This window comes from Muntiacus reevesi, chromosome 4 (assembly GCF_963930625.1).
Source record: "Muntiacus reevesi chromosome 4, mMunRee1.1, whole genome shotgun sequence".
NCBI lineage: Eukaryota > Metazoa > Chordata > Mammalia > Artiodactyla > Cervidae > Muntiacus > Muntiacus reevesi.
Window position 1 is genome coordinate 101121480 of NC_089252.1, and position 106150 is coordinate 101227629.

Here is a 106150-nt window from a genome sequence, read left to right on the forward strand (position 1 = left end):
GGGCCCTTACAGTAAACCCAGATTCTCAGGTTGCAGACCAGCAGCTCGCAGCCCTCACAGAAATTTCTGAAATGTTCTGGATAAGAGTGAGGACTGGGGGAGTCCCCAGAGGTCCTACCTGACCCATTCCCCTCGCCCCCAAGTGGAAATGAGACCAATGAGATAAAGCTTCCAGAGGCTTCCCTAGTCAGGTTATGTTGCTGTTGTGCAGTCACTAGGCGTGTCCGACTCTTTGTGACCCCATGGACTGCAGCACGTCAAGCCTCCCTGTCCCTTACCATCTCCCAAAACTTTGCCCAAGTTCACGTCCATTGTATGGGTGAAGCCATCCAGCCATCTCATTCTCTGACGCCCTCTTCTCAGGTGATAGGCCCTCTCTAAATGCAGGTTGTTGCAACTCCCTCCCAGGTTGGGACCCCAACTTCCGCTTTACGAAGCAGTGGGGAAAGACTACCTTTTACAGTCAGGAGTCCTAAAGTCAAATTCTGACTCCCTACTTCAGTCTACATTAACACTAATTACCTGAGAGAGTTCCTATGAGAATTAAGTGAGCCATAAAGCACTTTAACATAATGCCTGGCACACGTGAAAGCTAGCTCCAGTTCACTTTCTAAGGAACCAAAAAAGACAGTGTTTCCAGAATAACTTGTCAGACTGTAAATACCCAGTCACCAGATTATGTATAAAGTGCTACTTCGTATCAAAGCGTTTCTGTGCATGCAGTTTTCACGGCCTCCAGTTACGCTCCTCAGCGTCTGACTTTCGGGCCCCGCGTTCAAAATACCAACACGGAGAGACGCGCCCCGGGCGTGCACCCCGAGCGCCAGCAGCCGCCTTGCGCTCCCTACTTGTTTCCCGGCCGCCGCAGGCTGGGACCACCCACACGTCCCTCGGTCCCGCCCCCTCGGCCCATGACGCACTGCGGGAGGCGGGGCACGCAGGCGTCGTGCCCTGCCATTGGCCCGCGCCGGCGGGGGAGCGGGGTCCGGCTCGTCCGCGGCCCTGCCGTGCTGTCATTCGCAGCGGCTGGAGGACACGGTCAAGATGGCGGTGGTTGCTGTGTTGGTGCGGAGACCCCTTGAGCAGGTAGGCAGTGGCTCCCTCGCTTATGACCCTGCGCGACCCCTGCCCACTCAGTCCTCCTCTGAGCGTCCTCTCTGTCTCCCTGCCAGGTCTCCGGGCTGCTGAGGAGGCGGTTCCATCGGACCGCGCCGGCTGCACTGCAGGTAACCGGCCCGGACGCTAGTCGGGCCGGGAGGGGCCCCTGGTCCCAGGGCAGAGGCTGGGGTCGCATGTCACCCACGCGAGGATTAATGGAATCGAATGGCCGATCTGAGGGAACTAGACGTGACACTTCTTCCCTCACCTCCCCTTAAAATTTTTTATTGTGGTAAAATACACATAACAGAATTTACTGTTTTAAGCTGTGTATTCAGTGGCAGTAAGTACATTTAGCATGTCGTCTATTCACCAACAGAACTTTATCATCGTCCCAAGCAGAAACTTACTTATTGAACAGTAACGCTCCCTGAGCCCCTGGTAACCTCTAACGCCTCGGTACTTTCTGTGGTGATGAATTCATGTATTCTAGGGATGGCCTATTGGAGAAGGAAGTGGCAACCCTTTCCAGTATTCTTGCCTGGAGAATCCCAGGGACAGAGGAGCCTTATGGGGTCGCACAGGGTCGGACACGACTGAAGCGACTTAGCAGCAGTAGGAGCAGGGATGGTCTATAAATGGAATTTAATATTTTTCCTTCTAGGTCTGACTTGTTTCACTTACCCAGTTTTCAAGGTTCATCCATGTCGTAGCATGTGTCAGAATTCCTTTCGTCTTTAAGGCTGAATAGTATTCCGTTGTAGGCGTATACCACTTTTTCTTACCCACACATCACTGATGGACACCTGAGTTGTTTCCACCTGTTGGATTTTGAATAATGGTGCTGTGAACATTGATGTGCAGTTATCTGAGTCCCTGCTTTCAGTTCTTTGGGGTATAAATCTAGAAGTTGGAATTATTGGATTATATGGTAATTGTGTGTTCAAGTTTTTGAGGAATGTCTCTCTCTCCTCATTTTTGTTACTGGAGGATTCTACCAACCTTTATAGTTGAGTAATTCCTAGATCCTGAAGGCAAAGTGTTTGGCAGTGTGTGGCTCTTAGTGCTCAATATGTAGTATTACTTAGGCTTCCTTAACTGTTCTCTGCCCCACATTATACCAAATGTGGAAATAAAATTATCCAGTGTACTCTCTACTTAGGAAAGCACCTGTGAACTGGTCTGGCCAGCAAGCAGATTTCTCAAGATTAGGTAGTCGTTAAGAAAAAGGGGACTTCCCTGCTGGTGCAGTGGTTGAGAATCCACCCTCCAATGCAGGGGACGTGGGTTCTATCCCTGTTCAGGGAACTAAGATCCCACACGGGAGACTGAGCATGTGCGCCACTACTACTGAGCTCTTGTATGGCAGCTGCTGCGTCGGTGAGCCACAATGAAAGATCCCGTATATGCAACTAAAACCCAGTGCGGCCAATAAATATTAAAAAGGGAAGTGTTTAGTATACTTCTCATCTATACATCTAATCATAGACTGGCAATGAGCAATAGAAATGTTACTTTTTAAACTCTTTGAACTGTTAAAGAGAAGCCTGTTCTGCTGATGGTGTTTGTATCATTTGCTATGGGCAGCCTAGGTCGAGAGAGAATCTCAGTAGTATCCTAAGTAATCCTGTAGTTTATTGACTGCTTTCCCATACCTGTGACAGGTGACAGTTCGTGAGGCTATAAATCAAGGCATGGATGAGGAGCTGGAAAGAGATGAGAAGGTATTTCTCCTTGGGGAAGAAGTTGCCCAGTACGATGGGGCATATAAGGTAACTAAGAGAAGAAAAAAAACACTATACAGAATTGAGGTGGCCATTTGCCCCCAGTACAATTAGAAGTAATGGGGTCATTCCTTAATTATAGGTTAGTCGAGGCCTGTGGAAGAAATATGGAGATAAGAGGATCATAGATACTCCCATATCTGAGGTAAGCTTTCCATCAGGAAGCAGACCTTGGAGAGGCATGTTTGTTAAAGGGTACTACTCTAATTTTTGTGAATTTTTACTTACATTTGCATTTTATTTTCTAGATGGGTTTTGCTGGAATTGCTGTAGGTGCAGCTATGGTATGTAGTCTTCTTTGTGAATGTCACCCAGAGATTTCTTTTAACAAGACCTTTTAAAATCATTGCTTGAGTGTTGGGGGGGCAAAGTAGTTATTTGCCACTCTAAACTGATGTTTTCCAGTCTTTTCAACATCTTTTCAACATTTTTGATTTGACAGGCTGGGTTACGGCCCATTTGTGAATTCATGACCTTCAATTTCTCTATGCAAGCCATCGACCAGGTTATAAACTCAGCTGCCAAGACGTACTACATGTCAGGGGGCCTTCAGTCTGTGCCCATAGTCTTCAGGGGGCCCAATGGCGCCTCAGCAGGTGTAGCTGCCCAGCACTCACAGTGTTTTGCTGCCTGGTATGGGCATTGCCCAGGCTTAAAGGTGGTCAGCCCCTGGAGTTCAGAGGATGCAAAAGGGCTTATTAAATCAGCCATTCGGGATAACAACCCAGGTCAGTAGAGGGGTGTGTCGTGCATCTCTTTTGAACATTGAAGTGCTAAAATGAAATATCTGCATGGAAGGAACCATTAAAGATCATTAAAGTTAGGCGTAGACATATGTTAGAGATTTACAGATGTAGTAAACATAGAAACAAAGTAGTGTTTTTCTTATCTGTTACTATATGGGGGCCAGTTAGGTACAAGAGAAATTTACTGCGCATCTGTAACACTTGTTTAACCCCAGAGGTAAAATCAGAATTAACCAGACTATAGATGTCTGTATCTAAACCACCCATAAGGCTACTGGACACTGATGCTTCCTAATCAGCATGGTGAAACGTCTCACAGAATGAATGATAGTGTTGTGTAGATCTTTTTAGTCATGTGGTTACTTTGGTTTAAATATTTATATATTGCAGTGGTGGTGCTGGAGAATGAATTGATGTATGGAGTACCTTTTGAACTTCCTTCAGAAGCTCAGTCAAAAGATTTTCTGATCCCTATTGGAAAAGCCAAAATAGAAAGGCCAGGTAAGAGAAATTAGTATACACTTCAACATTATTAGTACTCTGTTCCTTCTGTTTATGTCGATCTAGAAGTTACTGGCCTTTACTTTGACTAGGAAATTATAGGACGAGTTCAAGCTTAAAATGTGTTATGCCCTGATTGCACCATGTATTTGTTCTTTTCTAAATCTGAGCCTAGTAGATGTGTACTTCATTTCCAGGAAGGCTATCACATTCTGCATCTCACTGGAATGAAGTTAAGATTTTACAAATGAACAAGAACCACAGCTGGCTACAGAGAAGGACAGTGTGTTTGGTTTCAACCTGACCTCTGATCTGTGACAACTTTGTTTCAGGAACACACGTAACTATAGTTGCTCATTCAAGACCTGTGGGCCACTGCTTAGAAGCTGCAACAGTGCTGTCTAAAGAGGGAATTGAATGTGAGGTAAGTGGACATTCACGTGTTCTTAGAGAATCAGAAAGATAGCTTTAAATTTAAGACCCAGAAAGAGGAGTTTGAGTCTGAGTTCTGTAACGGGTTAATTAGATATAGAATCTTGCTTTGTCACTTAGTTCTGTCTCAGCTTAATGGTGGGAACCTACTTGGTTTTCAAACACCTAGCTTTTTACCAGCTAGTGTCTGGATCTTTTTGGTATCTGTTTTATCAAGTTAAGATCCAACCTTAGAGCTGGAAGTTGGGAGAATGGAAAACTTAGAAGTCATTGGGTCTAACCCTTTGATGCCCAGGAGATACCACTTGCTAGTTATGCCTGAGCAAGTTACATGTGTACTCCCATAAATCTCAGTATCATCAGCAATGAAGTGAGGATAATACATTTACTGTCCCATCAGGGTGGCTGTGGACTTGTACTTATTGTTCTGAAAGTGAACAAAGCTGCTTGTAGCTTTTTCATTAGTTTCCCCTTTGACATAGGCAGATTTCCCTAGACTCGAAGATTGACGGGAAATGCAGGTTTCATCCCTGGGTCAGGAAGATCCCCTGGAGTAGGAAATGCAACCCACTCCAGTATTCTTGCCTGGGAAATCCCATGGACAGAGGAGCCTGGCAGGCTGCAGTCCATGTGGTTGTCAAGACTCAGACATGACTGTGTGGCTTAGAACGCACACATACGAGAAGGGAATCGGCATTGTGGGGATAGAACTGTTTGTGAGGCGGTGGCTCTGGAAAGCTGTTTACTGTATTATCTGTCTAGGTGATAAATTTGCGAACCATCAGGCCAATGGACATTGAAACAATAGAAGCCAGTGTCATGAAGACCAATCACCTTGTAACTGTGGAAGGAGGCTGGCCACAATTCGGAGTAGGAGCTGAAATCTGTGCCAGGATCATGGAAGGTATTTCAGAGACACTGATTCCAGAAGAGTTAAGCTGTAATAACACTATTACAGGACAGAACAAGCAAAAGCTAGGAATGATCAAATGACTTGAAATTTTCAACTTGTCAGCTTGGTATTTTTCCTTTGGGTAAATGTTTGAAAAAAGCAAAACCATGAACAGCTGTTTGTAATTAGCCTAGATTTCGGACTTCCCTCCTCTGGGCAGCCATACCTGCTGTGCTGAGGCGGTGGTGCTCAGCTGGTTTTCCTTGCCTCTCTCAATTTGCACCTCCTTCCCTCGTAGGCCCCGCGTTCAATTTCCTGGATGCTCCTGCAGTTCGTGTCACTGGTGCCGATGTGCCTATGCCTTATGCAAAGATTCTAGAAGACAACTCTGTACCTCAGGTTAAAGACATCATATTTGCAATAAAGAAAACACTGAATATCTAGTTTGGACATGAAGTTCAAGTCATTGGAATTTACTTAAAATACTTGCTGACTCTTCATCTGGATTGTCCTAAAGACCTTTTAATTCATAAAGTTATCTCTGAAGCAACAACAGATTTTTTTTTTACTGGGAAGAAGTTTAAATGTGTTTGTGGTAAAACTCTCCTAAGTTCCATGTTTTTTTGGTCTGTTACAGTACCATGTTCTTTGAATAAGATTCATGTGCAATTTTACCCTCTCACTGGAAGAACATGGTGTAAATGTGGCAGAGTCTTGATGAAAGATATATCCAAAAAAGGATAACTTATATGTAAAAATAAAAGCATTTAATCTACATTTACTGTTAAAATTGTTTTGATAAGGAATAAAGGAATTCCTAACTATGACTAATGGTATTTTTATATTCTAGAGATAATAAATGTGGCATAGAAGTCCTAGAATTCTGTTAAGAAATTAGTGCCATCAGGAACTAAACTCTAATCTCCTAGACTGCATCACTCACTTACAACAGGAACTTGCCCACCGACTCTTCAGATGCTTAATTCCAGTAGGTTCTCTTCAAAGTTAAACCAAGATCCATGTCGGGTATTTTTCCCACTGCCAAAAAACATAATATTCTGCCATACACTGCTCTCCTCAGAAGTTGAGATGGAAAAGATAGATGTAAGTTAGTTACAGAAGCACATAAGTGGTACAAAAACTTCCCATTAAAATATCTAGCCAAGCTAAAAACAACACATTTTCTTGACACAGTTTATTTTAATAAAAAATACAGCTGAACATTTATCACAGATTACATGAAACTATACACAATGACATTCTCTCTGCATAGTAACCAACACTGATGTGTATAACTTGATTTTTTTAGATGGATTATTTATAATCCTTTAAAGTGCAATTTATTTAAGGGTTTAAGCAAATCATAGGATAAAGGATCTTTCTAATAAATGAGTAATGTTAAAAAGATGATATATTTGGATAAATCTTTCAAAAATCAGAACTGATTTCTATAGATGCCAAATTTACTTGTAATAATGACTCCCCACAAACCCCAAACTTGACTTAAATGCTAAGGATTAAGAAGATCCTTGACTTGGCAAGAGCTTTTCCTGATGTTAACATTTTTTTGTCTATTCAACACGTACTAACTAAAAGGAACAAAGAGCCTAGAGTAGTTCCTTTAGCAGCCCTGAGTTCTGTAACCACAAAGGAGTTCCTGATTGAACTTGAGAGAATGTTGTGAACTTTCACCTTCTACTTGAGGGGGAAATGAAGAACTCGGTTGCTTCTCTGACTCTCAACGACATCACTATGCTTTGGGCTACAGTGTTAATGTTTAAGATGAAATTAAAGGTAGCAAAAAACAGTTTTATCTAAGAAATAACCAGAAAATGCTTTAGAATAGAGAAATTATGAGAGGAACAGTTCTAGGAGCTGTCTGGCGGGATGGGAGGGATTGTAACACCAAGGCCATTCACCTCAGTGACTGAATATTGTCATCATTTTTGTTTTTTGTCCATTTCCTTCAGTTGGTAGAAATAATTGATTCTGATACGCTGCTGCCCACCAAAAGAGGGTGAACCAGATTCCGATAGTAACCAAGGAGCAAAATATTTCTTAAGGCAGCAATGCCAGCCTGACTTCATTCTACTTGAAGACTGTGTTTCCCTCTTGAAAAGCCCCTTACATGAGCATCTGCAAAGTCGTATGTGGCTGTACTGGCTCAGCAATTATTCATCCAGAAGGAGGGTACTTCAGGGGGTGGAGGTGGAAGGAAAAAAAAAACAAAGAACTTTCCCCTCCGAGTGTAAACACGAAGCTTCAGCCGATCTTAGGAGCGCTATGATCACAGGTTTCGGCTTTCCTCAAAGTTCCTTTTTGGAAATTCTGGATGGAGCTGAGTAAGGCCCCTCGGCTCACGCCATTCACAGCCTGGGGTGGAAGCTGTGAGGGCGCCTCTGTGCTCGCAGGAGGTGAGGGAGCTGCTGCTGGTGGAGGCGGAGGTGGAGGAGGTGGAGGTAACGTGGACATCCCTGTGGAGGAGAGGGGATAGTCAGTATTTCCGCAGGTACCCTGCACACATGCTCTGCTCAGTCCTGTGCAGAGAGGACTTGGGGAACGCTGCAAACATTTTCCCTCAGAGGGTCCAAGATACTTTGTGATTTTTTTAAAGTTGCCATTTAACAGTCATGTGAGAAAAGACTAAACAAATATCACAGATTACATAAAACTACACAGAGTGATATTCCCTGCATAGATGAATTTCCAGATTTTAAAAATGATCCCAAAAGAAAGGTTCCCTTCCCTACTCATTCCAGGTTCCAGGCAGCCCCACCTACTCCTGGGCTAGCAATGAAAGACAGACATCTGTATGCCCAGAGCTGGGCTACCTGAATATCGATTACTAGAAAGGGATGAACACTTGTCTAGCTGCTCCAACGCACACAGTATTTGAAGGATGTGATTTAACATGATATGACAAACCACTTAGGATTCTCAGCAAGGAACCATTGTCTGCTGGGTTATGGGCTCCTCAGGAGGGTCTTTTATTTATTTTTTTTCATCTGTCTTGAGTGCACTAGGTTGCCTGAAAGAAATATAAAAGGCTAATAATTGTCAGCACTGCTCAGTAAGGGGCAGAGGACTTTCTCCTGCAATGGCACTCTCAAGGAGGTGTCTTCCTCAAACACCCTTGTCTCCACTGGGAGCCAACCCTACAAGACAGAAGTGCACTAAACCCTACATCTTTGCCGAAGTGCTGGGGGAGACTGGAGTGGCAGGCTCTACCCTGGTGGGCAAGAAGGAAACTGAACAGGTATCTGGAACTTCTCTGAGCTTCCTTCCAGGTACACAGACGTTGTGCACTTGAATTATATACTTTTGAATCAACAAATGAATTTCACCCCCTTTGAACAAAATAAACACTAGGTTGAGAAAAGGCCTTGCTTCAAAGAAGTTGCCTGTGCTACAGTGAGTTGCCCCGTTTCCTGGGGACCCGGCAGCTCCCTGTGACTCCACCTGTCTGTCCCTAGCCTCACCCTCTGCCCTATCCTAGGGCTGCCCCAGCAAGACATTCTGTTGGATGGCTCCCCCACCACCTCCCTGAGCTGTGGGGACAAGAGAACACACCCACCACAACTTGACTTTATATGGATGGGTGTTCAGGACCATCAATTACATAGCTCAGCAAGAGCAACCTTTTTTTTCTTTTTTTTTTTACCAACTGTGATAGGCCATGGTTAAAGTATTTCATAGAAACCACTTACCTTCCTTTACATCTTTTACCCAAACCTAAAGGCAGCTGAAATTAAAGAATCACACAGATACACACACTCATGCTCTGGAGTTCTTGAAATTCTCAAATAATATGGCAATACAAATAAACAGTGAACACAGACAGATGAACAAAATGTCATTTTCACTGGTTCTATACAATGACAACTAATGAAGTTCTATTATGTTGTATGCCAGGGTGGATTATGGAAAAGATGCTCCTGGCCTGGTATTACAGGGTTACAGAGATAAAAAAGGGCTTGCAACCTGACATGACTGTGGAGATGAGAAGAGCAGGGAAAACCGCTGTGTCATATAAGCGTTCCTTTGAAGGGTGTTCTTGGAAAGTGACCACTGAAATACCAGGAGGGGAGATGGCCTCTGAAGCCTCTTGAAACTCAACTGCAGAGCCCGGAGGACTGAGTGGATGCCAAAACCCTCCCAGGGGCCCTCCCCAGCACTCGCAGCCAATGGCCAGAAAAAGGCAGTAGAATTGGACTTGACCTGGAGGGCCCAATATGTACGGGAATGAGCGCCAGCATTTCTGCCTCCCAGCTCTGGGCTTTGACCCTGGCAGAAGAGTCACGGCGGGTTACAGACCGGAAGACAGGGCTGCAACAGCACTTTGTTCTACTAAAGGCATGGGACTGACTACCCAGAGACCAGCCACCCTTCTAGCCCAGGACTCTGGGAGGCGAGAGATGGGCCTCGGGGATAGACTTGGTACAGGCTGCCATCTTGGGACAGAACTAAACTGCTTGGCCCTCATGCGGAACCAACCCTGGACTGTGGCCTCATTACTACTGGGCGCTCAAAATTAGAAGTGCACATTCACTACCACAGTTTGGGGACTGGGGTTGATGCTCAGGAAACAGACACTCATTGTCCAAGTAAAGGCTAAGACTGTCTAAATGAATTGCTTTGAATATGTAGGTAGGTAAATAATTCCACTGTCCAAAGTGCCACAGGATAACCTGTGCTGCTGGGGGCCATGCAAGGAGAGTCTGCTCATCCAAAGGGCAAAATAAGGTCACCAGAGGTGCCCTCACAGAGGGCCAGACCAATCGTAAAGGGCCCCATGTCCCATGAGGTCCGCCTCTCCTCACTGGGCCTGCAACAAGCAGGGCAGATCTCCATACATAGGATCAGGCCCAGGAGCAGCTCAGAAGCCTCAGGAAAGGGGGGTGGGGTGGGGGTGGGGGCGCAGGGAGGGAGGTTCAGGTCTGAAGGTCAAGGTCAGCACTTGACCTTGGAGGAGGCAAAAACACACCCCAGGGACTCACAGTCTAATTACAGGTCCCACCAATTTTTTTGGTCCCTTTTTAGTTTTCCTTTTTTGCCTCTTCTATGGTTCACAAAATTCCTTTAAAGGTTCACTGGGACTTAAGCTATAACACATGGCTAATAATGTGGGAGATGGGGGGATGTTACCACCATCCAAATTCAGAGTTGACTCGGGCCTGTGACAAATCTGGGACAACTGCCTGATGCCTGGGCTCCCCTACTCCCCAGATGTGAGTGAGGGGCCCTCCAGAGGCTTCCTAAAGCCCCATCACCAGGTCGCAGACACCACCAGATTCCCCAGTAGACTGACTGCCAACTGGATCTAGCTTTCAAAAATGTTGGCCTCCAACACCCCAGGTGGAGGAACGCTCCAAAACAGCTTATCTACAGTGATGACCAGGTCAGTCATGATCTGTCCAATCTCTTAGACAAAAACCCTGACAGTTAACTATTCCACCCTCCCCAGTAACCCCAAATGGGAGCCTGGCAGCCCAGCAGAGGCCATGAAACAGGCCACAGACTGTTGCAGCAAGATCATAGGTTAGATCCAGGCAGAAACATCTTCCCCAGCCGTGTCAAAAGGACCTCTGAGAGTCCCTTTCCCTGGGCCAACTTTGGCAGTGGGCAGTCAACTACTGCCTGCGGGTCTGGGTTCCTTTGTGGTCCCCACACTCAGGAGGGGAGACCACCTGGCCTTCAGACCAACACCAGACCTACCAGCTACCCTTAGGAGGAACTGGAGGCCAGTGACCCCTGAAGCAGGCAGCCCTGTTCAGGGCTGTTTGAAACTGTTTGAAACTGCCTTTGCCTTTTACCTCAGAAAGATGGGGAGGCTGTATTCATGTATTATTAAGGATGCTTAAAAAAGAACTGTTTTCCCTAACATCAGTTATAAAGCCAGTAAGTGGCTTCCCTGTGACCAGGAATGCAATTGCCCAACGTCCCTTCCCTTTCGTCAAAGTAACAAGGAACCAGCACGTTTGCAACAACAGGACTGTGAGATGCTGGCTTCCAAAATTAAAATACCAAAATGCCATGCAGTTGATGTGTAGGTTTTAGGGCTGTATTTTAAAACTAAAATCAGAGTGGAAAATGAAAATTTTGAAGGTCATGATGAAAATGAAATGAATGTAAATGAAGTCACTGGGGCGCCTTTTAAAGATGCTGTATTTCATTTAAATATCCAGACAAGGAAATCGTCTCGAATCAGCTTTCCCGTTTGTTCATCACTTCAGTGATCCAGACACACTGTCCCATTTCACAGACAGAAACAGAGCATCTTTAAAGTTAGAAAAATCAGTATCGCTTACTTTACCGAAAATTCACGTTCAAAATGGTGCATGCTCTACTGAAAACAGCAAAGAGAGAGAGAGGGGGACACAAGTCATTATTCAGTGTCATTATTTAGTGACATTATTTAGTGTCATTTAATCAAATAGAGACAATAAAATATTAGTCTGAATCACATGCTGATTATTCTCATTGCAAACTAGGGTATAATTTAAGTGAATCACAAGAAGCACGGTTTGTAAATACGATGGTGATCCTCTTAAGAACATGGCAAACATATTAATACTAACAGAGTAACCGATGAGTCACATTCCTCTTCATTCTTTTTATTTCTTTCTTCTGAACCAGTTAGGTGCTATTCAGAAGACCCATCATGGTTTTATCTCCCCTGAAAAGTGGAATGGGTCCTGGGAGTGTACCTAGTTCTATTACTAAATAAGGCCAGTTTATGAAGAGGAGAGCACAATGAGAACTGATCACTTTTCCACGCAAGTCTTCTATAGTCTAAAATAGAGATGTGTCTTTTCAAAGCTGGGAAGAGCAAAAGCACGGGGATGTGTAAGCTGGGCAGGAACATGGGGCCCCTTCCCTGAAGGAGCTTAGATCCAGAGGCTAAACAGGGCAGTGAGCAAAAGTAGCTTCCTTAAGACTTGTTTGTGGTTCAGTTACTAAGTCACGTCCGACTCTTTGTGACCCCATGGACTGCAGCACACCAGGCCTTCCTGTCCTTCACCATCCTCTTGAGTTTGCTCAAATTCATGTCCACTGAGTCGGTGACGTTATCTAACCATCTTATCCTCTGCCACCCCCTTCTCTTCTTGCCCTCAATCTTTCCCAGCATCAGGGTCTTTTCCAGTAAGTCAGTTCTTTGCATCAGGTGGCCAAAGTTTTGGAGCTTTGGCTAAGGCATCAGCATCTACTTAAGACTGAAGTGAAGAAGTGAAGTGAAGTCGCTCAGTCGTGTCTGACTCTTTGCGAGCCCATGGACTGTAGCCCACCAGGCTCCTCCATCCATGGAATTTTCCAGGCAAGAGTACTGGAGTGGGTTGCCATTTCCTTCTCCAGGGGAATCTTCCCACCCCAGGGGTTGAACCCAGGTCTCCCGCATTACAGGCAGAAGGTTTAACCTCTGAGCCTAAGACTAGAAAACTATTTTAAAAAGGGCGGGGGGTAGAATTCCCAGGCAGTACAGGGATTAAGACTTGACACTTTCACTGCCAGATTGGGACCAAAGATCATGCAAGCCTCAGAACACAGCCAAAAAAAAAAAAAAACCAAAAAAAACCGAACACATTTTTTTTTCCTGTCTCCTTTTAACTGACGAGATTCCAGGTTAATTGTGAAAGATAAACTTTTCCCTGACAGTGAATCCCAGAGTTCTGAATGAACCAACCTGCTCCCCCGCCTAAAGGAGAATCCCTTCCTCTGAGTGGGGGCTGGTCAGAGGCCCACGTGGGGTGCAACAGGCTGACCACTGACCTGGGGCAGCTCTGGGAGGATGCTGGGGCCACTGCCTGCCCACCCCACGCCAGCAACTGAGGACCCAGCGAAGGAGCTCATACACTGGGCTTGGAGGCAGGGAGGAGGGCCGCAGGCCGGCAGCAGAGTAGAACCAACACATTATGTAGAGAAGCACCACAGGACAGACCCACTCATCCCAAATGGAAACTGCTTTACGTGGTTTTGAGAAAAAGAGGCAATTTTTAGGGCCACAGATGTCTATTTTGAGCCTAGAGTGGGTTTCAGACTTTGATGTGGCTAGATAAATCCCGGGAGCTACAACATTCTAAAAGAATTTCTTCCTTTTCGTGTACCTTATTTATTTGTTTTACTGAAGTATAGTTGGTGTACAGTATTATATAAGTTACAGGTGTACAATATAGTGATTCAGAGTTTTTAAAGGTTATGCTCCCCTTACAGTTATTGTAAAATTTTGGATCTATGCCCTGTGTTGTACACTACATCCTGGTAGCTTATTTTACACATCATAGTTGTGTCTTATTTATCCTAAACCTTCCTTCCTGTTACTCAAGTTCTCAGTCATTCTGTGCCCACAAGGCCCCCTTCGCCGCCTTCTCCAGTCCCGCACACATGAAACTTCCCTCTTTGCAGTCACTCTCACAGACTGGCTTTCTACCAATTGCCAGCTCTCTCTCTTCAAAAGTATTGCTTAAAAATGATAATCTGCAAGCAAGGAGGGCTAGAATTCTCTTGCAGGGTATTCACAGCTTAACTTCATAGTACTTTCTTATCAAGCCCTGTGTACATTATCTACCTCATAAAGACCAGGAATTCTCTTAAAAGACAGCTTCAAAGAATGGAGATGACTTGTGCAAGGTCACCCGGCAAGTGGTGGAGCTACGTCCCAAGCCAGGGGCTACTAGCGCTTCTTTCAGGGCTCTTATCACACCAGCCAAGCACAGCTTTCAGCAGCACAGGCCCTGCAGTGCGCAGGCGCTCAGGAGAAATCAGGGGGATGAACAGGCCAAGGAACTAAGACTGAATCCTGGCTCCAGGATCTCCCACTTGTGTGACCTCAGTCAAGGTCCGCTAGAGCCTCAATGTCTTTGTCTGTGAAATGGAGCTGTAAGTATAATCCCTGCTTCTTGGATAGGAAGGTATTCATGAGGATTAAATAAAACAGTAACTATAAATCTCCTAGAACAGTGTCTAGGACAAAATAAACACTCAAAACATGTGAAATACGATCATTAACAACAATAATAATTTGGGTTTCCTGGTTACTTAAGAGTTCCCCAAATACTCTTTATACTCTTTTGCAAATCTTTATTTTTTTTTGCAAATCTTTTTAAAAACACACACACACAATACCAAGACTGCAGGCCTGTCTCCTCCCAAAGGGAGCGTAGGAGCAAATATCTGCATGTAAATCAGGAACTTCTAAACCACTCAGCTCCATGAATACAGAGTGTAAACACTAGCTGGTGACACTGACCCAGAGATGAGTCAGGATAAAGTATCTCAAAGTTCTTTAAGAATGACCTTCTAGAGGCAGGAAACATACACTTTAGAAAAAAGAAAGAGCTAGCAATGTTCTCACTGGAAAAAAATAAAAAACTTTAGAGAATTCCACCTTACCCAATAGAACTGCCAACAAACTTAAGGAAATCTTTCTACTCTTTCTCCCATCAATCTGGTAAGGATTTCAAGAAAAGGCCCTGGGCAGGGAGGTTCAGAGAGAAACAGGAGAGGCCCCAGTCCTTACACAAATGCTGGAAAGAACTCAGGAGAGTAAGACTCCTTTGCTTAGAAACACTTGTCTCTTCTGCCCTGTCCTGAAAGTAACTGAGCTTAAAACCACCCTTAGTTACCACAAATGCTTTTAAAACTGATGATTTCAGGAAGAAAGTCAATGCTGTCAAACTGATCTTGCCTAAATTGATCTATTGCTGAGCAAACTGCCAGGGGTGAGGCCACAGTGGCTTTATGTATGTAGGTGTGTGTGTGCTCAGCTGGGTCCGATTCTTTATGACCCCGTGGACTGTAGCCCGCCAGGCTCCTTTGTCCATGGAATTCCCCAGGCAAGAATACCGGAGTGGGTTGCCATTTCCTTCTTCAGGGGATCTTCTTGACCCAGGGATTCAACCCATGTCTCCTGTATCTCCTGCATTACAGGCGGATTGTTTACCCGCTAAGCCACTGGTATAAATGATGTTATTTTCCAGCAAACAATGGGTTTAGAGGATGCTTGATTAGAAAGAACTGAGATGGTCTCCTCTAACCCCCTCCCTTTTGCCTTTTTAACCCAAAAGAATCCTCCTGTCAAGAAGGAGACTAGAGTTCGATCCCTGGGTTGGGAAGATCCCCTGGAGAAGGAAGTGGCAACCCGCTCCAGTATTCTTGCCTGAGAAATCCCCCGCACTGAGACGCCTGACGGGCTGCAGTCCATGGGGTCAGAGTCAGACGTGCCTTAGCAAATAAATAACAACAACCCAAACCCAAACCCAGAAGACTTATTCAGGTCTCCCAGGTGCTGTTCTAACCTCCTAGGCCCGGACTCTCTGGCTCCTCATAGTATGTCCACTGACAGGCACTGCTGCTATCCTTGTTTACAAACGGGAAGCTGATGTGAAAGCTCTGCCTCTCTGTACACCAGGGCTAAATCAAACTAAATCAAACCTCTCTGGGTCAAAGCAGAAAAGGACAGCTTTATTAGTTAGCCAGGCACAGGTAACACAGGGGGCTCCTGCTTTGAAAAACTCTACCCCCAGGGGATTTGGTGAGGGGTTTTGTAACAAGAGTCTAAGGGTGGGGTCCTGACAAGATTAAGGTGTGTGCAGGGCTTAATCTTGTCTCAGCAGGTTTCTGGATGCTCCTCCCTTGATTAGCTACTCTACCCTTTGAAATTCAGGGAAAGTCACGAGGCTGGAGTCCCGTCTACAAGAAACTAGGGACAAAAGGGCCTCCATGCCCAGGAGCCCTATGGGGCCTCAGGTGATTCTGAAATCTGAAGCCCAGGGAGGTCAAGTGTTTTCTCCAAGGTTCTATCTAGAACTACAGAGTGGTGACCCTCAAGTTTAGGTTCTGCAGGCCAAGATGTAGATCTCAAGGGCTCCCGCATGGAGCTGTGTTTGAGATGCTACCTTCAGCAGGAACTCCTTTTCAATGCTAGCCCTTGAAAATGAAGACTTTTCCTTCATTTCTTGAGAAAATCGCATATTATCATAAAGCCAGAAGATATTAATACTATGCTTGACTTAGTTCCCAGATAAAGCATAAATGTGGCCTAGAAGTAAAGACATAAATTGGAGTAAATTGTGATTCCAGCAATAAGACAGGGAGCGTGCAGAGAGGCAGCAAGAGAGATGAGCCCAGTGAGAAGCCTGGCCGCCTGTCCTGAAGGGAAAGGACCAGTCTAAGTGAGGGCTGCACAGGCGGCGAGTAGGCTGAAAGCCTTGCCCTCACCCAGTTCAGTTCAGTTCAGTTCAGTCGCTCAGTCATGTCCGACTCTCTATGATCCCATGGACTGCAGCACGCCAGGCTTCCCTGTCCATCACCAATACCCAGAGCTTGCTTAAACTCATGTACATCGGGTCGGTGATGCCATCCAACCATCTCATCCTCTGTTGTCCCCTTCTCCTCACACCTTCAATCTTTCCCAGCATCAGGGTCTTTTCAAATGAGTCAGTTCTTCACATCAGGTGGCCAAAGTATTGGAGCTTCAGCTTCAGCATCAGTCCTTCCAATGAATATTCAGGACTGATTTCCTTCAGGATGGACTGGTTAGATTTCCTTGCAGTCCAAAGGACTCTCAAGAGTCTTCTCCAACGCCACAGTTCAAAAGCATCAATTCTTCGACGATTAGCTTGTTTATGGTCCAACTCTCACATCCATATATGACCACTGGAAAAACCATAGCCTTGACTAGACAGACCTTTGTCAGCAAAGTAACAAAGTGCCTGCTTTTTAATACACTGTCTAGGTTGGTCATAGCTTTTCTTCCAAGGAGCAAGCGTCTTTTAATTTCATGGCTGCAGTCACCATCTGCAGTGATTTTGGAGCCCAAGAAAATAAAGTCTGCTCACTGTTTCCACTGTTTCCCCATCTACTTGCCATGATGGGACAAGATGCTATGATTTTAGTTTTTTAGATGTTGAGTTTTAACCCAGCTTTTTTACTCTCCTCTTTCACTTTCATCAAGAGGCTCTTTAGTTCTTCTTCACTTTCTGCCATAAGGGTGGTATCATCTGTGTATCTGAGGTTATTGGTATTTCTCCCAGCAACCTTGATCCCAGCTTGTGCTTCATCCAGCCCATATTTTGCATGATGTACTCTGCATGTAAGTTAAATAAGCAGGGTGACAATATACAGCCCATCTTTGCATGAAATGTTCCCTTGGTATCTCTAATTTTCTTGAAGAAATCTCTAATTTTCTTGAAGAGATCTCTAATCTTTCCCATTCTATTGTTTTCCTCTATTTCTTTGGATTGGTCACTTAGGAAGGCGTTCTTATCTCTTTCTGCTATTCTTTGGAAGTTTGAACTCAGATGGATAACTCTTTCCTTTTTCTCCTTTGCCTTTAGCTTCTCTTCCTTTCTCAGCTATTTGTAAGGCTTCCTCAGACAACCACTTTGCCTTTTTGCATTTCTTTTTGTTGGGGTTGGTCTTGATCACTGCCGCCTGTATAATATCACCTCTGTCCATAGTTCTTCAGGCACTCTGTCTATCAGATCTAATCCCTTGAATCTATTTCTCACTTCCACTGTAAAATTGTAAAGGATTTGATTTAGGTCATACCTGAAACGTCTAGTGGTTTTCCCTACTTTCTTCAATTTGTCTGAATTTTGCAATAAGGAGTTCATGATCTGAGCCACAGTCAGCTCCCAGTTTTGTTTCTGCGTATAGAGTTTCTCCATCTTCCCTAGGATTTGTGGAGCATTCCCCATAGGAATGGTAGCATGACGGTACCACCTGTGAGGCCTTGCACAGTACAGAAGTTCGAGATGCTGCTTTGTTGGTAGTTTTTTTAGGAGGAGATTCTCTATTTAAGAAGAACTATTGGGGGAGGAAATTACCACGGGTGGGACCTGAGGAAAGCATTTGCTTGATCAGTGTCTATCATTCTGGAGCTCCTGAGAGGTGCCGGCAATGCCAGGCCAATCAGTGGGGCCTTGTCTGCGTGCTCATCTCTGTGACCCTGGATTTATTAGCACAGTGCCAGGCATACTGCAGGCTCTGGATAAATGCATCTAAAGTAGCTGAATGAATAAACTCCCTGTGGGTGGCTTGCTTGGGGCCTTAAATGCTAGGTTGATAGGCAAATGCCAGTTATTATTTTTATGAGTCGCAGTAACAATAAATGCCCAGCAGAGGTCAGAGTACAGTCTCTGGGGCTGATTCAATCATTATATCAATAAAACATTAAAGGACATAGAGGAAAAGAGAGAGCCAACACCTGCTGGCACCTCACATCTCTGCCAGGCATTGTGCTTGGGGCCTCACATGTGTTTCCCTCTGAATACATGTGACTACCCTTCAGGACACGGAACCATATTCCCGACTGTTCCCTCTCACCACAGATGAAGTTTTTTCCAACACTGACTCTAATTACAAAAGATTCCTCTTTTACTTCTCATTCTAAATGTTGCCTCATTTCATGCAAACCAGCTACTGTATCAGAACTGAGAACTCAACTGAGAACTCAGATTAGAGGATTCATCAAACATAATCCAAACAGACTAAATTCTCCAAGGTATTTAAAAATGAGAACTGGCAGGTAACTGCCCGCCTCAAATGCACACAGCAAGGTGGTCTGCACTTCTAAGCAGACACCTCACTTCTTAAAGGAGGCTTCATGGATTCTCACTATTAGTTCTCTCCTATTTCCTTAATATGTCTAAGCGGTATGAAATCAATATCCATCCTCTCATCTAGAAAATGGCTCAACGTGATCATGGGCAGTGGCTCTCCAAAACTTTCTGATCAGCCTATAGAGGTCACCGCCACAAAAGACAGAGAAGAAGTCTACTTTCTGTATGGATCAATATGTGGAGGCCTTCTTGTAAAATCTGCTGACAGAGTCGGACAGGAAATAGGATATTACGTCTCCATGAGACAGGAACTTTATTTAAAATAGACCCTGGCCCCAGAACACTCGACAGCAAACCACCAGCAACCAGCCCCCATGATCAAGACACCTGACAGCCAAATGCAAGCCCTTCAAACCAGTCCCCTTACATTTGATGGTCATCTTTTTATTTTTTTCTTTTTGGAAGGTCTGTTAGAAGCATTTGAGAGGGGTTGGGTAATGCTCTTGGTAGCTGCTGGGTGTCCCTTTAAGTCTTAATGAGTATGGTGCTGTCAACTCATAAATCAACCCCAGCCCACTCTCCCTTCCAGTGGCTGCAGAGACTCCTCCAAACACAGTCAGCAAGCTCTGAATGGTAGAACCAGTTCCTCTGACATCTAGAACATCTGGTTCAGTTAAGGAGGGAAAGGAGATACTGGTACCCCAATGCATTCATTTTTATGGGGCTTGCAAAGTCATTAGGAGAGAGATATTAGTTCCAAAAAGAAAGAAAAAAGATAGCGTTATGAGGCCACTGCACACATTTAGAGGTTATTTTTATAAGTATTCCCTGAAAAAAAAACTCTACATTTTTCAAACGAAACTCCAAGAAACCTGATTTAAGTCAGAAAAGCGAAACAAAGGTTGGCTAGCCACAGAAAAGTGGTCAGATGATGAGATGCAGAGCAGAACACAGCACAAATGGTTATCAGGAAATCAGAAGCTCAGCGGGGACTTCACTCCTAGAGGTGGGCATTTCACCAGCTGTGCTCTGTGACAAAGCCGGCAGTGTGGCTGGGCTCCCTGAGGAGAGAGTCCTGGCAGGACAGGGCCCCTGGGCAGCAGCGCAGTTGTTTTGTTCAGCCTGAGCGTATACCAAGACAGGGTCTGATGTAAGGAGCCTGCATGAGGCTTGACAGCGAAGAGAGAGAGCTGGAGGTAGGGGGTGGGTGAGTGGCCCTAAAACCAACTATTCCGTTCCCCTTGAAATCTGAGTTTGGAAATTGAGACCCCCGTTTCTCTCAAGTGACACTGCTGATCTGCACCCCCACTGGTTTCTCTGGAGGAGGATGGTCCCTTCTAACACCTCAAATATCTGAGCCAAGGTGAGAAGAGCAAGAGCCCCACACTCCTCCCCACCGGTGCAGAAGGGGAGGCAGGCAGGTCACTGCCTTGTCACTGACCTGTTGTGGAGGGCGGAGTCGGCGAGGACGGGGATGTGAGAGGTGAGCTGGCCCCAGATCCTGCTAAGAGAGAAAGCAGAGAAAACCCTCATGGGGACCAAAGAAAGACATCTGGAATGTGGCCTGAGCTGGGACCCACCACTGTCTGAGCCCCTGCACTTGGCTCACGTGTGGACGTGGCGGGGACAGGCAGGCAGGACAGAGTTCGGGGACTGGACCCGTGACTGCAGGCGTCCACCCCAGTGCAGGGCGCATTTCCTCCCCCAGGCCTCGCTGCCTCCCACCGCTCCCCACAGCCTGCTTGGTTTGAAATCAACTTTGTGGCATCCAACAGCTTATGCAATCGGCTACAGTCTCTCGTGTGGACCCAACCCCTCTTCCTGGGTAATGAATGGCAAATGACAGAGCCACAGCAGAACTGGTGACGGAGGGGCGCAGGCCAGCGTGGTGGAGGCCTCTCCAACGGAAGCAAGAGGTCTCCAGCGCATCCACCCGGCAATGCTCCCTGCCAAGTGCCATTTTACCAGCAGGCGCACTGAAGTGGATGGGATCGGCCTCTTCAGTGTGGATTTCCCAGGCTTTTTCTTACCTGAAGTTCAGCAAATACCCTTATTTACATTAAAATAAGGTGCATATCCCCATAGATTGTATGCTTTTCCTGGACCTAGTAACACTGTTATATTTCAAATACTCCCAAATTCCCCAGCATCACTTCCGCTGCTCAGAAATCCCCAGAATACACCCTCCTGACTTAACCTGGAAGTAGCCCAGTGAGCAGAGACTAGCCCACACAAGCCCCTTCCCTCACATGGAGGTCCTAGCGAAGGATTACCAGAGCTCCCTGCGGGGAGAACTGAGGCCACGCCCCTGAGAGACCACCACCTGTTCTGGGGGCACCTCCTACCACCACCTCTCCCGTCATCCACACCACACAGACACGGAGCACAAGGAGAAATGTCCTAATTAAACCACATCTCCCGCCAGCTGAATCCCTTTCCACTATTTGCAATATTCTCTCACCTCCTATAAAATATGGGAGGTGTTTTACTGAAAAAGATAACAAAATCCAGCCCACTGTGATATTACGCTGCTTGGAGTGCTAACATGGGTTTTAAAGGGGAGAAGGTTTGCATCTGTGACTCAGTGGGGTCTGGAGATGATCTATATACCTTTCTATCAACTGTTTCCTGGCTTTCCTAAACTCCTTGAGGTGGTGTCTTGGAGTCCTTAGCCTCCCATCTGGCTGCATCTGGCCTAAGTGAAGTGAAGTGAAAGTCACTCAGTCGTGTCTGATTCTTTGCGACCCCATGGACTATACAGCCCATGGAATTCTCCAGGCCAGAATACTGGACTGGGTAGCCTTTCCCTTCTCTAGGGGATCGTCCCAACCCAGGGATCGAACCCAGGTCTCCTGCAACGCAGGCAGATTCTCTACCAGCTGTGCCACAAGGGAAGCCCAAGAATACTGGAGTGAGTAGCCTAGCCCTTCTCCAGTGGATCTTCCCGACCCAGGAATCGAACAAGGGTCTCCTGCATTGCAGGTGGATTCTTTACCAACTGAGCTAGGACAGCCCTAGCTGGCATAGAGCCCTGCAAGCAGGCAGGTGGAGACGCCGCGCCAGGCTTTCTTCACAGTGCCAGTGTGACAGGCTGACTGAAGACACAAGTCTCAGGCTAATGATGAAAATGACTGGCCCATGTCCATTCCATCAACCATGAGAAAACAGACCTCCAACTCTGAAATTATGTACCAGCCACAATAGCCTCCAGCCCCTTCCTCCTCTCCCAGCCTCATCCCCAGGGAGCCAGCCCTGGTCCTCACATAGACCTCCAGGGCCTCCTTCTCTTCCCCTCTAGATCCCCGAGCCCTTCTCTGATTTGACTCTCCAAGCAGTGGTGCTGGCACAGTTCCCACCCTCCCGGAGTCTAGGATCTTCTCCCACCCCAACTCTTCCAGCTCCAGCTCTACCTACACAGCCTGCATCCTCTGGCAGCAGCCAGCCCAGCCTTTAGGTTTCACACACCCCTCACTTCTTCTCTTGCCCCTGGCAGATGTCTTCCTCACTGACATCCCTGAAAGGCTCTGAGAAGGCATGGTCTGTGAACACCGTCAATCTCCGCTCTCCCCTCCACTTCAGATGCCTCTGCCTCTTCACCTACTCCACTTGCTCCTGACACCAGGAAAGGATGCATGGGTTTTCTCCAAGGCTGAGACTGACAGCTGGGCTCTTGATCCTAACCCCGTGGCCTTCTAGCACCCTCTCACCTTGCCTCCCTCAACAATCACTCTGTCTTTTGCATCTTCAGTTTCTCTGTCTCTACTGGGTCCTTATCCTGACTGGAAGTATGTGCAACTATCCCTCAACCTAAAGAAACAAAAAACCATCCCCTTCCTTTGGCCTCCAGGGCCGAGGCAAAGCTGCCCCTATGAGGTTGAAACCTTCCTTTCTCCATGTGGAACTCCACTTCACAGACTCAAAAGGCAGAAGAACTGCAAGGTCCCAGGGGGTCACTTGATCTGATGTCCTGAGATGGGGACATGAAGGCCCAAAGCCAGCCAGGCAGGGCAGGGACAGTGCTGTCTATGCCTTCCTCGCCCTTCTGGAATGTTGCCTTTTGCGATCCCCGCACACTGGGGAGACCATTCCTTAATGGAGGAAGGCGCGCCCTTGGGCCACGTGGGGACCGAGCAGAGGGCAGGGTTTAGGGCCATTTCAGTTAGTGTAGCCTCTCCTGATAAGCAGGAGGCCTTGCACTGCATTATTGGGTGGGGTTTTATTCCAGGGCTGATGCTCATCTTTGACAGATCGAGTCCTGCCATTGGTGAAGAGACTCGTCGCCCATTAAGCTCTGGGGTCCCTTCTAGTACATGAATCCTGTGAGACTTTGAATGCTATGGCAACTTTTACCTGGGAACAGAACTCTTTTGTTTCCTGCATTTGTCACCACACTGCCTAGTAGAACCCAGAGAGACTTTTTTTTTAACTTTTTATTTAATATTGGGGTATAGCCAAATTAACAATGTTATAAAAGTTTCAGGTGGACAGCAAAGGGACTCAGCCATACATACACGGTTCTCCCCCAATCTCCCCTCCCATCCAGGCTGCCACAAAGCATTGAGCACAGTTCCCTGTGCTATATACAGTAAGAAGAACCCAAGAACCTCGACTCCTGGCCCTAATCTTTGGGACCCATGCCCCACTATAACCTATAATCAGTTACCTGAATTATTGGAGTTGCTGTATTTTGCTGAATGCTCTTCACTATTTTCAACAGCAGATCGTTTTGACTTCTTTTAAAAAAAAAGAAAGAAAGGTGGTAGGACACAAAGAATGAACATACCAGAATAAAAACATTTTCTAGGCACAGAGTTATAAACTAGCTATACACAAGGTCACATTGAACCTCATAATAGGGAAGAAGCCACAAGCCAAAACTAAAGGGAGAAATAAAAACCAAGAATGCTGAGTTTACAATCTCAGGCCAACCCTTCCCCACAATTATAGTAAGGCCATCATCAGCCCAGCAAGCCAGGGAATTCTACGGTCCATTTCTCTGCTGACACTATTATATGGTTTTTGTTGAGAAGCAGCTAACCAGCCATCTATAAAGTTTTAGCTTTCAGAAAGATATAGCACAGAGATCTGTTAAGAACTAAACGCACATCACTGACCTAGAACTTTCTTCACATGGAGTCAAGCATTCACAAGAAAGGATTCACAGAGACAACAGGCTTACCTTTCGAGCTAAAATCTTCCTCTTTTTCCTTTCTTCTTCAGATCCATGGTGAGACTGAGCTCTCGTCAGTCTTCGATGCTGGTGGATCTTTAAGAGAACACAGTTCACCACAAATGTAAGCATATCCTACGCTAATAAAAATTTCTACCATGTTTTGCCAAATCAAATTATCTGGATGAAAATGCTTTCTGTGCTCAGCCTCTGCCTCCACACTGGGTCTGGATGTCGGGAAGAAGAGTATGCCAGCAGGTGAAGACTGTTCCCTATCCACCCCCAGGTCCTTACCTGCCTTTTCCTCTCTTAGAGAAAATGAGTGTGGCCCCCAGAACCATCAGAGTATGAAACATGGATGACCCCCCACCCACCCAATCTGCCCTGATCATAGTGACCATCCTTTGTGAACACATTTCTTTCTGCCACAGGCTGAGCTCCCTGCAGGTAGGACTGTTTAGTATTCAGTTGTCTCATAGCACTGAACATGGAGCCTGGTCCAGAGCAAGTATGCAAGACATGTTTATGGAATGAACGATCAGTTAAAAGTAAATCACTGCGATCACCACAGCAGAGGATGGGGATGCTAAAACACCAAAAGGCAAAGAGGAACTATTAGCAGTTTACCTGTTTCTGTTCTTCAATCAGTCTCTTTTCTATACATTCTTTGGCAATTCTCAATGCCTCTTTTAACTTTGTGGGGATCTGAAAAAAGAGAAAGTACATAATCTATAGAGGAAACTGGCCGGAGGTTCTCTCGAGTCGTGGTTTGAACAAAGAAATGGTTGCTCATCAAAGAGAATTCCTGGAAGGAAATCACTTACAAGCTGTCCACTTCACTCCTATCCTGCCCACTTTTGCTATCCCCAACCCACTCACCTCATTAGCATTTTTTCAACAAGAAGTACATTACCAAGTGAACACATAAACATGATGGATATTTCAAGCATGTCAGTTCTCAAGGGACCCCAAATTACCACAACGATCTTGAAAAAGAAAGTTGGAACCTAAGGCCTCACACTCCCTGATTTCAAAAATCTATTGCAAAGCTATAGAAAAGAGTGTGATACTGGCATAAAGACAAATAGACCTATGGAACAAAGAGACAGCCTAGAAGATGACGCTGTTAAAGTGCTACACTCAATATGCAAGCAAATGTGGAAAACTCAGCATTGGCTACAGGACTGGAAAAGGTCAGTTTTCATTTCAATCCCAAAGGAGGGCAATGCCCAAGAACGTTCAAAGTACTGCACAACTGTGCTCATTTCAAGTGCCAGTAAGGTTATTCTCAAAATCCTTCAAGTTGGGCGTTAGTAGCACATGAACCCAGAACTTCCAGAAAAGGCAAAGGAACCAGAGATCAAATTGCCAACATTTGTTGGATTATAGAAAAAGCAAGGGAATGCCAGAAAAACATCTGCTTCTGCCTCATTGATTACACTAAAGCCTTTGACTGTGTGGATCACAACAAAAGTTGGAAAATTCTTCAAGAGATGAGAACACCAGTTCATCTTACCTGAATCCTGAGAAACCTATATGGGGGTCAAGAAGCAAGAGTTACAACCAGATACAAAACAATGGACTGGTTCAAAATTGGGAAAGGAGTACAACAAAGCTGTATAATGTCACCCTGCTTATTTTAACTTACATGCAGAGTACATCATGTGAAATGCCAGGCTGGACTAATCACAAGCTGGAATCAAGATTGCCAGAAGAAATATCAACAATCTCAGATATGTAGATAATACCACTCTAATGGCAAAAATGAAGAGGAACTAAAGAGCCTCTAGAGGAGAGTGAAAAAGGAGAATGAAAAAGCAGGCTTAAAATTCAACATTCAAAAAACTAAGATCATGGCATCCTGTCCCATCACTTTATGGCAAACAGAAGAGGAAAAAGTTGAAGAAGTGACAGATTTTTTTTCTTGGGCTCCAAAATCACTGTGGATGGTGACTGCAGCCAGGAAATTAAAAGACACCTGCTCCTTGGAAGGAAAGCTATGACAAACCTAGACAGTGTATTAAAAAGCAGAGACATCACTTTGCCAACAAAGGTAAATATAGAGTCAAAGCCATGGTTTTTCCAGTAGTCATGTACAGATATGAGAGTTGGACCATAAAGACGGCTGAGTGCCAGACAACTGACACTTTCAAATTGCAGTGCTGAAGACGCTGAGAGCCGTTTGGCCTGCAAGATCAAACAAGTCAATCCTAAAAGAAATCAAACCTGAATATGCAATGGAAGGACTGATGGTGAAGCTGAAGCTCCCAATACTTTGGCCACCTGATGCAAAGGGGCGACTTACTGGAAAAGACCCTGAAGCTGGGAAAGATTGAGGTCAGGAGGAAACGGGGGCAACAGAGGATAAGATGGTTGGTTGGCACCACCAACTCAATGGACATGAATTTGAGCAAACTCCAGGAGATAGTGAAGGACAGAGGAACTTGGCATGCTGCAGTCCATGGGGTTGCAGAGTCAGACATGACTTAGTTACTGAACAAGAACAACAAATTCTAAAAATTTAACTTTAAAAAAGCTTTGAGTAGGTAATATGCAGTGATATGGTTCAAAACTCAGTAGGCATAAAAAGGGTATATCCACAGAAAAAAGCACCCCACCTAGTTCCCCTCCACGGAGACAACCAACACCACCAGTCTCTTGTGTATATTTCCAGAAAGAAAACAGACACACAAGAGATTAACATGGTTTTTAAGATCACAGTATCTTTATCACAGACACTCTGGCTTGCGGGAAGAACAAGGGCTAATGATAACCCCTGGGCTGGACTACTAGACTTGAGGAGAGTATATTTACAAGGCTGAATGCATTTCCTGAAGAGCTTCAGTAAAAAAGACATGAATTCCAAAGTTTTTCTTTCACTCCAACTTCAGATCCAAAGAAGCTATTCTTTCTGCTGTGTGCTGTTCTTAGTCGCTCAGTAGTGTCTGACTATTTGTGATCCCATAGACTGCAGCCCACCAGGCTCCTCTGTCCCTGGGGATTCTTCAGACAAGAATACTAGTGTGGGTAGCCATGCCCTCGTCCAGGGGATCTTTCCACTTAGGGATCAAATCCAGGTCTCCTGCACTATAGGCAGATTCTTTACCATCTGAGCCACCAGGGAAGCCCCCTCTAACTGGCAAAATAGGACAGAAGAAAGACTCTCCCTTGCCTATAAAATTTTTAGACACCACCCTGTTTGGGGTTTTCTTTCTTTTTTACCAGTAAATTTAATTTCATTCTAAGATTATGGGTTTGTGGGGACTGTAGAAAGGAGAAAGAGAATTATCCTTCATTCTACCACCCAATGAAGGGTAATTCTCTTTCTTGATGAAAGTGAAAAAGGGGAGTGGAAAAGTTGGCTTAAAGCTCAACATTCAGAAAACGAAGATCATGGCATCCGGTCCCATCACTTCATGGCAAATAGATAGGGAAACAGTGATTGACTTTATTTTTCTGGGCTCCAAAATCACTGCAGATGGTGATTGCAGCCATGAAATTAGAAGACACTTACTCCTTGGAAGGAAAGTTATGACCAACCTAGACAGCATAAAGCAGAGACATTACTTTGCCAACAAAGGTCCGTCTAGTCAAGGCTATGGTTTTTCTAGTGGTCATGTATGTGAGAGTTGGACTATAAAGAGAGCTGAGCACAGAAGATACTTTTGAACTGTGGTGCTGGAGAAGCCTCTTGAGAGTCCCTTGAACTGCAAGGAGATCCAACCAGTCAATCCTAAAGGAGATCAGTCCTGGGTGTTCATTGGAAGGACTGATGTTGAAGCTGAAACTCCAATACTTTGGCCACCTGATGCGAAGAGCTGACGCATTTGAAAAGACTCTGATGCTGGGAAAGATTGAGGGCAGGAGGAGAAGGGGACGACAGAGGATGAGATGGTTGGATGACATCACCGACTCAATGGACATGGGTTTGGGTAGACTCTGGGAGTTGGTGATGGACAGGGAGGCCTGGCATGCTGCAGTTCATGGGGTCGCAAAGAGTTGGACACAACTGAGCATCTGAACTGAACTGAACTACCACCCAAAGGTCTTCCTTTGGCTCACACTGGTAAAGAATCTGCCTGCAATGCAGGAGATGCAGGAGACACAGCCTCAATCCCTGGGTCAGGAAGATCCTCTGGAGAAGGAAGTAGCAACCCACTCCAGTATTCTTGCGTTGGAAATCCCATGGACAGAGGGGTCTAGAGAGCTCCAGTCCAAATGGTTGCAAAGAGTCAGACATGACTGAGCACACTCACAACACACTACTATCCACAACAATGCTAAAAGTGAGCGCTGAGGGGGGCCCGGCCTGTTCTAGGTGTCCTGGATCATCTCAGGAGTCCACTGGCAGCAGTCAGGTTTTACTCACCAACGCTACATGAGTAAACACAGACCTGTTAGGGGAAGCACACTGATTGAAACCGCCCACCCTGGCCAGGCACCATAGTAACCATTTGCATGAGTTGTTTTATGACAGGAGATCCTGATAAGGAATACGGAACTAATAAGCCTCCACCAGCCAGAAGAGTTCGGGAAAGGTTGAGAGGAGACACTGCCTGTCCGTCCACTTCCCAGAATCCCTCTCGCTGGCATCCATCTTGGCTGAGCGATGCGTGCGCCACCAGGAAAGACTGAATTAGAATGATTGGCCAGGGACCACCCGGAAACTAGTCCCATCACCATAAAACTCAAGACTGCGAGCCACGTGGCAGAGCAGTTCTCCTGGGTTCCCTCACCCTCCTGCTCTCCACCCGGGTGTCCTTTCCCAATAAAACCCCTTGCTTTGTCAGCACATGTGTCTCCTCGGACAATTCATTTCTGAGTGTTAGACAAGAGCCCCGTTTTGGGCCCTGGAAGGGGTTCCCCTTCCTGCAACAGACCCACAGAACAGGTTTTTGCCCCTACATCAGTGGCTTTCAAATGGGGGTGATCTTGCCCTCCTCCCCTCTCTAGCTAGGGGACAGCTGGCAACGTCTGGAGACAGTTTTGATTGCCACACAATGTGGGGGTGGAAAGGGAGCACCACTCCCCTCTGGTGGGGTCACAGGCCAGGGTGCCGCTCAACATCCCACAATGCACAGCGCAGCCCCAGCAGTAAAGAACGACCTGGTCCAAAGAGTCAAATGTCGTGGAACCTTTGGGAGGTGATTAGAGGCTATCAACAAAGCAAAGTAAGGCATCGACTTGGTTTAGGGGCGCTCTAAAGCTCCTGCTGTGTCCACAACACTGCATAGCATGGCTACTTCCCAGGATACTTGCTTCCAGTCCTTATTCTAGACAGAAGTATTTTTTCACACTATTTTTTTTTTTTTGGCCATACCACACAGCATGTGGGATCTTAATCTCCCAGCCAGGGATCGAACCTGTGCCCCTGCATTGGAAGTGCAGACCCTTAACCAATGGACCACCAGGGAAGCCCCTACATACTGCATTTGATATTCTGCTTTCCTCCCTCAGCCCAAATAATAATCACTTTCCATGCTACTAGAATGTCTTTGTAAATTTCAATTTCATTAGATAAAACACACTCAATCCACATACTATAAATTATTAAACTACTTCAAGATTGTAAAACATTTATATTTTCAATTTTTCTTTATGTAAAACGAAGAATGTTGCTGGCCATTCCTGTTCCTCAAGGATTAAGCTGCAACCACTGCAACTGCTCACCCCTGGGGGTTGGGGGTGTAAGAACTCAGGGTGGAGAAAAACAGGAAAGCAGACCCTAGAGAGTTAAGATGCACACCTAAGGAAAATTTTCAGTGACCCCAGATTCCTGCATCATTCATACAAAAAGTGATTAAAATCATCAACTGGAGATGTCTGTCTTTTGTGATTAGCAGCAATCTTTTTATGCTTGACAAGTGGTTCTTCCAGCAAAAAGTTCATATATATCCTGACTGCTCCCCTGCCTCTTCACAGTCGTTCCTTAGAGCTGTGAGAGAGGCTGTCCAACTACTGTCCTCACTTAGGTCCCCCCAAATCGATAAAAGCATGTGTTTTCCCACTCCACATCTATTATAAATACCGTATCTTCTCTTTATTGAATAAAAAACTAACTTTCCAAGAAAACATTCATGACACAAACCAAGAAATGATATAATTTGTTTTACCTTAAACTGTGGCTTTTCAGAAGTTGTGAGGAGAACATCACTGAATAATCTGTAAAGAAAAGAAACAGAAATATCTTTCTTAATTAAGGTGTACTTTCAGAACAGAACCAGAGCAGAATGAGACATTTTTAGCCCATAAGTCCCCCCCAGCCCCGGTCCAACCTACCACCTCAGGTTTATCAATAAACTCAAAGGAGTTTCCAGGCCACCACAGTGACCTCCTGGAACCCCAACTCCCCATTATTTCCGAGCTCAGCAGGAGGGCTGGGTCAGCTTTGTAGGGGAAGCGACTTCCCCACTGAGGGGCAACAGTCTTCCCACGTAAATTAATTCGCATTTTGAAAAGAAATTTGCAAGTTACTTATTATGGTTATGAAAAGTCAAACTGTTAGTCACTCAGACTTGTCCCTACTCTGTGGCTTCATGGACTATAGTCCACCAGGCTCCTCTGCGCAACATGGGATTTCCCAGGCAAAAATACTGGAATGGGTTGCCATTTCCTTCCAAGCCCGAGGCCCCAGGACTGCAGGCAGATTCTTTATCCCTGAGCCACCACAGAAGCCCATTATTTATATTATACTGCAATTAATATATGCAGCAGATATTTCTAAACAGAATGATTGATTTTCCTTTTTTTTTGTCCCAAAGGAGGATAAAATTTATTCTAAAGCTCAATATAATAAAAATATGCGAGTAAGTAACACGGAATTGCTTTGATTGGAATCCAACAAGAGAAAATAATCTTCTTTAAAGGAAAAGCCGTGCTTCTCATGCTCTCTCAAGAAGAAATAGCAGCTTTTGGAGAATATCAATTCTCTCCTTGAAAGTATGCTATTAAAAAGAATAGTGTGAGGAATTCTGAACTGTTCTGACTAGTTGTTTGGGCACTGCCCAAATGGTTCTGCATAAGTCTTTCCTTGAACTGTCCCCCCTTTTGAAAAAGGGTAACTACATCTCAAGTAGAAGAGACAGGGTTAACTTTTCCCCACAGCGCTCCCTGGGCGGCCTAGAGGTGGACACAAAACTCTCCCCTTCAAGGCCAAGGGGTTGACTTACTTCCCAGACAACACGTTTTTAACTAAGCAGAATTCACACCTCGCCAAATGCTATCCCAGGCTGAAGCCCACAGGGTAGAAAGACTTGAGTGAAGAAAAAAAAAAAAATTGGATTTGCTTTAGAACTGGAAGGCTGGGAGGAAAATGTAAGTACTTCGGAGCAGGGGGTGCAAATACAAACCCAAGTAAACTGACATGGATAGAGGCTGTTTCCTAACTACAAAGGCATGTGTTCTATAAGTGAATGGTGAAAATGACTAAATAATTTTCCCACATTTGCACTGTTGCTGATTGTGCCTGGTTTGCAGAGGGATGCTCCAGCGTCAGTGAAACACTGAAAAGTCACATTCACGGGGCAGGGGCTTGGCTGCTCTGTACAGCGCATCCTCCCCAGGCCTCAGACTGGGACAGACCCCCTGGGACACCGGAATCTGAAGTTACACTGCCTCCCCTGAACTTGGGTTGTATGTACTTCAAACTGTCCTTCCTCATTTCCTCACATAATTGTCTCCTGGATACATCTGCTCACAGAGCACTGGGTACATCTCAGAGCACAAAATTGAAGCTGCGTAAATAGCACTTAGTAAGCACTTCTTAAGTAACTGGGCCTGTACTAGGAATCATCTCAATAAATTCTCCCACCAGCCCTCTGAGGTGGAGACTACTATTATCCCCCATTATAGAGGAGGAAACTCAGCTTCCAGAGGTTAGGAAACCTGCCCAAGGCCACCTGGACAAAGCGCTAAAGCTGTGCCCACACCCAGGTCTGTCTAAACTCAGACACACGCTTCTGAACTATCCTGCTGCCTTTCCATGAAGGAACAGAACATGCACCTTAAGAAAAGACCCCAAAGCACTATCTGACCTGCCTCATTTGACCATTCATCTCTAAGCCCCAGCACAGGGCCTGGTACATGTCAGACATCAGATATACGCTACCCAGTGAGGGGGTGAATAAACGCGTGCAGGGGAGGCCGAAGCCAGGCAGCCCTCCTCCTGGAGGCCAGACCCTGCCTGACCAGTGGCTATGACGCAGCCACCGCTGCGGGCACGTGATGAATGGAAACAGGGTTGCCCCTGCAGTACTTCCCAAGCAGGCGGCTGCCACGTGTCCATGTACACAATGCCAACGTGGACAGGGAGAGACATACACGAAGACACATGTGAAGACAACACGGGTGTGAAGAGACAGCAGTCAGACTACGGTGCACAGGGGTCACGAGCAAAGGTCAGGATGCCACGTGGCAAGTGACCACTGGCAAGCAGCCCACGGAGACTCTATGGGGACCGCAGATGAGTCTCTATGGGACTGGACACTTGGGCCAGTGGTCCGGGCTCGACACGGTTAGGAAGGTTACAGCCAAGGCGTGGGATTGACTTACGGCATCTGCAAGAGCCGGGAGACGGTGGGCATGCCATTTTTACAGGCTTCACAAGACAGCGTGGACTCCAACACGGCCACTTGAAATGAACAGATACACGTTTTAGTTCCACAGAACATGCTGGCAAACCCACTTGGTGATGAAAAGTTTGACACCACTTCTCAACAACTGTCTGCGGGCTCATCAGGACAGTGTCAAAACTCTTCACGCACAGACAGATGGCATATGTGGTGGCAGGGGGTGGAGGGGGAAGGGGGTTTGCTGGAAATGCTGACAACTCCCGATGACTCAAAAAAAAAAAAAAATGGTTCAGGAACCACATGCTGACAGAAAGCTAAGTATATTGCACAGATAATTGGAGGAAGGACTCAAGATATCATTCATAAATGTGTTTGCTCCCTTAAAAGAAAAGTAAACACCACACATGAGTAAAATTCTGAACTTGAAAGACATGTCTCTGATTGCCTGCTTTTAGTCAAAACCAACATACGAAGTGCCAACTGTTGGTATCTCACCATCCAACACCTTGGATGGTGTAAACAAAAGCAGCCAGATTTTTTTTTTCATTCATAATTTGACCACTCAGAAATAACTATTATTAACATTATGCTTTTTACCCACACAAATACACACATTTAATTCTTCACATATCCAAGTGAATTCTTACTTTATGTAAAGAGATACATCCAAGGAAACTGAGGCAAACTGCTAAACTTAATATAGTACTTGGTTATACCAGAAAAAAAAAATTATCACAAATGAAAAAGACATTTCATATGGAGCAAGTTTTCACAATTATTGTTTATTACATACAGTCATCCCTCAGTCTCCTTGGGATACTGGTTCAGGAACCTCTCCTTCCCTAAAGATATCCAAATCTGCAGATGCTCAAGTCTCTTATACAAATTGGTATATAATATTTGCATACAAACTATGTACATCCTCCCACATACTTTATTTACAAAAGCAGCCAGATTTCCCTTTTTTTTTTCTTTTTACTTGCAGGTCACTGTTCAGTTTCAGCTGTTCAAACTCAACCCAAAGTAGTCTCCAGGCCTGTTCTCTGGAACCATCGCACAACACAAAACAGATGCTGGTGGAGGTTGACCCGAACGCGTGGAAGGCGTGATGTTCTAAGAGCTGCCCTGCCCCTCGCCACCCCTGCCCCAGGGGGGGTGTAAGCTGGCTGTCGAGGGGAGGAAAGGGTCCCTGGGTGACTCTGCATCAGCCCTGACATCCCTCCTTCCTACGGGAGCCCCTCAGTGGTGCTGGGAGAACTCCTGGATCCAGGGTTTCCTGCCCACCTTTCCTAGCTCTGGGCCTGGCGGGCTGTCCTCTGCCGGGTGTCCAGCCTGTGGCTGTCCTCACAGGTCCCCCTCCAGCCTTGGGATACCTCCCGACTCTGCCTGAGTCCACAAGACTGCATGCAAGTTGTCTGCTCCTAGCTTCTGCTTCTACCTCTCACTAGGTCTGGCCATACTTCTCTTCACATCCTCTTGCTTCCAAAATTCTGATGCATGTTACAGAAGGGCTCTGAGATTTCAGACAGCCTGACAAACGACGAGCGATCTGAATTTTCAGTGAAATACATTTAAGGAAGTTACTCCCGTAACTTCTACTTCCTGGTAAGACTTCCTGGCTATGGAGAACGGTAACTTCCTCTGGACCTTCCCTGAACTCTGGAAAAGGGGGTGAGAAGCTCCGAGCATGACCATGGCCCAGAAGACCCTTACAAACCCCATACTGACCCACAGCCATGGACGGTGCAGGAGGGAAGGAGTCTACAGGCACTGAGTCGGGCGGTCGTCCGTAAGTCATTTCATATAGTAAGTGGCCAAAGCAGTGGACGTCCACACTCTCCAAAGTCTGCAGAAGAAAAGACGGCAGAGAGCTTTGGCTTTGTGAATCCCTAGCTCTGGGCTTCCACTAAGAAACATGGCCCAGGGGCAACCCCATCCACAACTGGTAGTGACCACTCGAGGCCTTTTGTAACAGCTCACAACGCATCATTTTGACCAAAAGTCTTGGTCCTACCCTTCACGGTGGTGGTCAGAGGTTCTACCCCTCCTTGGCCCTACTCAACCAGCCTCAGACACAGCAGTGCCGTGGGAGAGACAGGGCCAACAGGCTGCCTGCCCCAACCATACCCACCCCTGCTTAGCACATACTTCTTACAGGGACAGATCATGCATCCTGCCACGGGGATAACTTACACCTAAAACTAAGCCTGCTGTTTCATCACTCTCACCAACTTACATTGATCTTCCTGAACTGTGAGAAATACGATCGGTAGAAGGAAGGAAGGCCCAACAAGGAATTCTCCAGGTCCAGCAGCCGGCAGGTATCCCCATCCAGCATCACGTTGGAAGCGTGAAGATGCCCATAAGGGAATCCCTTGTCATGTAGAAACTTTAGGACCTATAGAAAAGAATGTAGTGGTTATACTCCCCTCCAACTCATTTGATATGAGACAGGTTAAACTTTGCTTTTTCAGTCAACTTATTTTGAAACAAGACCAAACCGGTCACTGGAGAGATTCCTAAAGAAGTACATGTCTGTGTATTTCTTTGGAACAGAGACGGACGCTGAGTGCTTTCCAGCTGTGGACACGCCAAGCAAAGCTCCTCATTTCCAAAGAGAAGCAGCCTGCACCTGCTTGGGTTAACAGCTCTGATGCCAAAAGCCTCTTCCGTGAGCACTTTCTCTACCTAAGCACCACAACCCAGCTCTCTTCAGGGCAAAGATCCTCCCGCACAGATGAACAAAGCTATCCTGCCAGGGCTTCTGCCAATTATTCAGGAAGAGGGGTTGAGCTGAAAACATCTCTAGTCCTGTCTCACCTCAGAATATATTTGGCTGTTTATTAATAGAAACACATGATAGTCTCCCACAAAAAGAAGCAAACTTTTCAGTTGCCATTTCATAAACAGTGGTTCAGCCAGTGACACAGACTGGATACAGCCCTGCAAAGACCTGGTGAACCACAGCAGTGCCCCGCTGAAGAAGGTGCCCGGGACGATCTGTTGAGAACCGGAAGAAAAGTATTACAGCTTTTTGGTCTGTCTTTTGTTTTTCATTTATTTATTTTTAAATTTTTTGGCCATGCCGTGTGGCATGTGGGATCTTAATTCCTGGACCAGGGATCGAACCCGCTGCCCCTTGAGTTGGAAGTAGAGTCTTAACCACTGAACCATCACAGAAGTCCCCTGTCTGTTTTGTTTTTAATCTCATTCTTTCTTAACTTAAACTGGACAAAATACATTAGTAATAGAATATATATAATATATATGTATATAAATTAAACATATATAACATGGGAGTGTTTATGCTTAAATTGTTTTCACTGATAGGTTTGCATAATCCAAGAAGTTTGGTGAATGCTGCTCTAGAGAGTGATGTGGGAAAGGCTTTTTCACGTTAGTTTCACTTCTGTAAGGGAGCCATATGGTTATGTATAAGATATAACAAAAGCAAGAATCTTGGCACAAAGATAAATCAACCAGAAATAACACAAAACTTGGTATTCACACAACAAAGTTATTAAAAATCACATACTAGTTTAGGAATTTCCAATAGCTAAGCTTTTGCAACTGTGTTGATCTAGATTACGGCTTTAGTCTCAAATATTTGCTTTTGGGGGTAAAATATGACAATGCCACCAGTTTGTATGTGACCAGATAATTTCAACTATTTTAGATATTGCCTGAAAATGTTCCCAAAAGAATACTGTGATGTTGGGTGAAATTCCAATGCAACTTAAACAAAAGTCAGATACTTCTTACCTCTAACACTTGCCGCCCATATGTTTTTATTTGCTGGAGTTCAAGGCCTTGAACCTTCTTAGGGTTGCAGTACTTCTTCAGGAATGGGTCTTTCGGTTTTGCCTTTGGAAAGAAACAAAGAGCACATAAGAAGGCAGTAGAGGGGTTGAACTCTACACGCACATGGCCTCCTTGAACAGACAGGACACATTAAGAGGCTGGGGGCATCAGATGAGTCCAGCTGGCAGGACATGGGCTGTTAAATACAGAAGCCTGCACAGTTAATAGAAAGAGGCTGACCAGGGTTCCAGCCTTTTTCTAGTCCAGTGAAGATGTTCCTGGTCTTCACTTTAGCAGACCCCAAAGTCTTGTATACTGTTAGAATTCTTCAGTATTGCTTTAAAAAAAAAAAAAAAAGAAACATAGCAGTGTTAATTATGGGTTTCCCAGGTGGAACTAGTGGTAAAGAACCCACCTGCCACTGCAGGAGACATAAGAAACATGGATTCGATCCCTGGGTTGGGAAGATCCCCTGGAGGAAGCCATGGCAACCCACTCCAGTATCCTTGCCTAGAGAATCCCATGGACAAAAGAGCCTGGTGGGCTACAGTCCACAAGGCAGCATAGAAACAGATACAGCTGAAGTGACTTAGCAAGCATGCAGTGTTAATGATATTTATTACGTTGTGTTTTACACCTCTAGTATTTACCCATCTTACCCGTTTAACTGTCTTCATTTAACTTCCCTTAAATACCCTCTCCTACCTCTGTTAACCACAAATCTGATCTCTATTTCTATGAGTTTGTTTGTAAAGCTTCTCAGTATTCCTTTAACAAATAATTTAAACTTTAAAACTGACCTAAGAGCAGCCTACAATCTAATGGATATAATCATGAAATGTTCAACCTTTCCTCATGTGGGTAAAGGAATACTCTTTAGCCAAATTGAGTAGTTTCTATTGCTAAAATAAATATAAATTCCAAATAAAATTAAAATTAAATCCTCGGGGCCTAGCTTCTAGAAGCTTAGGGATCAAGTATCAGTAACAGGTTCTTAAGGGACTTGAGAGCTTTTGATGACCAGGAACTTGCACCTCCAGTACCTTGTAGATCAGGTCCTTCAAGGTTCCTTTTTCATTAAACATTCTAATTAGCAATGCTGAGGATTCGTTAGCTGTGGCAAAGGTAACACGATAGATGTAAGGGTGCTGCCAAAACAAAAAAAAAGAAATTCACATTTAATCTGCATCAGCATCTAGGTTCCTTTTAGATCCAGAATCAAGTGCCAGCTTGATAGTTTAATTGCACATAAATGCAGAACATTCCCTGAACACATGGTATTTTTAAGTCATCAGATGATCAATTACTAACTCATTTTTTAGACGGGCGAAGGAAGGTAAACTACAATGATTAAGCGAAGTGGCTAGAAGTTAAGCTCGCCAAGGGAAGGTATCTGCTTTAATGTGGTCTCATAGTTCAAGCGACAGTGTGGTGCAAAAGAAGGAAGGTCTGAGTTTTGGGAAAGGTGGTTTTAATATTCTGCCTCCGTAAATGGGTAAAAAAAAAAAAAAAAGCCAAATTCTAGAGCAGTCAAGTGGAAACCAGGACAAATGTGTCTCCCCTCACATTGCTGCCTAACACTCCACACTGCTGTCTAGTGAAAAGCCAGGGAGCATGTCAGCCAGAAAACAAGCAATGGCAGCATCTTTCAGCATCTTGGCCCTTTTCCAGGGCAGTGAGCGTGCGTCTTCCTGTCCCTCTGCTGGAGTGTGCAATATGATGAGTGACATTGCCCTCCTGAGGGGCGGACATGGATGTCAACAAAGCAGGGTGGGGAGTAAGACAAATTATTTAATGACTGAAAGAAAAGTCCTCATGTGACCTGGAACTGTGAATACATGGACCAACTGACTTCAAGTTTACAATGGCCATGAGCTCAAAGGAGTACCAGGAAGATTTAAACCCTTGGGAGCTGGATTGTGTGAGGATTTGATGGGCAGGGGGATGGGCAGGGGGATGGAAGAGGGTGCCCAAGGAAATACAGAAAATTGATCATGAAGTTCCTCCTGATCATCACAACAAAGCGACTGCTGTGGATATTTTCTTGGCTTTACTGAAATACAATTCACATCCCAATATAATTCACCTGTTTAAAGTATACAACTCAATGGTTTTCAATATATTCAGAGCTGTGTGACTATCACACAGTCTAATTTTAGAACATTTTCATCACCTCAAAAAGAAACCCAATGAATAAACTAAAAATCCTTGGAATCCATACTGACATAAACAGATAAAGAAGAGAGAACATGAAGCTCTTCCTTAGAGTAGAATGCCAACCAGTAAATAAAAGAGAAATGATGGTGTTACAACATCTCTATGAATGCTACAACTAGTGGATTTGATAAAGACTATACTACTTATATAGTCTCAAAAAAAAACCAAAAAATAAAAAATAAATAAAAAAAAAAAAACCACCTCCCTACAGTTGCTTATTAATTAGTTCTAGTTATCTTATAAAAATAACTAAGGGTGGGTACAAATGTTCAGCTAAAATTGTTCACCATGGCATTTTTTTAAAAAATAAGAGCAAAAAACTAGAAGTGATCCACATGTCTAGTGGATTAGCTGAGTGAACTGAGGTATGGCCAATGATAACTTTAGGCAGTCAGTAGAAGGCAATGGCAACCCACTTCAGTACTCTTGCCTGGAAAATCCCATGGACAGAGGAGCCTGGTAGGCTGCAGTCCATGGGGTCGCGAAGAGTCGGACATGACTGAGCGACTTCACTTTCACTTTTCACTTTCATGCATTGGGGAAGGAAATGGCAACCCACTCCAGTGTTCTTGCCTGGAGAATCCCAGGGACGGGGGAGCCTGATGGGGTGCTGTCTATGGGGTCGCACAGAGTCGGACACAACTGAAGTGACTTAGCAGCAGCAGTAGCAGCAGCAATAATGATGTGTTATACTGTATTTATTAACAACAAAAGATGTTCATGGGTATACCACTAACAACAAAAAGCAAGCTTTAGAACAGTATCTATATGATTTTTTTCAAAAATAATCATGTAAGAGAGTTACTTGGTGGGCCTAGTGGTTAGGATTCTGGGCTTTCATTACTGTGGCCTTGATTCAATTCCCGTTCAGGGAACTAAGAGCCCACAAGACACAAGGTGCAGCCAAAAAAAAAAAAACCCATAAAATTCTAGAGAAGTAATAATTGGACATGACACTTTGGCCCATACTTCAGGTTACTTGGAACTATGGGCAAATTTTATCTTATTTTTGCCTATCGGTGCTTTCTGACTTTCTGCAATTAATATGCAGCACTAGCCTTGCACTATCTTCTTTTTTAAAAAAGCATATCCAAGAAAAAAAATTAGGATTTAGCACTCACAGCCTGTGTGACACAACCTATCAGACTCAAAAACCACAATATTTTTCTCCGCCAGGTATCACACCTCATTAAACGTTTGGTCTTGCTAGCTTGACAAGACATTCTCTTCGAAAAACGAACATCAACACTAACTCAATTTTCTCTGGCCAGGATAGTCTTTTCCTTAAAAATATCTGCATATATTTTGAAAGACATTCATGAGGTTCTTACCACTGAAAGCCTTGGATTAGAATTCCAGTTAATCTAAATCTGCATCAGTTCTGCTTCCTCAGGCTGGAAACAGGTCTCTCCACTCATTGATAATAAACATCCTCACCAAGAACAAGTGGCTCAGAGAAGTGGGTGCTTTCCTACTCTGATATTTGCTTAAAACACAAAAACAATATTTTAGGCTTCCCTGACAATACAGTGGTTAAGACCCTGTGTCTCCACAGCAAGGGGTGCGGGTTAGATCCCTGGTAGGGATCCTGCATACCACGTGGTGTGGCCAAATGAATAAAAAAAACTGAATAAATTACCACATTTCGTGGGTGGTCTGGAAGTCATGAATGTCATTTAAATGGCCAATGGTCTGTGGGAGTAGCCCTGAGTACTTCCAGTCTGAAGAGAAATCCACTCTACCTCTCCATTCTCAAGCCTGGAGAGTGTTTCCAGCTCTCCTGTCCATGGTCACCCAACCACAAGAAAACACTGTGAATCTGTCATCGACATCAAGAATAACAGAAGGACTTGTACTCACCAAACAGGAAGGCAGAAGTTTGATTAGACACTGAAAATCTTTATCTGACAGATACTTGTCAGGACCAAGGTCAGCCTGAAAACATGGGAGGAAATATCAGGGTGCTGTTTTGGTCATCAGAAGAAAACTTCCTTACAAGCCTTTCCTTTTTAAAAAAAATCTGTCCAAATACATGACTATAAACCAAAGACGAAAACCATAGTAATTTGTGTTGCCTCATGGCCTTTCTGGAGTATATAAACATACAAATACTAGCACCTAACTGTAATGTTACCTAATTCTATTAACCAAATGTATCACTAGAGCTCCCAAAGTGATAGATAAAACAAAAATAATGCCCAAGCATTTTTTTTTAAACAAATTGCCAAAGTGTCAGTCCTAAAAAGGTCCAAGAAAACTATTTTAAGCTGTTAATATTTCTTTCCAAATGTTTACTAGCTGTTGAAATGTAGTCGCACTGATATTACCACATGCATAAACAAAGTGACTTAAAATGACTCTTTGATGTATGACTTTACATCTCTCGGCAGCACAGTACAATTTTGTAGTTCTCTTGTCAGTTCTCTTGCTTTCATAAACTGACCTGAAGTCCCTGAAATTAGTCTAAAGCAAAACAAAACAAAATTAGCTTACCCAGCTTAACACTAGCCGTTCCTTTGGCTGATTTTTGATCTTCATCAAGAAATATTTCTTCCTTATCCTCCAACCTGTCATAAAAGGAGATGTGTTTATAGCTACATGATCTAACACCAACAGATTCTGTTTTACTGACCAAATAATTAATAAAAATTAAGTTCAGAAATATTATTCATAGCTATATAGGAAACTGTAAGCAACCACTTGGTAATACTGAAATGGTAAAAGCTGCACTAAAATAAATAAAAAAATAAAATAAATTACTCATGGAAAAAGGAAAACAGCACTTCAGTTTAGATTTAATGGAAAAGATAAGAGAGGAATAAATGATGGTTCTGAAACTTAGTTACCACCATCCAAATCCCCAGATGCATCTGTAACCAAGATTCATTTACTAATAAAAGTTAAGGACTTAATCCTCAAATAGTATGGAAACAGACAAAAAAAGATATCACCTGCATTTCTTATGCATTTCACCTGCATAAAAGCTTTTTTTGGGATACTTATAAGAAAGCATGACAAAGAACCCAGTTCTGTGATCCTTTTTTTTTTTTTAACACAGTGCGCACACCAGTTTCTCACCTATGTCTTTCAATGGTTCTACCACCTCCCACTTTGGCTCTGACCGGAAGAACATGGAAACATGTTGTAAGGCAATCTCTGCAAAGATATTTTGCAAATGTATTAGACAAACATATCAGGAAAGTGCCAGACGCTTAAGATGTTATTCTTGCAAGTGAAACTCCTATGGTCTATGACCTTCTTTATTATTATTTTTAATTAATTCTTTATTATAATTTGGCTACCCTGGGTATTAGTTGCAGCATGCGGGGTTTAGTTCCCTGTCCAGGGTTCGAACCTAGGCCCCCTGCATTGGGAGCACGGAGTCTTAACCACTGGACCACCAGGGAAGTCCCTATGGCCTTCTTTAAAAATTTAATTATAAAAAAATGAACACAGAGTAAATAAAACATGGGACTCTAGATTGGATCCTGGAACAGAATAACAACATTAATGAAACATTTAATGAAATCTGAATACAACTATAATTAATAGTAATGTGTGAATGCTAACTTCTTAGTTTTGATATAAATGTATCATGCTTATATAAGATGTTAACATTAGGGGAAATTGGGTGAGGGCGTATATGGAAATTCTATACTACCACTGCCATTTTTTTTTCTGTAAATCTAAAATTATTCTACAATCAAAAGTTTATTAAAGCAAGTGATTAGTAACAGAATAACTAAACTGGAAGATCTAAAATATGCAAACTAGTTGTCTTAAGCAAGAATTCAACATATGAACCAGACAACAACTGGAGCACAAAACTCAAAATGTGTCCTAAGGTCACCCTGGAATAGCATTAAACATTGTTTTAAGTGGTATTTAGCCCATCTTCATTCCTCATGAAATTATAGCTTTCACCAACAAAGAAGCGATTAGCCTTAAATATATATATTGGAAATACAAGTCAGTGTTTTAGAAAAACATCTATGTACAGCAACAACTTAGTTCTGTTGTGGGAAACCACTGTACATCTGCTTACTGGAAAAAAAAATTATCCATCCTTCTCTTTGTGTTTATCATGAGAACGTTTCCCCCTTCTACGAAGACAATGAAAAGAGGAAATTCTTTAAAGTTCACTGTATGAAAAAATCATCAGAATAACTGTGCTTTTACATTTCCTGCAAAAAGCAACATCTGTAATTTGCTGTTTTCCCCCTCAATGTAGTGAGTGAATGAAAGCCACGTTGGATCCCTGAAAGCAAACAGCAATCCTGCAAATTCACTGTGGAACTGCACTTATGCCAAGCATCAGTCACATCCCAGGCACCAGGGATTCAGCAGAAAGCTTTCCATGTGTTGAAATGATCTAGTCTGGAACCACTATGCCTAGAGCTTGGCAGACAATATTATTTTGATATATTGTAGAGTACATTATCAATTAAGAGATTTGGGGAAGAAAACAATCTTATTGACTCAATATGCAAAGTGTCAGTGCTGTCCGCACCTAAAAGAACATGAGATGACAGATACAGAACAGACTCCGTTGACATTTGCTTTAACTACTCCAACGTGACAACCATTTGGGGAGGTTGGGTGTGGCAGCAGCAGACGAATTTTCATAACCAACACTGGAAGCTCTGAAATTTTTCTGTAAGTAATGCTGATATAAAAGACTTTCAGCACTTGAACGTAAGCTACTTCAAAAGATATTCTTTTACATGAAAATCATGACAACATTGAGAAGGATTATGAAAAATAATTTTCTAAATACGATACACTGTCATTCTCAGAGACTTTAAGGGACAGTTGGTTCAGAACTAACAGTGACTCATAATCCCCTACAATCTCATTATTCCACCATGTTTACTGTATGCTACTGTGCATTGCACATTGTTTTTGGAATGGGGGAAGTAGCTGTGAGCAAATGGAAGATGTTAAGATTCGTTACTGACAAATTAAGAATTAGAAATTAGCTTTTTTTTTCCTTCTTTTTTATCTTTGGGATCAGGAAATTATAAACAGGACATTTTCTTTCCTCTGAACTATCATTTATTCTCAAGTAAGCCATACAACCACCATGCTCCCAATATTAATCCCTTCCCTCCCCAGATTCAGGTAACATATTTCAATCTTAAACATCTTCTGCTTAGAAGCCTTTGTTGGCACCCCATGTCCTTACCAATCAGGACCAAGCTTCTAAACCTCACAGTGTTCAACCTAGCTCTGGCTCTACATCACCCTTCTGTCTTTAGCCCCCCTCCCCCCACCCCCACCGCCCAATAATGTGTGAGTCTCACACTCTTGTCACTGAGAGTGCACATGCCACAGCCCCTGAAGACTGGCCTACCTGAATCCTCAGCATTCTCTATTCCTGCCCATCCAAACCTTTGAGGCTCAAAGCAAACTTGCTGCTCCCCTAGCCAGGGCTTCCTCCCTTCTTCCCTCCTCTGTACACTCCAGTGCTCCACATGGCCCTCTCCTATGGCATTCTGTCCTACTAGTCTTCCACGAGACTGTGATCGTTGGCTTTAGAAAGAAATATCTTAAACATGGCAGAGCCCACAGCCATAGAGAAATATTTACTTCTTTCTCTCCTGGAGTACTGGCCCTTGCCTCTTGGCCTAGCTAACTTCTACTCACCTCAGGTCTCCACGCGGGTGTCACCTCTTCTGGGAAGCCTTTCTCCACCTTCAGAGCTGGGTCATCTCCACCTGGACCCCCACCCTCGAGGTGCTACCACGTCTTTAGCCTGGCCCAGTCTTTACCTGTCAATCTCCCTACAGAAGTGCCCTGGGGTAGGAGTTGGGTTAGGAGACTATTCCCTGCTTGGTGCTGCAGTCATAGCACCTGTCACAGAGCAGGTGCTCAACAAATATCTGATGAAGTAAGAACTAAGGGTTCAATGGGCTTCCTAAATAGCTCAGTAGTAAACAGTCTGCCTGCAAACCAGGAGATGTGGGTTCAATCCTGGGTTGAGAAGACTCCCCTGGAAAAGGAAATGGCAACCCACTCCAGTACTCTTTCCTGGGAAATCCCATAGACAGAGAAGCCTGGCAGGCTACAGTCCATTGGGTCGCAAAGAGTTGACCATGACTGAGCGACTACACCACAGTAGCAAGGGTTGAATGCATGTGCAATGGGTGTAGACACTCGCTCATGAGCACATGAAATCCATGAAAAGGAAGGCATCTGCCCTCCATTTCATCAGCACTGACTGACCCATGGGGGAAACTACATGTTCTCTAGACGCTGACAAACAAGCCCCAGACAGGAAACGCAGAGTGACGCCTTCAAGTCCACCTGATGCTCCCCACAGAGCTCAGACTTCTCAGCTCAGAAAGCACCAGCTGCCCCCACTGTGTGCAGCCTTTGACCCCCTAGATCTCAGCCCCATGAAGTGACTGCAGGGAATACAGACCGCTCCTCTAGTTCCACAACTGGGCTCCAGATTCCCCCCACTACTGTAGCTGGTATGTTACAGCAAGCTGCAGCCTTTCTGAAGCACCCTGTCCTTGTTCTGAATATAATCTCACCTTCCCTCCCACCCTCCCCTCCTGTCCAAACCCTCCCTCCCTCTTCCACTCCATCCTGGAGCCCACTACTATCTGACCTGCTCACAGGACTCTTGGGATTTTAGAGCTAGAAGAGAACATTGGATGCTACCTGGTCCACTCTCCCCACCTCCACCTCTTACGTTTATCAGTCAGGACCCTGAGGACCATAGAGTGGAGAGGCTGCTGCTGATGAGAAAGCTGGGGCCGGGATGCAGGCCTCTTGATTTCCGGTCCAAGTGACTTCTGCATGGACATTAAAAAGCTTATTTACGGAATGGTTTAAGGTGGGAAGATGGTTACAGTGCAGTGATTGCTATGCCTTGCTAACAAGATGAATAAGGTGATGTGTGTGTATGTGTACATGTTTCTCAACATAAACCCTTCATGACTGGCCAGGAGACAACTGATTTCCCTGTACAAGAGCTGGCCCTCAATTATACTTTTTAATTCAAATGAACAACCCCAAACCAACCCTCAACAAAGCACCAAGGACCCATATTTCCTTTCAGTGAATTTGGTAGTACAAAGAGATTGGATTACCAGACCATCTTATCTGCCTCCTCAGAAACCTGTATGCAGGTCAAAAAGCAACAGTCAGAACCGGACATGGAACAACAGACTGGTTCAAAATTGGGAAAGGAGTACATCAAGGCTGTAGATTGTCACCCTGTTTATTGAACTTCTATGCAGAGTACATCATGTAAAATGCCAGGCTGGATGAATCACAAGTTGGAATCAAGATTGCTGGGAGAAATGTCAGCCTCAGATATGCAGATGATTCCACCCTAACAGCAGAAGAGGAGCTGAAAAGCCTCTTGATAAAGGTGAAAGACGAGAATGAAAAAGCTGGCTGAAAACTCAACATTCAAAAAACGAAGATCATGACATCCAGACCCAACACTTCATGACAAATACATGGGGAAAACACAGAAACGGTGACAGATTTTATATTCTTGGGCTCCAAAATCACTGCAGATGGTGACTGCAGCCATGAAGTTAAAAGATGATTGCACCTTGGAAGGAAAGCTATGACAAACCCAATCAGCAAATTAAAAATCACAGATACCACTTTGCCCGCAAAGGTTCATACAGTCAAAGCTATGGTTTTTCCAGTAGACACATACAGATATGAGAGTTGGACCATAAAGAAGGCTGAGAGCCAAAGAACTGATGCTCTCGAAATGTAGTGCTGGAGAAGACTCTTGAGGCTGCCTTGGACAGCAAGGAGATCAATCCAGTCAATCCTAAATGAAATCAACCCTGAATATTCATCAGGACTGATGCTGAAACTTGAGTTCCAATACTGTGGCCACCTGATTAGAAGAGCTGACTCACTGGAAAAGACTCTGATGCTGGGAAAGATTGAGGGCAGGAGGAGAAGGGGACGACAGAGGATGGGATAGTTGGATGACATCATGGATTCAATAGACATGAGTCTGAGCAAACTCCAGGAGATAGTAAAGGACAGGGAAGCCTGGTGTACCGCAGTTCATGGGATCACAAAGAGTTGGACACAACTGAGTGACTGAACAACAACATAAACAAAAGGAAAGGAATAAAAGGATCAGAATCCCAGGCTGGGGTCCCAGAGAGGAGAGCAGGGAGCTGCTCATGTCCTGAGGGCTGCTGGTCACCCATCCCCTGGGAAATGGGTGGCACCAACAGTTCCCCTCTGACAAAACACCTGCAGGCTCAGTCAGAGCAATAGGCAGGAAACGTGGTCTTGGTGGTTTCAGCCACACCTGAACACAGAACTCAGATCCTGCTGAAGGGAAGCTGGACAGTGACCACAGAAACTGAAGGGAGGTACAGAGAGTATCCACACTACAGGGGAAATGCCGGAAGCTGGAGGTGCACGGGTGCCTTCGGGGGCCGTGGCCACACTGTAAGTTTTGGGAAACCTGGGCAAGACCACCCTGTTCTTTGGGGAACCGCTCAGCTAAGCTGATGTGGAGGACAGAGCCTGGGTTTCCCTTTCCTGAGGCACTTGGTGAGTCAGCGCAGAGGAAAGACAAAGTTCTGACGTTTCATGCAAAGGGGGAAATTAATCAGCACTTCTCTGAAAACAGCACCCAACCCTTATTGTTTCACCAGGACTGTGCCCTCTAAATAGCGGCAGCTACTTAAGTATTTGGGCTCTGGTAGGAGTCTCTGACAGTCTTCTCATACCCCTGTGCTCATCTCCTTTGGATTCCTGATTGTCTGGCATCCTGGGAGAGAGCGGAAAGATCAGGACAAGAGCAGCATGTAGAGAGGCATAAGAGGAGGAGATATAGGGATCAGACAATGTTCCAGGGGTGAGCAGCATTTTAATTGGGAAACATTCAGACTCTAGACACTTGTACAATCATACAAATGTGCAACCCTAGATAAGGCCCTTCTTGGGAGATTGCTCATGTATAAAATGAGAGGGTTCTCCTAGAACTCAATGAGTTTGGCACAGTTGCAGAATACAAAATTAATATGCAGAAACTGGTTGCATTTCTGTATACTAACAAGAAACTATCAGAAAGAAATGAAAGTAAGAAAACAATTCCATTTACAATCATATCAAGAAGAATAAATCCAACTAAACAGGTAAAAGATCTGTACTCTAAAATCTCTAAGACACTAACAAAAGAAATTGAAGAGGACACAAACAGATGGAAAGATATACTGTGTTCATGGACTGGAAGAATTAATGTGGCTAAAATGACTGTACAACCCAAGGCAATCTACAGATTCAGTGCAATCCCTATAAAATATCACTAGCTTTTTTCACAGAGGTAGAACAAATAATTCTAAATTTTTATGGAAACAGAAACGATCTGAATAGTCAAAACAATCTTGAAAAAGAAAAGCTGGAAGCATCATGCTTCTGATTTCACAGCACACTACAAAGGTACAATAATCAAAACAGTATGGTACTGGGACGGGCACAAGCACACACACAGAGCATGAAGGAACAGAATAGAGCTCCCAGAAATGAACCCATACTTCTATCAGCAATTAATCTATTAATACGACAAAGGAGGCAAGAATATACAATGGAGAAAAGATAACCTCTTCAATAAATTTGGGAAAACTAGACAGCTACATGCAACAGAAACAAACTAGACTACTCTCTCACATCATATACAAAAATAAACTAAAAATGGATTAAAGACATAAATGGAAGACCTAAAACCATAAAACTCCTAGAAGAAAACACAGGTGACAAACTCTTTGACATTGCTCTTAGCAATGTTTTTTTGGATACATTCCCTTGGGAAACACAAGAAGCAAAAACCAACCAATGGGACCTAATCAAATTTAAAAGCTTTGCACAGCAAAGAAAATCATCAACAAAACAAAAAGACCACCTACTGAATGGGAGAACAGATTTGCAAACAATGTATCTGACAAGTGGTTAATATCCAAAATATACAAAGAACTCATACAACTAAATATCAAAAAAGAAAAAGCACTATTAAAAAATGGGCAGAATACTTGAATAGACATTTTCCCAAGACAGACAGATGGTCAACAGGTACATGAAAAGATGCTCAACATCAGTACTCATCAGGGAAATGCAAATCAAAACCACAACGGAATATCACCTCACACTCATCAGGATGGCTATCATCACAAAGACCACAGATAAATAACAAGCTTTGGTGAATATGTGGAGAAAAAGAACCCGTGTACGTTACTGATGAGAAGGTAACTTGAAACAGCCACTACAGCAAATTATGGAGAGCCCTCAAAAAATTTATAAGTAGAACTACATACAGTTCTTCAATTTCACTCCTTGGTATTTACCAGAAGAAAATGAAAATGCTAACTAGAAAAAAATATATGCACCACCCTGTTCACTGTGGCATTATTTACAGTAGCTGAGATGTGGAAGCAACCTAAGTGTCAGTGGCATGTTCAGTTCAGTCGCTCAGTCGTGTCCGACTCTTTGCGGCCCCGTGAATCGCAGCACGCCAGGCCTCCCTGTCCATCACAAACTCCCAGAGTTTACTCAAACTCATGCCCATCGAGTCGGTGATGCCATCCAGCCATCTCATCCTCTGTCGTCCCCTTCTCCTCCTGCCCCCAATCCCTCCCAGCATCAGGGTCTTTTCCAATGAGTCAACTCTTCACATGAGGTGGCCAAAGTATTGGAGTTTCAGCTTCAGCATCAGTCCTTCCAATGAATACTCAGGACTTATCTCCTTTAGGATGGACTAGTTGGATCTCCTTGCAGTCCAAGGGACTCTCAAGGGTCTTCTCCAACACCATAGTTCAGCATGTTAATCAGTCACAAAAAAGAATGAAATCCTGCCATTTGCAACAACATGGAGGGATACAGTTGATAACTACGTAATATCTTTTTATGGTGACATATATAAGTAGACTTATCATGATGATGATTTTGACAGGTACAGAAACATCAAATCATAATGTTGTGTAACAGGAGCTAACACAGTGCTGCTGCTGGTAAGTGGCTTCAGTTGTGTCCGACTCCGTGCAACCCCATAGACGGCAGCCCACCAGGCTCCCCCATCCCTGGGATTCTCCAGGCAAGAACACTGGAGTGGGTTGCCATTTCCTTCTCCAATGCACGAAAGTGAGAAGTGAAAGTGAAGTCGCTCAGTCGTGTCCGACTCTTAGCGACCCCATGGACTGCAGCCTACCGGGCTCCTCCGTCCATGGGGTATTCCAGGCAAGAGTACTGGAGTGGGTTGCCATTGCCTCTTCCGACTAGTGCAGGTCAATTATTCTTCAAAAACTCACAGAAAAAGAGATCAGATCTGTGGTTATCAGAGGTGGGGGCTGGAGGTAGGAGGATGGGGAATTGAATGAAGGTAGCCGAAAGGTACAAACGTCCAGCTATAAGAGAAATAAGTACTAGGAATGCAATACGCAGCACGATAAATATAACTAACTCTGCTGTACATTATGCATGCATGAAAGTTACTAAGAGAGTAAATTCTAAGAGTTCTTTTTTTTTTTTTTTTTTATTCTAAGAGTTCTTATCACATAGAAGCAATTTTTTTCTCCTACTTTAATCCTGCATCTCTATGAGATGATGGATGGTCACTAAACTTACTGTGATCCTCATGCCACAACGTATGTAAGTCAAATCACTATGCTGTACACCTTAAACATATTCAGTGCTGTATGTCAATTATATCTCAATAAAATTGGAAGGAAAACAAAAAACTTACATTAAAAAATAAATAAAACAAGAGGGTTAGTCTAGATGCATCTGCTGCAAGGTCCCTGCTAGCTCTGATCCCCTGGCAACTCAAGGTATTTCCAGTACAAGCTCCCTGAGAACAAGGAGCACATTTTCCTCACACCTGTACCCCAACACCCAGCCCTGCACCCAGCATGGGGCATGGGCAGAGCAGACAGTTAAGCGTACGGAATGGATAGCATCATCACATGTACACTACACCTTGACGTTTGACCTCAAGAGAACACCAGCAGACACTGTCAGGAAACGCTGTGGACAAACAAACCAATGAACAGGGCTGAGCTGCAAGGGATTCGATAAAAGTCAACCCAGAGTCCATGGTGTGATGATCCTGGAACAAGCAAGGTGAAGTAAAGTGAAATGAAAGCCAAGGGAGACCTGCTCTGAAAGAACACGAGTTGTCCTGGGAGCTCCAGGCCACTCATGCTTTTTCTCCAATGAGCTCCAAGAAACAAGCAGGGTAAAAAATGCAAGCCTTGTAACAATTCAAAGTTCAATTTCATAACTCACAGCAAATATGAGTTTGAAATAAACTTCCCTTCAGTGGGTTGCTTTCTACAAAGGCATTCTTCTTACCCCTGCAGGCACTTTCACTAGAAGATGACAGGCATGTTCACAGGCAAGGCTTCTCAAACTTTAATATGCCTGCAAATAACCTGGGGACCTTGTTAAAAACCACATCCTGATTCTAGGTTTGGGCTGGGGCCTGAAGGCTACATCCCTGACAAGCTCCCGATGATGCCAGTGCTGCTCATCAGGGGACCCATGATGTGAGTAGCAATTTCCAACTGTGGTTTTCAAACTCAACTGCATATTAGAATCTCTGGGGAGGGCGGGCTTACAAATTATGAACCCCATCCGCAGAGATTCTGATTTGATTGGCATGAATGCAGTCTGGGCATTGGAATTTTTTTTTAAAGCTCCCCAGGTGATTCCATTATGCAGAAAAGTTTCAGGCTTCCCTGGTAGACGGCAGTAGACACTGGTTCGATCCCTGATCTGGGAAGATTCCGCATGCCTCGGAGCAACAAAGTCCAGGCGCTGTAACTACTGAGCCTGTGCTCTAGAGCCTGGGAGCTGCAATACTGAGTCCACGTGCTGCAACTACTGAAGCCCTCACGCCCTAGTGCCCGTGCCCCGAAACAAGACACGTTACCACAGTGAGAAGCCCGCACATCACAGCTAGAACAACGAAGACCCAGCATGGCCAAAAATTAATTAGTTAATTAATTGATTAAAAATAAAGAAAAGTTTCATGCCTGATAAGTAGTCCTCTGTTTCCCTCTATCTGACACAAGAATAAAAGCGTCTCCTTCTAATTACTTCAAAAGCAGTGCTCTAAGGACCCAAAATGTAGCCTCTAAATGGTCTATTCTCTTAGCAAGGAAATCAGCTTATTAATGATACCCAGTGTTCCACTTAGACTCTCAGCATGGCTTAGCTTTAACAAATTGGCTGAATGCTAGTCACTGGGTTGGTTTTACAACAGCTTCTATTGGCCTGTTGAAGGCCATGCCAGAGTGTATTAAACATTTAATCACTCATTCTGCTGACAATGGGCTTACAAAACTGCTGCTGGCCGTATGCGTGACTGGCACCCTTTCCCACTCAGGCCCCTGGCTGCTGCTCTGTCCAGGGAAGGTTTGGAAAGGGACCACCTGCTCCCTAGGCTTTGCACACAGCAGGTTTCAGGAAGCAACTGGGAAGACACAGAAAGGCCCCTTCTGAATCACTGCTGTGTTTAAAGTAATTCCCAGAAGAGCCAGGCATGATAATATATGCTGTAAACACAAAAACAGGCAAATATAAATCAAACTGACATTACTGTACAGATCATTGTGGACTATTTACTCTCAGTTTTGTCAGGGAAGATCATAATGACAAGACTCTGTACACAGACAAGTTCTCATCCATATTTTTCTAAACAGGCATTAAAAACATTTTAGAATAATTTTTCTCTTACAGAGACATGGATGGACCTGGAGTGTGTCATACCAAGTGAAGTCAGTCAGAAAGAGAAAAATAAATATCGTGTGTTGACACATATAAGTGTGTCTAGAAAAATGGTACGGGTGACCCTATTTCCAAAGCAGGAACACAGATGCGGACATACAGAATGGATATGTGGACACAGCGGGGGAAGGAGAGGGAGATGTGGGAGATTAGGACTGACATATATGCACTGCCATACGTAAAACAGATAGGCAGTGGGAAACTGCTATAAAATACAGCAGGCTCGGCTCAGTGCTCCATGGGGACTTAGAGGGTAGGCTGGTGGTGGCACTGAGAAGTTGAGGAGGGAGAGGCTATATGCATACATACAGCTGATTCACTTTACGGTACAGCAGAAATTAACACAACATTGTACAGCAATTATCTTCCAGTTTAAAAATATGTTCTTCTTAGGTATCTATGGCAAATTACAATCAGGTAAGTATTAGCAGATGAATAATGCCCTAGAACACATCTCCCCATCTGGAAGGAGAGTTTCTCCCACATATATTATCTCCAGCAAAGAAAAGTGCCTCTTTTGTCCCAGGAATGTAACTGACAGATCCCTCTACTTACCAGTGTAGTTTGCAGAATAGTTGTTTGGATCTAGAAACTTCTTAACCAGCTCACAGTTAGACAAGATATGATTTGTGGTGATAACGTTGAGATAGTTCTGAAGACCTTTCTGCCTCTCAGCTATGAATTCACGATCCATGTTACCAATCAATTTTTTGGGAGGAAGAGGTAGACTTAGGCCTGCAATCTTTAATTAAAAAGAAAAAAGAAAAGTATTATACTCACGTCATCCCCAAATAAGACAGAATAGCAGAATCCTGAGCCAACAGGTTTCGTTAGGCCTAAAACATTTCAGGATACATCCTCATCAGTTGTATTGTAAACATGTGAAAATCTGTACATCTTAGAACTGATAAAATGTTTTACCAAGTGTAGCAACTTTAAGACTAAATTTTTTAAATGAAATTTACACATGAACATATTTTCCGAGAGTCAAATACTTGTTTATTACTGCCGGCAGTCCGGTGATGCTCGCCCCCCACTACCCCGGCCGAAAGGTATCCATTCCCCACTCCCCTAAGGTGGCCACGCTCAACTCTTTCAGCTGATCTTTTGGAAGAAGTGACGGTTTACATTGTTATGCCTCGATTTTTCACTTTTAGGCATCTGTAAGTTTCTCATTAGAGGAGATGAGGGTTAAGTTCTCTTTCACAACCTGATCTCATCCACACACATTCTATTCCTAATTCTTCTAACATCATGATGCTATCTTTTAAATAAGTGCAGCATGTATGCTTACATTAGGTAAATGATACTCACAACTGAGCCAAAGAGCATGCTTCTACTCCTTTCTGTCAACTAACATTTTTTTTCTAGCTTTTGCTTCAACTCCAAACTCTCCATCTAAGCCTTCAACGCACTGAGATACAAAGATGAATCAATGTAATCTTCTTGAAGAGCACTTTCCAGAACCCAGAAACCTGTTCCAAGCAGGACAGGTGATCCCTAGACCTGCGGGAAGACTGGCATCCCAGAATCTGCCTTCACCACCATGCTAGAGAAGCCTCTGCCCTTTCTCCTGCTAGACCCCATTTCTATATCCACACCTGCCTTTTTCTTAGATAATCCCCTCACTTTTGGTGGAGATACCGTCTGTCAGCTTTCCAGAAAGGAAGAATTGTTTGAAACCTTGCACGTTAATAAAAAATGTCTTTATTTGGAATTTCCTGGTGGTCTGTGAGTAGGGCTCTGAGCTTCCACTGCCGGGGTCAAGGGTTCCACCCCTGACTGGTAGTGGTGGTTGGGGGCCGGGGGGTTGACTAAGATTTCACATGCCTCACATGGAATTAGTTTAAAAAAAGAGAGAAAAGAAATTCTTTTTTTTTTTTTTAAAGTCTTTATTCTACTCTCACACCTGATTGATAATGAGTCTTGATATGGAACTCTAAGTCGGAAATATTTGTTCTTCAGAATTTTTAGAAATTACACTATTGTCTTTTAGTCGCCAGTTCAAACAGTAGTTTCGTGATTCTAGTTTTTTTCTGCCTGGAAGCTTTTGGGATCTTCTTTTTGACCTGTTTGTGAATCCCACCTCCCTTTAATGTGGCTCTGTGTTCATTCTCTGTACTGAGTACTCAGCCCTTTCCCTCCAGAAATTAATATCCTTATATTTGTTGGTATTGTCTTGCATTAGGTCATTATTCCTTTCTCTCCATGCCCTACGCTTTCTTTTTCTGGAAGTCCTGTTTTCCAAAGTTGGACCTTCTGGACTGGTCGGTCCTCTGTTCTTATCTTTTCCCTCTCATTTTCCAACTATGTTAAACTATGTTAAACAACTATGCTAAATATTTTTTCCCTGGGATATTTCCTTTATCTTTCAGGCCTTCTAAAGAGTTTTCATTTCTACTACTATTATCTTTATATATATATATATATATATATAATTTCTAAATTCTCCTTGCTTTCCTTAATAGCATCCTGAATGTCATTCAACTTTTTTGTCTCTGAGATTATAAACTATAATTTTTCTGAGAACCTGTGACCTCAGTCTCTTTAGCTCATTCTCTTAGGCTGGGCAGATCCCCAAAGGAATATTCCCGGTTCCTTTGCCTGGAGAGTCTAAGCCTAACTGCCAGTAATCTGGGCACTGGGGGGAAGGAGAGGGCTCAGCTGGGGGTGGGGGAGGGACAGGTCTCCTCTTTAATATATAAATATTTCCAACTGTGCCTGCATTCTCCAGTCCAAAGAATGTTCAACCCTTTCCAGAGGGAAAAACCCCAGTTTCTCCAATGGAGAAGAGTAGGCATAAATTGTTCTGATGGGGAGCCCTGGGAATCCAACTGCTTAAACATACTTTCAACTCCTGATTTTAGCTTGACCTCACCCCACGTTGGAGGTAGCACTTGGTGCTGTCATTATTTTGGAGGTTCTATGGTGTAAACTGGGACCAAATGGGTTTATCCACCCCTACTACCATCTCGCAATTCTGCCTTCCCATATCTGCTTAATTAGTTAGCTCTCATTCACTGGATTTTTAGTTTTTAATGTTTTTGTTGTAATTTTCTCTTCTATTTGTCCTTGAAGGGGTGTGTGTGTGTGTGTGTGTGTGTGTGTGTGTGTGTACATATACAAGATCAAATTTACTGTTGTTTTAGAGTGGCTTGGGGAGAAAGGAAAAATAAATGCAGATGTGCAATGTACTATCATTTTCCAGATGATTTAAACTTTGACTCTATTTTTTAAACTTAAAAAACAAAGTATCAGATTGGAATCATAATTTAATGAGCAAAAAACTGCTTTCAAAGAGCAGTACTAGTCTACCCTTGTGCTTAGAGTGGTCCAAGTGGCATGTATATTGATCGAGGGAAACGTCTAAAACAGAAAAAGCATCTTGAATTCAGACAAGCATGTCATCTAAATCACCCATGTGGGCAAACCTAACTGAGCCTGCTTCATTCCATTTTTTCAAACAATGAAGACCTTGAACTTGGCAATTAGGCAAGTTTGAACCTTGAACTTGAATTAGGCAAGATGACAAGGTTGGCTGATAATTCTGAACTGCCTGTTTCTACAACATACTTATGAAAATATGTCAGAACACACTTAGAGTAAATTTTCAACCATGGCCAAATTCACTGCCAAATAAGACACTCAATTTCAGGCTGTTTTCCTCTCTCATACAATTACGCTTTATGGAATAGCAGTTTCTTTATTAACTAAATAAAAAAGCAAAGTTATAAAGAAAGCAGGTCACTCATCTGGTACACATCCAAGTCAATTGTTTTATTATTATTTCTGTTCAGGAGCACTGAGTAATATAAGGGAATCAATGGTAATGTGTTACTGAAAATATAATTGATTTATTTCTTTTAAAAACTCTTTTATTAAGTTGCAGGATATAATCTCATTTGCATGTCTGTGTGAACCTATGTGTAAGCCCAGGCATACCGTTACATATACACAAAGAATGTCTAAAAGGACTTACTCTACCTGCTTTAGAGTGGCTACCATTGGGAGTGGATTGGTCAATTAATTTTTAATTCTATACTATGAAAGGTTAACATACCTTATTTATTATTTTTCAATTAAAAAAACCACTTTTGCTCATCAGAGTTATCATATATACAACAAGGATTAAAAAAAAAAAATACCGACAGCCAATATCAGCACATCTGCCTGCACTACTCACTCAAGAGCAGACCCAGCTGAAGCCCGGGTCACTCAGAATGGAGAGTCACACCTGACAAGATCAGATTTAAACCCCAATGGGACTATTTTTCACTCACAGTGGGGATGTCAGAATGAATTAGATAAGCTTTCTGTTTCAAACTTTGTGGTCTCCAAGCTTAAAAAAAAAATTATTATTTTTTAAGTCAGGCATCATTTCTCTTTAGGTAAACTAGACAGCATATTACCTGCCAACCATAAACTCTGCCAACAAAGGTCTGTCTAGTCAAAGTTATGGTTTTTCCAGTAGTCATGTATGGACATGAGAGTTAGACTATAGAAAAAGTTGAGCACCAAAGAATTGATGCTTTTGAACTGTGGTGATGGAGAAGATTCTTGAGAGTCCCTTGGACTGCAAGGAGATCCAACCAGTCCATCCTAAAGGAAATCAGTCCTGAATATTCATTGGAAGGACTGATGCTGAAGTTCCAGTACTCTGGCAACTGATGCGAAGAACTGACTCATTGGAAAAGACCCTGATGCTGGGAAAGATTGAAGGCAGGAGGAGAAGAGGACGACAGAGGATGAGATGGTTGGATGGCATTACTGACTTGATGGAGATGAATTTTAGCAAGCTCTGGGAGTGGGTGATGGACAGGGAAGCCTGGCGTGCTGCAGTACATGGGGTCACAAAGAATTGGACACGACTGAGTGAGTGACTGAACTGAACTGAAATGTACTGCTCTGCCCCAGACACCTCATCAGCTCTTCCAAACCATCAGGTGAAACAAAAAAATTCTTCACCAACAACTGAGTAGAGTGTCTCTGCCATGTCAGTCTGCTAGGCACATGGCAGGTGTTTTCTGCCCCGGTTTGGGTTCTCACAAGAAATTTTTCTCCAAGTGTTGAAACTCTCCAATGTGTGTGTGATTTTAAAATCTTGCCTTTGACAGGAGACTAGCATTCAAGAGAAGTTAACTTTCTCTTTCAGTTTCTCCCAGAACCTCTCAAATGCTTACCCATCACAGAATATAAAGTTTAGAACTCCCGTGACTTGTTAGAAAGGAGGGAGAGAGAATACTAGCACACATATGATGAAGCCACTCAGCCACTGACTTCCTAGACACCGCCACAGGGATGGCTTCAAGCCAAGGCACCTCATCATGACTTTTTTTTTTTTAATTGTTCCCTTTTTAAAGTGCCCTTTGGATTCCATTCTTGAGTTCCCTGTGTAAAGGAAAGAGAACAAGAAAGCCAGCAGAGAAGTCCCCAGAGTTCCTCCACTCCTAACACCTGCAGAGTGACAAAGCAAAGTGGGACTGACAGCCAAAGTGGGGTCTCAAGCCCGTAACCTGACCCATGCTAGCCTAGCAAAAACTTCTAAATTCCATGGCAAACTCTATCAGTTTCAAGAAAACTAGCTTTTTGTCTGGAGGAAAAACCTTCTAACTCTGAATCAGCTAATGTCTCACTTCTGTTAATGATCTGCAAATTGCCTTGAACTCCATTCCAGCAAGTATTCCAGGGAGTGCTAAGTGCTCATCAGACCCTAATTTGTCCCCATTTCTCCCCCAGTATGGGCAGTGAAACCAAATCACAAAACATTTGTGCTGCAAGAGACCTGAAAAGTCATCTGGTTCAGCCTCTTGGCTTCATATGGAGACAGTGAGGACAGAGAGGAAGTACCAGAGCCCAGGCAGAGGCTGGGTCCCCATCTCAAGTCTGAGGGTCCCCTACAGTTCTCATCACTGGAGCTCCTGCTGCAGTCTTTTCCTGTGTCTCATTCTATCTCCCTATACGGTCATTGGTTTGATGGTGCCTTTAAAATAAGGTAGTGGTTTCTCTTCACTGTTATCACAAGATATATTCACTATAAAAAATTGGGAAAATACAGCTCTTTTCTTCTTTTTCCACTTATATAACTTGCACGTGCTTATTTGTACTGAACTTGGAAAGTACAGAATGGTATAAAGAACCAGAAAAAAAAAAAAAAAACAGAACCCATAATCCTGCCACCTGGAGGTCCCCATTGTTAACATTTTGGCATATTTCCTCCCAACAGCTTTTCCTAAACATTTCATGTAATTATTATATTGCATGTATACTTTTACACACTGCTTTTTTATTTCACTTAGATATTTTTTCTATTGGGTTCAAACAACCCTGCATATGTGTATTATATTTCTCTTCCTTCAGCAGAAACTCATTTATCTGTCAGAAGGGTAATCAGAAACTGAAATTCATGGTCTCAGTTTTATTCTGTGGTTTTGGAGTCTTTTGGGTCTGTTTTACGGAGGTTGTTTTGAAATTATTTTGCTGCCAAAAAGTTGTATGTACTTTCTTCTGTCTGTTTACTTGGATCCAGGAAAACCTCCCACTTAAGTGCTGTCTGGCCATATCCTGCCCAACACAAGCCAACATCAATACACGTGGATATTTGCATTTGAAATAAGATGCACATTGAAAGTGCCCATTTTAAAAGGGAAAATTACACTGAAGTAAAAATAAAATTCCATTATATTAAATAAGGCCATAATTGAATAGTCATGGAGATTCAACTTTCCATCCCCAAAGCAAGAACAAATAGGAGATAAAACTTTCCTCCCCACCCCATATTCTTGGGGTCTAGGCCCAGGCAGTTTTCATTTCAGAAGTATCTCTCTCATGATTCTTACTCAACCCTGGCTGAATAGCACTGAACAAAATCACGACCCTTTCTTTTAAAACCAGGCAAGGGTTCACTTGTGCATAAAGGTGAAAGCACAGAGTAGGCCCAACATTAGCTCCCAGACGTTCGTGCCACGTTGAGCACATGGAAATATCTGGAGCCTTGTGGGAGAGATCCACTGCTGGAATAAACAGCATGTCAGTCAGTGACTTACCTACAACAGTCATCAGAGGCGCAGTTTTTGTCTGAGTGGAAAGACTATGCTCTTAAAATCCACAAGTGAAACCAACTAAAGCCATCTCTGACAATCTGATCTCTGCCGATATTCTATCTGTATATTTAAACTGGTCACACTACAATTAAAATGGAGACAGACAGCAAGTGTGAAGCAAGACCACATGTCAGTGACATAAAGGTCTGCAGATACTCAGGCCATTTCTACTGGATGGGGAACACGGCATTCAGCAGTTGTAAATAATGTGAAAGTCTGGACCTACAACCGCTCTTTTTCCAAAGGCTGGTCAGTAAAAAGGAGCCTTTTGATGGAAAGGCAGCGTGACACGCCCTCCCAGCCCTCCATCCCCCTGTCCTCTGTGACAAGGTAAGAGATCACTCAGAATCAGTGATGAGCCAGTTCACCTCCCGGGTGAGCTGGTCTTGAGCTAAGCACTCCGCTCCAAGGGTCTATGCCACCACTCAAAGTTGAGATACAATAAAGGCCCAATGGAAGTGACCGTGGAACTGTTAGTCCCTTGGTCATGCCTGGCTCTTTGCGACCCCATGGACTGTAGCCCACCAGGCTCCTCTGTCAATGGAATTCTCCAGGCAAGAATACTGGAGTGGGTTGCCACTTCCTTCTCCAGGGGAACTTCCCGACCCAGGCATCTAACCCAGCTCTCCTGCATTTCAGGCAGATTCTTTACTGAATCCTGGTCTTAGCCACCAGGGGAGCCCCAGTGGTCTTCAATAATCCATGGCGCTTGAAGACCCATCTGCCAGGTGAGGCTGTGGTGATGCTGTCAGCACTTCCCACAGGGCTCACACTTCTCTAGGACCCTTTGACCACTAGCAGCACCAGATCACTCCTCTTTCCATCATGGCCACTGAGCTACAAACATTTAAACCAAAGGGATTTGGGAATACTTATTTGAGAGAAAAAAGCTAATGCTGAAAAAGGCTGTGTCTCTACTTACTGCTGAGTGCTGATCTGTGCTGCTGACTATGTGGCCTAGTTTAAGAGAGTCTGAGAGTCCCTGCTCTCACTGAACAACTCTAGTAATCCATCTAGGCATTTCCAACCTGTGAAAAGGAGATAACACACAGCATCCCATGACTGCGGTTAAGGAAGCAGTCTGGCAAAAGGTAACCGGCTGTACGGTGACTATTATAAATGACATTTATTCCCCAAGTCTATTTTTAGAGTCACACATCATCTGTTTGAAGTATGAGCTTATCACCTTTGCTAGGGAAATCTGATAACTTCTTGTTCCTGATGTTGCCATTTCCAACCCTGGAAGATACCACAAGCAACAAATGTGTGTCATTGGTGTTTTAGAATAATTTCTAAGATACCCCAAGCAACAAATGTGTGTCATTGGTGTTTTAGAATAATTACCTGCAAGCTGTTGTTCAGCAAATCAAAGTCACTGTATCTCCTAACAATCTGGAAGAAAGAAAACAGTGGTGTTTTGATTCAGCACAAGCTATCAATTTTCATTTCCTTATTTAAAACTTATTGGTGTTCTAGAGTCAAGGCACTTGCATTAAGGGTAGCAGGGCTTATACCTGAAGCTTAACTTGTTTCACTTGGCAGCCCCAGAAAACAGACCAAGCAGTGTCCCAGAGTTGGCCGGACGGTGGGAAACTGGTTAATGCCAGCCAAACTCACAAGACGCCAACAGGTAAGAGAGAAGGATGATGTTTTGAGAGTGAATTGCTCTTTAATTTTTTTTTTTCAATTAACTAGGCACCTAGTTAACTAGAAAGATGAGTTAATAATTTACCAAAAAAAAAAAGATGTTTAGCTGAACATGAAATCAAAGTAAATGGATGTAGACAGTTTTGAAGCTATTCCATCTTTGCCTTGAGTAAAACCGCCCCTCTTTGAGATCGCACCAGTTTAGAGGCTGGATGCACCTGCTGGCACCACCTTTCACCAATTCCCCTCCTGGCTAACAGTCCACACCCACTGTCCACACCCATTGTCCACACATTTTCTCTTAGTTATGTTGATGCCAGTGATTGCTAAGTCACTTCAGTCGTGTCCGACTGAGTGCGACCCCACAGACAGCAGCCCACCAGGCTCCCGTCCCTGGGATTTTCTGGGCAAGAACACTGGAGTGGGTTGCCATTTCCTCCTGCCACTGATTAGGCCACAGCAAATTATACTAGCTCTTCAGTCAGAGGGGAAGGAAGCTATTTGGCTTTCAAATAGTTTTTCTAATGTTTATTGATGATTCTCAAATATTAGTGTGTAGGAGAATTACTTGGAGATCATCGAGGACCCTACTCACCCAAAGGGAAACAAATTCAGGAAGTTAAGTATCTACATTTTTATTAAGTATTCCCCAGGCCTCTAAAGCACTGGATTTACAAGACTACATATAAAAGGTTGATTTTTCTGGTAGGACACTGTCCTTGGGCCTGCTTGGCATTCATATATATCAAAAAGTTAAACATGAGGCCATACAAGGGAGCAAAAGGTGGCACAGAGAATACTTGAATTCTACCCCTGTTCCGTCACAGACTTCAGTATGATCTTGGACTAGTTTGTTGCCTTTTTTGTTGTTGTTGTTACTTGCCTTTTGAATGTAAAATGACGCTAATGTGATGGCATAGAACTGGCTTTAATGGGCTAAGTGAATTAATGTGCTTGAACCAGTGCCTTAACAATAAATGCTCAGTTCAGTTCCGTCGCTCAGTCGTGTCTGACTCTTTGCGACCCCATGGACAGCAGCACGCCAGGTTTCCCTGTCCATCACCAACTCCAGGAGCCTGTTTAAACTCATGTCCATCGACTCTGTGATGTTATAATTATTCCAACTAAAAGTAGTTAGAATTCTCAGGCAAATACAAGACCAAGTACAAGCCTTTGAGGTCAAAGACTGCTCAAGGTGAGAGGTAAGGTTCAAGCCGGGCTGTGAAGGACAAGGTAAGGTTTTTGGAAGACAGAACGCGAACGTCAATGTAATCACACAGCAGGAGAGAAATGGCTCCTGTACAGAATTCAGCCTCTTTCTGCAAGTCAACTGGGATGGAAAGGACCTCTAGATCTATAGAGTAAGTTCTCTTTCTCTGGGGCCATCCATTAGGAAAGCTGGCCTTGGAGCTGTAAATAGACATGACCTGCGGTCAGTGAGGGACCTATCAAGAGAAACGGCCCATGACTAGATTTAAGAGTTCATGAAATGCAGCATCCGAGCTGCACAATGTCTCGGGCACTGTCTCATCTTTCAAACTGGTGGACTGACTACTAGCCTGCCCTACCCACACCCTGGCTTCAGGGGAGGAGGCCTGAATCATTCAACATGAGGAACAAAACAAGTCACCTGCCTACTCTGCTTACTCCGTGTCCAACTGGGGCACACATTCCTACTCTCTGTGGTAACATCATACATGAATTAAACCAAACAAATGAGAACAGGAAAGCCTTTTGTAAGAGATGTCTTAGAGCTAAAGTATTATAAAAGAAATACGATGTATATTTATGCGTGTTTTAGTTTTTGCAGATTTTTAGATGACTCCAGGCCAGAATTTTGTTTAAATATTTTTCCGATGACAAAAAACAAAAAAACTTACCTGCCAGCTATTTTCTACAGAAATTCCTCTTTGTACCCGAATGATATATTCCTAAAAAAGAAGAACAAAAAGTCTCTATTATAAAACTCTATTATAAAACCCAAATCAGAGGATCAAAAATATGATGTGAAAGCATCAGATAGAGTAAACTTCAGAAAAGATTACTAGAGACAGAGAGGGGCATAAAGATAAAAGGGTAATCTCATAGCAAGACACAGCAGTCTTGTGGCATGTGGGATCCCAGTTCCCCAGCCAGGGATGAACCCGCACCCCCTGCGTTAAAAGCATGGAGTCTTAACCACTGGACCACCAGGGAAGTCCCCAAGACACAGCAGTCCTGAATGTGTATGCGCATTCAAACACCAGAGCTGCAAAACATGTGAAACAAAAACTGACAACGACTGGAAGAAGAATCCACCATCAGAGTCAGAGATTTCAACACCTCTCACGCAGCAACTGATAGAACAACAGAAACCCAGTAAGAATAGAGAAGAATTCAACAAAACCACTACTGATGAAAAATTAATCAACAGTTGATCTAAGCAAACAATGAAAATTTTTATTGAAGTCGACCTGGGGACTATAACTCAGGAGACATTCTTTCAGAAAGCTCTTGAGGACTGTTGGGCCTATTAGAGGCCAAGGCACAGTTCTACAAGTTTTGTGGACAAACAGTTATTCATCAAATGACGTATCAACCGTTTACACAACCCAGATCTGCAGTTAAGAAACAAATCGTACAAAGCAAGTCGTGGTCATGGTGACTTCTTACTAGAATAAGAAGGAATGTTGTTTCCTAAACAGGTCTAGTTAATGCATAAGCAGAATACATACTATAGGGGAGGGCTCTGGGAGGCCCAAATGGGCTGAAAAAAATTTTACATCTCATTTTTTTTCTTGTCCTGCCATAAAATATGAACTTCATTTCATCATCATCAACTAACAAATGTAATCAGCATTTATAGAACACTCCATTCGACAACAGCAGAATATATATTCCTTTCAAGAGGATATACAGATGGCAAATAAGCACAGAAAAAGATATTCAACATTACCAGTCATCAATCAAATGCAAAGTTAAGACTACAATGAGATATCACTGTATTTCTATCAGAACAGCTCAAACAAAAAAATAATGATAACACCAAATGCTGGCTAGGGAAATAGCCAAATAGGGATCACATAAATTAACGGCGGGAATTTTAAATGGCACTGAAACTCTATAAAATGGTTTGGCAACTTTTTTTAAATTAAAACAAGCAGCTATCATTATGACCCAGCAACTGCACCCCTGGACATTCATTCCAGAGAAACAAAAACTTATGTCTGTACAGTAACTTATACATGAATGTTCACAGCTATTTTATTGGTAATAGCCCCAAAGTAGAAAAGACAGATGTCTTTAAACAGGTGTATGTTTAAACTTTGCTACTTCCATACCAGGGAATACTACTCAGCAACAAAAATGAATAAACTATTGATACGTGCAACAAACGATGAATCTCTGGAGGATCCTGGGTGTGTGTGCTTAGTCGCTCAGTCATGTCAGACTCTTTTCAACCCCATGGGCTGTAGCCCGCCAGACACCTCTCTCCATGGGGATTATACAGGCAAGCATACTGGAGTAGGTTACCATGCCCTCCTCCAGGGGATCTTCCCAACCCAGGGATCAAACTCAGGTCTCCCCCATTGCAGGCAGATTCTTTACCATCTGAACCACTTAGGGAAGCCCCTCTGGAGGATTACACGGAGTGAAAAAGAAAATCCCCAAAGATTATAAACTACATGTCTCCATTTAGACAATATTTATGAAATGACAGAATCACAGATATGGAGAACAGCCTATTGGTTGTCAACAGTCATGGCTGGGGTAGCAGGGTGTGTGTGGAAGGGAATCAGGTGGGACTAGAGAAGGGCAAGGTGATGTGCTATGGTTTGAACGTCTCGGTCCCCACAAGGTTTACATGCTGAAATACTAACTCCCAAAAATGATGGTATTAGAAAGTGGGAGGACCTTTGGGAGTTACTTAGGTCATGAGAGCAAAGCCCTCAAGAATGGGGTCAGCACTCTTCGCAGAGAGGCTCCAGAGCGGTCCCTCACCCTTTCCGCCACATGGGATCGTTTGAGAAGGTGCTAGCTCTGAACCAGGAGGACGACCATCAGAAGGCAGCCATGCTAGCACCTCAGTCTTGGACTTTCAGCCTCCTGAACTGTGAGAAACAAATCTGTTGTGGATCGGCCACTCAGTTCACAGTATTTTGCTAGAGCAGTCTGAATGGACTAAGACATGAGCATGTCTGGGCCGATGGAAAGGTGCTGTATCTTGACTGGGCAACGTTAATATTTTGGTTATGATATCATATCAACTTTAGCAAGACACTACCAATGACAGAAACTGGGTAACAGATATATGGGATCTCTGCAAGGTTTCTTATAACTGTATGTGAATCTGCAATTATCTCAAATCTAAAAAATTAACCTTAGGCATTCAAAATTAGTTTAGTAGAGTCAGAGGACTAAGATCAATGATTTTTCCTGCTCAAAGTTTGCATATAAGTTTTTCGGTTAGAAAAGGCCTTGGTTAAGAAAACAGGTAAAAAGGTAGTATAGGTATGCAGTGATAGCATTTTCCCAAGAAACCAAATCCAGTGACACCTCCCCCTCCTCCCAAGCTGCCTGATCACTGGAAGCTGCCTGATCCTGGGGAGCAAGGAGAAGTGAGCGAGTTAAAAATACCATTCCCAAGACTTGCTAAATCAGAATCTACAAGATAGAAATTAGGAATCAGAAGTTTTCATAGCTTCCCCAGGTAATCAAATAAGCAGGAAATAAAAGACCTCGCTCAGCCTTCTGCTTACACACACAGGGAGTTATGATGAAGCATAGAAAAAAACAGTAACTTTTTTTTCCTCAAATGCTCAGAATTGTTTTAACATTTTGGGATGGTATGATTCAGGTATTACTTATAGTAACTACTCAACAAATGCTTAATCAACACAGGACTCAACAAATCCTTTCTACTGAATTAATTCTGAATTAAATAGGTTATGTAGAAAATAAAGCCAAATAAGCATTGTTAACTTGGCAGCTGAATTTTAAAATAGATCTTATTACACTATCATTCATTTCCATTCTGTTTAGTTTGCAAAGGTTGATAAAGTTCACGTAAGCAGAAATTTCTGCCTACTCTGAACTATGTTAAGAATGGTACATTCAACAATATCCACTCAATTACGAGTGAATCAACTACGTGGCTGGCACCCTGCTTAGCTGGTTTCATGTCAGGTTATAATATAAATATTTCAAAACTGGATTGTGTAGTATGGCAAATCTCTTAAGCAATATACCAATGCAATTATTTCTGAATACATAAAGATAAAATGCTAAAAATACCTGGCTTTCTTGTATTTGGAGATCAGTCTGTTAGCTCTGACATTTTCTTCTTTTCTCAGGGTTCTCTTACTGGCAGATTGTCTGTGCTTTTACATTCTTATAGTAAAGCTAAAATCAGCACATCTAATTGAGTACTTCCAAACAACTACATGCAAACAGGTTTTGATGTTCAAATCGGGGGGAACTGTTACTTCTCAAAAATCACTTCAAGCATCCATTGCTTCACTATTATCTGTCAGAGGAATAATACTTTCAAAATTCCAGCTCAAGGGCTTCCCTGGTGGCTCAGTGGTAAAGAATTCGCCTGCCAGTGCAGGAGACACAAGTTCTATCCCTGATCGGGGAAGATTCCACATGCTACAGAGCAACTAAGCCCGTGCACCACAAGTATTTGCAACTGCTGAGCCCACGTGCCATGACTACTGGTTCCCGCATGCCTAGAGCCCATGCTCTGCCACAAGGGAACCACTGCAATGTGAAGCCCATGCATCGGGACTGCAGAGCAGCCCTCACTCTCCACAACTAGAGAAAAGCCCGTGCAGCAACGAAGGCCCAGCACAGTCAAAAATAAATAAATAAACTGCAGTTCAATGCTGAGCACTTGGTAGATGTGAAACGAACACTGTTGTCCTGCTTCATATACTCTGAGTTTAAAGTTCAGACCGGGTTTTACAAACATGTTGCTGCAGATGATAAACATCACGTGAGCAGTTACCATGTCCCCATCCCTGTGCTTCTGTCCATGCTAGGGGGACAACTCCCACAGTCCAACTTCACTCTTCCCTCTGTGGACATGCAGTTTAGGGGTTTTGTTTTGTAACTTGCCTATAAAATGGCATGTGATGATGTGGAGGGGAAACATCTGGCAAAAGGGAAGCAGTAAGTACAAGATGGGGCTGGGGTCTTGAGGTCAGAGGGGTCTCCCTGGTAGCTCAGCTGGTAAAAAGAATCTACCTGCAATGCAGAAAACCCCAGTTTGATTCCTGGATCAGGAAGATCCCCTGGAGAAGAGATAGGCTACCCACTCCAGTATTCTTGAGCTTCCCTGGAGGCTCAGCTGGTAAAGAATCTGCCTGCAATGCAGGAGACCTGGGTTCGATCCCTGGGTGGGGAAGACCCCCTGGAGAAGGGAATGACTACTCACTCCAGTATTCTGGCCTGGAGAAATCCACAGATTGTATCGTCCATGGGGTTGCAAACAGTCAGACTGGGATGTCCCCAAATGACATCCTAATTAACGTTTCTGCCAAGACACTCTTATGTTGACATCAGTGTTTTTTCCCCAAAGAAGGTGGATCTGCCCCGAGATGTGGCAATGCCTGGAGACATCTCCGGTTGTCACAGCATGAGGAAATGCCGTGGGAACTTGAGAGCCAGAGGCCAGAGATGCTGCTAAATACACACGAAGCACACGAGACAGCCTCACAGTGAGAGACAACGTGGGCCTGCGTGTCGACAGTGCTGACGGAGAACCCCAGGGCCACATTCATCAAGTGAAACAGGCCACTCCAGTCCATGGAGGCTGGGGGTGCAGCGGGTGGAAGGGGGAGTCCTGCCATCGCCTGTCCTCTGCTGCAGCCTGCTCCACACACCGTGGGTGACATGTGCTCACCCACCCAGAGGGCGCCCTTAATCACTGGTGGCCTCAGAAACCTCACTGTGCTTCCCCTGGACAGACACAGTGAGACACCTTCAGGCTCCAGTGTTGCCCTCAGGTCCCATCTGCCGTGTGCTTACAGATAGTGGGAAACAGGTAAGGGTGATTTTGCTCAGAAATATGCTCATTCCACTTGAAAGGAGCAAGTTCATCCCTAAATATATATAAAAAAAATTTTTTTCAGTGTGCCTGAATGTCACCACCCAGCCTTACTAAAAGGAAAATACCTCCACCTCAAATCCCTGATTTGAAAAGCAAACACAGCACAGCTGTTCTACTGCTGCTACCAGGCTGCAGCGCTGATGAAAACCGAGAGAAGAGAGCCCTGGAGACCAGCAGAAACCCAACATTTAAGGCAGGCTTCCACCTCCAGAGCTGCAGTCAGCAGCCCAGAATCTCTCAGTGCATCACCTCTCTGATGCCACCGTCTCTGATGTGGAACAGAACCTGCGGGCTCTGTAAGAGATGGCAGAGCACTGGGCACGGAGGGGAGAGCTAAGAGCCCCGTGGGGCGGCTCTGCGTCACAGATCTCTGCCGGCTGCCCGGCCTGCCATCTGCTGCCACTTCCCCAAAGGGCCTCCTTCCTGCTCCTCTTCAGGACACCACATCCCTTTATCTTGGCCGGGTGGGGTGGCTGCCCTGCAGACAGCCCTAGAATGTGGGCATCTCAGCAAATCAGTGTGGTGGGGGTTGAAGTTTTTCAATCTGGAAAGACACCGGGACCACGTGACTTCTGACTTAAGCTAGGGGACAGAAGATAGAATTGCCGTAAGATAAGCACTGATCTTGTGGCAGGACCTCTGCTAAAACGGGATCGGCAAAATTAAGTGCGCTGTCTAAGGTTGCACAGCTGGGAGGCGGCTGATTGGGAGCTGGAACCCACATCATTGATTCCTCAGACTTTCCAACCTGCCAGGCATGGCTGGCAACCCCTAGGGCCCTGGGGATGCCCTGAGCCTGGCTCTTTCTGCAGTCCTGAATGATGGGGGTCCTCGCCAGTCTGGGGAACTCAGATGGACACATTCTCAGGGGCAGGGGTAGGAGCTGTCATTTCCACAAGAGTTGATCAATGCCCCCAATGTAGGCATTTCCCCAATAAGTATCCTCACTGACATTTTGTATTTCCCGAGTTTCTGAAAAGATACTCAAGATTTTACTGCACTGTAGCTGCTATTCAAAGGTGCATCAGTGTGATGAGATTTCAGGAAAAACTAGGGAGGAAAACTTACTTTGGCCCCAAATTACTTTAGTGAGCTACAAACAGACCACTTTGAAAGAAGTGTGTAAAAGAAGCTAATGTCAAAACTTAAAGCCAAACTTTAAATCCACTGAATCGATGGCATTCTTCTCTTCCCTTTACGCACAACAATCAGATTCACTGAGACTCAGAGCACAGAGAGACCGGGAAGTTGTTTGGAGGTATTTCACTTGTCGGTGTTCCTACTTCTCTACTTCTATGCAGAGGGTCCCAACCCTGTTACATTCTAGAATCACCCAGAGAACTTAAAAAAAAAAGATACCCAAGCTTTGACCCTACCTCCCAGAGATTCTGATTTACCTTGTTTGGGCTGAGGCACAGGCATTAGTAGGTCTTAAAAGTTCCCCAGTGATTCCAGCGTGCCACCAGAGGCGAAAATCACTGTTCTAAAACCTCGTCAATAGGAAGCAGCTTCACACTACAAAAATAAAAACCCTCTCCTGAGAGGAAGGGAACCAGTGAACCAAGCACCCGCCACAAGTCACAGTGTCCTCTGCCCCCTTCCCCCAGCCCTCCCCGCCTCCTTGCAGGGGCTCTCCTTTCTTCTTGGGCATGGGAGGTGCCTAACCTGAGCCCTCTGGCGCTCCCCGCACAGTCCCGCAGTGGTGGCCCCACTCACGGCATCCGCCAATGTCCCTTCAGGAGAGCAAGGAAGAAACAGGAAGCTTCATTTACAGCCAGGGGCAGAGTCTCTGAAACGGTCAACACCTTGACTAGAAAACAGGAGATCTGGGGTAGGAGGCCAGGCCTGGGTCTCCAGTGCCCGGGCACCACAGCACTCCCAGTCCACTGCCAGACCCCAAGGGAAAGCTGAGCACAAGCGGCCCTGCCGGACCCCCAACACTTGCTACTTCCCTGGGCAGGAGCCTGCAGGGGCGTCCGCTGGCCGCGGGATAAAACCCAAACTCCTCAGCCTGGCGTCCACGCTCTTCTATCGCCTGCGCGAACTGTCCTAACCCTTTCTATTTGATCCCTCCTCTACCTAATCAGGCCTCGCAGAGCCTGAGCAACCCTTATTTACTTCTCTCCCTTTGCTGTTCTGCCCAGTCAAAACTTGGGACGTCCAGCTTTTTAACCATATCAGGGTTATCTTTGTCCCAACGTCTGTCTACGTTTGGGGAGTGAGTGTCTCTCCAACTGGACTGAGTTCTTCAAAGGCTAAAATCACACATTTCTCTGTATTCCGAACAGCACTCGGCACAAGGTCAGGCCAAGGCGCAGAAGTCCAGTGAATGCTCGGTGACGGGTGTCTGTTAACTGATCACGAGCCCCTTCGGGGAACAGGTGGCATATTGCTACCCGCATGTGCACCCGCATCCAGGTAAAATCTAGAAGCTTTCTCCAGGAAATCCCCACGGATCTCCCAGGCCCTCAGACTGCATGAAAATCAATACACAGGCCTGCGCTACCACACGGTGATAGCAGGGCAGGGGGTGGCCCGACCCTGCAGGACAGCAAGCTTCCTGAAGAAATTCTCACGGTTGCAGGACTTCTGCTTGGCGTGCAGGCCACCTGCCTGCCTGCTTACAATCCTTAATATTTCACTGAGAATGAATGACTACTCCTTGCCCTACTAAACAGTCATTATCACTGTTTCATCTGCAGATTTTCAGAGCTAGAATGTGCCTCTGCTTTATTTCAACTGCTGTGCGAGCTGATAATGTATAAAACCTGCCCCCAAACAAATGAAAGCATTCAGGTTTTAATAAGGCATCTCTTCTCCATGTCTGCATCCCCACTGCTGCCCTGCAGATCGGTTCATCAGCACCATCTCCCTACACCCCATATACATGCATTGATATGTGATACTTGTTTTTCTGACTTACTTCACTCTGTATAACAGGCTCTAGGCTCATTCACCTCGTTAGGACTGACTGTGGGTTCTTCTTTAGGACTAATATTCCATGGTATTTGTGTACCACAGCTTCTTTGTTCATTCATCTGTCAATGGACATGTAGGATGCTTCCATGCCCTAGCTGTTGTCAATAGCACATATATATGGAATCTAGAAAAACAGTGCTGATGAAGCTATCTGCAGGGCAGCAATTAAGACGCAGACATAGTGAACAGACTTGTGTAGGAAGGAGAGGCTGGGACATATTGAGAGAGCCGCATGGAAACACACAGATTACCATCTGTAAAACAGCCAGCCAGTAGGAATCTGCTGTATAAGGCAGCGAGCTCAACCCAGTGCTCGAGACAACCTAGAGGGGTGAGGTGGGGTGGGAGATGGGAGGGAGGTTCAAAACGGAGGGGACATATGTATACCTGTGGCTGATTCATGTTGATGTACGGCAGAAACCAACCCAATATTGTAAAGCAATTATCCTCCAATTAAATAAACAAATATAGTAAAATCAATAAAGGCAAAAAAAAAAAAGGCATCTGAAGAATCACTGCTATGTTCACCTACGTTTTGGCAACTGAGTGAAGTCAAGTGTATCTCCTTTTCAACCACATGAAATAAATTTCATTTAAAACCTAACTGGAAAAAAAAAAACCTAACTGACTGAATCATAGAACCTTGTGCTCTAACTTTATGCAAAACAAAGTCTCCAGTTTCCACTCTGCTTTCACAGAAGGGACAAGGATCACGTCACAAACATGCTTTGATCCCGGAAATGAGAGTCAGCGTCCTCAAAAGAAGGACTGCGCATGCGCCCTTCTCCTAGGCCCTTTGAAGCCCATGCTCTCCTCTGCCGGCTGGTCTGCTGCTCTGCCGGGAGAGCTGGTCTCCACGCTGACTTCAAAGACAGCCCACGTTCCAGCCAGGAGAGATACTGCAAAGCAGCACTCAAAAATGCTTTTGACCTCAGACAGGACTATAGGATGGATGCGATGTTTTAAACAGCAGCTCCTGTAGCTGCTCTCTAGTACAGAGACCCCTAAATGACACCAAAACCATTACATAATTTGCTAGGATGGAAACTCATGAATTCCATCTTACATCAGAGCAAAGAAAATAAACCCTGGAAAATCTGGAGACTCAATTAAATAGCAATTAAAAATGAAATATGACCTTTGCTTGTTCAACAGTCCTCACACCTCTTAGGCCAATGTCCTAAAAGGGTAGAAATAGACGCAGAGAACATGAACTCAGAGAATCACACACGACATATTTAACTGGCTAGAAAACACAAACACACAAATTCTGATCTGGCTGGCGATTGTGACTTTCATGTGGGTTCTGGTGTCTCAGATGGCCAACTTCTCACCCCTCACACGCTCAGCTGCTACCAACCTAAGTATCGGGGCAGAAGCATTCATCTTCCTCAGGCTGCTTCTCGCTCTATCCTCGTTTGCCACTGCCTGGAAGACAGGCCACCCCGAGTCCCTCTAGCTGGTCACTGTGTGGTGATCAGCCATGACCACAGGGCCTCAGGGGAAGGCACAGTGCCTCTCTGCCACTTACCAGTTTTGTGACCTAACTCCTCTGAGCCTCGGGTTCCTCATCTGCAAGATCATACCTTTCCAACAGGGCTGCGCGAATATTCAGTGACATCCGTACTTAGAGCAGCCAGCACAAAGGCTGGCTTTGTAACTTAGTTTTCTTACCTGCTAAGACAATAGCGAAGGACTTTCCTGGGTGGCTCAGTGGCTGAGGCTCCCGATGTAGGGGGCACCGGTTCAATCCCTAGTGAGGCAACTAGATCCCACATGACACAACTAAGAGTTTGCATCTCACAACAAGACCGGGTGTGCATGCGGGCTCAGTCCCTCAGTGGTTGTCCAACTCTTGGCGACCCCATGGACTGTAACCAGCCAGGATCCTCTGCCCATGGCATTCTCCAGGCAAGAACACTAGAGTGGGTTGCCATTTCCTACTCCAGGGGATCTTTCCGACCCAGAGATTGAACCCGAGTCTCCTGCTTGGTAGGCAGATTGTTTAGCACTGAGCCACCTGGGAAGCTCCCCAAAATAAATATTAAAAGAAAAATAGCAAAGGCAAGGTGTTCAAGGGGGAATCTGTCGTGGCTTTACCCTGCAAGTAAAGGAGTCAGCAGCAGCACCAAGAGCACCGAGGGAAGAAGGAACAGCCATCCCCTAGGAACATGGAAAACGATTTTTATCAGTCTCCGACTGCTAACAAGGAATACCATTCCTCCAACCTCAATCGTCCCAGCTTCTACACCCAGTTTTAAAGCAGGTTAATTAAAAAGCCTCCTCCCTAAGATAACCTGAAAGTGAAAGTCGCTCAGTCATTTCCAACTCTTTGCAACTTCTTGAGGGATCTTCCCAACCCAGGGATTGAACCCAGGTCTCCGGCATTGCAGGAGGATTCTTTACCAGCTGAGCCACAAGGGCAGCCCAAGATAACCTGGATATCAGCAATAAGAGGATGGGCAAGTTATTTATGGCGTACGTACATAGTGGAAGAATATGCAAGCCTTTAAAAGGATGAACTGAAATGATTTTCATTACCTGGGAAAAGGTGTGTGCTATGATGTTAACTATTTAAAAAGGATAAAAAATTCTGGTATGACATAGATAGGAAGAGGGAACTACACCGAATGTTAATATCTGTTGTCTCCGCAGGTGAAATTATCTGTGATTTAAATTCTCATAGCTATTTTTTGTTTTCTATTTTTCACTTTATCCTCAATGAGCACATATTACATTTCAATTAGGAAAACCATTTTTTTTTAAAGTTCCTTGGTTTATCATACATATCATTTAAAACATGGTACTTTAAAGAATCTCAAGTAGTAAGATAAGGACCAAAATTACCCAAGCTTGGATAAGAGCATAGTATGTTATCAGTGATAAATGCAAACTAGCATCTTTTTTCCTTTGGCAAGGGACCTTTTGGTCAATTTACAATTCATCAGCACTTTTATTATGCTGGGAAGACTGGAAAAACAGAAGATGAAAGTCAAATGAACTCTTCTTGTAGGGGACGGTAAAACATTTGGTGGGAGGAAAAAAAAAAACTTGAAAGTAGAAGTCAAGCTAGGGGAGTCCCTACTGCTTTCAATAATTTATAGTAGAACTGGTTACCATCAATAAGGATAACAGAGAGTTGACTACACAGAAATTCATCCCACCTGGCCTAAAAATGTCACTGTGTTCTCCTGAGACACTACTCCAATTCATATCCAACCACAAATGTGACTATGCACACCATCCGGCCATTTCTCTCTTCAGAGCTGAAGGTAATAACTGCTGTTTATGGAGCACTTACTCTACACCTTCTGTTCCTCAGTTTAGTCCATCTCCCAGAAAGACGTGGAGGTAGATGTCACTCTTTTACAACAATCCTGGGGCTCAGAGAGGGTAGATGCCCTAAACAAGGGTGCTCAGCCAGAACGGCCTCTACCCCAGGCCTGACTGACCAGGGGCACAGGAGTCCCCGGTTCTATGGCCTTGGGCAGAACGCTTTCATACCATCTACCCCTCATTCTGAGGCTGGCTGAATGGGCAGAACCAGCCCGTCAAGTTGGGAAGAGGTTGGGACAGAGTGAGGGCCAAGCGAGGAGGGCTACTCCGGCCTGGGGGATCTGAGTTAACGCGGCTGTAGACCTCTCGCAACACCGCCCTGCCGTTAATACCCCGCACTTTGCAACCCACTTCCTGCTACATGTGCACAAACTGTTGTCTATGCGCTTCCAGGATGGGTGTTATCTGGGCACCGCATAGAAAGTGTGTATAAATCAGAAAACGATTTAAACAAGCCCCACCATGAATACTAGGCATGTCCTGAAGCAGAAAGGAGCATTTTTACATGAACGTGTCTGAAGTGGATGCTCTGAATACTCAGCAATCTGAATGGCAGTTGTACCAAAACAGAATAGGGTCTTTGATTAGGCTGCCGTGTTTCCACACGACGCTCCCATTAAACGCTAAGTTTAATGCAGGATAAGTGAACCTCTTTCTTGTGTTTTACTGTTAAAACCCGTGGAGGATCTGGATCTCCAAGGTCACCAAGCCCTGCTGGATGCAGGGCTGGCAGATCCCACTGTCTTTCTCAGTCGGGTCGGCAGACTGAAGGGAGTAGTGACCCCAGGAGGTGAGGTTGATGTGGTGGCCACGAGGCACACATGGTCCCTGTCTGACTTAAGGACGGAAGTTTAACTTTCATTTAACTTTATTAAATTTAAGTAGTCCAGGCCTTCCCTGGTGGCTCAGTGGTAAAGAATCCGCCTGCTCACGCAGGAGGCACGCATTTGAGCCCTGATCCGAGAAGATCCCACGCGCCGAGGAGCAACTAAGCAAGCACACCACAACTCCTGAGCCTGAGCTCCAGAGCCCGGGAGCCACGGCTACTGAAGCTCATGCCCGAGGGCCGATGCCCCACAGCAAGAGAAGCCGCCGCCCTGGGAAGCCCGTGCGTTGCAGCCGGAGAGCAGCTTCCGCTCGCGAGTTAGAGAAAGCCCCGTGCAACAACGAAGACGCGGCACAGCCAAAAATAAATAAAATTTATTTTTTTAAAAATTAAGTAGTCCAGTGGCTACAGTACTAGCCAATACAGTTATAGAGGACATATTTGCAGATATAAACATGTATTTATAAAAATATAAGCATACTAAATATAGTGTTATGACTTGCTTTTTTTCATTTAATGTAACATGAATTTTTTTCCATTTTAGTAACTGTACCTCTGGACATTATTTTTAATACCTATATCTGTGCTGTCCCGTACTGTAGGCACAAAAAATGTGTGGCTGTTGAGCACCTGAAATGAGGCTAGTCCTAACTGAGATATGTTGTAACTGGGAAATACACACCAGATTTCAAAAGCTTCATATAAACAATGGAAAATACATTAACAATCTTTACATTGATTGTATATAATCGATGACAGTATTTCAGAGATAGTGGGTTAGGCAGAAATATACTATCTAATTTCACCTGTTTCTTTATACTTCCACTCCTAGCAGCCCAAATAGAAGAAGTGAGAAAATGGTCACTCAAGTTAGTGTCTGGTTCTGCAGACTGGGGAAGGCCCACTGGTTTGTCCTTGGCCAGGCCTCGGCGTGGGGGAGCCACCAAACAGGTGTGGCCCTAACAACAGAGCAGGCTGGGAATGGCTCCTGACATCGCCCAAAGGCCTCAGACAAACCTTCATTCTGCTGACCCCCAGCCTTATGGCCTGGAGCAAGTTACGTACTTTACTTTCCTCCAACTCTCCTGCACTTAACTTTTTTCCAACTGAAAAAATGGTGATGATAACAGACACAATTCAGAGGGGTTATGAGCATCAGATGAGAATCTAGAAAAGTCTGGCAATTTTTTATAAAGTTAAATATTCACTTAGCATGTGACTAAGCAATTCCGTCCCTAGGTACTTACCCAAGAGAAATGAAAACACATCTACACAAAGACTTGTATGTTCATAGTATCTCTATTCATGATTAGCCCCAACCTGGAAATAACCCAAAAGTCTACTAACTGGTCAACAGATAACAAGTTGTAGAACATTCAAACAGTGGAACATTACTCAGTAATAAAAAACATACAACAACAAAACATGCAACAGAAGAACCACATTCTATCTGTGGAGTATCTCTCCTAATAAACCTGCTCTCACTTAAAAACAACAACAAAGATGCAATAGTATGGAGCAAGCTCAAAGCTCTAAACTAAGTAAGAGAAGCCAGAAACCAAAGACTATATCCTACAAAACTCCATGTATATATGACATTCTAGAAAAGGTGAAACAATAGTAACGGAAAGCAGATCAGTAGTTGCCAGGTACTGACTGCAAAGAGGACCAAGAAAATATTTCAAGTAATGAAAATGTTACACAGTGGTTACATTTACATGGGTTAAAACTTTTCAAATGAGAAAAGTTAGCACACGGCATATAAAAAGTGCTTTAACAATGCTAACTGTTCTCATGACAAGTATTGTCTAAAACCAAACTCAGATTCACCATCTTTCTGGGAAGACCAGCTACCCACTGCTGACCTTATACTATTTTTGCAATCATTTCTAGTGTCCCTGTTTCCCTTCTGCTACCGACTTGAGATATGGCCTTTCTAACTTCACTGCTTCGTGATCACTCTGGACTCTTCTCTTCCTTCCACCTTTCTTACTGAACCTTGCACGCTGCCTACAAATGAAGTTCCTAAAATACTACCTTCTGCCACACGTGTGCTTCGAGCCCCCTCCCTGCTATTCAAATCCTTTAGTGCGGCATACAAAGGACCCCACGATTGGCTCTAGGGTCCTTTTCCATCTTTTAATCTACACCAGAATCCTCTACAATAAATCTTTGTGTGATGAATGAACCAATGAAGGCAGGGACCAAGTCTGCCTTGCTTAGACCTGCATCCCAAGTGCCTAGGATGGTGCCAGGAACACAGCAGCATCTGATGAATGAACTAAAGACCTTCTGCACCCTGAAAACGCATCCTGACCTCAGAGAATAGAGCTGCTCATTCTCTCATTCTTTTTTTCTTTTAACTGAAACACTTTTGGTGGGTTAGTAATAGTTTGGAACAAGATAAACAACTAGGGGTTCTGGAAAGTGTTTCAAAATTTATGTGTTAAAGCTTATGAGGCTTCTATTTCTACTTTAAAACAATCTGTCAATAAATATTTAAGTATTTTTTCCCTTTAACTCAAAACAAAGGGTCTCCAAGTGTATGTGTAAGACATAAGGGAGGCATCACAGAGATGCGATGAGTGTGCTCATAGTTCCAGTTGATTTATCATGGTTTTGACCATTATGTAGCTTTTAAAATTATTTTCTTCTTAGTCATATAGGGTTTCATTTACACCCATAATGGACTGTGACTAAAGGTAGATTTAAGGAAAAGCCAATGGCAAAATATGAGTTAGTAAGAAAGACAAGAAATGGGAATCATTGTAAAAATGGTTATTATGAAAACTGCCTGAAGTAGCAGGTATGTTTACCTTACCACAATTCTTACTGTAAGGTTTCAGAAGCCAGTGTAATTCAGATCCCAAAGATAAAATATTATAATTTTTAAAAACGTGCTAATCTGAATAGCATATTTTTTAAATTTAAAAATCACTTCCAAAAAAAAAAAAATCACTTCCAGAGGTGGTTTATACAGTTCAGTATTATTATGAAAAGAGTCTGCAAGGGGAAAAAAAGGCCTGTGGAATGCTGATTGACAAGCTCCTCTCTGGAAGGCTCTGTTAAGCCTTTCCTTCTTCCCCCAGGAGAACTGGGTGGGGCCACACCCACCTGGCCCTCTCTGCTCCCAGGCAGGCTGGCACTTTCAATACCTACTTCTCCTTTGGTTTATGGGTCTACCACCTCTACCAGGGTTGTAAGCTCACTATTTCATTCATCTTTTTAGCTGAATACACAATATAGTGCTTGGTACATGGAAAACTAAGTGCTTGCTAATGTTCCCAACGTCTTAGAGGCTTTCCGACATGGCAGAAACCGTGTGCTTCACACAGCAGCCTGCATCCAAGCCTCAGATACAAACCCACAGCCTGACCGTGCTCGTCTTAGCGGAGAGGAAGGCAGTCAGGCCACAGAGAATATGCATGCGTTTCTCAGGAGGCAGTGATCAGAACATGTCAGCTGCCTGTTCCCCCTCCACCCCTACGAATGGCGATGAGCATGGTCACTTGTCAGAGGAAGTGGCAGGAAAAAGAACAAAGCAAAGGGCTTTCTATTTTATTTTTTCACCCTGCTACCAGAGGTCAAGTGTGTGTGAACTGATGTTGGGATTCCTTTGATGATGAACAAAAGCTGGGATGTGAGGAGCTGAAGTGGGCATTGGCCAGGGACCTCCTCCCTTCGGGCCTGGCCTTCAGGAACTCCTCTGCTGGTCTGGTGGCTGAGCCCGTGGCCTGCCCACTTGCCTCTTCCACCTCCCCTGCCGCCTCTGAACACCAACAGCCAGCTCTGCTGCCAGGCAGGCCTGTAAGGAGACTCTGCGCTCTCTCTCTGAGCCTGGGTGCCAGAGCATGTCCCTCCAGGGTAAAAGGGGAAAACAAGGAGTCGGGAAGGGGGTGGGGGTCGGGTTCTCTGAAATGTCACCGGTCTTTTTTGCTATTTTCTAGCAGTCACAGTTGACAGTGAGACAAACTTTTAAAGAAATAATTTTCCCTTTTCCATTCAATGCCTAAAAAAGTACAAGTACCTAAAAAGTTACTAGGCTCTAACAAATACAGAGGGTAAACTACAACCAGTGACATCTATGTGCTGAGTTCTGTTCAGAATGACCCATGAGTCTGAGTTCAGTTAATCGTCACACAGAGCCCGAGCATCTTCGTACTAACTCCACTTCAGAGATGAAGAAACTGAGGCTGGGACTTCCCCGGTGATCCAGTGGTTACGAATCCACCCTGTATGCTGGGGACATGGGTTCCATCCCTGGTTGGGGGAACTAAGATCCCACATGCCAAGGGGTAACTAAGTCCTTGTGGCCCAACTACTGAGCCCATGAGCACAACTAGAGAATCCCTGTATCACAAGGCAAGATCTCGCACGCGGCAGCTAAGGCCCAACGCAGCCAAATAATTTCAAAAGAAACTGAGGCTGAAGAGATTGAGCAAGATCACTAAGGCACTGCCCCACTCCTCCAGCTATTTACAGTTTCACCTGTGTTGGAGAGAGAGGGCATAAACAGAGAACAGGGAATAAGACACAATCTGTGTGTAAAATGCTTGCGACTTTTGCACAAATAAAATTGAATGGGAATGACAGAGGAAGGAAACCACATGTAGTTTGGTAGGCAAGACAGTAGGTCTACAGGAAGGGCTTCCTGAGCTGAGCCCTGAATAAATGCATTCATTCAACAAACTCATGGGTTCAGTAATACTTACTGAATGCTTCCTGTCTGTGGCAGAGACTGTGCTAGTTTGAATCAAAATAGCAATACATAGACATGAAAGGCTGGATTTCAAGTTAAAAAAAAAAAAAAGGGAGAAAAGCACCCACAGTGGCTGAACAGTGGCCTGTGTGGCCCTCTCCACTTAAGGAGTGGGAAGGGGAAGAGGTGAGCCGTCTAAGCACAGCCCCACTTCCCGCTCCCCTCCCACCGCCAAAAAAGCCTCAGCTGAAAAATAAGGAGAAATGGCCTGTTTCTGATGAGCCATGTCAAAGAAACGTGGGCAGCCTTGTTTGAGTATCATAAACAGAGGTGCCGCGGTAAGAGGCGGGTCTGAGGCCGGGCTCTTCGGCACAGAGTCCCCTGTCCTTCCCCTGGGTACTCTGGTCACTAAGTCCCCTGGCACTCACACCTACGTGCACCAGGCAGGCTGCGGCCCGGAGCAATTCTTCACACTCACGGGACATAATTCATCTGCCGTTCTCATTACGGCCGTCTCTCCAACAGCATGGGTTTGAACTGTGCGGGTCCACTTACACAAGGATTTTTTTTTTCCCCAATAAATATGTACTGCGGTACACCAATACAAAGGGCAGGTTACAAGGTCATATGCAGATTTCCCAGGGTAAGGAGGGCCAGTGCCTGAACCCCCGTGTTGTTCAAATGTCATCTTTAGAGGATTTTCTTTAAGTGGTAATATATGTGATAGTGCAGTGCATTTTTTAAAATGCACATCTCCCACCAATTTAAATAAGTAACTCTCCAAATTTACAGTTTTCAAAATTCTTCCAGTGGTTCCAGCCTGAAGATTCAGAGCTCATGAGCAGGTTTCAGGTCAGTGAGGTTCTGAGAGGTCATATAAACGTGTAAGAGTGTTTATGGAGGACCAGTCCCTCTGATGAATCAGATACCCTGAAGAAGCTGGATCCAAAGAGATAAAAGACAGAATATATCCTGCGGTTAGCATCCGGCAATGTCATAAAACTTTCCAGGGTGAGGGCTAAGGGGTCGGGGGCTTATTTTCAAGATAATGAAAAGTGTTCTAAAATTGAGTATGGCAATAGATACATGTATTCTGTGAATATACCAAAAAGCCATCGAGCTGTACACCTTAAATGGGTAAATTGTATGGTATGTCAATTACATAAAGCTGCGACACAAGCAAACAGCTTCCGGGGAAGACTCCTGTTACTCTGCAGTGAGTTTCCCAAGCTAACATTATGTTAATAAATACCCTGTTAGCCACTAAAAAAATAACTACTGGATTATTTGAAGACAATAATGACAATGGAATTTCCTTTTGCTTTCAACTGTCCTCTTTTGGGGGAAATGCATGCTATCGTGATCCTGAGCTGGTAACGGCCAGATTTACCTCAAATTTGGTGGTCAGAAAGTCCACCAGAGATTAAGTGGCCAACGGGCAGGCACTCTTCCCTCCACTGAGGTCCAAGTACTTATCCAAGGTCAAGTACTTGTTTCTTAGCCCTTCGTTAAAAGTTTCAAGCTGAAAACACAGGGCCCCCCTCATCACCTCTGAAGAGGAGCCACGTCCTATTTTCCCAAAACCATGGGCACGTTATCCATGAAAGAAGTCACTGACAAGGGTAAATGCCAGCTTAAGGGGGAAAACAATAGGAAAAGCCTACTGCTCTCCCTGCCACAACACCTCCCCTACGCTTAATCACTTCCAAGTTCTGTAACAATGCCTGTATCCACCTTGCCCATTTTCAGGATGGAACAGAAAGGAGCTTCATTTCATATGAAGCTGCCTGGAAACCGCTCACACCACCTGCTTGCCGTGGAGAACAGAGGTTTTGTTTAACTTGCCCCAGATGAACCCACTGAGGTGCTCAATCAACAACCTGTATTTTGAACATTCTCAAGATCACAATACACATGGAAGTGTACATGTGGGTGGCTGTTTTCATTATTACCCCTGGGGAGCAAAGCGAGTAAGTATCTTTTCACCTAAAATAAACCTTAGTCCCAGAATCCTTGTTTCCTCCCAGTAACTCCAGCCAGGTTATTATCTGTATTACTGAAACAAGAAAGCTTTCTAGTGGGATAATCCTCAAAAGAGGTGACGTATGAGAATTAAGAGTCCTCAGCCCCTACCTCAAGGTACAAAACAATTGATTCTTTAGCAGAAAGAGACTGAAGAAGAGACTGAATCTATAAATTAACTAATTACAAGTCTCTAAGCATCCAGCTCCGTTTTCTGACTGCATCCATCAGGGGTTTCAAGGACAAGCACAGAAAAATATACAACCAAGTAGAAGATGAGTGATTAGAGTCCCAGAAAATCACTATTATTATCTTATTATAATGTGTGCAAGTGCTGCAAGATAACGATCATTCTGCTTCCACTTGTCTATGCAAACACCCTGAAAAAAAATTTTTTTTCATATTCAATATAACTTGGTAATCAAAATAAGTTTCCAAATAACATCTCCAAAGGAAGCCCAGATGGATTCTGATATTGAGCACTGGACTATTTAAACTGTCAGGGCCTTCAAGCAACCATGTCTCCTGTTTTGGCATCACATTGGATCAGGTATTCTGGTGATATGGGAATAGAGTTTAAAACACTTTATTTAAAAAACAATAGGTTAGAAGAGGTTGAAGCTCAATAAACCAAGCCACAAAAGGAACTTCAAAACTCTTTGTTATGACAGGTAAAGATTCTAGTTGACTTGCATATACCTTGGAAAACAGAAGACCTCAGAATCTGACAGAACAAAGTTCCATGCGGGCAGGAGCTGTGAAGTTCACCTCCAGCAGGTGCCTGGCACATGCTAGGCGCTCAGCACACCTCTGTTAAGGGAACAGGTATTGTTGAATAAACAAGCTGTGCAGGAATGCACTTTCCAAAATCAAAGTTCAAGGTGAGATCCATTTTCAGTAAAGATTTTAACACGAAATATTGTTTTCCACTGACTTGTAAAATACTGTTTTGCCTCAAATACCACTAAACCGTCTTGTTTCTCAAGAACAAAATGTACCAAATGCAGAGTCAATGGGCCCTGGTGAACCTCAAGGAAGAACAGTTAAAAAGGGAGGAAATGGGAAATTAAGACCTATCAAACTACAGCATAGTGACCAGCAAAAATTAGATACAGACAGTTGACAACAACCTTCTCCAAAACTGGAGGTTTTCCTCTGGTTTCTATTTCAGCTAGCTAAGCAGTTTTCTTCAGTCGACTTCCAAACCTTTCCCTTTCAGGTAGTTGAGAACTTACATATTTCATTCATAACGCTCCCAAAGTTTCCCACAATTTACCTGGGTGACTTCTTTTACTAGAATCTCTTTTGTCTGGAAAGTTCTTCCCTTTCCACTCCCTACTGCCCTTGCTGAAATCATCTCTAAATACCGTCCTTTCTGATTTTATGGAAGTTTCATTTCCTTGCAGCAGAAGCCTGCTCTATTTCCTGAAGCTAAATTCATCGTGCTCCATAAATGTGAAAACAAAATCATTCAAACCACATTCAGGCACAGAACCACCTACCAACCTGCACCTTCTGCCGGTTTTTCATCCCAATATGCCTTTCTGGTGGTGACCTTGTGTTCCCTTCATCCTTCTGGCATCTCTATTTTCCAATCCACAGAATTTTCCCCTCCCAAGTCCATAAATTCTCAATCATATGGAACAAAACATTTTCTGCTATAAATCCTGTTTCCCAAGGCTCAACAACCTTGATAAACAAAAGCAACCATGGCCCGAAATTAGCTTACTTGCAATCAAAACGTGTTAATGTATTTAACCCTCTGCATATATGTGGCCACACAATGAACAGATGGAAGGAGGAAGCAATGTACTTTACAAATACTTCGTAAAGACTTTTTCATCTGATCTTCTTAACAACCTAGGGAAGCAGGCAGGGCAGGCATTTTATTACCCCATTTACAGGTGACAAAGCTAAACATCAAAAAGCTTAAGTGAAAAGGAAAAAAAAAGGCTTAAGTGATTTGCCCAACCAATGTCGTCACATGACATGTCACCCCAAACCCACATTAGGGTCCTGCCTCGTTCAACCCAAAGGATGTCTACCATGTACCCTCTCCATAGCTTTTTGTCCTACATACAGTCAAGCAGTAACTTCACAGAGATTTGGCATTTGAAAGGGAGGATGGTCCTCTGACTTTGGGGGTACCATCTCCCTTCAGCTAACAAGCCAGAAAACCATCTTCCAACTTCCCAACAGAAAACAACGCCTTTTTCTTCTATATACCACTTTTAACAACTACCGCTTTTCAAAACAATTTCCAACAGTTCCTGTTTTAAAGAGACTTACTCTTAAGACTCTACTAGTCCAAAAAGTTTGCATCAGCATAGGATTTTCTCAATAAAGTTCAGGGCTGATGCAATATTTTTCAGACTCATATTTTACAGCTAAACTGACAAGAACATAGAACAGTCAAAAATTACGCAAGACAATGCTGCATTTTTTTTTTTCACTCTGCCACATCTGCCTCTATGTGTCTCCTGTGAGTCACTGTCTTTGGTGTTCAGTCATCATTATAGGAACTCTCATTCTCTACCCTAAATTATTTTATTTCTTAAAGAAAACCTCTGCAATAAAAACAGAATCCTACGACATCTTTCACCAATTTGCTGAAGCACTGACCCCTTAATGAAGAGCCTCAGATGTCATGCTATTCCAATTTTTTATCACTCCAGTTTAACACAAACAGAAAAGAAGATGAAGGACAGTTACAATTCATTCATTTATTCAATCAACAGACACATGAAATCCTATCAGATGCCTGGAACTGGAGCCCAAAAATGAACAATAATTGTCCGTCCTCTCACAGCCTGGTAGAGTGGAAAACTAGAGTAAAGACAGAATAAACTGATCAAGGTTAAGGTGGAGGTGAGCACAGGGTGTGGGGCAGTGGCCATCCATCATGAAATGCTTTCTGGAAGAAGTAGTCTGTGAGCATTTATAATCAACTCTCTCTGGACTTTCAGTACAAAATAAGCCTAAGACCCAACCCCACTCCCTGAAAGGTTATAAGACGTACTGGTCAATAGTCAAGTTAAAATAATAATCTACTTAAAATAGCAGAATTTATTCTTGATTCCCAGTCCTAAATTTCAACTCCTAACCCCTATTCCCTTAGGCACAAATTACAGAGGGGTTAACAAATTCTGTCCCATACAGAGCCTTCTCACAAGTCTGTAGAACAGAATTAAAGACATGCATAGTGAAATAAAATGCACTTTAAAAAATACATAATCATTTTCCTAGACTGGAAGTGAACACTTTGAAGGATCCAAGCCCTACAAAGCATGACTGTCAGAAGAGGAAACTGAGGTTCAAAAAAGTCCCACTTTAATACAACAGAATAAAAGATGTCTTTGAAGTCGCCAGAACAGCTTGAGCAAGAAGAAAAACAGAAGGCTATTGTGGGGCTTTAGGCTCCAGATGATGAACCCCAAACACCCTGCAATGGTAAACAAACAAGCCTCTGAGCCGGAATCTGATTTGGTGACCCAACAAAACATTACAATCTAAGGAATCTCTCTCTCCCCATTCATTATTTCCCAAACAAAGTCCCACTGGCTAGCAGCTCCTGGTTTGGTGGTGGTGGTGGTGGGGGTGGGGTGCTGGTTTATTGCCGGTAAATTATAATGCACAGTGTGCTTTAAAAAAAAAAAAAAAAAAAAAAGGTACAGGCACATGAAAACAACCACGGTTTTAAAGACCCATAAAAGACACTATGTAACAGAAATGAACTCTGTCTGTGTTTACTATGAGGACCTATTACTACTTTATGCTACTCCAGTGGGTTTTAAACTCAATTGAATGCTACCACTGCCTGCTAAAGAGCATGTCAGGGAAGGGAAGGAGCAATTTCAAACACCTGCCTCAGCAGGAGCCCAAACTGCCTCCCTCACCATCTCCCCGGGCCTCAAGCAAGCAGCTGACCTGGAAAGGGGGCTTCAGACACCGGCCACTCTACCATCCCAAGTAGGCTCTATAAAGTCATCCTTCCATTTGGCCCGGCACACCCTCATCCCCACCACTCGGATCCCCAGCTGAAAGGAGGGAAACTCAGCCGCCCCATAGAGGAGAAATGGAGTGGGTCCTGAGTGGTCCCTTTCCCCAGCCGGGCCGAGGTGGGCCCGGGGGTCCCTCACCTCCCCCGGCTCCGAGTCCCTTCCCAGGGCACCGCCGAGCCCCTCCCACTCCTTTGGCCCAAGGGGCTGCGGTTACCACCCTCGTCCCCTCAGGACTTCGGCTGCCGCCTGGGCCCCGAGGACCCTGGCCCATAAGCGACGCCACGCCTGAGCCCTCTCGGCCCGGACCGCCGACCCCTGCCCCGGGCCCCTCCCGGGCGACCCTGCCCGGCCGCCCGCAACCCTCTCAAGGCCCGGGGCGGCCCCGCGCCGCCCGCCCCGACCGGCGGGCCGCGCACCGTGTGAGACTGCAGGCTCTGGCTCGCCTCGATGGCCGCTGTCAGCGGCACCGTGTCGTCCAGCAGCACCTTGCCGGCCAGCGGCTTCTCCATGAAGGCCATCCCGGGACGCCGGTCCGCCACCGCCTCGGGACCAGGGGCAGGAACCGCGGGCGCCGAGTCCTGCCGCCCGCCGGGCTCTGCCGCCGCCGCCGCTGTCAACACGCGCCGCCCCACGCGCCGCCGCCGCCGCCCGCCGGGCCCGCGGGGTCCTAGCGCCGACCGGCCCCCGCCGCCTTGGCCGTGGGCACAGGCAACCCTTTCGCGCTGCCCCCTCCGCGGGGTCCTAGGGCCAAACCGTCGGTCACAGCTGTCCTGGAGCTGCGCCTCCAAGCTCCACGTAGGCGCACCGCAAGCTCGATACCCTCAGCACCGGCCTCAGACCTCGGGACAGTTCACCCTAAGCCATCACCCCCAAGAGGTCCTCAGAGCCGAAGACACGGCGTCTTGGGCTCTAGGCTCCGGGAACGCTCAGGCCCAAACAATCCCAAACATTTCCTTGATAGGTTTCTCATATTAGGCCCTCAAAACTGTACACCGTGACTTACAACTGACCCTTTCCCATCAAGCCTCCCAGGTCAAAGAACCCTAAGACCCAGAAAAAAGGGCCTTCAGGATGGGACTCTCCTGCTGTGCCTTGCAGAACCACAAACTTTCTAGAACAAGCCCCTCAGATTGATTTTGTGGGGAGCTCTTGAACTTGGCTCTTCAGACTAAAAAACCTAAGAGCTGGGCCCTCAGAATTGAAGCCCTAAGACTCCAGCACTCTCAGACCCGAAGCTCTTTGAACTGGAGCCCCTAAAACCTGGGCATTGGTCCAGAACTCCCAGTCTCTACCCTCTGGCCCAGTTCTAAGCTCAGCACACAGGCCTTCAAACTTTCAACCTCAGACTTGGGGTGCTCCATCCCACCATACTGGCTCCAAGAACGTCAAAACCCAGAGCCAGATAACTCTGATCAACTCAGACCCAAATCTGCCCCAATCTGCCTGAACCCAAGGCCATAATCCTGACCCACCCACAGTGCTGTCTGCCAGGGCAGCATCCCAGGACAACAGAGAGAGCTGGAATTACCAGCTGTGTGCCCTTGAATTAGTTACCCAACACCTCTGAGCCCCAGCTCCCCATCTGTAACATAGAGATAACAAAGCAGCAGTCTATTAAAACTACGTATCACTTAGGGAGGGTTCATTTTTTACTTATGTTTCTTAAGGCAAATACGTCATTTCATTACCAGATTCACAGAAACCAAAATTCGGCTTTAATCATTACTCATATTACGTGGGCTGACCGGAGACAAGGCTCTTCTTGCATACTGCTGGGGGAATATAATTTGGGGCATTTATGCACTCAACAATTATTTACTGAGTACTTAACCATGTAAGAGGTCTGGCACTAGCAGCTGGGATTTGACAACACACATCCTCACCCAGTAATCCCACCTTTAGGAGATTATCTTAAGGAAATACTCAGAAATCAGTGCAAATACATAGCACTCAAAGGTATATATCTAACATAGAAGACTGGACAAACTGTGATACAATCATAGATATTTTACAAAGATTAAAAATTAGATTATCAAAGGATATTTAATGATGTTAGGGAATGCCCTAGGTACAACAGTAAGTAGGGAAAAAACCCAATATATGCATTTTATGATCTCAAGATTTTAAAATGTTCATAGGAAAAACATCAGAAGGAAGCCCACCAAAATATTAGCTGAGGGTCTTTAGCAAACAGAATCATGATGCTATTTTTTCTGCACTTTTCAAAATGTCTCTAAAAATATTTTACTTGTATGTTTAAGAAAAAACGTAACAATATTATACAACTGAGTTGCAAAGGTCATCAAAGGAGAGCCTGTCCTCTTCCTTGCTAAGGAAATGAAACTGAAAGTGAGAAATCATGTATTTCATGGACTGAAGCCAGAGACTAACTCTCAATCTAGGCTTTCCTGTGCTCGAGGAATTCTTGCCTGAAGCCTCTGAGAATAAATACTATAGACAGCCTTATAATCTTATCTACCCAAATCAGTGCCCTGAAGAGCCTAGACTTAACTGGATCCCTGGATCCTCTGGAGACTAGGCTATGATAGTCTGTAAAGCCAGTTGGCTTTTGAAGTGGCTCACGGTGAATGTGGAGAAATTCCCTAGTCCAGAGCTGATCTGAATCAAATCTACTTTGCTTCCAGTCTCATACTGGGTAAAGCAAATGGGATATGCAGTACTTCTGTTGCCATATACATAACTACTCAGGGCTGCAAGGGAAAATAAAGCAAGATTTATATTCTTGTATGCTGCCAAATGTTTAGATAGTCCACAGGTTGTTTAATGGCTTGACATTTGGCCAGACTGACTGAAAATAATGAGTTTTAGTGAGGACGCTTCCAGACCTGGCACCTGTTCTACAAATCAACTCACAGAACCTAATGAAACACTCAGTGCTTCCTAAGCAGCATCGCCTCCCCACTCAGAATTATTTTCTTTCTTTAAATATTCATGATCTGCATTAAAAAAAATTCAAGTCACTTGTGATCATTCTTACTTCCCTTACATACTGGAATTTTTCATCACATTGCAGAGGAATTTTGCTCATGGTTTATAAGGTCATGTGAACTGTGGCCTCACTAAGAGCCATTCAAGAAATTGATTGTGGCCTAGAAATCGACTGGTTGTGGAGCCTTCTATTAATTCTGTTCTATTTATGTAGTGTCCACATTTGTCTTGGGTTTTCTTATGATTTTTCTGCAAACCAAAATTTTCTCTGAAGATGTTGAGAATCCTGGTCTCTGTGTGTAATCCATAGGAAGAAAAGCCAAGGACAAAGGGAGTGAAACATCCGGGATCCTGGAGAGACTCAAGTGCAGTCCCAGAGTCATTTCACGGCACTTGCAGAGTCAGTTAATAAATTCTGCCAGCACATGACGCATTCAGAGTGGCACAGCCGCTCAATGACTGTCAACCTTTGGTAGAGTATATTTTAATGTTAAAACGTAATAGATGTAATTTAGTAGCAATTTTCTTTGGGAGTAAATTGGTCTCTTAATCATGCTCTAAGAACATAGAAAGAAAAATGTCTAATTCAGCACAAAATGAAAACCTGTGGTTACCTAAGAGGACTTTAGCAGTTTCTTCTTTTTCTAGCTGAACACGCAAGACGAATGGTGGCTGTGGGGAGGCTTTCTCCCTGCTGCTACTTAAGAGTCACTGCTCAGAAAAAGAAATGAGTGGCATTTCACCAATGTGGAAATGTTTCTAATCAAATACAAAAATCTGTTAAGCAATTTTCCAGTACATTAGGCTGAAATTGCTTACGATGGATATGTTTCTGTGGCGATCAAACATCCTATAAACTGCAGCCTTATAATGCCCCTCCGTGGAAAGCACGAGGACTATCTGCCTTGCTCTTTCAGTCAGTACTTTTGTACTCACTTCTCTTTGTGACCCTGGACAGTCAAAGCCACTTCTCAATTACTTGGAAGAGGATTTCCTATATGAGAGTCACTCGTGCTTTCATTAGAAGAGTCACTCTTTCTGGCAACTTGTAGACAGCTCAAAATGAAAAAGCCAGCCAGCGAGCTTGTGCTATAGTTAGCTTTAACAAAGCATAAGTGGTCTGAGAATCTTGGCTCAGTGTAAAAGTAACAAATCATCATTTACAGAGTTTCCCTAAATCCTTGCCTACTTCTCTGTTCCATCTTCTTTCAGTTTATAAAGATCAAAGAAGACCATGACATCTATGGAGCATCAAAAAAAAAAAAAAAAGGAAACATTCCTGAGAAGCTACTTTAAGTTACAAACTGTTAATCAGCTATCCATCAGATCTCATATACACAAGTCCCCACAACGCCTCACTTGCACAGTTTCATCTTTAGAATAACTCTTTCAGTAATTCTGTTCTGAAGACACTTACTGAATAAATATCAACTTAGAAAAAGTGCAGGCGATAGGTAATTGGTAGAAGCCATCAAGTAACAGTGAGGAAAACATTAAAACTGTAACAGGGAATAAGATCTAGAATATTCTAAATAGAAAAAAAATTATGTACGATGGTAGTTCCAAATACAAATGCAACATAAGATACTACTATAGAAACTGATAGTGTTCCAGTATGGGAACATTTTAAGACCCACAGGATAATGGAGAAAAGAAACGCTCAGGAGCCAGGCAGGCCCATGTGAATTCCAGCTCTACTGCATACTAGCTATACAACCCTGGGCAAGTCACAGAGCCTATAAAATGGCTTGCCTATAAAATTGAACAGTAACTTCATAAAACTGTCTAAAGGATTAGAATTACTGTAGAAACCTGGCTTGTCATTGAAAGAATGGTAACTTATAATATCAATGATCACTCCACACTCCACTTGCACACCCATACTTCAGGACTGCCATTAAGTCCCAGAGAATGAATTCTGCAGGAATAGATGGTCTCAGCATCAAGTGTTTATTTTGTGATTCAAGTTCTCCGTTTTGTTTTCCAATGTGACATCCAATTATCTGCATGTTTCACCTAAACATACACCTTCTTCAGATGAACCTGAACCTGTATAAGCTTCCCATTATGAAACTCATGATAATGGCATCCTTGCTCTGCACCCTGATTTTGGTATTTTCCACATTACCAACACAAACTAGAATGTGGTACAATATTAAACTACTCAGTTATACACAACACTGCCCTCTAGTGATGAGAACAATTCTTTCCAGTAGTCTGTTTTAAGGATCCCCTTGATGTAACAAACATGGAGAAGGAAATGGCAACCCACTCCAGTATTCTTGCCTGGAAAATCCCATGGACGGAGGAGCCTGGTAGGCTACAGTCCATGGGGTCGCAAAGAGTTGGACAAGACTGAGCGACTTCACTCACTTATGTAAACAAATAAAAAAAAATCTAGTTACTGATCCAGCAGCAGGAAGAGAAAATTTTTTTTTCCAGGAAATATGGGTAGATGCAACCAATTAATTTGATCTTATCTTCCTGATCAAAGCAACCAGCTGTGGTCTGAGCTACCATCTAAAGCCACAGAGCACAGATGGACTACCTGTATGTTCTACTACAGATTCTTGTCTTAATAGTGGGGGCTGTGTACAGGATGACCAGTAACAAATTAGGCACGTTTCCTCTCTAACACCTCTCAACTCTTAATTAAGAACTTGGCCACCACAGTGTTCCTTCAATTTTTTATCTTACAGTTATTTTAATAAAAGCATGTATTATTTATATAATGGGTGGGGACCCCCAAAATATTTTCAAGGGAGAGAGAAAATCACCTGGATTGCTAAAATAGGAACTGCACTCAAGATCTATTCCAGGTTTAGAAAACCAATGGAGATTGGCTGACATCCTGAAAGACTGATCTATTCTTTAATTTTTGGCCAGATAGCTCCGAACTTAGGAAACCTGTAACCTTGCTCACAGACGAGGATGAGAAGAGCAGTAGCTGGGCCTTGTGCTTACCTATTTGTATCTGTCATCTCCAGCACTCCTGTATGGAGTCGTTATCCCTGCTTTACAGATGAAACCAACAGAGCTTACAGAACTGAGTCCAAAGATGCACATAAGCCCTCCCCCAGTGACAGGAAAACCATCTGAAGGGCAAGAGACACTGAAGGGTCAATAAATCACCATCTTGGTGTAAACAGTAACAAATTATAATAAACTCTGATTCAGAAACTGCTGAAGAACAGGATCTAACAATATTTAGTGTTAAAAGATAGGTGTTCAAAGATGACCTATCTTCCATTGTTGCCTTTAATAATTAAATGCTTGCTACTTATAAACTCAGTGACTTTAGTAAATTCTTATTCTACACAGATATAGGTAGGTTTGTGTTATATGAATGCAAATCTAATTAGGTTTGAAATCCTAAAAGTAGAACATTAAGCTAAACGATAACTTTCCTAACACTTTTTTAAGTTTTTTTTTCTCTTTTAATGGCACCTCATGGGAGCCTGGTTAACAATGTGCAACCTTAGAATCACCTCTGATCTCCTCTATTCACGTGTGTGTGTGTGTGTGTGTGTGTGTGTGTGTACACGTGTGTACGTGTGTGCTGTGCCACATGGCTTGTGGGATCCTACTTTTCTGACTAGGGATTAGATCCATGTCCCTGGCAGTGAAACCACTGGACCACCAGGAAATTGCCTATTTTTTTTTTCAGTGCTGAAAACCTAGATAGATGATGAATATACTTAATCCGGAGTGAAACATAAGTGGACACTGGAACACTTCTCTACCTGCTCCCCTCCCCCAGTACAGGTTTATGAGCCTGTCCTTGCTGAAGAACAGCAATCCCTGTTTTCCCCAGAGGCTTTCAATAATAACAACACTGATGTCTGAATTTGTATCTTTAAAGACGCATTTCAGGATTTGGGAGCTTCTGGGACCATAACTTTAACCCAGCCTTCCATAACAGTCTTTTTACTTTCTAGTACGGAACATGATACTGCAATAAGGGCAATGAACCGCTTCAGCTTTTTCACTTCTGCAGAAGCTAAAACAACTTCCCCAACATATAAAGGGGCTGGAAAGTTAATTTCCTGGGAAAGAAACACGCAGCCTGGCCCTGGCATTTTAGTACCGAGGAGAGCTGAAATAAGTCCATTGATCAAAACTCCATGGACAATTGTCTTTCCAAATCTGGTGTGTTTTGCAAAATCTTCGTCTAAGTGCAAAGGATTGACATCCCCTGTTAATTCTGAGAAGGTGGCCACATCCCTCTGAGTGAAGGCCCTCCTGAGTTCAGCCCGGTCTCCAACTCTGAGGTGCATGTGCTCTAAGGGCTGCCTGCTCAGCACCGCTTGGCTCAGGCAGATTCTCCTGTGAAGCCTACCCCACCAAAGGCGATGGTTGGACATTACTGGGAACATCTTCAGCACTCTCAAATTCCATCGACAGGAGTTTTTGGGCTGCTTCAGTCTCCAAGCATTATGCTGGCACCAAAAAGTACTTTTGAGAGTGAGGAATATTTTCTCAAACTGAAGATTACTCAATTTAATACTAGTTCCCTACTATTGCCAGATAATGCAAGGAGAAATGGAGAAACCTGTAAGAGAGGGAAAAAAATTTTAAGGCAGTATCAGGAGAAAATTGCCTGGAAATCCAGGACAGTGTAGAAACATGCCCCGTTTTACAGGATAAGCCAAATCAATGCAGTAGCATTTTAAAGAGCATCTTGAGAGCTAGCCTGAGATAAATAAATGGGCATGACAAGCTCAGAGAGAACATTTCAATACATTAGGCATGAGGCATTAAGATAAAAGACTTTTCCACAGGTGTTCCAAGTTTTATCCCCAAACCTCTCCCATACAACCTAAAATCTAAGCGTTCTGTCTGACGTTTTCATAACTACTGACGCCCTGGGTTCCCCCCCCACCCCAGCTGGATGGCATTAACCACACTAGATTTATGCAAGCAAAAATGGGACACATATTAATAAAGCAATTTGGTCTACTACTCAGGTTCAACTGGAATATGCGAAGGTGTCTTTACCTGAATCACTCTGAAAGCACAGTTCTTGCCTTTATAGGATCCTAACAGGGTCAGAGAGCTCCACAATTTGACAAGACCACTACAGAAAGACCAAGAAAGCTTCAGTAAAGATTCGTCCCTGCAGCATCTCACTTGTACTTTTTTCTGTGATGGGCCAGAAAGTAGTTTCTACCAGAAACCTGATTTAAATAAGAAAACTTTACAAATGAAAGTATACCATGTCAAGGCAGAGGACAGAATGACCCTCAATCAGGCATGTTTGTAAAATTCCCACTTCTGAGTCTGCAACCATGACTACCAACTGGGAAACACTACAGCGGTAAGTAAATCCCAAGTCTGGCTCTCTGGACTATAAAGTTCCTGGTGGGTGAGTGTTCACATTCTCCCCCATTTAAACTTCCAAAAGCTGCTGGGAGTTCACAAGGACAAAACTCTCCTCATTCTCAGAAGGGAGAACTTCTGCTGTTTTTTACCATCCGTCTCTCTGCTCTGCTACACTAGAAGGGTCCCACCGTCAGTCATACCTGCTGCATATCCTCAGGATGGCTGACAGGGTCTTCTCTTCATAGGTTAGAACGTCCAAAGGTAAGGCAGCATCAACCTAAGTAGAGAATGATACTGTTAGCAGATGACTATCATCCTTACTCTTGAACTCTAATTGCTTTTCTCCTGCAAAAAATCTGTATTTTATTTAATGGTGCTGGAATACAAGGCCCGTTTTTCTACAGCTCCCTCCGCCTGGATCATTATTCCTATACCTTTCCATGTTGCTAAGACCTCTTTACTTTTCTCAAGTCTTTTTTAAATTGTTCCTTCCCCGATGCCCAAGATTAAGTTCAGTAGCTTGCTACGCTTTTTCACATACAGGACCCATCACGCCTTTCATGATACTCACCATTCCTGCCATTAATTGTTCAACATGGTTTCCTACTAACATAACCAACTCCGACAGTCCGTGAGGCAGAAGCCATGTCTGTTTGTTCACAGCTACATCCCCAGCAATCAGGTTTCATACTTGACATATAGGAGGTACATGGCTTTTTTTTCCCTCACACTTTTTACTTTGAAAAACTAGAGTCATATTACATTGCAAAGAAATATATGGGAAGGTTCCATGCACCCTTCACTCAGCCTCCGCACTGTCAGCACCTTGCATAACTACAGTATGACATCAAAACCAGAAAACCAAAATTAATAAATCAGAGCTTATTCCGACTTTGCCAGTTATACATGCACTCACATTTGTTTACATGTGCATATGTGTAGTTCTATGAAACACTGTCATTTAGATTGTTTAATGTAACCATTAACCATAATCAAGATAAAGAGCTATACCATCACAAGGCTCTCTTTCAACTTGCCTCCTCAGTCCTCAACCCATGCAAACACTAATCTGTCTCTAGACTTTATAGTTATGTACGATAATTACACTATTTCAGGAGCATGATATAAATGAAATCACTCAACATATCACTTTTGGGGATTGGTTTTTGTGTTCTGGCTGCACCAAGCCACGTGGCATGTAGGATGGTTCCCCAGAGGGTGAATCCTGGCCTCTGCAGTGAAAGTGTCGACCCTAACCACTAGGCAAACTTTCTAACAGACTGTTTGTGTTTCTTTTACTACTGAGTTTTAAGAGATCTTTATATATTCCAGATATCAGTCCTTATGTGCTTTGCAAATATATTCCCCCAAGTCTGTAATTTGTTTTTTCAGCCTCTGATCCAAGTCTGTTGCAGACTTGGTTTTTAATTTTGATGAGTGCTTGACAGATTTTAATTTAATAAAACATATGTACCAGGAAATAATTTCCTGAGAATCATCTGTCTTTGCTTTCTCTTCAAAACTCTACTTGTTTTCAAGTGAATACTAAAATAGTACTACTCAGAAGTGCTGGTCTGTGATAAGGAGCCGCACCAGAGTGGAAATTGACAGTATCAGTGGACACAGTGTTTAGCTCAGGTCAGATTTTCTCATTGAAGACTGTCTCAGTAAAGGAAATGGTGTGTTGACTGACATTCTGGTACAAGCCACTAATCCTCACAGTGGGCAAGGAAAAAAAAAACAGTTTGCAGGTTGCCAGTCTGCACCATAGTTTGAGTAGCACTACAGTAAACCGTTTGCCTCACAAGTTTCTTGTCAACTAAATGACATATTAGAAAAAAACCTACTCAAAACTCATCACTTCTAAAACTCTGCTTGTGCAGTTTCAAATGTGGTTTTAAAATAATTTTGGGAAAACGTCCTTTCAGTATGTCCTACAAAATCTTCATGATAAATTGCTTCAGTCGTGTCCGATTCTGTGCAACCCTATGGACTGTAGCCCGCCAGGCTCCTCTGTCCATGGGATTCTCCAGGCAAGAAGACTGGAGTGGGCTGCCATGCCCTGCTCCAGGGGATCTTCCCAACCTAGGGATCAGACCCGTGTCTCTTATGTCTCCTGCATTGGCAGGCGGGTTCTTTACCACTAGCGTCACCTGGGAAGCCCCTACAAAATCTTAGTGGTGTTCAAACTACCAAGTGATTCCATACCTCACCAAACAGGTCCTTCAGGGCTGAAATAAGCAGCTGTTTGAATTGTGCAGCATTCAGGCCAACCCCACAATCTTGAAATTCTCTGTAAGAAAAAAAATTTTAATGCACTGTGTTAAATTTCATACTACTCAGATTCATAAAAAAATAATCAAAATAAAACTTAAGTAAATCAACTAAACTTCAATTTAAAAAAATAAGAAACTTAGGAGATGGAACTTACAGGCGGACTTTCATGTAGTGGTATTCAGAGGGATTTTTGTAAACAATTCTTTCATATGTGGTGGCTGGGGCTGGCATCTTTTTCCAGTGCTGATCACATCTACCTTGAGTCAAGACGGCTAAAAATTACAAAGATATAAGCTATTTTTCACTTTTTTTAAAAAAGAGAATTTGAGCTGATTTTTTAAAAGAACTCCTAGTACAATAACTCATCTAATTCTGGTCAAGCTGATGTTACCAGTACAGACATAAAGGAAGTTTCTACATTTTACATATGCCAGATCACTGTATTCTTATTGAAATCCCAGCAAACACTTTCCCTTACTAAGTAGCCAGCTCTGTGCTAAATACTTCACATACTTTAGGTCACATCTTCAAAATGATCCCAGCAGGTAAATACTATTAGTATCCCCATTTTTGAGATGAGAACATTGAGTGCTGCCAAAGATGGCTACTACCTGCCCAAAGGCACAAAGAGATTCTAACTCTCCTGAGTCCCCTCAAGACCACTCAGGCATGATGCCTCTTAATGCAAATAATAAAAATAAAAGCATCAAGGAGCTTTTCTTTACTCTCAGTCAACGAAGAACACGAAGAGGAGAATGAGGGGTGGCAGCTCTGCTGGACTCTCCTAACGCTGGACCTGCCTGTTCTTTGTCTGGAGGCCAGGCCTGCATGGGGTTATTTGGCAGCCTCCTGAAAGACTGAGCTTCAACAGCAAAGGTCTGAAGAGGAATGTCTGGAATGGACACTCAAGCCATTTCCAACAGATATGGGACTTTCAAGAACTCAGAACACACTGGTCCCCCTGTATAGAATCCCTGTCCTTGGTCCACTCACTCTGGACCGCTCTTACTCAGCCTTCACATTTATAACTTAAAGTCCACCTCTTCCAGGAATATCATCTCTTCAAGGAGGTCTTCTCTGACACCCTGTTTTAAGTTCTCTTGTTATGGAGTATTTTAATATTGTCTACTTATTTAGTATCTGCTCCCCCCACTAAAGGGACCAGGAAACTGAGGCCCAACCATGGAAAGCAACTTTTTCAAAGTCACATGGCTGTAAACCAGCATTTACAAACACATCTCTGGGCTCAGTTCCAATCACTCCCAGATGATGACCTCAAGAGAAAAGGAGAAGTCAGGGTCAAGCAGTTACATCCAACCATCCATTCAACAATCACGAATATTAACTGAGTCTGGTACAGAATATTCAACTAATGCTTACTAAATACACAACTGATCAATCGGTAGTAGTGTGAGCCCTGGATATTCAAGAATATCTTTGATTTCAGACTGTACCTGCTGCTTCTTCCCCACCACCAGTCTCCCCTAACTAAAAGGGCAAGAACAGGACTCTCAATCATTCCACTCATTGCCCAGCACACAACAGCTATTTTTGAAGTGTTACTGAGTACTTTAGAAGAGTTGGCTGCCTGAGGTAGATGAGTGAGATGGGGGCTGGGGCTTAGGATGCCAGTAACAACAAAGACTCACACAGTATTCTGGAAATGAATAATGGTGATAGCTGTACAACAATATAAATGCACTTAATGCCAGAAAACTGTACATTTTAAAATGGTAAATTTTATGTTATGTTTATTTTACAGGAAAAAAAACCCCACAAACAAAACACTTAAGGAGCAGGTGTTTATTGAGCAGTCACTTCTGACTGGCCTCTGACAGGCCCGAGCCACAGCGTCATTGACAGCACTGCCCTCTGCAGGTTGTCCTGAGAGAAAAGGAGATGATGGCTGGGAAGCTCTCCCCGCAGCCTGGCACATTCACCAGGCTCACTGGGAAAATGTGAGCACTTCCACGGTGGCTGTCATCACCATCTCTCAAGTCAGCCTTTTAGGTAGCTGCAGGGATACTCATAACCTGATTTATTAGTAACAAGTGTCCCTGCTTCCCTCCCCAGCCTCGTCTCTAGAGCAGCCTGGGGACCCTATTAAAAACTAATCAGGCCACATCATTCCTCTGCTCGAAGCCTTGCAGAGGTTCCCCTTTCAGAGTAAAGCCAAAGTCTTTACAGCCCTTTAAGGTCCGACCTGATCGATACCCGCTACTTCCAACGCCTTGACCTCGTGTCTTACCATTCTCCCCTGCTCAGTTCCTTCCACCACGCCGGCCTCCCCAGCTCCAGCTTTTTCCCTCCAGTCTCTGGACATCTCTCCTAGCTTTTCCACATGCTAGAAATAATCTTCCTCCAGATAGTTACGTGGCTCACTCCCTTGCCTCTTTCATGACTTTGTTCAATTTCAGCGCCCGATCTGTTCCAGTGACATCTATATCTAACGTCACCGCCCCGTGCCCCTGCTCTACTTTTTCCTCAAGGCATTCACCACCCTCCAATATTAACTGTTAAGTTCATTTGTTCTTTATTTCCATTTCCCTCCTCAGCCCTACTAGAATATACGCTCCAAAAGAAAGTCTCCCCAAAACCTAAAGCAATACATCGCATACGGCAGGCATTCAATATACAATTTTGAGACGAAATCAGTTATTTTAAAAAAGAGAGAGAGAGAGCTCTCGATTCCCTACTGTTGGGCAGGTGAAGTCGTTTTCAACTTTTTGACTAACTTCCGCCCCTGATTTCGCGCTCGCCTGAGGCCAGGCGCATGCGCTCTGCACACGTGGTCGCGCTCAGTCCTCTCAGCCGTCCCGTGCGTCTGAGACCGCGTTGCAGAGAAGCCCGGGATGGTCCGCGGCCCGGCTTCGCCTTAGCCCGTGGCGTCCGCGGCCGGAGCGGGAGGTACCCCAGGCCGCTTCTCACTGCCCGCCGTCCCTCCGCCTTACGCACGCTCCCCTGGCGCGCACGTCATACGTCACCAGTGCGGCCAACTGAGCCCACTCCCGGAAAACAGTCGCCCCGCTGTGGGCTTCCGCCTACCCGCTCTCCGTCGGACTAGTCTGACGCCTCCCGGACTCTTTATTCACTGCAAGAATCCACCGAGACGTGGAGCTACCGCGCAACCTGCGGCCTGGGGAAACTCCGGGGTGTTTACGTTTGGCTCCTCTCTGCCCCGCCCCCGGGTGTGTGACATGAGAGCGGATGTGACGCCACCGCGCGGAGTTCTCCTAAGGACCCAGGAGTGACTCTGAATCTCAGACTCGCCACGCTGACTGCCCTCTAGTGCCCACTCTGCAGAAAGCCGTGTGTGCAGATGTCTGCGTGGGGTGAGGGACTGCGCCCAGGAGCTGGTTTCGCATTCACTCACTCATGCCTTCATTCGTTCAAGAAAGTTTGTATCTAGCATCTCTTCTGGTCAGCATCTCCTTTAAAGCACTCACCAAGGACAGGACCCTTTCTCGGTGTCTCTTGTGGCTCCCAGCGCATAGTAGTTATTCTGTCTGGGTTAACATAAAAAGCCCAGATGGTTCTGTTTCCAAATGTAAACCAAGTATCATCTATTCGTTAATTGAATAAGTACTTGCTGAACCCCTATCATGTGACAGGTACTGGGAGCAAGATGATATGGCCCCTGTACTCATGAAACATACTGTGTGTATTCAATAATAATAGCTAATATTAATCAAGTGCTTACTTTGTGCCAGGCACTAAGCAAAAAACTACATCACCTCATGGAACTCTCACACAATCCTAAGGAGACTATTATTATGATCCATTTTACAGAGATGGAAACTGAGGCACAAAAGGCTAAGATCAAGAGCACACAGTTATAAGTACATCTGACTCTAGACAGTTCTCTCCACACTGCACCATATTACCACCAATTATGTGATATGTCAGGGGTATTTACAGGAGAGGGCCCCGGGCTGCCAAAACTCGAATGTAAAGCCCATGAGGTTGGGGCCTTGTCTGTGTTGGCTCCACCACTGCCATCCCTTGCCCAGCTCTCAACTCCTACCAAGTACCCCTAAGACAGTTCCCTTGACAAGTTTATGATTAGTCCCTCGATCCAAAACTTTATTCCCTTTCTTGTCCTGCCCCTGTTGCCCTCAGGATTGAAGAGCAGCAAAAATGGGGAGGAATGAAATCAAGCAAGACCCTGTGATCCCTTCTTGGGTACAGAAGTCCTTCCATGTGTAAGTAGAAGAGAATTCATCTTGCTTGCTTTAGAATTCCAGGGGCTGGCCTTACAGGGATGGAAACAGCCCAACCTTGGAGTAGATTACTGATTGATTACACACAAAACTGTCAAGATGATGCTGACCAGACCACTGCACAACCAGTCTGAAAATAATTACTGGAACTGACTGTGCTGTTCTGCATGGAGCCCCTTGCTTGCACACTCCTGAAACCCCGCTTTAAAACCTTTTTCCTCTAACCCACAACTAGGAGGTGGTCTCAAACACAGTCCACCATAGCTAATATTAATCAAGGGCTTACTTACTCTGTTCCAGGCACCATGCAAAAGTGCCTGAATAAAGCAAATTTTTTCACCAACACTTGTCTCTGAGTATTGACTTCTGGAGCAGCAAGCAAACTTGGGTTCCATACTGGCCTTGACCAGTTACATATATGTATCTATGTGTACACATACATACATACATAAGTATAATGTCTAGAAGGGTTCCAAGTGGACTGATGGAAGAAGAGTAGGGCTGTGTAGAAGGTGTCGGAAATGCTCATGATGTTTTAGCATCCAGTTTGTTTATTTTAAACTGACAAGGCATCACTTTTATAATACTGATAACTGTTAAATAAAACTCAGGACTTGCCCCTTACCATCAGCAGAGGGAGCCTTGGACCACAGCCATCTGCATGCCCCTCTTTCCAACTTGGAAGAACAGATTTTCCTCAAGATGTCACCTCCCACCTCCATTCCCCAAAGCAGGAGAGAGGGGACAGGGAGGGCAGGTTCACTGTCCCTTATCTGCCACCCTGGAATCCAAGAAAAATCTGGAAACCAAATCTTTCTTCATTTGACATGATGCTTAATCTGAACTGAGGTGAAGCTTTTTATAGCTTTTGTCCCATTTGCTGTGGATATGCACAGAGCATACAGCAGAAATACAAATGCACTAGACCACAGAAGGCAGCCCTAGACCTCACGGGGCATGTTGCACAATGTATGGTGCACATGCAATAATACCTCTGTAAAATCTGAAAATTTCTGAATTCAGTATCACATCTGGTTCTGTGAGGTGTGGTGGGAACTGTAGTCTGACACTCATAGTTGCCCTCTAGCGAGTTAACTAATCCCAGTCAGCTTTGACTTGGGTCACTTGGATTGTCATCTTTGCGCCACTTTTTTTTTTTCCTTTTTTGGCCGCATCACTTGGCATTGAGAGGGTAACAGGCAGGAAGGCCAGGGGTCTCCAAACGGAGGAAATAGGCTGCAAGTGCCAGACATTTTTATCTCTCTTAAGCAGCAGGAGGAAACAAACCAGCGATATGTTTTTCCTTCTATATACAAATTTAAAAGGAGGTTTCTCTTAAAATGCTGTGTTGCCATGACACCTGGTTTCACCTGAAGCTAACTATTCTCAAACCTTGAGTTAACCAATACATTTTTTTATGGAAATGTTTATTGTAAAGCTATGTTAATTTACCCCAGACTCTGTAAATTCCGCCAAATGGTCCAACCTACTTACTCAGGTATTGTTCCCTAATCTATGTAAATGAAACTATTTGTTGGTAATCTGCCCTTCTACAAGATTCAAGTCAATCGTTTTATGGCCAGGGATGAATTATCTGGTGCCATTCTAAATTCTAAGACATTCCTTTCTTTTCATTAACAGACTGTGAGTGACTATATAACTTACAGCTAAAGACTAGGAGGCGGGTACTCTTTTGCCCCCTTCTGATGCCTATGTCAAAAGCTTTCTCTATCTCCTTTATACTTTAATAAAACTTTATTACACAAAAGCTCTGAGTGATCCAGCCTCGTCTCTGGCCCCGGATTGAATTTGTCTCCTCCAGAGGCCAAGAATCCCGTGTCTTACCGTTCAGCAACAACCTTTCAGCATGTTGGGTCTTAGTCCCCTGACCAAGGATCAAACTCTCACCCCCTGCACTGGAGTCTTAACCACTGGATCACCAGAGAAGTCCCTCCTGCCATTTTCTGCCCCTAAGAATCTCTTCTTCTCTCATCCTTACTAGAGATTGGGAGCCATCTAGGTGTGCCCTGAGGTTCCTGGTCGTTGTCTTGAGGGCTTAGAGACCAAGATCCAGAAACCAGGGAAAGATTCCTCCAGGAGCCAACAGACAGGGCTGTCCTGTTGCTCAAAAGGACATCCTTCTCTCCCCCCACCGCCCTGCATAACGTCCCACAAGACCCTCATCCTATCACAGGCACTGGCAACCCCAGGCCCACAGCCTGATGATGATTTCCAGCCCAGACAGCAGCAACACTGGGTCCCGGGGAAGCTGGAGACACCAGGACAGCAGCCCAGCTCGGCTGCCCTCTGGCCCAGACCACGGCAGGTAATCTGAGGACTTTTCCACTGCCCCATCTGTGATCAACCCCATTGCTTTTTTTTAACCTCCTTTCAGGGAATGGAGAGGCTGTATGAACATCATCCAATTTGGGAGGGATGAGAGTGGGGGAGGGAGAAGTGCCTGATGGGAAAGTCCTGGTCTGTATGGTTCAAGGAGTGACCTTGGAAGATTGGAAAGATGAAGAATCAGAAGAGTCGGGTTTCCAACTGTTAAGAGAGTGTCGGTGTGGGTAATGGAGACAGACAGATATGAGATAAACAATGAAAAAGAGATGGGACGAGGAGTGGGGAAGAGAGAGAGAGACAGAAAAACTTGGGAAACAGACAGAGTCCAAGAGACCCTTTAAAAATGGTCCCAAACCTGGCCAAAGAGTATTTTAGCAAACATTTCTGAAATAGACCCAATAAACTACTGCTTTTAATAAAAGACTTGGTTTAGTACTGTCGTCAACCCTAGCTGGTGTGCCTGAGGCACAGTGAAACCACACACACTGAAGGTCAGAGTGTGGAGCAGAGATGGGTTTATGGCAAGGCCAAGCAAGGATGAGGGGTACTCAAGCTCAGAAGACCCGAACTCTCCCACGGCTCGCAGGGAAGTGTTTAAAGGCGACATCTGGGGTGGAGGCTACAGGGTACATGATTTTCTGATTGTGTGGCGGTGAGGGAACAGGTGATGTTTCAGGAACCCCAATGACCAGCTTTCCAGTTCCAACCAGTGTGGGGTCTAGTCCTTGTGCTCATCAGATGATCACCAGTCAAGAGCAGCGGCCTGACCTCTGCGGCAACCAGAAACATCCCTCCGCCACCCCAGAAATCTGCTTTGGACAAACAACCCCAGTTATTTCCAGAGTGGAGGAGGGATGAGGGTACCAGCAAGGTAAATGAGCCCTGCAGGGACCGAATAACACAAGCTACAGCTATTAAGAGGCTAGAATGAGGAGGGCAGGCACCTTGACATGCCCTGTAGCAACATGAAGCTGGAATCCAGGTGAGCTTGTTTCCAGCCTCACAGGCAGCTCAGCAATGGCAGATCCCGAACTTACTTGAATAAACAGGTAGGTCACCTTCCTCAGCAGGGGCCCAAGGTGTGGCCTCAGTGATCTGCGGCTGAAGCAGCCACACAATGGCCTGGTCCAGGCGAACCAACTGGACTCCAGGTTCCGCTGGAAATTAAGCAATAGCGCTCCTGTCTGAACCGGTGAAAGCATTGTTTTTGCAAGTCCCCTTCAGTCACAAACCAAGAGGCTTCCCTTTACTTGTTATCTGTGTGACCTTGGGCCAGGCACTTTGCCCTTCCAAGCCTTGGTCTCCTTGGCTGTCACAGTGGCCCCCGGTCTCTTATAGGGCTACGTGAGAGTCTGACAAGGTGATGCATGCAAAAAACACATGCTGGCATGTTCACCTGATTCAGTCGTGTAATTTACAAGATTCAGCCCAGCCTGACACGCATTACAATCGTCTAGTAACTTCCAGGGGCTTCCTTTGGACAAAGCAACAAGTAAGCTTCCCTGGGAAGAAGGAGGAACTCAGGGGCTCAAATAGAAGATAAGACTTACACTGGCAGGCAGCCCATCCAGTGTCTTGCACCAGTCACCCCTGGTGTCACTTCTGCCCAGAACAAGGAGCCCAGACTAATGGCGGATTGAGTTCTAAACATTGCTGGTCCCTCAGCTTCTTCTACGTCTGCCTGGACGGTCCATCCTTAGCAGTCCTAACAATCCGGCTCCAGGCGGAGAGGCAAGAGCCCACATGTGATTCCTGGGGCTTTCCACTGTTATTTCAGAAGCTTCCAGAAGTCTTTCAGGCAGGGCTGTGATAAATGATCCCTTCCTTCTTTCTAAGACTGTCATTAAAGATGCTCCACAGGACCCATCAATAAAGACACTCCACAGGAACCTGCAGGCTCTTCCTAATGACAAAGGCAGGAAGTGGGGCTCAAGAGGGAGACATGCTTTTCTGCTTTTGAGTTTTCCTAGCACAATAGGACCACAATTACAGGGTGAAGAGAGAACCTTGAAAATCCACTTTGCAGGTCTATCAAAAGCAGCTCTCATGGGACTTCCCTGGTGGCCAAGTGGTTAAGAACCTGCCTGCCACTGCAGGGGACATGGGTTCAATCCCTGGTCAGGAAGATTCCTCATGCTGTGGGGCACCGAAACTGATGTGCCACAACTACTGAGCCTGTGCTTTAGAGCCCGTGCTCTGCAGCAAGAGCAGCCACTGCAAGAAGCCCACGCACCGCAACTAGAGAAAGCCCGCTCACAGCAACGAAGACCCAGCACAGCCAAAGACAAATCAATAAACAAGCAAACAAACGAACTCTCCAGGGACTTCCCTGGCGGTCCAGTAGTCAGGACTCCGTGCTTCTACTGCAAGGGGAATGGGTTCTGGTGGTGCTTTCCTGTGACAGAGGAGGAGGCGGGAGCCGTGTCCTGAAGATCTTGCCCTCTCTCCTTCCAAGGGCGATGGCCAGCACGTGCCCCTTTCTGGATGGCTCCACTGAGGGGGCAGTGCAGTGGCTTCTGGATGTGATGGATGTTCAACCCAGGAGGTAACTATTCCTGCATCTAACAGGGCTAATAATCTGGGATCCTTATCCCAGGAGGAAACCATCTGTCCTCACCCAGGGCTAATAATCTGGGATCCCGATCCCAGGTCTGGGTCTTCTTCATCTGTCCCCAGTCATATCTGTCATGACTGTCGTGATTGACTCCTCTGGGAACCTCATTAAGCTCAGAGTTCTTGGTGAATATGAGAGACTAGAACAAGCAACATGACAAATATACACTT

At 44.3% G+C, this 106150-nt stretch overlaps 4 protein-coding genes across 15 annotated transcripts; 1 reads left to right on the forward strand and 3 right to left on the reverse strand.

Moving 5' to 3' along the window:
* Positions 1–1029: 1029 nt before the first annotated feature.
* Positions 1030–6280, forward strand: PDHB (pyruvate dehydrogenase E1 subunit beta). 2 transcript variants are annotated; one of them, XM_065933377.1, is made up of 10 exons: positions 1030–1086; positions 1173–1226; positions 2763–2870; positions 2965–3027; positions 3131–3166; positions 3325–3610; positions 4019–4129; positions 4462–4553; positions 5324–5465; positions 5752–6280. In XM_065933377.1, the coding sequence occupies exons 1-10, from the start codon at positions 1045–1047 to the stop codon at positions 5895–5897; spliced, it is 1080 nt and encodes a 359-aa protein (XP_065789449.1). In that variant the 5' UTR covers positions 1030–1044; the 3' UTR covers positions 5898–6280. The 2 variants fall into 2 exon arrangements, with proteins under 2 accessions (XP_065789449.1, XP_065789450.1); XM_065933378.1 differs by lacking the exons at positions 1030–1086; positions 1173–1226 and adding an exon at positions 2012–2029.
* Positions 6281–6507: 227 nt separating this feature from the next.
* On the reverse strand, positions 6508–86869 carry PXK (PX domain containing serine/threonine kinase like). 9 transcript variants are annotated; one of them, XM_065933376.1, is made up of 20 exons: positions 86669–86869; positions 63177–63227; positions 60994–61041; positions 53105–53291; positions 41849–41926; positions 41264–41337; positions 40631–40705; positions 37597–37701; positions 36515–36616; positions 34989–35150; positions 34481–34598; positions 32733–32811; positions 30296–30344; positions 24810–24887; positions 24192–24278; positions 23676–23745; positions 20454–20513; positions 13221–13229; positions 9161–9185; positions 6508–7927 (listed from the first exon to the last, which is right to left on the reverse strand). In XM_065933376.1, exons 1-20 carry the CDS (start codon positions 86768–86770, stop codon positions 7741–7743), a joined length of 1746 nt encoding a protein of 581 aa, XP_065789448.1. In that variant the 5' UTR covers positions 86771–86869; the 3' UTR covers positions 6508–7740. The 9 variants fall into 9 exon arrangements, with proteins under 9 accessions (XP_065789448.1, XP_065789447.1, XP_065789442.1 ...); XM_065933375.1 differs by having other exon boundaries at positions 6509–7927; positions 20454–20516; XM_065933373.1 differs by lacking the exons at positions 9161–9185; positions 13221–13229 and adding an exon at positions 11762–11799 and having other exon boundaries at positions 7829–7927.
* Positions 86870–91132: 4263 nt separating this feature from the next.
* HTD2 (hydroxyacyl-thioester dehydratase type 2) lies at positions 91133–93577 on the reverse strand. Its single transcript, XM_065933379.1, has one exon. The coding sequence runs from the start codon at positions 93575–93577 to the stop codon at positions 93071–93073; it is 507 nt and encodes a 168-aa protein (XP_065789451.1). The 3' UTR covers positions 91133–93070.
* Positions 93578–93617: 40 nt separating this feature from the next.
* RPP14 (ribonuclease P/MRP subunit p14) lies at positions 93618–99986 on the reverse strand. Of its 3 annotated transcripts, none has more exons than XM_065933381.1 (6): positions 99846–99986; positions 96955–97072; positions 96732–96816; positions 94724–94800; positions 94200–94278; positions 93618–93753 (listed from the first exon to the last, which is right to left on the reverse strand). In XM_065933381.1, exons 2-6 carry the CDS (start codon positions 97029–97031, stop codon positions 93697–93699), a joined length of 375 nt encoding a protein of 124 aa, XP_065789453.1. In that variant the 5' UTR covers positions 97032–97072; positions 99846–99986; the 3' UTR covers positions 93618–93696. The 3 variants fall into 3 exon arrangements, with proteins under 3 accessions (XP_065789453.1, XP_065789452.1, XP_065789454.1); XM_065933380.1 differs by lacking the exon at positions 99846–99986 and adding an exon at positions 99497–99739; XM_065933382.1 differs by lacking the exon at positions 99846–99986 and adding an exon at positions 99049–99469.
* Positions 99987–106150: the final 6164 nt, after the last annotated feature.

Excerpts from the sequence above, each read along its gene's own strand:
- PDHB (XM_065933377.1), top strand. The coding sequence starts at position 1,045 with ATGGCGGTGGTTGCTGTGTTGGTGCGGAGACCCCTTGAGCAG. Across the intron at positions 2,871-2,964 it reads AGTACGATGGGGCATATAAG|GTTAGTCGAGGCCTGTGGAA; the intron begins GTAACTAAGAGA and ends CCTTAATTATAG. Across the intron at positions 4,554-5,323 it reads AAGAGGGAATTGAATGTGAG|GTGATAAATTTGCGAACCAT; the intron begins GTAAGTGGACAT and ends TTATCTGTCTAG.
- PXK (XM_065933375.1), bottom strand. The coding sequence starts at position 86,770 with ATGGCCTTCATGGAGAAGCCGCTGGCCGGCAAGGTGCTGCTGGACGAC. Across the intron at positions 61,042-63,176 it reads CTGTAGAAAATAGCTGGCAG|ATTGTTAGGAGATACAGTGA; the intron begins GTAAGTTTTTTT and ends TCTTTCTTCCAG. Across the intron at positions 24,279-24,809 it reads TGATTGAAGAACAGAAACAG|ATCCACCAGCATCGAAGACT; the intron begins GTAAACTGCTAA and ends GTTCTCTTAAAG.
- HTD2 (XM_065933379.1), bottom strand. The coding sequence starts at position 93,577 with ATGTTCCCAGTAATGTCCAACCATCGCCTTTGGTGGGGTAGGCTTCAC.
- RPP14 (XM_065933381.1), bottom strand. The coding sequence starts at position 97,031 with ATGCCAGCCCCAGCCACCACATATGAAAGAATTGTTTACAAAAATCCC. Across the intron at positions 94,279-94,723 it reads ATCCTGAGGATATGCAGCAG|TGGTCTTGTCAAATTGTGGA; the intron begins GTATGACTGACG and ends GTCTTTCTGTAG. Across the intron at positions 93,754-94,199 it reads GTGCTTTCAGAGTGATTCAG|GTTTCTCCATTTCTCCTTGC; the intron begins GTAAAGACACCT and ends CCTCTCTTACAG.